Raw genomic sequence first — 142750 nt, 5'->3', positions numbered from 1 at the left:
ACTAACACCTTACGTGGCCACGATAGTAACAATAGTCTTAGCGATATTACTGGGTCAGAACATCACAAGTTCCGAGGCTTTTACTTGCTTTTCAATGTTTCATCTCATGTCGTTCAGTTTGAAGGTCATACCTGTGGCTATGAAGAATGTCGCAGAAGCAGGGGTGGCGATTGACAGAGCTCAAAAAGTATTAAATCGAAGAGAATTCATCGATTATTTGACGAAAGAAATAAAATCACCAGACGTTCCTATTGTACTGAATCAAGCAACTCTATCGTGGCCTACGGAGAGTTCGAACGCGGATGGCGGAAATAGTGTTGAAAAATCTGACGACGTTTCAAATAGCATTGATGTTGAAAAGAGTGGATTGACTAAAAATGGATTGTCCACATCGACACAGTCATCTTCGTGCCTCAGCAACATTACCATGGAAATAGCCAAAGGGTCGTTAATCGGTGTTTGTGGCCGTGTTGGAAGTGGAAAAAGTTCTCTTGTATCTAGCATGCTCGGTTATCTTCAATTAGATGATGGATCCGTAGCTGTAAGCGGATCGATTGCTTACTGCGCTCAACAAGCGTGGATAATGAACGATACGATTCGTGATAACATAACTTTCGGATTACAATATGATACTGAGAAATATGATAGAATAGTAAAGGCGTGTTGTTTGTTGCCAGACTTTGACATATTACAAAGTGGAGATTTCACTGAGGTCGGTGAACGCGGGGTCAATATGAGCGGCGGCCAAAAACAAAGGATTAATATTGCAAGAGCGATTTATATGGATAAAGACATATATCTTTTAGACGATCCCCTCAGCGCGGTTGATGCCCATGTCGGGAAAGCTTTATTTGAAAATGCAATTGTGAAACTTTTGAAAAATATGGGAAAAACAATAGTGCTAGTGACACATCGACTTGAGTATTTACCATACTGTGATAAAGTAGTTCTGATGAAAGATGGTCGCATTTGGGAACAAGGAACTCACGACGAACTTTTGAATGACGGAGACGAATATTACCAACTTTATAAAATGTGGTCAAAAGAAAAAGAAGGCGATCAGCAAGAGAAACCGAAAAATACAATAAAAGAGAAACTATTGCCTTCCGTTGATGATGAAATTTACAGCCATGCAGAAAAAATGAAACGTGGTCGACTCATGACCATAGAGGAAAAAGCGAAGGGAGCTATAAGCGCCGAAGCCTATAGAATGTACATTAAAGCCGCTGGAGGTTGGTTCGTAACTATTTTTAACTTTTTCACTTTTATTTTGTTCATTGGTTGTCAGCAATTTTCATCGGCGTGGATGTCATATTGGCTAAAACAAGGATCTGGTCGCAATGTTTCAACAATCGAAGTTATTGTCAACAATTTTACGGGGCTACCAAGGGAAGCAAATTTTTCGTCGGGTTTTAACTCTACGTTTGATTTTACTGTTTCAACTAGTCTAACACCAAGTCAAACTACGGTATCGCCCCTGCCCTTTGTTGAAGATAGAGTAATTGATAACCCAAAATTGTACTTTTATCTGTCTGTTTTTGGATACACTATTGCTGCTTCTGTATTTTCCATGATGTTAAAAGCTTATGTCTTCGCCACATTGAGTTTACGTGCATCTCATGGACTACATAATATGTTATTTGACAAAATAATGCACAGTACCATGGAATTTTTTGATACAACACCGACTGGACGAATACTGAATCGATTTCAAAAGGATCAAGATATGTTGGATACTATAATTCCGATGTTGGTGGATTTAGTTCTGTCATTTTGGGTTCTAATTCTTTCTTGTCTTATTTTTATCGCGTATGTGTTTCCGTACTTCCTTGCTTCTATGGTGATCTATGTCCCCGTATTTTTGGCTGCATTTTTCATCTTTAAAAGAGCTGTTACAGAGATGAAACGTCAGGATAATATAACACGTTCGCCATGGATATCCCACATCACCACTTCAATTACTGGTATCCACACAATTCGAGCTTACAATCGAACAAAAGATTTTCTCGTTCGGTTTCAAGAACTTTTGGACACAAATTCGATCCCATATTTTCTCTACGTTGCTATTAATCGATGGCTAGTCACCAGACTCGATTTTATGGCTATATCACTAGTCGTTCTCAGTTCTCTGCTTATAGTTCTCACTAATGGTGCGATTCAGGCAGCATATGCCGGTCTAGCAATTACTTCGACACTTATGCTGTCACTGATCTTTCAATTCACGGCACGAACGTCAGTAGAAGCAGAAGCTAACTTTGTTTGCGCTGAACGAATCGTTCACTACATAACCACTGTTCCACAGGAGCCAAAATCTGCCGGTAAGGCTGATCTAGATCCAAAATGGCCTGAGTTTGGTTCTGTTCGATTCAACAACGTGAAAATGCGGTACAGAGACGGACTGCCTCTCGTTCTACAGGATATATCATTCACTATAAATACTTGCGAAAAAATCGGAGTTGTTGGACGCACGGGATCTGGAAAATCATCTTTGGGGGTTGTGTTATTTAGACTTGTTGAACTGTGTGGAGGCAGCATTGAAATTGATGGTGTCAATATAGCAGAATTATCATTATCCCAATTGCGATCAAAAATTGCAATCATTCCACAAGAACCAGTTTTATTCACGGGTACAGTCAAATACAATGTCGACCCGTTTGATCAATATTCGGAAGAAGAAATCTGGCTTGCTTTAGAACGGACACATCTCAAAGAAACTATATTATCCCTGCCTATGAAACTAGAAGCCCCAGTAAGCGAAAACGGCGGTAATTTTTCCGTTGGTGAAAGACAATTAATGTGCCTTACGAGAGCATTATTAAGGCGCAATAAGGTGCTTATTTTAGATGAAGCCACCGCGTCAATCGACGCAAGAACAGATAGACTTGTGCAGGATACTGTAAACGAATATTTTTCAGATTGTACGTTAATTACTATTGCACATAGACTGCATACAGTAATGACTTGCGATCGTATTATGGTGTTGGACCAAGGCACGGTCGAAGAGTTCGATACTCCTGATGTCTTGTCAAAAAATCCAGATTCCGCCCTGTCGAAATTACTTTCTTCAACTATGGGATAAAAACGTTTGCAGAAAATGAAACCAATGGAATTTTTATTTTCGTGTTATAAGTAAATATCTATAAAACACCAAACAATGCTTGAAACCAATATAAAAATGTCTCGTGGCCCTGTGGATCGTTTTGTTATTATGTTGTTGTTGTTAAACAAATCGTTGTTTTTTTCAACTACTCGACCAATTGCTTTGAAATTTTCAATGGTTAAACTTGTTGCTGTCGCTGGAAGGCCATCACTTTTATTTATTTCAAAAATATCTGTGGGTTCTATGGGATTCGTTTTTACTTCGAAGTTTTGTGTGATGACGTCATCATAATAAAAAATTACGTGCCGTGGTTTCGTGATCACACCTCAGTGATCTGGTTGCTAGATTACCGGTACTGTAAAATATTTGTACTAATTTGTTTTGGCCTTCGTGTCCATATATTTGAGCATCGCTCTCTTGTTTAATGTAAGTTAAATTCTTCCTATGTCGTTCCAGTTGTGTGGTCCTTACGATAGGATTGAAAAGATTTGCTCCTCATTAATTACTACTTAGGCTTATTGCACAATAGTAAATGCTAAAATATATTTCACACATGATATTGCTTCCTCTTATTTTCAATTATTTTTTGATATGCACATCGGGGTTTTTATTCGCTATGTTATAAAATGAAATGTGTTTTGAACTATATATCATTAGTCATCATTCTATGTTGCTTATACTTGCCACTTCTTATTTATTTTGTTTCCCGTAACATGGTATTATTCCTTGGAGGCATGATTGGGAACTTGAATTGTTTAATCTGAAATCTGATGGTATGCCTATGGCGAAGGCGCTTGAAAATTTGAATGTACGTTTGTTTCAAATTGAGTGTAAGCGTTTATCCATCGTCTCTGTCAATCCGCTATTCTAATAAAAAGCAGATGGGTTTTACCCAGGTTGAAATCATGTATTAGCGTGTTCTTCAAACTTTTTTCATCACGACCAACTTGTCACGGCCAAATTTTTTCGCAACCCTTAGAAACTGAAATAAAAATAAATTAAAGTTTTATAATGCAAAAAATATTAAAAAAAAAATTATAAAATTGACAATACCTTTAATAAGACCGAAGTGCTTACATATTCTCGCACAAAAGATCGAATCTTGGCCCTGTTTCGTAATGCTGAGTCTCGTGACGAATTCCAAATCTTTCAAATTCGATTGATATTTTGTTTTAACATAAGTTAGCGTCGAAAAGGATTTTACCGCAACCCCATTGCTCTTTCGCGATCCACGAGAGGGTCGGGCCCACCAGAGTCATATCCTCCTCAAAAATTTTGTGAGATTTGCATGTAAAAATTGACATGTTGAGAACGGGAATCCAGTGTTGAGTATCATGTCTTGCGGGAGTAAAACAATGTAACGTCCGTATATATTATACCTCATTTTATTTCGTATTTGTTCATGCCATGCACTGCCAGAATAACCAGCTTCAAATGAATAGTATAAGAAATAATTTAACAAGTAGTCCATTTTTTAGTATTGTTTCTTGCTACATTGTACTTTTTTTGGATATTAGCGTGGCAATGAGATCTTTTAACTAATATTACATACTCACGCATGTTTTATATTGCACTCTAACATATTTAATGCTTTTTATTTTATGATAATTAAATAGAATGGTGACGGTGATTTTACCCTCAAATAATTGTTATTCTATCTTTTATGAAAAAAAATTGCTGCATTTGGAATTGATTTTGAATATGAATTCTTATTTTTAACCTGAAACAAATAACTGGTTAACCATCCCCACACCCGACATGGACTGGTAACCGGACAAGAGACCGTGGCGCCCCATATAAACAGGCCGTCTTATCGACTTTCCTCTCCCCGGGGTATATATAAATACAAATACTATCCCTATCCTGAATTAGACTAAAGGATAATTACTTATGAATCACACTACATCAGTTGTCTCTAAGCGGTACATTTAAACTAAGTTTCGTTTTTAAATATTAATAATGCGAAATACTTAATGCATTCTCATATTGCTTAACCATTTGTATATTGCATTTGCAGTACTTTGATCTATTTCTCTTGCCATTTCACGGTACGAATTACATAGTTTCAATGTAAACTTGTCCTGTCTTATGTAGCTTTAATGATCTAAAGTTGTATGAAGACAGTGAAAAAATAGCTCAGTAATAGCCCTCGATTTTGGTTTACTTGGGGTTCAACGTTTGCGTTCGCTCGACCTAAAGTTTTATTTGTGTTATCAGCAGATTACGTCACTGTTAATTAGTTTTCTCAAAGTATTATTTATCCATGTTCTCAAATAGCGAAATCCGCGCAAATCTGACGTGCTACATCTTTTGCACAGCCCACAAGTCTAAATTAACCATTAATATACATATATATTTAAATTAAATCGATTCAGGGACAATTGTACATGGCAAACAGACAAAATATCAAGATGGCTGACACCGGAACGTATTATGTGTACCAAGTTAAGGTTAGGCCATAATTTTATTACAATTTTCCTTATTTTAGTTTTATTACGAGTTCCAAGTGACTTCCGTAGTATTTGTACCTGGAATTATGGCCTAACCTGGTACACATACTACGTTCCGGTGTCCGCCATCTTGGTTCACATACTTCGGAAGTACCCAAAATTCAATACATAATGTTCCTGGTACGGTTATTAAAAATCATCCGCATAACCGAAAATATCATCTTGGACTTTACAAATCATAAACACAATATAAATCGTAGTTCTACAGACGGTGAGCGTTTATTGTAAAAAAAGGCAAATAAAAGTGCAATATCTTAAAAAATAATAATATATAAAATTTTGATTCGTTAGAATATGGGTACCAGGTATGTCATACACAGGCATTATTATAAACATGGAAGAAATGTCTACTTTCCTCAAGAGCAAAGCCTGGCTGACTCACTTTTATCATAAGAACGTTTGCTAAAATGTAGCAATGACGGGAAACACGGAAATATTGCACGATTTACACGAAGCTAAAATACAACTTCGGCTTCGAAATCGATATTCAGTAAATATCTAAAAAATGATTACAATCATACATCTCATAAAGATTCATGCTCAAGACAGGGAAGAAAAACGTGGATCGGTATGGTGCGTCATAGCCTGTCCTGGCATGTGTCAATAATGGTCTATCCTGCCAGGTTCCCAATCCTGGAGTTTTAACACTTTCGGTAACAAAATATACGACAATGTTGGAAGATCTAGGTCATTGCGCCCTCAATATGTGAAAATACAAAATAGCACTGAAATAAATACTTGGCATTTTAGCATTACATTTTAATATATATAGGCAATCACTAGCTGTTATTCGATGATCATATTTTGTTGAATATAATATTTCAATTTCATGTCACATCGAGGGCAAGAAAGTTCAGAAGAAATAAGGTGCTGATATAATCCTGGTTATTTTATTATTTTTAGTTTCTCCCACTTGGTATTTTTCAGTGAAAACGACATATTTCGTCTGCGCCACTTCACGAACTTTTCCAACTTTGAATTCCATCTGCCATTCGAAGTATCATCATCAAATATTTCTATTAATCCGAATGGGATGTATATGTTTCCAAAATTGTGATCCCGGCTTCATCTGACAGGTTTTCTTTATTATTAGAATTAGTTGTCGCTGCCCTAACCGATCCCAAAACGCTTATGTGATAACTGGGGAAATAGAACGTGATCGTCTTCTGAAACTAGCAATTCAAAAAGAGGTTGCACGCTTTGTTCTTCTGTGAGCTTGTGAGCAGCTTGATTTTCTCCTTACTGTCATTTACATCAGTCGCGTCTTCACCATTTCAGCAATAGGTAAAGTAAGGCTGGTTGGATTAACAACCCTAGTCCCGACTGAGATCCTTTAAAACAAAGTTGTAACGTAAGTAGTCTTCCTTTAAATTATTTTATTACGATTGTCGTGGTGTTCTATCTATATGTTTGGAATGATGTAAAAAAAGCTGATCCCGAAGTATGTGAACCAAGATGGCGGACACCGGAACATAGTATGTGTACCAGGTTAGATTTGGCCATACTTTTATTCCAATTCTTCTTATTTTAGTTCTATTAGGATTTCGTGGACTAGCTAAGTGACTCCCGTAGTATTTGTACCTGAAATTATGGCCTAACCCTAACCTGGTATACACATACTACGTTCCGGTGTCCGCCATCTTGGTTCACATACTTCGGGAGTACCTAAAAATATCCGGAAACATTCTCTCCAGTAACAAACGTACTTTTTTGATATTTTGAGAGCGTGGTCACTATGAATCCAGAAGTGTTCAAATTCAGTTCAGGATAAATAGCATTCATAATCGTATTATCTGCGATTGTATTGTTACCAAACAAATTCAGAAAAGAGAAATTTCTAATTTTGTCGATAAAAGTTTTTACCCTTTGTCGCCGATGTAGTCGATTCAGTAGTGGTAGACGTAACTGCTGAATCAGTTGTTGTATCTGTGATATTGGGTGATGCTTCTGCAAGCAAATTTCAATAATGAAACCCCACCTCATTTTTGTATGATAATAAACCAATCAAGTGAATAAACATTAGTCCCAGATGAGTCATTATACAAATTTAAAACGTTACGTCGTCTTTATTACTTGCGCAAAGTATCCAAGATTAAATTTAAATTCTAGTAAATGCATTCTAGTAAATCTATTTAAGGGTAAACCTATTTTTTTAATCGAGCAGTCATTGTGCGGTTATAGACTAAAAGAATATTGCCTGTTATATACTGAAAATTACCTGTAAAATCACCGCTCGCAATGTAGAGAAAGTATGTTTCACCGTAACACCTGACACAATAGTTATAGATATATATATATATATAAATTAATTCTAAAACTCACCGTTCACAATGCAAAGAAAGTATTCTTCATTGTAACAGCTGACCCATTCTTTAATGTATTTATCACTTGTATCTCTCCGTATTGTCAGGCACTCCGACCCGTTTCCTTAAAGCATAACATATGAATGAGAATAGGATGTCGAGAATAGGTAATGCCATTACAGTGAAATATATACGTGTGTAGATGATAAGTATAAGATCAAGTCCACAAAACAACTAGCAAATAAGGAAACTAGACAACACCACATATCGTCACGCTAATAACCGAATTGCGTAAGTCATTTTTAGCAGTTTTGAGAAAAACGTAAAAAACTTCCTAATGATATTGTTATGCAATTGAGAGTCAATAATTTGCCATGGTTCAATTTTTTGATCGTAGCCGGATTTAAGTTAATTTGTATGACGCAGTTAAGTGACGTCATAATGGCGCACTGTGACTTAGGCAGAAATGTGTCTATGACTTGGGGACATACGCAATTTTGCAACTTTACTATATGCACCAGTCCTGAAAACTAAACATTCCAAAAACGAATGTAATTCTCAGTATCTACAATGTCTAATCCCCAAAATAGCTAATCAGTTTCAATTGCATTATTTTTTATGTTTAAAAATATATGTTTCATCAATATAACATGTTCTGCACACCCACCGAAATGAGAATGAGAATAAATATAAAGAATATAACAGCAATGCACCCAATATAAAAGCCAACCAAGGTGAATTGGACTCGGACAGTGAATATCACAAGTGCACGTCTTCCTATACTGTAGTATAAATTCAAATTAATACGCGCTAAGCTAGAATCCGAGATGCAAAAACTGGAAAATACTTAACCGAGATTATTTTGCCTTTGTGACGTCACAATAGTCCTGCGGTAACCATGATAAATCATTATGACGAAACAATTGCACAAATGTGCATGTCATACTAAATCGCCATTTTTATAGGTTTCGGAATTCCTAAAATAAAATCTGAGTTAACAGACAGGTGCGCAGCCTTACATAAATACTTATTTTAATAAAAACTCAAAATCGCCAAAAATGACTTACGCAATTCGGTTATTAGCGTGACGATATGTAAATGGTGACTGCTGAGGTGCGAAAGAGCCGATTTCACGAGATAAGTGAGACATTTTGTGTCCAGTTTATTGCAAGCCGTACAGACGTGGATATAATGATCTGATTTAAACCCTATTTGAATCCAAATATTGTTTCTCTCTTATGTTTTTTTTGTAATAAATAAAACACCACGATGATCCCGAAAAGAAAGACTAGGTAGGGGTGGTATAATTTCTTTAATTTTTTTTTAATTCTATTTATCATATTTATGCTTGGATTAATATTTCAAGGCAGTTGGTGTATTTTCAACTATTTTTATCCAGTTAGGCGCTCTGCTTTATATTCCATTTACTTACTCTCTCCGACAAAAAGTGTAAAGTTCTTGCACTGCATGGTCGCCGAATTAAGGTGACTTTGATTCCAAGCATTGCTCAATGGAAACGGCATGAGTATTGTACCATTTTTTTCACACTCGTCTTTTGCATCATACCAGTTTTTGAAACTTGTTCGCAAATCTACAGCAAGACCTACTGCAAGAAAACAAATGTTTCAATCAAAATTTAAACATTAAAAACCGAACCAAATCTACTGCAAGAAAACAAATGTTTCAATCAAAATTTAAACATTAAAAACCGAACCATTGTCGAATATATCTTCAAATTACGACAAGAAATGTTGTTCTAATATCTAGGTTTAGCGTGGACCAAATAGGTTTCAGACACTTGAAATTATTTAACCTAAACACTAATAAATTTTTACATTCCCATTTCCTATATAAAGATTTATCCGGCACCGTGCAAAAGAAAATGATAATAGTACACAAAATCATTAATTCAGCTTGATCTATTCTAAATTATATGCAAAATAAGATTACTTTGATCGTTGCAGTCCCCTCCTTGAACTGGAAGTGTACTGGCGCTGGTAATCCACGCAATCACGAAAATGTAAAAAATTGCAATCGGAGTCATCATTCTATCAGAAGTTCGTTGACGAAATGATACAACTGTACAGCAATGGCACGCTCATTATAGCGCTATATATATATATATGAACTGTATATGAATTGATATTATATACTGTGTTTACACTGTAACTTGAGTCGCCTATTCAGCTACAAAAGATATTTCAAAGGGGGTGTTTGTGATTCCCTATAGGATGATTTTCGCCGTACTTTGCTACAGATAAATATAGTCTAAAAAATTTTCACTTGGAACAGATTACGTTAATGCGTATAATAGAATACGGTATGACATTGTGAGTTTTAATCAGGAATGTCCGATTCAAATAAGAAAATTACTGGATCTAAAGCTGCCATTTCCTTTCCATTGTGTTTTTTAAATGATCGTGGTTTAATAATAACGAAAAATACTTCGAACAGAGGGTAACATTCTGTTTTTATTTTTAGTATCCATAACACAGTCACACAGGGTAACAAAATATTACTAATCGTCCAGCTAATCAGGAATAAAAATCTGCATTATATGAAGAAAACTGATACGGTGACAAATTGCAATATTATCATAATCAAGCTTAGTGTGGGATAAAAGAACAGTCATTTTTATGCAATTTTGCTAAATTTGCAGCAATGATTAATGAGAGATGTAAATAGCTTCGCTCTTTCCTCTATATCGCCGGTGCATTTTACCCTTTCAAGACGCTCTCTGGACGAATATAATTGCATATCTTTTAGTTTATTCACATTAACATTTGTTCTTTTAACTTTCTTCATTTAAATGACGTACCAAAGTCCCGCCCGTGTACTGATGCATCAATTACCATTTTGCAGGCTTGTCCATGGGACATTTTTTTCTGTCCCATTCCCATCCCATCGAAAATATGCCTGTCCCATCCCATCCCATGGATTCCCATTGGAATGAAATTCAATAAAGATTGTTAAATTTAGGTTTAGAGTCTACTGAATAAGAGTACATGTACGAAGAGACATGCAAAACAACGAAATTTACGGACTTTGTTAATTTTATATTCATAACTATTATACATGTGTCCATCAGCGCCTTCACGAAGTATATTTTTAATGCTGAATATGTTTTGCTCTTTATAACTAACAAACGAGCTATGCTCAAATATATGGACACAAAATCCATAACGAAATGTTTTACTATCAACTCACAATTTTTCATAGCTACAGGTTTTTCCTGAAGTATACGTTAGTCAATATCAGATACCCAGCTTAGCGAGCTATCTCAAATAGATGAACTGAAATAAACTATTCGAATTACTTCATCAGAACAGGGTGTGCGACGTATTGTGCCTCATGTGTCTCTTTGTTGCGTTGTATTGTAAGAATTTCAAAATAGAATTTCATTGTTGCGTCGTAAAAACTCCCGAAAACGAGCTTATGAAAAATAACATATAAATATCTCCGAGGGGATTTTGCATGGTATATTTTTTTAGATAATTTTCTTACTTTGACGCTGTACAGTACTGTAACGCCTATAACAGATACGATTTTATTTAGTTTCAAACAAGAAGACGGAAAACTAAATTAAAGGAAAGTCCTGGGGCATTTAAAATTCATTCGTGCCCGAGTGCACTTTGTTTCTTGTATAATTTTGGAGTATGACTTGCGCTTGAAACTATTTATTGTTTGAATGAACCACCCCCGACCTATACCGCCAAAGCACATATATACCGTATACGCAAATATAAAAATCCCACCTCAGAACATTAAGGCAGGACTGTGGTGGAGCCAACTTACTACATTTCCAAGCTCCCGAAACCGGAATCAAAATTGTAACTTTCCTGGAGTTAGGAGTCGAGAGCTTGCTTAATTAAAATGTCAGTTTTTTCGTGGTCAAACTTCATGAGCATGCACGCACCTTTTTCCGTAGTTGACAATCCATTTAGATAATTTGATCCACATTCAACAGTATCTATTCGTATTCTATAATCTGTATTGCGATTCTTTATGTTATGTTTACCCATTCTCGGGTCAGCCTTTTTTATTTTTCCAGACCAGCCGCTATGGTTCGAAATTTGCTATCAATCAACTCCCACGCGCTAACTTGTTTTTTCAAATGGCGGCAACTTTTCGTTGCTTGGTTTTAAATGATTACTTAGTATTCAAGTATTTATACGAATGCTCAGTTATAAACATCAAAAATATTTCCAGGTAACCACATTTTCTGTCAAAACTGTCACAAAAACAAGAGACCAGTGCTCACAAATGAAGACAACGGTTGTGCGTCACTATCTGCACACAAAGCTTCAGCTGAGCACAAGCTCGATAAAAAGGTATGGAGAAAAACATGAAGGAACCAAGTGTTCTCATACGACCTAAAAGTGTCAGGCAATTTGACAACAAAAAGTAATAAATAGCCTTACAGACACTTTTTCCATCATTTAGTGCTGAGAATTTAAAATTGATTGGCCCGTTTGTTGCGGAGAAAATGGGCAATTATAACAACAATCACGACAACAAGTACAGTAACGGCACAATTCGTGCTACTGATATGTAAACATTTTGATAATGATAAGGTTTTAATGAAGCCTGCGCCACGCAAGATAAATACATGGCATAGAAGTAAAGACAGACATTCGCAACAAGCCACATCCTATTATACCTTCATATGAATTCAACTTCACATGATATTTTGAAGTACGTCAGTGACTTTCATTAAATATTTCCATACATAAGCATACATGGACCAGGAAATAATGGCAAGATTCACACGTGTCCCATACTTGCTTGTGACAATAAACGATCTGAATACGCGTGATTATTCGAATCGAAACCGAAACTATGAACAAAACAGCCACAAGGTGCTTTGATATGATTGTTTATTTTAAATTTTTGTCCACATTACTGTTCAGTTGCATCGCGATGGTGTGTTGTCAAATAGACTTGAATCAATATTCGACGCTATATAAATAGAATTCGATAATTATGTTATATTATTTTTATCGTCAAGGTGAAAATTCTCTCACTCGTTGAAAGCTTGTTATTGACACTATAATAGGCTGGCCTTAACTGCCTGATCATTCATGTGCTGACTATGCGTGGGAAATATTGTGCCTGCCGTGCATATCACTGTTCTATTTTGGTATAGATCGCGACAGTTTACGGTACTCCCGTAGTATGTGAAGTGTGAACCAAGACGGCGGACACCGGACATAGTATGTGTACCAGGTTAGGGTCAGGCCATAGTTTCAGGTACAAATACTACGGAAGTCATTTGGCCAATCCCCGAACTCATAATAGTACTTAAATAGGGAAAATTGGAATAAAATTATGGCCTAACCCTAACCTGGTACACATACTATGTTCAGGTGTCCTCCATCTTGGTTTACATACTACGGGAGTACCCAGTTTTTCTCACTTTGTACCTAGTTCGATACCAAAGTGAAAGTTCTAATAATCTTGCTGAAGAAGAATTAAATTAAATAAAAAATGACCGAAGTCTGGTGTAAAAAAAAAACAGTTTTAACAGTTCATTTGCGAAGAGTTCATTCTATAATGGCTAATCTAAAGTAAAAGAAACTTGGAAACTTAAAAATGTTTTCTACCGACAACTGTTTTTATCTTTCATCTAACCCAGTGGGCTTCAATCAGGCTTCCGCGGCACCCCAGCACACACCAGGTGTTCCCTTCAAGTTTACATTCAAATCCGAGAGACTATATTAATACAATATATGTAGGCCTATATCGTCCAAATTCTTCATAATCAAATACTTATTAGGTTTTCTATTATTGTTAAACTGGCTACTGGAAAAAACTCATTTTGCTTCGCCTCCACCAATTTATATACAATTTGGTTTTCATACAAAATTAAATTAGAACGTGTCACGAATTTATTTGTGTTTATAAGTGTATGTCACCTACAAAAAACGTCCAAAAAGCACAGTGACTAGAGTGAATGATATTTTGCCATTACAGAGCTGAATTTGGTGAAACTCACTTTGGCAAAGTTGCTATTCTATGTCACTTTAAAGCTCATAAACTCCGTAAATATTTCATGAATTTAGCAAAACCCGACATTGGTTACCCGAATTGAATACAAATAATAGTCAAATACATCTCCAAAAATATGCGACATTCACACGTTGTGTTTATCGAATTCTCTGTGATTTGGAGATGAAAATCGATTCTTGGAGAAAATGTGAGTGTATGTATTTCATGATAGATGTCAAAAGCTTCTTAAATGCGTCGAAATGGGCAAAACAGCCATTATTTACAGGAACGACGCAGTGTGATGTCACAGTTTTTCATTCCACTTTTAATTGAGACCACCTCCTTATCGGCAACTTAAAATCCGTCAAAACCACCAATGTACTCGTTAAAACGTGCAAACCTTAAAAATTCACTGAAACACTCGCTAAAGCGTGAAAATGACTTAAAAACCACTAGTAAAACTCGCTAAATCCACCAACCTATGAATATTACTTTGGAAATATGAATGACCAACCAGCCTAGGTTGTAACTCACTGTTACAATCAGTTTCGGATGGGTTGTTTCTCTCTTGTTGCCTCTGATCTGTTATAAATCGACAGCTCCCAACTAAACTTGCCATATTGCTGAATATAGTAATCACAAGAACCATATAAAGCACAGACGGAAAAACTTCCATCGTGGCGAAACGTAGAAATATCCAAATCCTTTAAAAGAAACAAAACAAGTGCGCTGAACGCAACGTATCTGTTTATTACGATATAAATAAATGAAATATCAAAACCGTATTCATTGTTCAACCCCTAGCCATGGGTGTATCAGAATTCCCCTTATAGGCTGTGTTGTGTCATCAATAATCTAGAAACGAATGGAAAGGGATACTTGATATTATCATTATGTTTCATCTCGGGATTAGAAAGTTTAAGCAAATATTGGTAACGTTACAGCAATAGGCATTGAACATAGGATATTTGGTTGTCATTCTGGTATGCATTGGTCCCATTAAAACATTCACATGGAATTCAGTTTTAACTCTAACTAAAATCACTGAGATCACACAAGTATCACCTATATTTGTTCATCATATTATTGTACCTCAGCACCTGCCTACTTAATTTAATAATAGTTAATATCAGATCAAGTAACAGAACTGATACAATGAACTGTTGAAGGAAAGCGGACGATAACAAAACCATATACACAGCACGGTACTTTCTGAGGGTTCCGTAAAGCTATTCGGAGTTCGAATATGATTGATAAAACGCCTATATAAAACTTTCCAGGTGTCAAATATTCACCGTTAGTTGGTCAAATGTATATATTTTTTTCATGTACTACTTTGTCGTTCTCTGAATTAGAATGTTGCATTTTTTCAAGCTAAACTTGAACAACTTGAACTTTTCAACGATCTCTGAGTTAGACTGTTGCATATAACATTTAGTTCTCAAGCCAAACTTGAACAAAGATTCGAAAGAGTACTGACCGAAGAGTCGCAAACGACTACAGTGGGGAAGCAGTAGCTATATAGCAGGGGTGGGCAAAATTTTTGGTGCTTCCGAAGTATTCGTACCAAGATGGCGCACAACCTGAACATAGTATGAGTACCAGGTTAGGGTTGTTCAGTTTGTGCGTCATCTTCCGGAGCGCCAAATTTTTTAGTATAAGAACCGCATGCCGCAAGTCAGATTTATGTGACTTTTTTGAAATTATTAAAATAAGAGCTCATCAAAGCATGTTGCTTTGGAACTGTTACATCGATTCTAATTTGGAGATGCGTGTAGTTTGTATAGTGCGACGCAAAACCGGCGTTTGGGCTATTGACTGAGAACATTAGCAATATATTTTTTTTCACAAAATACAGTCAGAGTATGGATGATTAGCACGAGCAATATTCCATGACATAACAAAACAAGAGAGCAGTGATCAAATATATGGACACGTCACAAAGTGTCGCTATTTTGTATTCTGACACATAAAAAACGAATCTCTTGAAGTCCACCGAAATTTTTGAAATAAGTAAAAGTAATAGCCTCCTGGCAAAAAAATCAAACTTTAAGCACTGAAAATTTCAAAGCAATCATGACGAAAGAGAAGAATGATACTAACAAGAACAACAACGTAATATTGAAACGATCGTTATGTACACTGACGTGTCCAACTAGCTTCAGTTGATGCATCGGATTCCTTGCCAAATGATATCATAAATCTCTGCTGTCTTTCTTGCCGAAGTTTTTGTGATTCGTTTCATGGTGCCATTTGACATTGCTGACTTTACTCTGAGTTAGCAGCTCATCAGTGATTGCTTGCGGTCGCTTGACTGATTTAAAATTCCACGCTACAAGGATTTTCATACTAAAACATAATTTGTCTTAATCATTGATGAAAACTTCTTCTACCAACTAATAAATTAAAAGAAAGCTGTTACACTACAGTTTCTCTTAATTAAATTTGGAAAATAATTAATGCTGGCGAAAAGAGCGGCATAAAAACCTTGGCGAGCCGCGGTTTGCCCATCGTTGCTATACAGCTTGAAATCTACACAGAGAAGGAAGGTTCTGGGAACAAACTTCAGGCATAGAACGTTACTGGCCAAGCGGGAATCTGTACAGATCGGCTGGACGAAGGCCGTTTAAAATATCTATAAAATATGCTAATTGGATCCACACTTCCGTAACAGTACTGTTAAAAAGCGTCAGTCGTTGAACGATAGCATTACACCGTACCTTCAATACTGTTAAAAAGCCTCAGTCGTTAAACGTTTAAATAGCATTCCACCGTAACTTCAATACAGCTAATATTCGATTTCACCGAAGGTATTCGTTTGGGTTACAACGTTAAGCAAAATAAGCACGTATTCAAGGTACTAAGTGATACATAATTATTCATAGCCGAGTTTTCAATAGTACCTTAGTGTTGAATGAAATGATTGGTCAGACGATTTAGACTTCAATATTGGCACGGTTGAAATAAATTTTGTTCATTTTTCTTTCTCATGTATCATTTAACCTCTCCGTGTTTTTAGGTATGAAAATTATTTCCAAAAAATATCATGTAAATTAATGACCGATGACCGTATGGTCGTATCGCCCATCCAGTATCTACCCAAGAAACGATATTCTTATTTCTTTCCATCAAGATTGTTTTTTTTTTGGTTGAGGAATAATAAGTCTTTCTCTCAATCAGTAATGAATACTGGAACTTATATATTCAATTTCAAATAACACGTAATACTAGTTACATTACTATTATTTTTATATATAGGTCACCAAGGTGAAAAAAGTAAAGTACTTAGGGCCTCTGAATCCGAAGTCCATGATACTGCCCTGTAGACAGTTCTAATCTCTACAATACTACCTATTCAAGAATGCAGTTCATAATTCTGGAATTTCATTTTCAAAACTCCAATGTTTCTAGGCAAACAATTGAAGAGTTGGTGGGAATGACCTTCTGACTTTTTTATAGTGTGAGGTAGTATAGAAAACATATTTCGTCATATTTTATTTTCGGTTCCACTATCGTCTCAACAGATGATATGTGTTCCTCGTTCACCTGAATAATGTGAATGCCATGAATACATCACGGCTCAATGATGTCTACAGAATTTGAGGGGATTTGACCTGTATGCGGCTGTACTGGTTCTATTGAAAAGTGAAATTCACTACGTGGACGATTTGTAATATTGCTTGCATTTCCGGTCTTAAAGCAAGTGAGGGTCGATTTCCGGATGTGAAATTGTCTGATTGGTTACGTTTGGCCAAGTTTGGTCCGAAATCACAATGCCTGACTATATAGATTTCTTCTTTGGCATTGCACATAAAAACGTCATCTCATGACAGGGAAATGGCAGTAATGCAACAAGTAATGGTTTTGAATTGGCAATAGTACAAGATATTGGAATCGCATTGAGTTTTAGCGCACGGTCTGTGGGCAGACAGCAAAGTTTCAATTACTTTCGTTTGTTTGTTATTTTGATTCATCTCGATTTTATATTTTCATTACAACAGTTGAGGTTTGATATGAAAATGACTTATGATTTTTAAAAAACGAAAATATATGTTGTAATGGAATCAGAATTGTATATATTTGCACAGCATTGGTTTGTTATTTTTACATACATATACCACTACCGTAAATTTGTAGTTGATTTGTGATTGCGCAATAGTTTGCTTGCTATTTCGTTATATAGCAACCCGTATTAGGTCATTCAGTAATCTATAAGTAAACTGTTATTGACAAAATTGATCTATTATATAGTTTTGAACTTGATCAATTTTGCTGCAGTACCATAATTAATATTATAGTTTAATGTGTCAAATTGTCTCATTACACATTCAAGCGAAAAATACATATAGAGAGTGATCGATGTAAATATTGAAACGAATAAAACTCACAAAATTCTATTCATTATATTGATGTAAAACGAAAAACGTAATTACTTTGTGCCTTTCATGAAATAAGCTTGAGTTTCAATGTCAATTTAATGTGTTCAGATAATGAAGGAAGATCAGGCAGGTGAGAAATGTTCAAATGTAGCAAACAACTATATAATCGATACTTTTCTTAGGTTCCGTAAAAAAGTGAACTATAGTGGTGGCAAATGATAATGATTTCAGCAATATATTGCCATGTAAAACTAATATGGTATTTAAGAACCGAATGTACCTAAACTGCTTTCTTTCGACAGAGTATTTATTTGGAACTCTATACTCCCTAAAACGTGATAGAACAAGTAAATTATGCTTTTGAATGGAGAGAAGTTTGAATGGAGAGAGTAAGACAAGGGGCACTTATGGTTAAAATGACAGAAAATTTCATTTTTTGTGATTTGTTGTTGCAAAGTTTTCATGAATCGGGATCTTATATTAGTTATTTTTAAAAAATCGCAATATGTAGTGGACTATGTTAATTATTGTATAAAATTGGCATTCATTTATCTATCGACTTTTTTTTATATATAGACAAATTAACTCATACAATCAAAGCAATTGATCCGCATTTCTGAGAAAACTTGGATTGTTGTAATGTGTCTTAATTCGTGATCAAAATAAATCCGAAACGGGACGAATTTAATGGATATATAATTTCCCCGTTCTATTTCTATGGCGCCTTAGAAGGTGATAACGAAAGATGGAAATATAAAGTACCGTGGATAGATATTGCCCTTGTTCTTACTACAAGTCGTTCATTCTTTTTAGTGTACCATTATCGACATTGTACTCTAACGACAGCAATATAAGATGATTATTATTTTATGATATTTTCAAACATATTTTCATCCCAATATTTTAGTTAGATTAAAATTTCAAATGTGAATTTTCTCAAGCACGTTGAAGTTTTTTGATCAATTATTTGTTAATCGATTTTGCTAAATTTATCGACTTTCAGACTTCACATAAATTCACAAAGACTGATAAAACTCTATCCCAGAATAAAATATTGATCACGTATTTTAAGTGCATAAAATGCACGTTTTGGGAATATATTGTAGTTTTGTGACGTTGATTGCACAGACGTCGGCGTATGAGAACACAATACATATAACAATATTCACACGAAGATCTGTTTAAGTATGGATGTTGTCGACACATAAACTTACATCATAGCATTCTTATAATATATTTAGCCCAATGGTGTGTATAGGTATTTTCGAATTGCGAATACTTTTTAGATTAGGCAGGATCAATAGCTATCACCACATTGTCAGAGTATGAACGAGAAATACACAGGATATGTAAAACTAACAAACATAGGGAGAAAAATAGTTTTATGGCTAAGAAAGCGAGTACTTAGAATATTGTTTGTATTAGATTTAAACTAAAAAGTCAAGCGAGCATTCTATTCCACATGTACGGCGAAAGCCTTTGTAGAAAGGGATTTGTCAATGATTCCACGATTTTTTTTATTGAAACTCTTCAGTGATTTTTCATTGATTTCGGTGCTTTTTCAAACAAATGAATTTCTTTTAAACGTCAGGATTGGTTTGGTTGAGTTTATGAAGTGAAAGAGGAATTTTTGTAAATGAATAAGAATATATTCCGAACCTAATTTATATTTTGTGACAATCGTTCCATTGGAACTTGACTAGTAAACAAGCATTACTTATTGAAATGAATGTTCTTTGAATTATTCATTGCAGATTAAATCCGTTGATAATTAATTTTTAGTAGCTTATTTATATCAAATTTTGTGTCAATTAGCTAGTTTTGTTCAATACAACTTCTAGACGTGTTTTTTGTGATACCGTATTGAAGAAAGCTAAAGAAAAGATATTCACAATGGCGCACATGGCTTGGTCGAATTGGGAAAATAAAGATGAATGTAAGTATTTTTATCGATTATTTGTCATGTTTATTCCTAGGCCTATCAATTCAACACACTCATTTCTTTTACTTTCAATGGTTATGGCATTACCACAAATATTTGTGACATGGTACAGCAGACTTAAGTGAGTTTGAAGTGGACCATTGAAATGCTTTGCTAACCTGTAGTTGTTCGTGCTCATGTTCGAGAAAACTACTGAACCAATGGTTTTCTAGTTTTCTTGAACATGAATGGTTTTGACAAATAACCGGCCTCTAGAGATCATGTCAAAGACCCATCAGACCACAAGATTCGCCACTTCAACTAAAGCAAAAGTGCCGTGGAATGATTTGGGAGATTTTAGCCATCCACAATGATGAATTGCTGGACGATGTGCACTGTTATAAAATACAAGATGACAAAAATCAGGTTAAAATAAAAAATGAAATAAAAGTTATCCATGGCGATATGAGAGTCCTGTACACGGACCGGATTGTACCGGCTTCAAAATAGCTGGAGGATGAGAAAAAGAGAAAACACTGCAAATCATATAGGCTATGGTGCTCCTCTGCCTCGCGTCGAGTTATCAGTCAAGATCTAATGAATTTTGGCAATCAAAAGCAAGCTCACTGTTTACGGGTGGGCAAGGTTTTTGAACCCAGGGCCATAAAATTTGCCCATCCACATTGGCGGGCCATGTAAGTGTGACGTAAAAGTTACATTATATGAACAATATTCACAGTGTTACAAGAGCAGACGTGGAAAGCAATAGGCCTCGTGCCGAAACTAAATTGAATCGCAAATTTACCAAATTCCTAGTTATTTTTAGCTGAAACATCAAAATTTGGTTTTAGTTTAGGTATGGCAGCATTAGGCAGTCCAGATTGAATTACTCAACTGGCCGGATTTGGCCCGCGGGCCGTAGTTTGTTCATGCCAGTTAAACCAACAAACCTCAAACGACAAACTGTCGATGTCCTCTCAATCAGTTCGGCGGAATTGAATATTTATCCTGCCTGTTGATTCTACAAATCGAAGGTCGGATCGTACGTTCATCGCTATTGGTTTTCCATTTTGAAGACGTCTGAAGGGTCGGTCTGTGTGTGAGTTATCCTTACGCATATTTGAATGGGCCCCCAATGCTGCAATGCATGAACATTTCTGGCGGATAGCGCGATAAACTACCCTATCCGCCAGACTAGGGTTAGTTCGGATACCTATAATTTTTACTATCCGGATAACGGATATATCCGGGTATTCCATATTTTAACTATCCGGTTGACCGGATAGTTACTGCTAATTTTAAAGATCCGATTTCGCAAGATTTTTACGGCGAATTGATCAAAAACCACCACACAGTTCTATTGTTAATAGCTCAAATTTGCAAGATCGCAAAAATACGAATAAAAACTGATATTATTTGTGCAGCTTACTACGTATTTTCATATATGCAGAATGCGGTGGCATTTTATAGTAGAAGTGCTTTAATTTCAACGTATGTCGACGCAATCGAGAGATACGTTGAACAGAGTTATTATGGAAAGACATTTTAAAATGCTCGAATCAGCCACAAATTGGTTATTTTGCGCAATAGAAAAATTTAAGAAGTTGAAAACATGCACATTACATGCATTCGTAAACCAAAAATTTAGAAATGCTACACAGATCACATAGATTACGAAGTATTGGGAATTAAGTCATGGCTTGTTCCAGCATGAAATGCGTTCCTTCAATACACGCAATAAACTAAAAGCCACACCTGACCAAAAAGCCACAAACCCACACCCACACATTCAATGCTTTTCAACCTAATTGGTGGCTAAATATGGGCAGAGTAGTGTGAATAGAAGGTGTTATTATATGCTCTGGAGTCTGGGAGATGTCAAGACGCCACTCAACAAAAAATATAAAAATTACTAATGCGCATATACATTATTTATATTCCTCTATTATCCGGTTAACCGTCACAATATTATCCGGATATCAGATAGTAAAATACCTCTCGGTTAATCGGTTATCCGGATAACCGCTATCCGGATAATCCAACTCTACGCCAGACATCGGTAGAATGAGACAACCGATTGGATACCGGTACCGGTACTTATTTGTAAGAATATTTGGTTTCGGTGATTAGACTTATACAAATTTGTTTTGGTGGGAGGCAGCACCGGTGGGTGTGCCAGTGACGTCATAGGTATTGCCGCCGTATACGGCTCATTCTTAATTCAGTAATTGCGTTTTCAGGATAATATGTGCGTTTGGCTTCCCCGACAGATCATTTAGATTTTTGAGGTACCGGGACGTTGAACTATATTATATTAATAACAAATAGACTAGAGTGTTCAGTTTTTCAAATGATAATCTAACATGGAATTCGCACAAAAATCCATTGTGCCGTTGTAGCATACGGTAACTGAACTGAACACAGTTCCGCAGTTTGAACTGCTGAGGTACGGTACCGGTACCGTACGGTATCCGCGAACATTCAACAGTTTCTGTCAATGTCAGAATGTGGCAGAAAGGAGATGTTGTTAATTCTGAAACAGCGGTAGCAGCATATACCAGTATACATATATCTGGATATAGTGAAATTATTGTACCTCATTATTTCAATATTTGAATGAATTAATTGATAACAATTGATGAACACATCACCAAACTCTGAAACTTATGAATTCAGTTGAATTAGAAGCATTGTAATTTGAAATTAAACAACGGATATACAAAATGTCATACCAGAAATCTCCCGCAAGAAGGGAACCGGAAAAATCTGAAGGATTTTTTTCATTAACACTTGGACGCAAGAAAAAGCAACGAGATTCTGGTATATTCAGATATTGGATGGAACTTTATCATACATTGGCAATTCTTTGTCAGATCATATAAAGATTGGTGTTGCCGCTCCCCTTTTCTATTGTAGATTTCTAGGTTCTTTGTTATCGAATCAAATATAAATTAATTTTTGTTAAATTATAAAGACCTGTGTTGCTATTTCTATTTCAAATTTTCAATGTACTAATGCCACAAATTACCCAATTACAGAATAGTGTCACCAAGTAATTGGTTGATTTGTAGTTGATATTGAATCAAATATAAAGCCACAAATTGTAATTTTTATGTGGCCATATTTTGATCATACAAATCTTATTATCAACTGTCATCAAAAGTATATTTTTAATCATAACTTTGTCAACTTGGCCTTTGGCGAGTAAAAACATTGTTATAATTGTGGTATCTTAAATTACTTTTGTTAAAATCGTTAGAATTTTTACTCCTTCCTTTTTTCGAAACTATTTTAATGTGAGTGTGTACTCTAACTTTTGATTTTCTCTTGCAGTAAATGCATTGGACATAGAAGCTCGAGATGCAATTGATGGAGGTACAGTCACACAAGAGATTGATCCTTCGAGTTTCCATTTAGAAGAAGGAGAAGAGAGATCTATGATCGATCAAAAATCAAGAGAAGCTAAAGATGTTGTGGATCTTGAGCGGGTGTGAATTGAATTTCATTAGAGTTGTACAGGGTGACCTAAAAACAGAACACATAAATTTCTTAATAAATACTTTAAAAAAATTATTTAATTTTGTTTAATTTAGTCCTAATAGTATGTGCGTGTGATTGACAACTCTGGATTCGTTACATTACTCACTCACTTTATGTGTGAATATTAAAAAAACTACATAATATATCATTATTCTTATTTAATTTTTTGTTTAATATACTACTGTTAATATATTGATTATAATGGTTGATGAAAACCCTGTCAAAGGACATTACCTAATTATTAATCTTGACAGCTCATGTTTGCTAATAGGTAAATTATATAGATAAAAAAAATTTCAGTAGGTCTAGTCTGGTAGTATTTCCGGCTGTTTCATCTGTTTGAACAAACCCTATTCCATCTGTTCTCCTCCAAGGGGGCCACAACGCAGTCAGAGAAGGCCACAATGCTAGACGCAAAACTCATTTTACTTTTCACTTTACAAGAAAACCTCGCGTTCTTCCTAGTTTCATTGCTCGATAAGGTTATTTCGCAGAGTGTTTTCACTTTGCTGAGTATAAATTGTTTGAACATATTGGGATTTGAAATCTACCAATCAAGATAACACTATAAATATCACTGATTTAATAAACAGGAAAGCCATGAGCCATAAAAGGTTGGAAACCACTGCCTTACTCTGATTGCTTCTGTTTTAGGTTCTCATGGAATGGATTGATGATGTTCTTGTCGAACAAAGAATTATTGTTAAAAATATACAAGAAGATTTGTTTGATGGACAAGTTTTGCAGAAACTTTTAGAAAAACTTGGTGATGTCAAGTTACAGGTTGGCTTGACTTTTTTCTATTATCGTTCTATTTCTTTACTCCTGCCAAACCTATCTCAATCTTGCTCATATTGAGTGTAAAAATTACTCACTGTTTTAATGAGATAGCTAGTCAATTACAACGGGGAGTTTTTCTGTAATATAATTTTTAATACCTTTCCAAGATAAATTCAAATTTAGACATGACATTGTTTCTGTATACCTATACAACAAAAATATGATATTGTACTACGAAACATTTAGGTTCCGGAAGTTACGCAAACAGCTCAAGGACAAAAAGATAAACTCAGGGCAGTTCTAGATAAAGTCAGTCAACAACTACAAATACAAAGCTGGAATGAAACTAAATGGAGTGTTGATAGTAAGTATTTTACAATGTAATTTTTTTTAGGACACACACAAGCATAATCCAAGAAAATAAAATTTAAATTTTAGCTCGCATTTTTGTTAATTATAATTATCAAGACTGCTTTCTGAAAATGATTATGATCGGAACATTCTGTGTCATCAGTTTTTTTTGACTTATCTCAATAGGATAGGATTTTCATATTTTAAAGGGAAAGAGTGAAGCCTATAAGACAGCTTAATTATATTGTTAATTATGACATCTCATCCAGTTACTAGCCCACTACACACTTGATTATCTTGTAAGGATTCAAAACCACACCATGCCATTTCCATGACTATAGACAAGCTCTTTCGAGACATATTTTACCTAAAATTTTTTGGTACTCCCGAAGTATGTGTGCCAGGTTGAGGTTGGGCCATAATTTTATTTCGATTTTCCTTATTTTAGTGCTATTACGAGTTCGAGGAATGTCTGTGTTAGCCGAGTAAATATCCCCCTGCCCATAGGTTTCAGTCCCTTCACATAACTTGATGTAAAATAGGCGAACAAAATTGGTGACCTCCATATTGGCATACATACTTCTCGAGCGCCAATTTTTTTAATTCAGTGTTTTTCTGAAATCATTACTGCTGTGTTTATGACTTTTCACCTTTTTCAGGTATCCATTCAAAGAATCTTATTGCAATACTTCATTTACTAGTAGCACTTGCTGCCCATTATAAAGCACCGATACGATTGCCAGAAGATGTTCATATTAAAGTATGTTGTTTTTATATGCTGCTTATGTATCATTATTCTATTATTATTTGTGTATTTGGCTGTGATATATTTTAATTCTAGCTTGATAAATCAAGTCCTTAATTGTAAATTATGCAATTCCAACTTCTGCAGATAAATACCCTTTCATGTGATCATTACTTACATTTATCAAATCTTATTTTTATCCCATAATCATTTTTGAAATAAGGAATCTTCAGTATTCATGACATTTTTATATAACAATTTAAATGTCAATTGTTTTTGTCCGTCTGTTATAAGGTTGTAGATGTATTTGTATATCATCAGGTCAATACTTGATATTTATGGACTCATTAACTTTCTTTTTTGTCTGTCTTCAATTATTCTTAAACGATTGAAACACTTTTCTTTAGGTTGTTGTTGTCAAGAAAGTTGGTGGAAAGTTAGAACACAGAATGGTTGAGGAGCAAATCACTTCTACCATGGAGTAAGTTGAATTGTAAAATGTATCTAATTATTTCAATTGCTTTGTAATAAATTACGATATGTTATAAATAATGAATTGAAATATAGGTATCATTCGTTATAATCGAGTGATGTTTTTGTCCTGTGAAAGAAAAGTTTGCCTAATTGACAAAATAGCCCTCTGTTTTATTGCAGTACTAAACTAATATGTTGTTAAAATTATTTTCCTCACATGCAAGACAGGACTAGATCTTTATATTACAAACACCCTATTGATCTGGGTGGAATGAATCATTAGAAAAATTATTGAAATTCAATCATTTGGATTTTTTCATTCTCTACAATTTGGCCTGATTAACATACAATGTCAAAGGTTCCAGGCTCAAATTGCTTATTCAAGCAAAGCAAACATTTTTTTAACAATTGAATATTTGTTTCTAATTAGTTCATATTGTTTTACAGCCAAATGACAGGAGGCAAATTTGGTAAGAGACTTTTTATTGCCCTTGGCTTTTTTTGCAATGTCCTTCAGCTATATGAAACATTGTAAAAGTTAAATCTTAAATCTCATTTCCGAACTGGAGCGGAATTGCTCCCCAGGGAGAAATTTTTCTTTGTACCTGCTGTGGTATCAGTAATATTATTCTTTAGTTCTTAATTATTACTATAATGCTTATTCATGCACACATTGGACCAGTCAAAAGCGAGACTGCGACTTGCGCATAACACTAGCTAAATTAAATTAAACAAAGTACTTTCCATGATTCCATATATACAGAGGGAGGAATGATGAGTTTCAAAATAGGCAAAGTAGGGAATTTAATGAATAAGGTTGGAGCCACCGATCTTAGAGATCTGTTCATATTTTTAATGCATATATATTACAAAATATGATTTTTCTCGGGGAATCGCAGATTGGACAAGAACAGAAGTTTGTTAGAATACTCCATTCATATATATTAAATTGTTATTGAATACGAATGTTTGATGAATTGGTACTTGCATTCAGCTTTTAGGACCATGTTAAATTAATAGCTCAACTAACATCAAAATGCCAATGAATTTATTTTCAGAACGAGATGCCTTTGATACCCTATTTGATCATGCACCCGACAAACTAAATATAGTAAAAAGATCTCTCATAGAATTTGCAAATCGTCATTTGGACAAACTCAACCTCGCTGTCACAGATTTAGACACACAGGTATGAAAACAAATATATTCTGTATCACAGATCTTAAGGCGTAAATATGAACTCATATGAACTTATGCGTATTGCATTATTTTAGGTTGAATTATGATTGGGTAAATGTTGACCATCAGGTCCTGATTATTCATATTTTACTTTGCAATCTCTTGTGAACTGCCAATTTACATCTGTTTTTAGTTTGCTGATGGAGTATATCTTGTTCTATTGATGGGCATGCTGGAGGGATACTTTGTTCCTTTACATAGTTTCAACCTCACGCCAGAATCATTTGACCATAAAGTCCACAATGTAAAATTCGCTTTTGAACTTATGACTGATGCAGGACTGCCAACACCGAAAGCAAGACCAGAAGGTATTGATTTAGCTTTCGGCGAACTAATTCAACACTAACAATATGAAAATAGTTTGATTCAAAGATGTATGTTAAGGCATATGAGATGAAAGCGTATTTCTAGAATATGCATATTTTATAATTATCAGTTGTGTTATAATGTGTTTATACACATCATTAAACAGATAAAGTAATGAAGTATAGAGGTTTAGGTTAAGTTAGGTAAGGAATATTTTTTCGCATCGGATTGTGTGAATATATATTTAGTTGACGTAGGCTACTTAGCTATGGTATGTCAGTTGCACCATGTACCTTAAGGCATAAAGAGTCTATATATACACAGACAGACAGAAAGAAAGAAAAAACTTGTATGAATAAAGAAAACTTTTCACTCAAAGTTAACTAATCCTTGAAAATTTTGAGAACACAAAATATGCATATTAAAATTCTAATGAAATTATCTATCTAAAATTTAATATCACATGCGGTACAGTAGTCATATTTTCTTCATACATCTTTCAGCAGTTCACTAACTTGCTTCAAGCAGACATTCATTAAAATATATATTGAATCGTAACAATATTTCCAACATGATTTTGCATTCACAAGCCTACATTCTGTGTTGATGATTCACAAACCATGCAAACAGAAAGCAGATTATTTCCTGCTGTCTTTTGAACCGATATGACCTCGCAATCATGATATGAGCACCAGTGAGCTGTTTTGTACACAGTTAGGAATACACAGTTTAAAAATAGTGTGTTGTATAATGCTTCATTCTGATGGACAGTTTTGGAAAGTAGAGAATATCATCAAGGTTTAGGAATTGTAAGTTTCGTTGTTTTTTTCAAGTTTTCAAGCATCAGTTCTTCGGATTAGCAGTGTATATCATTGTGAGAAGAACATTGTCATAGGTGTTTTATGAAGGTTACAGATTAAAACATAACCATGAATAAAAGCTGGGGGATAGTATAAGGTTGTTTTTATGCAGTTCTAGCAAGTTTCTGATGGGAAGTCATGTTAGAAGAATGGACATTTTATCGTGCTTATATCAACTCAGGTGGGATTTTAAAAGTCAGGTAGGAGATATATAATCGCTGTGAAATTTCTGTCTAGATTTAGATTCTCAAGAATATAGGTCTAGCTTTCACTTCTGTACCAGATAAATATTTATTTTGTATATCTGTGTAGCATAGATTAGACATTGTTTAGTAGAGTTTAGACATAGATGTAAATGTGCCAAGAATCAATTATTGGGGCTCCCGAAGTATGCGAACCAAGATGGCGGACATCGGAATGTAATGTGTACTAGGTTAGGGTTAGGCCATAATTTTAGGAATAAATACCACGGGAGGCTCTTGGCTAGTCTTCGAACTGATAATAGGACTAAAATAAGGGAAATTGGAAAAAAATTATCGCCTAACCCTAACCTGTTACCCATGTTACGTTCCGAGTCCGCCATCTTGGTTCGCATACTTCGGGAGCACCTTCATTTTAGTAACATGATTTATCAACACAGGTATAAGTTTTTGACCCGTCTCTCATTTTCACTTACAGATGTGGCAAACTGTGACTTGAAGTCAACATTGAGAGTTTTATACAACTTATTCACAAAGTATAAGAAAAACTGAAGATCATTTGTGATGTGGAAAATATGTCTCCGCATGAACTTTTGTGATGCTGGCTGAATAACCTATATTAAAATCATAAATCAGCCAGGGAAATGGGTTATCATATCAGTATTAAAAGTATAATACCTTTTTGAAGGTGTGACAAATGTTTTTGGATGATCTGTTACATTTGGTACATGCATGATATCTTCCTTGCCTTGAACAATTTTAGTGTATGGCTGATCTTGATATCGGTAAGTGCAAAGTTTAAAAGTATTTAAACTTGATTATCAACATTAATCTACTAAATTATCTACTATTAATTCTAAATTCTTAATAATTTGGTTTCGCAAAACCAAAAATTTCTATAGAAGATATATAATAGTTGTTTCACTGTTGAAACGCCTGGTTGGGCTGGTTTGCTAAAATAACTTTTTTGATGCAAACTCTTTTCTTGCTCCCAATCAAATTTGTACCAGGCAGTGTTCCCTCTAAGGTGTGGGCGTGTGCGCACGCACACAGCTTTCAGAGGCTGCGCACACGCATGGATTTACTGCGCACAGACGTATTTCGATGTAATGTAACAATGTTCTTTTTTCACCCTTTATTTGAATTCAAATAAAACCATCTGTTACAATCAATTTCATTTACTATTTTCCATGTATGTTCATTGTTATCTACTGATAACATATAGCCTTCACTAAAGCATTTACAATCTATAGAAAAACTTATTGAATAACCAAAATTTTCTTAAGCCCACTTGTTACCCGGTTAGAACGCCAAAATTTCTTCATTGGTTTTTGCACAAATATTAGTCATTTCCAAAAAAGTGCGCACACACCAAAATTTCTGCGCACACATACTACAAAAATTGGGTATACAAAAAACCGGGTATTAGTGTAAGGCCATAATTTTACTTCGTTTTTCCCATTTTTAGTTCTATTACGAGTTGGGGGACTGCCTATGTTTTAGCCAATTTAATATATCCCTGCCCTTAGGTTGCAGACCCTTTACACAACTTGATGTAAAATAGGTGTACGAAATTAGATACCTCCCTATTGGTACACATACTACTGGAGCGCTGTTGCTGGAATAAACTTTTCAAGATGTGATAAATCGGATTGGGTCTTTATGAGAAAGACTGATAAAATTGTTTCTACTGGAAATATTATCACCCACTGCTAACAAACATCTGTAATATGACCAACAAAATTGGTTCCATTCCTTCAAAAGGAAACATCTATACATATATAAATATATTTATACTTTTTGTAATATTGCGTTTGCAGTGCTTTACCTTGTATTATGATTTGAGTATTCAGAATAACCGCTCATTAGATTCAATTGCTGTTGTAAATTGTTTGCTTGCTCTGCCAAAATTGTACACGATCAAATTCAAGCGCAGATTTGTGTGACTAAATTTCTATATAAATTCTCATCCATTACAAAACCAATATTTTGAACTGGAGAATGATTCATTCTCACATTTATAATATGAATCGATATTTAGTAAGTACATTCAAGGATACCTTCTATATCTAGACTCAAGAACTATCTCCGATTATGTAGTTTGTAACAACTTGTAAATATGGTATCTATGAATTAATATATAATTCCATTCATTCTGTTTAGCCACATTCATAATATACCAAACATTACTAATTACGCTTTTGCACTATATACTGAATTTCCATTTTTCACAATAAAAGCATTGTATTTTTCCTTTTTACTTCATGAATAAAGTTAATAACTATTTTAAGAAAAGTTGTCACATTTTGTAGAGGCGTTTTGTAGCGAGACGTCGTTTTCGCTTTGGTTGATGGAGGATAAATGTCTTGTACTCAAAACTTGTCCTGATGCTTATCGGACTTTGTCATCTTTGTCGAGGACGTTTTAAGCAACATAGCAGTGTACTAGCGATTCCCCGCAGTTCTTTCAATCTGTAAAAATAGTTGAGATTAATTATCGTCATTCCAGTTGTAAAACACTACCTGATTTAAATATTTTCCCCCGTCTGATTTGTAGACTATACAGAATAAGTCGTAACGCCTGAGTTGCACCGTTTCTCTTTGCAGGTTGACCCGAAAATCAAATGGAACCCATAAATTTTTCAGTTATTATTTTGAAATTTGAGTAAATTATTTAATTTTTTATACTTGAATCGTATGATGACACTGAAAAGTTTGAAAAATCTAGGACGCTCTGTACAAAAGTTATGTTCTTTCTAGAATATATTCCAATTCCTTCCAGGGCGATAAAAGTTTCGCTTTCGTAGAAGTCATTAGGAAATTTATGGGTTCTGTTTTGAGGGCCATTTGTCGAATACTGGCACAATTTTTTCTACAAGTCCCTTCGACTGGAATTTACACAGCCGTGGTTGTTTTGCTCTGTGTCTCAAAACAGTCACATTTTAGTGACACTTGTCCCCCTTTGTAACACATTTGTCAAACTTGACCGCATATGACACTGTTTTGAGGTAGGTAGATGCCGGCGTATATTGCGGGGATAAGGGTTTAAGTTAGCATATGCGATTGGATTCATCTCATGTTCTGGGTTAAGATATACATAATACCTTGTAAGCAGTAGTGCGATTAAGCCGGTTCGCACCGGTTCTATAGAACCGTCTCACGGAATTTTATGAGATCAGCGAACCGGTTAGCATTACATGACCTTTTGTAACAGAACCTCCTGAAAATTCGACATTTGTACGATGGAACCAGCTGACAAAAAATTTGAATCCCACCTCTGCTTGCAAGGTTTGAGTTAATATATGGAGTGTAACTTAAGTGGACAGTGCATTTTTGAGACGCCGCGCATTGCTTACATTGGCTACAATTTGATAATATTGTTATCATCAGTCCTAAACATGTTTTGCAATACGTCTAGTCACTTGTGTCTCTTAATGCGGTACCTTCTTACAATCCAGCGTGGTGGTGCTTAATCCGGCGCGGGGCCTGGAACCATGTTGCAATTTGTATAACTAGGTATCAGTGTTTAGTTTAGACTCAATTGAGCACGTTGATGATCATCATCGCCCGCGTAAATCTTAGTAGTCACTTTTCAATTTACCTTATTGCGTATACAACAGGATTAGCTGCTGAATTTAGTAAAGTTAATAGTGCCAGAAACGCAAATACTTTCTTCATGTCTTTGTTAATGTTCATGAGAAGATCCAGAATCATGAAAGTCAATGATGGCACCCAGCAAATGATAAGTATACCTGTGTGTAGATAAAAAAAAAAGTAGGGTAGCAGAAGTTTGAGTATGCAGATCATGAGTTTTTGGATTGTGCTTATTAGTAGCCAAGATCGAGAAACATATTTTTGCCTTTTCTCTGTGTGTATAAATTGAGCTATAGGCAGAGTCCACTGCATGAGTGTCGACACAACACAAACTACTGATCCTTCTAAGCTTATTTCAAAAACAAGAATGGAAACGACGAATTCTACCGGATTGCCGGATCATACCGGATTGTGCTTATTAGAGTTGTGGATTAATCTGCCTCGTGGATCATTGCAGCGACATCACCACGATAAAAATTTAAAACTAAGTTGCCAGTACCTATCTCACACTCACCTAGAATTAATATTAGTGTCTGTATAATCTGCATCTGATGTCTGTTTCTTTTGAAGTCAAACCTGCTTGACCTTCTTTTTGCTGGCTTGATTGGCGATATTGTGGGTTTGCTATCTGAATCCAATCTAAACAAGAACAACGACATAATAAGAAAACGGCCCACATCAGCATTTCGTATCAAAAAATCGAATCGAATTGTAAACGATTTCCGAATCTATGGTAATATGTGTATTTTCCCTTTGATTTCTCTGTTTGTCAGGGAAGATGGAGGAATTTGCTATTTTGTTTCTCCGTTTGTCTATATCAAGTTTCAATAACATAACTAACCCGCTTTCTGCTGTAGGGGGTGTTGAATTTTCAGTATTTCCATAGAACAAAAAACCTCTAAAACTCGTTGCTCTTTCTTTTTCTCTTTTAAAAGCACTGAATTCTTCGTCATTTTCCTCCTCAACGATCAAAACGAAACGAAAACTTTCTTTGCGAAGTTCGTAGCATCTTGACCCGCTTCTGCTTTTCTCTAAAGAATTATCCCGCGGGTTACAGTTCACCATTTCGAGTTCGTAAAGACTTGATTCTTGGCTGGATTTGCTTTCAGTTTTACAAGGACAGTTGTTGAGTCCAGGTAGTATTTTTGTCCGTCTTCCTGACTGAATATCGGGCTTCGTTGGCGCATTCAGATTTGTTGTGATTCGATGATTAGCTGGCATCTTTATTGGGGTATTTTTTGTTCTGGGCCAAGTCGATGATGGATAGTTTAAATATTTTTTCTGTTTTGATGCCACAGCACAGTTATGTTTGTAATGTTTCCATACAACAGTAAATATATAAATGTACATGCTTGTTACGAACACAAGGAGAGACACTGAAAAATGGAGATATCCCATTGAGTAATTATTATGAAGGTATTCGCTATTTAACATGATACCTTAGATACTGATTTTTAATTTGACGAATGTGACATTTTCCGTAATATCTCTGGAGTACGACGTTGGTTCACATCACTTATGATTATTAAGATTCTCTTCCATTATTAAGCTGACTATATGATGACAGTGCGGGTTTGGGTATTCGTGTTTGATTTGTGACATCACATTTTTTGCGATAATATAAACTGATATTATCTCACCAATAAAAATAACATAAAACGTCAGGTATCCTCGAGATATCCCCGGATACAGCTGTGAACAACCATGTTTTGGAAATCCTTGACATCCAAATGAGCATCTCCATCCCGCTACAGGCAGAGAGGAAACTAGAATCGAAATTGCCCACATCAGAACAACAGCGAAAACACATCGTTTTCTTGTGGCTACGGAATGATATTCGAATGGCTTGACCACTGCAATAAATCTGAAAACATGATATAAAAAAAAACTTTGAAAGTGGAAAACTTCTACTTTTGTTTTAAACAAGTGAGACAGTAATATTTCAAGTCTTCATGGCCAGTTGATGAGACAATGAAAATTGGTGCAAACTTATTCGATTCAGTACTTCTGAAAATTTGTAACTAATTAATTTTTGATGATCAACCTAATTTTACATCTAAAACCTATAATAAGATCGATAATCTGGCACCTGTCAACAGCAGTAAGTACCAAACTTCCAACAGAAGCAGTGAAACATGTGGTCACCATCATTAGTTGGATGAGATATCCTTGGAGTTTCCTGTCGTTCGTCTTAAGTAACTGATACAATTCTGTAACTGTACTGTTTCGTGGAATATCATCTGTTCCTTGTTCATCATTTGTCAGATGAAATCCTGAAAATTCAATAACTTATTTTAAATATAGATAAATGATAAATAGAGATGAATATAAAAAGCTTATCGTATGTATATTTTGACTGAGGATTAGAGATGGGCATTTCCGAATATTTGATCGTGTCAGAATAAAATCGAATATTTTTTCGAATCGAATCTCGAATACCTGGAAGATATGTAATTGTATCTGATTTTTACCTTAATGGAATCTTCGGACACATAAGCTACTGAAAACACGTTATCCATGAATCGGAAAGTTTGTTGAGTGTTTCACACAATCATCGATAATCATGTTTCATCGATAACTCAATCGGAAGAAAAGAGTCATATAAATGTTAGAATTGCATTTTAAAAATATGGTTTAAATAAGAGAAAAAATGAGGGATTGACCTCGATTTTGTGCGAATAAAAAAAATGGCGGCGATTCGAAATTCTCGTCTGGAACGATTCGAATTATTCACTGTTCGATTCGAAATACCCATCCCTACTGAAGATGATCCAATCAATTAGAATCTTCAGAATGGTGTGCCATGTTGTTTGGTAGCTAACTTAAATCAACTATTTTTTATAAAAGACAACGATATTACCTCAAAAACGTTACATAAATATTTCTTTTTGCTTTCTTATACACTCATACACGTTACAGACAAAGAAACAATATCAAATTCAAGATTTAACTTACTTAGAAATATAGAAAGAAACACAATTGCCGCTAGAAGATCCGCAACCGCCATGCTGAATACAAAGATATAGACGGAATTGTGTCGCAAATTTTTCGCGCGAATAATTGAACAAATTACAAGGAAGTTCATGCAGATGACAACGAGTCCGATTGCTCCAGCGCACCATACCACGCTGAGTCTAAGTGCAGGATCTTTGATGAGAACTTGGAATTGCCCCAAAACTTCTTTTTCCCAAGATTTACAGAGGTCTGAAATTGAAATAACAATATGATGAATGAAATAATTCCTCTGAGATATACTCAAGGCAAAGAGTTGGATTAGAAAGAGGCATGCAACAAGCTAATTTACTGAATTCTATACTGACATGAATTTCTTTTGGCACCAGTGCTTACTCATTGTGACTTTTATCTGTGATCTTGCTATTGTTTTTTTACTGCTACAATCTAAGGTTACAGTAACTTACCTTGGGTAGTTGCAGCTATGAAACCCTTCATACTTTCACGGTAAATGTGTACAAATGTGGTCTAAGTCAGATATTTTTTGTCACAAATTATCCGACGCAACAACTACTATCGTAAGTCTTGCCGACCCACACACTCACCGCTAATACCACATACATCCAATTCTACAGCGGCCTAGCTTGCCTTCTAGATTTAGTATTGAACGCAAATGAAGTAGCTCTTCAACGAATTAACAGTACGTAGAGATGCTGTTTGTGAGTTGAGTACTTAGGCATACCACTATCTGGCCGAACACTCATTGTCAGGTATTCCAGTCTTGTCAAGTGGACGCTTGTCACGAGAACAATGCTACTTTTGGTTTGTGGAATTTTTATTTCTCGCTCAATAATTAGCCCTAGCCTCAGTTCTTATTGAAGTCTGATACAATTTATCATCATGTGACAGTAAGAGGAATACCTTTGAAATTACAATTTGAATTCGAGTTTACTTTTGTATATCGTATAAAAAGCGGTGTAACTTCAAATAAAACTTGACATATAGCTTCCTCTCAGAGTCTAAGGCCTGAACTGTGGGAAATTGTCGAAAAAAAGTCTGTCATGAGCACACCGAACAAGATTGGCATCGATCAAAATCTCAAATGATTGGTATCCCCACATGTTTATTTGACAGTTGGACACAAAGGGAACATATTGTTTGTTTTGTTGTTGTTCTTGAAAAAAACTACTGGACCAATTGCTTTTTCAGTGGTGAACGATTGTATTTTTGCTAGAAGGTTGTTACTTTTATTTTACTTTAACGTCATCAAAAATTGCGCATCTTGTGGCGGTTCCGTGTTCGCGATGGTCGTAAACACTGCTGGACCGGTCTACTATAACAGATTGAACACCCGTACGACTTTGTTTTTGATTTTGTGTCCATATATCTGAGCATTGTCTATTGTGCATGTTGATGGACTGGAAGTACTGAAGGAAGCGATAAGATACATATTACGATCGGGCGAAAGTTTCTGAAACAAAACAACTCAACCAGTGTAATTTTAAACTGCGCGGTGAAGGTTCTAAATTCTAAACGGAAAGAAGCAAAATAAATGTGTGAAAATAATCGCAGTTGTAAACTAGGGATTAAACTTAGTTCCATAGCATTGTTCCGCAATTTTAGAATTAGAATAAGAGCCTAGAATTACGTTTTAAAAACTTATAGCTTAGTTTCTCCGCACTATTGGTCTCCTCTTGGACTTACCTGCTGTTCCACCCCGTTGGGAGAGCAAACTTCAAGTTCGGTTCGTTTTCACAAAATGGTTGGCTGTGAGGCGTAGTCCTGTATTTTCCCGAATAATTGGACACGTTTAGTGGCCATAACGATCGTTTCAATATTATGTTGTTGTTGTTCTTTGACACGTTTTTAAAAAATCGCTTTTCTCTTCGAATACTGAACCAATTGCTTTGAAATTTTCAGTGGTTAAAGATTAATTTCTTCGCTAGAAGGCTATTACTTTTATTTATTTCAAAATTTTGCGTGAATTCTATGAAATTTGATATTTCGTCTAAAATTTTGCTGTATTATTTTTTATCCATGGGAACACGGATTTTAGTCAGTGTCATGACTGGCTGTACGTTTTGATTCTGCAAAATTCTTGCTACTGGAAATTCAGAACTTTTTTGAGGGTACCGGTAGCGTCAAAGGTACCGGTAAAGACTGATTCGCTCTGGTCTAACGTGTCCATATATTTGTGCGTAGCTCTCTTGTTTTAATTAGCAAAGATGGTCCTAGTCAGCTGGAAAACTTCCTACTCTAAAACTCATCGACACCTATGCAATTAATCTGATGGATAACAAGTTCGATTATTTATTTCATTATTTGCACAAGATAATCTAGACACATCGATTTATACTTTTCCAGAGTTGGAGTTGTTTGGCCAATAACCTTTGCCTTGTCATCCCATTTTCTGACATTGACTGCTGTTTGAAAGTAAGGCAGTTGTTCAAATTCCCTCGCTTCCTTTTCGCTCATTGGTCCGTCTTGTCCAATCAATGTTCGTTTGCTGCATTCTGATAGATCTATATATTTAATTTGATAATTAGGGTATGGGTTTTCATATATCATGCAAATGTCGGCTTCCTTGTCGTAGCTTTGCTGTAGAATAGGTGTGGACAAGGTTTTTGGACCCGGTAAAAGTTACATTTTATGAACAATATTTACAGTGTTACAAAAACAAAAGTGAAAAATGATGCCAAGACTAAATCCAATCGCAATTACAACAATTTTTTAGGCTATTTTTAGCAAAAACATCAAAATTTGGTTTTAGTTTGGTTGTGGCAGCATTAGGCGGGCCAGATTAAATTGCCCAACGGGCCTGCTTTGGTCCGCGGGCCGTAGTTTGCTTACCAGTAACAGTAAGTGCCGATCGACTCCACCATGACTGCTAATCTACTCTTATTAGCGTGGGTTTAGTCGTCAGGAATAGGTTCTTCTTAGTGATGTCAACATTTCGAACCGAATACATTTGAAATAAGTGCTGAAGTAACACGGCAGTTAAGTCAATTACTACGACATAGGCCGGCCTACTTGCAGCATTGAAAAGTCAACTATAAGTTCAATCTTTATTGTCTTACCGTCATGGTATTCCTTTACTCGACACACAAGATATCTTTTAGCGTTGACGTGATACTTAGCAGGCGATGCAATCGAGTTCGGAAAATTTTTTTCGATTAGGAACTGGTGGCCAGTCTGGAAGTAAATTGAAGCTGCTAACGCTTCTCTTTTTATAATCACCAATAAAGATATCAGGGGAAAGAGAATAAATGATACCAACAAGTAGATATATATTGGGAATATTTTTACCCCTGCCAGCCAGAGTATTTTTCTTTAAATCTCAGCACTCGACCGGAGCGAGTTGACTTGTTCGATCTTTGTATGACAAGCTTATATTATGATTAAAAATAAATATAATCGGATGTGTATGATCGCTGAAAATGACTGAATGTTTATGCTGAAATTCTATTGAAATATTGTTCTTTTTGTTTCTGATAAATTTTTGCCATAGAAGATGTATCAAATTTCAATTTTAACTTATATCATTATTCGTTGGGATTCTGCAATGAAATTTCATTTTAACAAATTCCCACGTTGTGAGCGTTACCTCGTTATGTTTTCCAACAATGTACTTCCAGTTTTCTTCCGGCATATGACTCTGTTCCACTTCTAGAACGTGCCCAATATCATGAAAGAATGCACCAAGAATTACCTGAAATGCCGTAAGTGTATCATATCAATGAAAAAACATGATAAAATAAAACTGTTTATTTATTTTTGGGCGCGGGAAACTATACTTTGAACAAAAATATTTCCAAATGTTGAAAATATTATTGTGATGTTTTGCATGTTTTCAAAATACATTCATGCTCAAGTTGTGAGTTTGTCATATTCATTTCCTGATAAAATACGTGGTTGATCGATTAGGTTTGGTTATGTATCTTTGTCGTTTTTCGAGAATATCCTAAAATTTACTTCTGACTCTTGCGTATTGACATCGCATATTTTAACGTAGGGAATTTCCACTCTCACACAACCATTCACAGATTTATCTGCTGTAACTCACTTCTTCTGATGCTCCATGTTCTTCAGCTAGTTTGGCAATTTGCAATGAATGCTCAAGCAATGTTATTTCCTCTCCATCATATTTCACATTTGCGTACCTATAGTTATAAAACACAGTGCAATGCTTCAAATTTCCTAATTTTAAAGGCTGGTGGTAAAAGTTTGTGAATGTGAATTGTGATATCTATTTTATAGATAACGCGATGTGTAGTGTTCGTTTTTTGGCTCAACCTGATTTAAAATGCGGATGCTGCTATATAGAGACCACAACTAAACACAACTGAATTAATGTAAATGAAATTTGAGGCCGAACCACTACTTGCAAGGTGCAATAGGGCTAAAGTGGTATTGTTTGGTTAGTTGTACAACTACCTAATCACTTAAAAACTAAAGACTTGTTACTCACTTTTCATATTTTTCAAATACATCTTCAACCAACCTTTCAATATCTTCGAAGCGCATCGCAGTTTTGTTTCTGATAGGTGTCTAGAGTCTAGACCGGAAAATAGTATATTGAACGGTTACATATCACACATGGTTTGATGTAGCTTCATTTTATTTCATTTATGCAAGAATAAATAAGCGACTTCTGTTAACTTATATTTGCGGTAACAATACCGTAGCGTAAGATAAGACGAAATAAAGGCAAAGCACTCCGCGGTAACGATGTCTGCTAATTTCGTAGTCTTTCAGTGCAACTCTTTGACCTTTGACATATTTTTCTGTCCAAAATGGTTATTCGCAAAGTCTTGTAACGCCATACCGGTACTGATAACTGGACATGAACACACAGTTAAAGTTGCTGGCTGACATGTACTTCATCCCCTACGAAATACTGCGTATTCATGTTTTCCATATTACCTGGACTGTGACCACAGCTTACAACAAGAACTGAATTCGCGAAGCAAGCCCATCCATTTGTTTACATGAAATTCGCTCTGTAAACATAGCCGATATTTAAATGTGCAAACATCGCATTTTTAATAGGTTGTCATTACTGCTGTTCGATGCTAATCACCGAGCTCATGTTTTCACCACGACGAGCGATTACGCCAGATTACTGGGGACACCTAATGGATGTATGATATGATGTGATTCCTCATCCGTAAGTATGGAAGGTGGAGCCGCATTCTACTGCTTTTTACAGCATGGTTGTCGGGGAAAATATCCATTTTGCTCACAACTCCTTATGTATTTAGAAATTTGACTCCGATCTTCAAATGGTGGCTGACGGAAACCCGACTCCAGACTCCAAACTTCGCATTTGAAAGATGAATGATAATGGGCGCATATATTATAGGTTCGCGCGCAATGTTTCAACTTTGAGTCGTAACCTTTTTTTAATTCGTAATACAGAGACTTATAATATATCACATCCGTTTTGTTTTCGGTTTTCTTTTCATTTTCATTATTTTAACAAACGTTCAGCAAAAACTGTGGTTGTGCCACCCCGTTAATTGACATCTTATCCAATGAATGATGTGGCCAAATCATTCAATGATTTAAAAGCGATCAAATCTTACATTATTGAAATCATCTTGTGAATTTTTTTATTGAGCGTACAGGACTTACTGTTTCAGTATGGGGGATATCTTATCCGGAAGTGAATGCAACTTATTGCGGTATTTTGCGTATTGCAAGTTTTCATCCATGTGCGGTATATAAACCAGGGGTTCCCAAACTGGGATACATGTATCCCAGGAGATACATCTCGACTTTTCAAGGGGTACATTCGATTAAGTGTGTTGATATTCTTTCCATCACTTCTAATCTGCTTTAAAATATTTTTTATCGCCTGATATTGATAACTTAAAAACCTGAGTTAAAGAACTTCTAAGGAAGTCACATTTTCATCAGAGTAGAAACTGTAACTACAACTACCAAGTCTACTTTGCAGTTCACATGACTTATTTTGTCCAATCACAGCATGCAAGCCAATTTGGGGGTGCACGAGCGAATCTTAAATTGCCCAATGGTTACCGATGAACAAAAAGTAATAGGAATCCCTGGTATAAACAGTGTTGTGTTCTGTATATTATTCCGTAAAAATTTTAAATAAGATTGCTACTTTCTATCGCAGTTCAGATCAATTGAAAGGCTTCGATGTATCTTTATTAATGGAATGGAATAAAATTTACCTGAATAAAATACCGTTTTGCAACCTGACAAAATTGGTACAACAGTATCATCACACGCCAACGGCCCACGACAAGCCTTTAAGATATTGAAAATGAATAACTGATTTCCTACTCGTTGCAACGGAATTTTACTCTAACATTCCGTGCGCCGTCAATGGGTATGACTCACTTTATTTAGATTTGCCTATATCCGATGTCTTTCTTGACCCTGTATGCGCTCGCAATTGATTTAATGGACGGTACTGAATTTTGTACAAAATATAAGCTATTGTATTGGATATCGCAATTTGTCATGCGAATATTTCGAAGTGTTGTGTTGCTATGTAGCGGGTGATTTTTTCTGGATAAAACAATTATGTAGATTTTTAAACTTTTCAAGTGTAATCTTGAGAGTCCATTTTTAGGTTCATTTGACCAATGTGATTCTCTCCTTCGAAATAAATATGACAATAGTATCAAAACAAAAAATACAATCAAATCATTGTTTGAGTCTTGCGAGATTTCATGATATTTAAAAAGACACTACATTTTGCAAAAGATACGTCGGAGGCGATGAGATATAGCATTCGCGACTACAAACTACAGCGCCAGTATCCACGTGTTTTTTTATGGTTTTAAAAGGGTTAAAATATATAAACGCCCTTACGGCGTCGGCGACCAGACCAACTTAAAAGTAATTGGCTACGGTTTCAGTCTTGCGTCACAACATTGGAATTCAATATATTTTCAACACCCTTAATGGAAAAATACTTGTAAAATACTATACCGAAATCGTATTCTCAAACTTTTGAGACTATTTCAATTTGGCACCGAGTATTCTAAATTGAAGACAATTATATTATAATATATATGTGTCTACCTATTCAATATGAATAATGCTCTGGAAGAGAATTATCTTGATGACTTATCCTTGGTTCTAGGAAAATGTGTTACTGTGTATTTAAAGTATGATTATTGCTAAATTTAGTTAAATTGGCCACTAAATTTGAATTTAGATTTACTCAAATGTTGATGAAGTTCGATATTTTTGAGATTATGCAGTCAAATAAAAAAAGTTCATTTAAAATGAATAGCCACTCTAAAAAGATTGTAAAATTATACTAAAGCTGGTAGCAGAAACTTTTTTGCCAAACTGTAATATTTACATGCATTCTATTACTCGAGAAATGTTTACATATGTGCCTCTTGTAATTTTCCATTAGAGATATTCCCATTATTACTCGTTCATCGATGTCCCGCATTGAAATCCGCCACTCAAAGCATTAATAATGGGAAATTTCATTAATATAATGCGCATGGGAAAACATAAGTACGAAGGTTTATCTGACGTCACGCTGTTTGAAATATATTTTTAATATGAAAAGCATCTAATCCAATTGTTGAAGATTTAAGTTTTTTTGAATGACATCCCGCTGATGTTTAATAGAATATCTTGTTATTTGTGGAGATTCTAAGCAATACTTGACGTCACGTCACGAAATAAACAACGTATTCTACAGTACAACAGCCTGGGATTACTGTAATCGCATTCGATTGACAAGTTTTTTCAACAGTATCGTACTAAAACTTGAAGTTTTCACTATGTTGCTCCAAGAAATGATCATTTGTTCAAATTTCAATAAAATTATTCAATACTATGACGGGCATACTGAGACTGATAAATAATGCAGAAACAAGTCTGTTTATGTTTTTTCGTTCATCTGGATTCTCAATTTATTTCATCAAATAGCAGGTGATTATATTATTTGTTGGAACATTAGAGGAAGGACGTCAAGCTTACTGCAATTGTGTTAGTTTCTATATTCACAGTTCCTGGTGATATTTTTGAAGGCGTTCTGGAGGATTGTCCAGCTAAAAGTTTCCCGCGGAACCTGGTGATTTCGCACTGATTCAACAAGAAATATGATTGGATAGTCGTGAGAAGCAAAGGGGGCGGCGTTTTTAGCTTTTGAAATATTCCCCCAAATGGGCATTACCGTGCATTCAAGGCTTCCAATCATCATCTTTTAAAGTTTGGTCTTTACAAACTATATTGAGTTAAGCAGTCACATGAACACATGTTTCAAATTCACATTGACTAATTGAATTGTCGTAATCTTATTCAACTTGATTTAATATTACCTTCAATATTTTCTATGAATGCGAATTCTGAATGTTTTTCGCGTTATAACATCATTGGTCTTTTGCGCCATTAATCAATTCGAAATAAAAATTCTATACATACTACACAATATTTACATGTAAATAAATATACGAATAAAATAATCATAATAATAAGTAACCCTAAATAATTCTGCCCGTAGAAAACAAATTCCATAACGGTCCATGTTACTAAGCCTTATCCTCAAAGTCAGTCCCAATTTAAGTTTTTTAGCTTTGGTAAACGGATTCCGTAGTTCTCAAATCGATACTGACTCCTGCAGATTAAATTTACTATTTATCCCACAAAATAAAAACGATCAAATCAGGCAAAATATTGCGCGCGCGGTTATTAGGAATTGATGCAAAAAGTCGACCCTTTATCATTTTAAGAATTTTCAGCGATTTTCTGAGTGTGACGTGTCCCGAGGTAGCTATTTTAGTCGTCTTGTGTCCAGGAATAGTGCCTCCATAATGTATAATAGGATAATTAAATTTTGTGGTATTTTCACGTTATTAAATTAGGGCGAATATATGCAAGAATGTTGCGTTGTTCTTGTTTACATCTATGCGTGCGTCTACGTTATGCCCAGAGCGTCATTTCCCGTACTTACAGTGAACCACGCTGCGAAAGACTCGGAAACGAAAATCAATAGCTGTATTGTGAATAAAAACATTTGGGCGTTTCGTAGGCTCGGCGGACGAGTATATCATATGTCGTTTCCATACGTCGCTATGGTCTGACGTCATTGAAACCATGTGAATACTTTGTTTTGAATGATTATACGCGAAAAATATTCCCATTCATGAAAATTTTAGAGGAAAATTACTACCAATCTTTTGGCCGGACCAAAATATTTATCCGAAATCGCTATTAGTATTTTTTGTAAGACACTAATGTACTGCAGCCGGTTTCGCCGTCATGTTATAGAATTAGACATTATAAAAAAGGAAATCTCGTGTTTTCAACCAAATTGTTTTGTGGCGGTAAACATTTAATAACGCAACGTTGAGTTGTTTCGATTTAACCGGTATTTGCTGACATCCTTTTCGAGTTGATAAACTCTATATTTGGCTCCCAGCGATTGCGTCAACAATATCTTGCTAATCATCCATAGATACTTTTCATCTCTCAGTTCTTAGACCTTGCTGTTAATGGAATGGACGTTTTGTCAAATTCCATGATAGATACTGGAAGATTAAACGGATACCTTTTTATATTTTCCCCATTTGTAGTGTAGGGATACAAAATATTATTTTTAATTCAGGTCGAAAACATGTTTTTTTTACCGTTATCATGAAGTTTCGTTGTAAATGCAAAACTTATTTTCTAATGTAGGGAGTAAATTTTATTCAAACTTTCCATTTGTTTTGAGAATTGACTTAAATTTTTGAAAAAAGAAATGTACGGACAAGAAATATAAATAAGATATGGGACCAAAATTATATAAAATCCTGACTCTGGATTCATTCATTTGTTTACTATAGTAGAGACGTCATAACACAAAACGAGAGAATCCGAAAAAATGAGAGAGTTTGTAACATATATAGGCGAGATAACCGAGAGAATGGTCAGTCAATGGCGTCCACGCCGCGCCGACGGAGCTTTCTGTTTTCTTGTCTATCTCGCGGTTTATGCTTTGGCACTGAAAAAAATTTTGTATGTATTTTGAGAATCAGAGAACTTTATGCGATCAAATTGATTCATATAATAAAAGTATGCGAAACTCTAAAAGCTCAAACGTTTGGAAGATTTATATGATTCTATAACTCACATACAAATGCAATTATTATATACTATCCTTTTCAGAATTAGCTGTATTTCTATAAATATATATATAGTTATTACAAACTCAAATATTTTGCTATGGATGAAGAAGAAAATATAGGAACAGATTCCGCTGCAACGCTAGTAGGAAAAGGTGGAATTCAAGAAGATCCCACTGACAAAGATGAAGATCTCACAGAAGATGGTAAGAAAAGAAGTCAGTGGGACAACAAGATACAATACTTACTAGCACAAATCGGATTTGCGGTAAGATGGCGGCTTTTTTAATTTCATGTTGAGTCTGTTGTTTTTATTTTGTAAGATTAGAGAGAGATTTATTATTTTGCCAACCAGGAAACAAGCATTGCTGCATTGCAACAATAAAACTATACAACATACGAAAAGTTATAGACTGGGAGATACGGTAATCCTGTCATCAGATTCAGCTCCCCTTTAGGATTGGCTCGCTATGATGTCATAAATTGATATTATGTTTCATTCTGTTTAACGGTACTTGGGATTAATTTGGTCGCTGAATTTTCAATCGAAATTTCTTTAAAGTTTTTTAACCTCTCAAACAATATTGAACATCTGCTGAGAAAATTGCAGTGGTGCGTTTTTCTTCAACTGAGCAGAAAAAAATAGCGATTCAGATACTCATGCGTCATTTCAATTTTTTTTTTCAATTAAGCGCTGATTTTACCCGAGAAATTAAACGCGAACTAGTAACTTGAAACATAGTGCTTGTAAGCAAATAAAAATTGATGATATGTTCTGTGCTAGGACAGATACGAAACTTTAGAAAAATGTTGCAAAAGGCTATGAAAATTAATTGTTTGCGCATAATTCTTCTCGCAGGTGTTGTTTTTCGATTGTTGTACAAATTCAAATTTAATCATCGTTAAACCATGCCCATGTATCGCTCTTGTAACTCAACTGAAATTTGGGAAATGACATAGTAAACTATTTATAGTTTCAACGCATATTTTTTATCTTTCTAGGTCGGTCTTGGAAATGTTTGGCGATTTCCTTATTTATGTCAGAAGAATGGTGGTGGAGCCTTCCTTATACCTTACCTCATTATGATGGTGTTTGAAGGCATTCCCTTGTTCTATCTTGAAATCGCAATCGGCCAAAGACTTCGCAGAGGAAGCGTTGGAGTTTGGAATCACATACATCCCCTGTTAGGAGGCGTCGGTATCGCCAGTATGGTGGTAAGTAATATATGAGAAGTTATTATAAATTTCGGTACTACGACTAATTTTACGATCTGTTTATTTTGATTCTGTTCAAAGTTTGTTAGGTTTGTTGTTTTCTCATATTTCCAACCTGAACTGGCCTAAGATTAATAAAATAAAAAGTGGTTGAGCAAAAACAAAACGGTGCCTTTATTTTTCCATGCCAATACAATAAAAAGATCGTTTTATTCGATTATTGACATTTTTCTTTTTACCCCAGGTTTGCTTCTTCATTGCGTTATACTATAATGTGATCATATCGTGGGCAATGTTTTATTTTCTTAATTCGTTTCAATCATTACCTTGGGCAAATTGTCCAGAAGTTGAAGATCCTATGACGAACTTATCTATACCAGGTTTGTAAAGTAATTTGATTGCACAAATATTACTAGATACTTTCTATTCGACTATTTCAGATTTATAAACTTGAAGTATTCGTATTATAATAATTTGTACAACTTAGGGGGCTGGGAAATCACAGTGGGTCCGGTTCCAGCTCCGGAGCTTCAGTTTTAATGTCAGAGTTCGGCCCCGGATCCGGCTCCAATCAGAGGGTTAAGAGGTTGAGCCACTAAAATTTTTGGTAGCTCCGGCCACAGTTCCATCTAACATGGTAAGCTCGGATCCAGGCTCCGATTCCAGCTCCATCTCTGGTCCCAACTAAACATAATCATTTGCAAACAAGAGAGCTACGCACAAATATATGGACACGTTAGACCAGAGCGAATCAGTCCTTACCGGTACCTTTGACGCTACCGGTACCATCAAAAAAGTTCTGAATTTCCAGTAGCAAGAATTTTGCAGAATCAAAACGTACAGCCAGTCATGACACTGACTAAAATCCGTGTTCCCATGGATAAAAAATAATACAGCAAAATTTTAGACGAAATATCAAATTTCATAGAATTCACGCAAAATTTTGAAATAAATAAAAGTAATAGCCTTCTAGCGAAAAAATTAATCTTTAACCACTGAAAATTTCAAAGCAATTGGTCCAGTATTCGAAGAGAAAAGCGACTTTTTAAAAACGTGTCAAAGAACAAGAACAACAACAACAACATAATATTGAAACGATCGTTATGTCCACTTCGTGTCCAATAACTATGTCAAGTTGTGGTACCAGGCCTGTTTATTGGCTAACTGTGGTATCCTAACAGTTACTGCAGAATCAAGATTTTCAGTATTATTTATTTTCAGTTCAAGAATGTGACATCAGTAGTGAAACCTCATACTTTTGGTATCGTGATACGCTAGACATTTCGCCTGCTATAGAAGAACCTGGTATCTTACAATGGAGAATGGTTTTATGCTTGTTGTTAGCTTGGACTGTCGTTTTCTTCGGAACTTTTAAGGGAATCAAATCTTCTGGAAAGGTTAGTGATGCTTTGATTTTAAGGTGTCACACTTAGGGGGTTGAAATATCCTGTGACCAGAAAGTAGTGCCACTTCTATCATTTTTTATCGCCGTGACCATATACCCAATTCGGTGGATACTAGTAATATTCAATTGTGCATTTGGAGTGCATCTAAGGACGGATATGTCTGATATTATTAGCTCGTTTCGAGTATTAGACGATGGTTATAGGCAGGTTACATTCAAGTACCACGTGAACCGAGATCGATCCTATATATTGTCCATATTGCTCTATACTCATTAACCCTATACCGAATGAAAAGTCGGTGAGAATTCTAATGTCTGCGCAAAATACAATTGACGGTCTATATTACCCGTATCAGATTATTCACATAGAAATCATTAATTACGACAAAGCACATATAATGACAACCGTTTATCCTTTGAAATTAGGATATTTGTATCGTATGTATACATTGTTACGCATTGAAATAATGTTAAATAATTCCACGAAATTTAGTAATCGATCTCGTCACCGAGGTTTTTGAGTGCGTGGGTTAAAACCAATGCAACAGGAAGTAGGAAGATAGAGTACACTTCAAACACTCGTAAAATGCCAACTTGAATCATACGACTAATACGTGGTGGAATGCGTCTAAAACAACATTGTGATATATTACATTGTAGCAAATTAACTGATGTTTTAAAGTTATTAGCCCTCGTCTCATTTATTAAGTAAACTTTACTTTTTATGATTTATAATACCCAATATTTCTTTATAAATGTATTATCTTTTAATAATAGCGAGAATATAGCATCAAACTCAGTTAGAATAATATATTTTCAAGTCTAGTGTTCTCTTCTCTTGAATAATTTAAATTTCGTTCCCAGAATTGCAATTTCCGATTATTAAATTGCTGACCACAGCGCATCGGCCCATTATTAGCATCTATTTTGGCGAAAACGTCACATACGAAAATAAATTTGACGGAATACTATTACAGCCCCTTTAAAATCAATACTGACAATATTATAAACGACACAATTGAATTAAAAAAGCAATTCAACATTTTTCCGACATAATTAAGCTGTAACAATGTGAATCACGAACTCGTGACAAAGACGATTTTCGTAGCCGTAAGATGACACGATAATGATTTTACGGAATTTACGTCATTATTCGTTAAGATTAGACAACAAACCATAGAAAGTCCGCTTTCCGCGAGAATACTACCTCACAATTAAAAATACTTTCTCCTTAGTATAAATGTGCCTTGGACAATATAACCGTTACGTTGCTATTTTTGTGAATAGAGAAGAGAATTCCGATCCCATCGTGGGAAAATTACCAAAGTCATTCCGTTGTATGTATTGAATATAAAAAACAGCCGCAAAAATTAGATTTTCTTACTCTTTTTACTCTCTGCATAAATCTCAAACAAGCATTTCGATAAGATGAATTTGTGAAATATACGAAAAACGTTTAAAGTGCGGGCTTGAAAACCGCCTAAAAATGGTATGTAATTTGTCATTAAACTTTATTCAATTCGATTATTATCATAGCTTATCTTGATTTAAATCAAATTTGTTGTTTCAATTATACTAGTCCGGTAGGTTTCCTTTAAAAAATTGAACATAATTTTCATCCAAAAACCACCAGGAAATGATTTTATATTGTTCTTCGTTACCATATTGACTAAGTAGGATATGACTCAATTTTGCGTCCGTTTACTAGAGGTTATCAAAGAGCATAAAGTTATTCTAAATTCAAAACAACGAAATTAGTCTTTGCTATAGTTAAATTTCACCTATTTCACCTAATATTTGACCAAAAGGCTAATGTTGTTGAATTCCTCGTTCATGTAAATTTTGAGTAATAAAAAGTTGACAAATGATGTTTTTTCCTGTGTAACGCTGACTGAATCAGATAGAGGTGTGTAAGGGGCGTTCACACAAACACACCTTTGAAACACCCCTTCGTGACCACAGAACAGACTGACCGCGACCCCACGCATCACATACATCGATACTGTCTTGTATCCACGGAAACACATAAACTATGATTCAGCTAACGTACTCCAAACCACTCACTGCATACTTAAAACATCCCCTATCCGGTATTACTTGTCGTTTGATTGGAATTATACCATGCACTCACTATTTTCTAGTCATAATGAATCGTTTGCTGGTGTTACACGAATGGCCTCACATTTTATTGATATAACACTGCATGCCTAAAATATACATAGCAAGTACTTAGCAAGTGTTGTAGGCCAAAATGATCGGAGCCAAAATAAGCATCGTGTCCGACTTATCGCATACCTTAATAGGGTCAATGTTCAGTTTTGGGACTCTTGAATACCAGACGTTATATTTTAAAAATAAAATAAAAACTTTTTTGTGCTTTATGTTGCTAAATTCGAATATGAATCGAGTACAGCCTACTAATAGCAACATTCTATGTAAGAAATATTAAAAAAAAAAAAAATTTGCTTCGAGTATATGCTGACAGCAGTAGATTAAATACATGAAATCATTGATAATAGTCAGAATTCTAACCGGTAGATAATGACGGTATATAGTCGTAGTCTATGTTGATTTTTGGTTTCGATTCTTTTTTCTTAAAATTATTTTCGCGGGGTTACGTCCTCTCAACATGACGTGTTTCTCTATAAACCAAATATTAGTTCAGGAAATGTCAACATATACAATTATTTATAACCTTTGCAGAGCATGAATAAACATTTTAGGGCGGGGGAATGTAAATATGGATCGAAAATATTCGTGTGATAGTGAATTTCGTCATTTTCTCAAACTCACATGCGCTCACCACGTGGAAAATGGGGGACGTTTTTGTAAAACTTCTGCCGCTCTTATGTTGAGAATTTGAGCGTTTCGTTGAATATGATAGGCATACTTCGAATAGAAAATATTTTTGAGTAGTCTAGTATTCTCACAATCGCGTTCAATTTTAAGTTTTATCTCACATGCAGCTGGTATGATCAGGGCTGTGGCCTTGAATTGTGAGATATCACAGTATGGCTGACATATTGAAGAATCGAAAATATTGTCCATTGCGCTATAAATTCCACGAGTCCGATATGAAATACGGCCACTTTGAGCGCATTCAATGCGTATATCAAAGCACGCTACCTGAAACTCGTCCATATAAAAAGGTGCAAATCACTGTTTCGGTTGCCGAGAGAGAAATCCATTCATTTACTAGTGCTTTTCCACCTTCACTACAACCCTTTGCATTTATTCGTGCAGCATTAGCAGTTTCGATGTCTTGGGAAATATTTTGAATATAGTATTTTTCTGGGATAGGATACGAAATTCTTCGAACATTTTTTAAAAGAGATAGGAATAACACTCATCGTTAAATATATTTGTTGGTTAGGCCTATTATAAACAATTCTTACCACACCAAGCTTTTGCTGTTTATAAGAATTCTAAAACAGTTTCGCTTTTATATGAACTTTCGATGCAAAATGAAATGAAACTGAACACAAAAAGCATGAATCGGAAAGTATCTGAGAATATCGTTGAAAATACTTCTATTTACGTCATTTGCTTCAGTTTATAGATTCACTATAAAATTCACATGAATTCTTTGTCATGTATTTGTTCATAAATCACAATATTTTGAGGTGTTATTGAGGATCACGTCTAGAATGAATCATTTATTCCGTTTTTGTAAGGTTTATGACGTCATTAAAGTATTTAGTCAGCAAAATAAAAATGTTTTTTTTTCATTTTACCTTTATTTTGAAGGACATGAATCATTTGAAAGATATGAAATACTGAATGTTGCGCATATTTTCGTGACTACTTTCGTTGTTTTATTATTGCCGAATGACTATTTTAGAAACCATATAAAACTTGGTGGGGTTTGATTGTTGATTTATCAGTTGTAAACTATTGTCGCATTGGTAAACATTTGGATGAATAAAAAACCCAAGTCATATTAATTGCCTCCATCGTAGATGCCTTATTTGGTGGCTGTCATTCATATCGCGTGAGTTAAGATTTTCTCCAACAGCGCTTGATTTGCTTGCTTGCGTGAATGCGTAATTTTGCACGCGGACATTACAAATCGCACTGGGAAAACACCAGCGAATGCTTTTCCTTTGATGGTATTGTAATCTTACGAGGCCTCCAGGGCTAATACCGTACTACTGCGATCATAGGTATAGGTTTACAGAAACGTAAATATCGGCTTCAAACAAAAATTACCGTCGCATTGACTGTGACCAGTAAAATTAACATTATGCCTAATAAAATTCTATTATTGAATCTGGATTTAGCATAAAACATCCTATTTCTGATAGTAATTGGTCATTATTTATGATTATTTTATAAATTTTTGACTATACGTGTTAATGAATTTCCAATTCCAATATTCAATCAAATTAGTTGTTATCACACCAAGTAGTTATTTGGATCCCGCAAATTTCCTACCAGGATAAATTGACATATGAATGGTAAATTTTACCAGGAATTACACGTACCCAATTTTTAAGAAAAAAAAAATTCGTTTGCTATTTTCATGATAATATGCTCACGGCGTTTTTTTTCATATATGAGATGATAACGAAATATTGATAGATTTTACGCTTTTTTCAATTTGAACCCGCGAAAACCACGTTAAGAATTAAATCAATCTTCGATTGTGGTTTACCAACGGCATCCTGTCTCGGTAATTTCCACTTATTTGTTGATAATTGTCGAATTTTCGAAATTTTTAGGTAAACGATACTTGTAATGCGGCTTACCAGTAGACAAGCATTCAAGAAGTGCTTGGTTTGACTAAGTAATCCATATCCGTGGCCCAACTTTGGTACTTTACAGCACAGTAGATTTTTAATATTTTCGGAGAATAACCTTCTATGAGAGAGCAATATTTTAGAAAAGGAAGGAGTTATATATAAAATGCCAAGGCTATCATTCAGTGTTGATAAGTTTGTGCTTCATACACAGATATTACCGGAACTGATTAGAAAGAAAAAACTCCTTTGTCTTGATAACTGTACTTTGGGAATTTAGAAATCTCTTCCGTATAAATTTACTTCACTTTTCTTTGAATGAAGTTAATGATAACCCTCTTTGTTTTTCAGGTGATTTACTTCAGTGCAACATTCCCTTATCTCGTACTTCTTATATTTTTCTTCCGTGCAATAACACTAGAGGGAGCGGTGGGTGGACTACTGTACATGGTCACTCCTGATGTAAGTATATTACTACCTAAAAATTTTAGAAAAATATTTCGATGCGTTACCACTTGCTAATGTTGATTCTCGATTATGTAAGTAGTTGTTTGTGCTTTTTATTCGTCGCTTTATCGCCATCTAATGACCCTTCCTACATGGAAAATTAAAATCAGGAACATTTTTCTTTGCAATGCTGATTCCTGCGAACCTAAGCAGAGTAATCAGAGATGAGTCACACCGTGGAGCCAAATTTAGGAAACACTGGTCTACACTTTGAATTCATGTCGACTCAACGTAAATCCTGAAATTACCCAAGTGATTACACATATTACATACAGTTCATGCATTTGAAACTCCGATAGTGTGGCCTTAAACTACTGAATTCAAAAACGACTCATATCTGCTTTCGTCGTAACCTAAACATTCTTATTTTTCTGTGTTCGCGCGCCCTGATTCATTTGGGTTAGAAGACTTCTGTAATAACCGTGGTAGTCATACATCTTGTTATCTAACATTTTCGATCGTCCCTCGTGACGCAGTATATAGATATCCAATATAGGATAAGCCATTTTACTGTCTGCTGAACTGAAAACTGCAATCAAACAATGAACTAATGAAATATCTATACTTGCAGTACTCCAGATTAAAAGACCCCGAAGTATGGAGAGACGCGGCAACACAAATCTTCTTTTCTTTGGGACTTGGATTCGGAGGAGTAATTGCTTATTCTTCTTACAATGATATAAAGAACGATTGCAGGAAAGATGCTCTCACTGTGTCGATTATAAATTCAGCAACAAGTATTTTTGCCTCAATTGTTGTTTTCGCCGTTCTTGGATTCAAAGCTTTCAGCATGAATGAGGAATGCTTGGACAGGTATTGGCTAGTGACTTGCAATCATTGATTTTATGAGCCTTTCACAACATCAACATTTCAAAAAAAATTTTAATATAACATCGTTCATTATATTATTAGGCTGTTGGTATTATTACTGTTCTATTTGTTGATGTGAAAAATCGCTTTTCTCAGTAACTACTAGGCCATTTGCTTCGAAATTTTCAGTGGTTAACCATTGTATTTTTGCTAGGAGGAATTATCTTTATTTATTTTAAATTTCTGTGAGCTCTATGGGATTCGTTTTTCACCATGAATTTTTGTATGATGACGTAATCGAAATTATAAATTGCGCACCTGGTGACGGTCCCTCGTTCGCAATCTTCGGTTTTGGTGTTAAGTCAAAATCGGGAGTGTAGAATACCGGTACTGTAGAAGCTTTAATACCGGCACTACTTCGTTACGGCCACCGTGTCCATGTATTTGAGCTATGCTCTTTTGTTCTATTTATTAACTAAATTCCAATTATCTTCATTTCAGGAACATTGCTCATGTTCGAGAATTCTTTCATATTCACAGTCCATCGCATGACTTATTGCATGTTGTTAATGTTCTGGATCGAAAAAATTACGAACATTTATTCGGATACATCAATGAAACTATTTATAATAACGAAACAAATCTTATTTCAGTAAGTAGATACTATTTATCTTTTCTTAGTTGAACAACAAAAACTTTGATAAGTAAAGTAAACTTTAATAATACAGAAAATATTAAAAAAATAATGATTAAATTGACAATATTTGTAATGAAACCAACTTGCTTGCACATACTCGCATAAAGATCGAATCTTGGCTCTATTTCAGCCATGGTTAGGTCAGTACTGGTTCCAAATCTTTCGAATTTCATCGATATTTTGTTTTAACATAAGTTAGTATCACAAAAATATTTTACCGCGACCCCCATTGAGAGCTGCCCACCGGGGGTTCGGGACCCCCAGTTTGAAGAACCCGGAGAATGTATGTCAAAATTTCAAAATACTAAACTCTGTAACTTACTTCAGGATTGGTCATCATTTACGAATACATCAGTGACTGAATTTTCACAATGTAGTGTTCCAGAAGAATTGAAAAAGGTGAGTTATACAAAATATTGCCTAGCACTATATTACGGGTAAAAAGCTTTGATTCATTAAAAATACATGGAATTTGCAAACTGACATAGAATACATATATTTAATGTGCATCAAGATGGCGCAAAACCTGAACCCTAACTCGGTACACATACTACGTTCAGGTTGTGCGCCATCTTGGTACACATACTTCTGGAGGTCCCAGTGACTTGACTTTTCGACTGTTATCCTCAGCAAAGTCATAAAAATGATATTGTGCCTTTTCAATCCAAAATACTTGTAAAGTTAGACTAAACTTTTTTCTTGTAAAAACCTCAATGTCTTATTCTCAGGCTGTTTCGGGACCAGGGCTTGCGTTCATTGCCTTCACAGAAGCTATGATCAGAATGCCAGGTGCGCCGTTCTGGAGTGTCTTGTTCTTTTCCATGTTGATAAACCTTGGTCTCGGATCTATGTTTGGAACACTAGAGGGCATCATAACACCGTTAAAGGATTTGGGCGTCAAAATAAGAAAAGAACTCGTCGTCGGTGAGTGCATGTTGTGTTTAATTGTTATTGTTACGTCAAATTTTACTCCAATGCAAGCAAGACTCTGAACAAGTAGTCGTTTATACTTGAAAAGCTATTGGGTATAATAGTTCATAATTTGGGTTGGATAGAACTAGACTAGAACTATATCCAATGTCCTCACATGACTGTGGAATTGAAGTCTTTTAATGTTATTGCAGCCGTGCTCCTGAACTGGGAATTTCAGACGCCACGAGGCTTAATAATCGCAAGTCAAAATAAGTCAATCGATGACAACAATTAAATTTTCATTATCTACATATTTTACGTTATTGATTTGTTTTCTGTTTACTAAGTACTTACCCTTCCTTTTTTGTGCGGGTAGATTGGTATATAAATAATACAAAGATGCTATAGCAAGAGAAAAGATAACTATCCTAAGTGATTCAAATGTGTTGCTGCACACTAACACAAATATATTTCTGTAACGTTTTGTCGGACAATGGCCAGACAGACTTCCTTATATACATACATAGTTCAACAATGTAACGTTTCGTCTGACCTAAGTCAGATTTCTGACCTTTCTGAGAAAGTCTGACCTCGGTCAGACAAAACGTTACAGAAAAATATATTTGTGTTAGTTGGCAGCAAATCTCTTAAATCGATAAATTGTTTAGGTGTGAACATTTTTGAAATCAGGAGATAGATTGGTCCAAGATTTTCAAGGAATAATCATTATTTATTCTACATTTACCAGGTATTCTCTGCGTTGTCTCTTTCTCTATCGGTCTCATATTCTGCTTGCAATCCGGAATGTACGTCCTAGGATTGTTCGATACATACGCAGGAACGTTACCTTTACTTCTTATTGCATTCTTTGAGAATATTGCTGTTGTTTATGTTTATGGAATGGACAAGTAAGATAACTTATATATTTTAGTTAATTTTACTGTAATTTATAATATTTATAAAAATATAATTCGATTTGACAGTTGATTTTATTTTTGCTGGTATGATCGATTTAACAACATTTAATACTAGTGTTTTCTCTCGAATGCATTTTTTTCTCTTTTTATCTCTCTAATTGTCTAAAATGTTCATCTTACGCCTTAAAATAATTATTGAAATGCATTTTAAAAACATCAGCTTCCATGCCCCATTTATTAAAATATAAATTCGATTTTTTTGAAAATTACATTTTTATTTTTCATTTATTATTGCCAGTGTTTTGTTTTTCGATTAATCGAAGGAAAACTTCGAAATCGGTAATTGAGAAATTTGGTACAAAAGCCAACTTGAAAATGACAAATACAATATCCTAGTACTCAACAATTGACAGTAAATATAAATTTCAAGATTTTGTCATTCTTTTTTAGGTTTTCTCAAGATATCGAGTTAATGATGGGCAAAGGACCTCCTGGGTGGTATTGGAAGATTACTTGGTATGCCATATCACCGATCTGTATGGCTGTTTTATTTATTTCATCTCTGGTATCACTCGGTCTCAAAACTCCAAGCTATGACGTTTATGACAAAACAATTGGTGAGTCTTTTCTTGGTTCATACTTAAACTCCCATAGGATTACGACCGAATAGTTGTCGTTTTCAATTTTTGAACACAAAGTACATATGGATCGTTTTGTTATTATGTTGTTGGTATTGCATACCCGTACGACTTTGTTTTAGCCTCCGTGTCCATATATTTGAGCATCGCTCTTTTATTATGAGTCTGATCAAAGCAGACAAGAGTTGAGGTCTTTGAAAATTGACATTTTCGATAGTGGTTTTGATATAGAATAGAAATTTCAGTTATCGTCTATTTCATTGAGAATCTTGATGTTTTTTCCAGGTGTTACTCAAGAAACCGAATATCCGTCGTGGGTCGTAGCTGTCATTGTGTTATTGATCACATGTAGCGTTATATGGATTCCCTTGATAGCGTTATTAAGATGGCGAAGTAAGTTAAACATCTTTCGATTTTTTTTTATATTCTTTTAGTTTACGTGGACATTTATAGAAATAATACGTTTAGTCTGGATCTGAGTAGAGCCTAGATGAAGTTGTTGAAACCTCTATAGCGATAATCTTGATGGACTTTTATAATCTGAACGCGTCCAATTGCCAAATTTTAACGATTAGATTAAATTGTGGTTTGATAATGACTGCCCTCTAATTATAATATGTGGTGATATTGCAATAACCTCCGAACTTGTTCGATTATTTTCAAAATTCTTTAAAAACTTCAGTGAAAATTGTAATGCAATTCCACTTATTTGTCTGTATTTCTTATAGTGAGCACGGTAAATGTATTCGGTTGTGTAGAACTTATAAATGGGCCATGTCGAGGTATATGAGATATTTTATGAAATTAATCAAATCGTATTGTTCTTTTTCAGACGTCCTCCCCTATATTCAAGCGGATTTACAAGGGAAGAAAAATCCTAAAGAAAACGTTTTTGTATAATCTAAACTCACTACAAACTGACAAAATAATTTGGTGCCAAAAATGCAATACGAACAAAATATGTTGATAAACGTTTGTCCTGTCCTGTCTTGTAAACGAGTGATCGGTCCTTGATAGCCAAACTGCTCACTAGCGAACATTATCCAATTGTGACACTATTGGAACATTATGATGTCATAAATAGTTCTCTTACAAGTCGTCTGCTACTTGCAAGCTTCGTTAATCAAGTTGTGTTACAATGTTACTAAGCAAACTACCTAGAGAAACACAACGATACACAGTGTGACATAATACGTATTGGTAAAAAATGTTGAATTTTCAATCACTGTAGTCAATTTTATATGTTATGAATTTCAATTGTTATATCTCCAGTATGTGCCTTGTATATTGCGTCAGATTCAAATTAAATTTCTTTGCGACCCAATGGTCTTGTTGTGCAATAACACAAATGAATTTATATAACGTGGCCATCTTTATGCTTACTACAGCATCCTTGCATTATACCAATACGGATTCACCAACACAAAATATCAATACACCCCAAATGATAGTTACCTGGACTGATAATATGGCAAATAATAAGGCATTCAACAATAATTGGCTTTTATAAATAATTTTGAATCAGCTAATATAATTATCGGACCAAAAACGCATCAAACGCGCTATTGGTAGTATGTTAATGTTGAAGTTCATAACACTTTTTTGTAACAATAACCCTTTAACCACTTTTTATTCATAATAAAAATTTAAGACGAGTTCATGCGAAACATTCCAAAAGTTTTCCATTAATTAGTGATCGTAATATACGGATGTATTATGTATATATTGCCTAATTTTATGGAAAATTAATCATTTTTTTTTATGTATTTATTTTGTGCTTTTTAATTTAATTCGCTATTTTTATTGTTAATTTATTGTGCTGCTGTGACTGTAATTCCTATTTGTTCAAGTTATTTATTATTTGTCTTTGACACGCAAATTAGTCTGTTTGTCTGTCTGTTCGTTTGTTTATGTGTCTGTCACATTGCTTAAAATGTTCGTTGTAATGTTCTCCATTTTGTTGTGCTCCTGTAACTGTAATTTCTATTTGTTCAGGTTATTTATTATTAATATTTGTCTTTTTAACACTTTATTTGTCTTAGTCTGTTTGTCTGTCTGTTTGTTTATGTGTCTGTCACATTGTTTAAAATATTCTTTATACGAATTATTTATTTTATTAGTAAAGTTGTTTACATGCTATCGTCGTATTTTACAATATTTGAACACTTTCAACCGAAACACAGCCCTAGACTAGTAGATGCTTCTCTGTTTATCTATATAAATATTTCGATAATTCGAAAATGCCGATATTTTGAAAATGGGGTACAACTAATTTTAATGACAATATTGAGATTCTTAGATGATTCAGATAACAAAAAATATTATCCGAAACGTCCAATCCAATAAAATCCACAATTAAAACATGTTCTCGCTATTTTCTCATAAATTTCCTCCATTCCTCGAGTTAGATTTTTTGACCTATCTGTTTCTCAATCAAATATTGCATAAGTACCAATAGATTTTTCAAAATCAAAAATAAAATTCACCAATGGTTGAAGTTCATGTCATTCACATTTTTTGCTAAAAATATTAGAAAAATTTGCTATGCATTCGTAACGCCTTATGCTAGTCGATGTCATTTGTGTAATATTTCATTCGGTGAATGTTTTTATTGTTACGTCATTATTCTGCTGTTTATTTTTTTATGTGTTATTTATTTATTTATTATTACGTCATCTTCTGACAAAGTAGAAAGTGAATTTATTGCCAAGCATGGAGTGTGATGGGATAGAATCAATATCAAAGTGCCATACTTGATCGAGTATTTAAAATATTGTTTTTCTTTGAATAAGCAAGTCTGGTGTATTTGTCGGTCCTTTATTTGCAACCCACTCTTTGATATTTCGTAAATCCCACTCCATTCTAATAATTTGAATGACAAAAAATAAATAAATGTGAATATTTCGACCTATTAAATCTGGCATCCCACAAAATTCGTAGAATTTGCGACCGCCTGGCGTTCAGGTTGGAACATAAAGGTTTGACGCCAATTCCAGGTTCAATGCACAAAACAAATCGCCTTTATAAGGTCAGTGCTTGTCTCCACTATTTATTATTCTAACTATTTATTTTTTCCTTTCTTTTGTCTTATTTTTGTGGTGAACGTCGAAATAAAAATAATTTATTAAAAAGGTTCGGTTTTCATTTTTGTTCTATGAGATTTGCACCAAGTGACACCAAAACCAATTACGGAAAAATTGTATCAACGGTGAAGAGAATGGCTGTTATGACTTTCTAAAACTGCAAGATTTCTTATTTATTCACGCAAATATTGAACATAAAAGTGTGAATCTCTACAACTGTGGTATTGAGCAGATCTGAAGGTTTTTAAACCATAGTTTGGCGGTTTCCAAGCGTTTTTTTAGGGAATTATCAGGGAAAAAAAACATCGCGCACGAAAAATCGAATAACACTCAATTTTGTGATAATCCATGCGTACTTTATGTCTTTTAAAGTTTGTTACCATGTAGGCTTAAAGAATAAAGGCAAAAGATCAACTCTTCTCTGCCTGATTTTTCTTTGAAATAACAAAATAAAACACTCATGTTCGCTAAACGGCAGCAAATAAATAAACTACAGCTCGCGAAATTGCTGCCAGGAGTGTCTATCTCTATTGGTACGTAATAACAGTTCGTAACAATATAGGAAGATACTACATAACAAAAAGTAAACGACATAGAAAGGTAATATGAATTTGTTGATTCATATACACATTTAAAATAAGAAACAATAAAACATTCAATGAACACAATATGTAAAATACTGAATCATGTATTAGTTATGTTCAACACAATTCTGTTAATTTTGAGGCGCAATCGTTGCGGCGCCAATTGCTGCCATAGTTTGAGTCGTTATTTGGGAGAATAATTGTCGCGTTACTCACAGGTAAAATGACTGATAATGACAAGGTTCCTATAGGTACATTTTTAACAATGTACCCCGGTAAAAATGTCATCAGCTTAGCCTCGGATACTATAGAAATTTAGATGAGAGCTTCCTGTATATTCACAGTTATCTAAAAAATGTCGCTTCTTACACTTCTCTCAATTGTATGACTTACTTCAGTGGTCTTCAAACTTTTTAAGACCCGACCCCATCTACAGTATTATTACGTATGATAAGCACTCGCGACCCCACGTTATATATATATATGTTCACCTACAGACACGAAAAAAATATTCATCAAATTAGGAAATTTATTAAAAGAACCCAACAACAACCATATTAAATCAGTGTGAAGAATGCGACTGCTTCCTTCCAACGAGATCTTGCATTCGTGGCTTAATGTTGCTTAAGCTTAAACACAAATCGTGTTCTACGTTTAATCGATTTCGGTGCTTTGATTTTAGCAGACTCATAGCACTAAAAGTCAACCTTCAAAAATACGATATTTTTCTTTTATGTTTATCAGCCATTTAACAAATTGTAATTATCAATATGACGGTAGCCGGGAAAATGAGGCTTTGCAGTAAAAGCAACAGCCACTGTACAGTACATTCAAGAAACAATAACGATTTACTTTAAAATATAAATTACTGTCGTTACGCAATAGCCTTATTATAAAAGAAGTCACTCCAATTCGAAATATCGAAACTTGCTAGCCTATGTAGCGTTATTCAACTTAACAGTGCAGACTGCACACTGTTGTGTATTTGGGTCATAGAACGCTGTTTTTCACACGGACTAAATTTGTGATTATAATGTCATAATTGATTTATCGTAATTGCTCTTGATATTACCTGTCGGCGTGCTTGTTATTCATTCTTTTGTTTGAAGTATCTAGCGTTAAGCCGAGAAGTCACACACATAATAAAAATAACAAAAGAAAAGACAACGATGGGCACTCGACGACCCCAGAAATATTTAAGGCGACCCCACTTTGGTGATCTCTGACTTACTTCATATAAATACTCTAAAGCGGGGGCGGCTAACTGCAGCCCGCGGGATAAAAGCGGCCCGCCAACTAATTTTTTGCGGCCCTCGAACTTATAATGCAAACTTGTAAAAACAAAAATTGGATTATGAATTTATTATTGTCTCGACAAGGATGTACGTGGTAACAAGTGCTGCTCTGAAGTCTCTGCTCTTTTTTGTAGTAAGTAACGTCAGTTGTTTGTCGTTCACTTGATGTTTGTTGTAAATATTAGTCGAGTTTATTTTGAATTTTTAAAATATAAAATCATCCGGAAACGGAGGAATATTTGTGTGGAGAGCCGTGCTTGAGCAGATGTTTTTTTTTTCTTTTTGCGCATTCCAAAGGCAGTTTACAAGTTAACATCGCAGTTATTAAGGGATTCATTGTTGAAAGTAATTACGAAACACGTCATTGCAAATACGAAATTGGACCCCGAGACCAAGAGCGGCGCCACTGCTCATCTGTGCGACAGTGCAAAAAACATGCGATGTGCACGTTCTGAAGCACATATTGCTGTGAGCTACCTCTAACAAGGTATTTTATCTATACTAACCCAGGACACTGCACGTATTCCACTACACCCAGATAAGTGGAACAAGTGTGGCAAAGGGACCAAGTGTGGTTATAGAATATTGGGTTAATTTAACTGTCTCTAGTTCACAATTTGAAGTGTTTTAACTCATAATTATTATAATTTGACCCGGACATCAAAATTGGAATAAAGGTGACAAGCTGTAGTCTACAATGACATCACAGCGCCATGCCTTCGGGAAACCAAAACAAGTTTATAAATGACCACTTGTTAGAAGAGGGCAGATAAAGGGACAACAAAGATTAAGTGCACGACTAATTATATGCGTGCAGTGTAACTTGGATTTTGTCTGGCTTATCAACCATACTTTGGAGTTGTTCTCTTTGTTTTCGAAAATATACAATTTCAATACATGTTTTCGGAAACGGTGTATGCAGTGTCTTTGCCAAATCAGAAATAGACAGCATATCACCAGACAATACACCATAGTCTAGTCACGTTACAACCAACTAGCAAATATATATTGCTGCATGCTAAAACGGGAAAAAGTGGAATCCGATTATTTTGAGACACGGTTCATTTATTGAATTTTTTAGATAATGACGCGTTCGCTGAAAATCGTTTAAATCCTTCTTTATCCTAACTGGATAATTACTGCGGGGGTGGGAGTGCTTATTTGGCGTCGTTTCACAAAAAAGCCCACTTATTAAGGAAATGGCCACTGTGTATAAGTGGTGAAGCGTTTAGCAAACGATAAACAGTTGAGAAAAGTTACTTGAAAGCTGAAGGATTTGTTATCAGGCTCTCGTTTTCCTTCTCAATAGTCATATATTACACTTCACAATTGTAATTGTGTAACGTTCTGTCAAATAAAAGCCAGACGAGTAATTTTCAAAAATTATCGGGTCATTTTGTTTTGTGCTATAAAAAAAGCTTTGCACTCAGTTTATTAAGAACCCATCAAATTTAGGTTGTAATGCAGAGAAAGATAGACATATTTATGATCGAACATGCGACAATCATTATCTTTTGGATCCCCGCTCTAGAAATCCTTATTCATAGTCGTGTTCTGTCTGACTTTTTGTCTGTGTGGTAGATCAGGGATGCTCAACCTGGGGTTCGCGAACCCCCGGAGGTTCACGGGAAGATTTCCATGGGCACTTGAATAGCAGTTGAGTTTTCATTTGTTGCTATTTTTTAATATCCTTTACTACCAGAGTAAATGCGTGCTGATTAAAACTTATGAATTTCCCTTGATTATGCGTTGTTGTGACGTAACAATGTGTAATACACGGCTTTGCAGCCAAATTGTAAAATCTCAAAAGATAATTTGCTGCAAGCATTGCAGAAAATAGATAATGCTAATTGAAACTTAAGAGGGAGATTTTAAAATTCATTTGTAACGCGGAAGACGAAAGCAATAAAGGGCACAAAAGTTTAATTCAGTGACAGCGGTTGGTCAATAAATTGTTGTTGCAGCAAATTGTTAGTCAATATATATATTACAACTTTGTTTGGTGTCTGATTATTGGGGGACCGGGCTGATTGTTTTCGGACTCGGGGTTACCTAACAAAACAAAAAAAGGTTGAGAACCCCTAGTCAAGATGTAACGTCCAAATTAGGTTGATTCAGGGTTGTCGGCTTCGGGGGCCACAAAATTATTTTTGTGTTGATCGCGGGCCACAATAGGTCCAAGAATAGGTAAACAGTGCAATACAAAACAAACACTTCTATTGTGCAAACAAATTGATAAGTATTTGTCATGTATCAGACTAATACATGCAAAATCCGCCAAAAAACTTACTGAAATGTGCAAAAATCCGCTATCGACATTTAGTGTAAGATCTCTTCATAACGGGAAAAGTGCTACCGCAAATGTAAGTGATTTCGAACATCGATAAGATAGAAAGCAAAATCTTTACTTTGGAAATAGATCATTGCTCACAAGATTCTAAAATGCCGTTTTGAATTATTTTTTTGTTACCGACACAACGCATTTTTTGTAATACTGTTAGGCTGGTTGCAAAAAACACCCGGCATGAATTAAATTGTTAGGCCATAACATTAATATTTAGTTATCAGGCATATGCATAGCCAACCTAAGGTTAATAGAATCCGCGTTCGATTAGCATATACAGTATTCCCGACTAAAAATACAGAAAGATAACATATTAGACTGCCAAGCACATCACTAAATTTCGCTAGTTGCCTCAGCTAGCCATAAGACTGGACAATTCATCGACATTAGGCATGTAACAATATGCCAAAGAATTTTTCTGGTCAATTTTATGACAAAACAACACCAAATGCGATTTTTTGATTACTCTCCGAATGTGATGCGGGCCACACATAATGAAGCTGCGGGCCACGTGTGATAAAATTTCATACGGGGTATTTTGTCTCAATTTGTCGCCATATTTTGGTCAACTTAGTCAAAAATTAAGTTCAAAGAACACTCGAAAAACCATCTTTCGTTTCAGTGATCTGTGAGCTGCGGAAGTCTCAGGACTTTGTTTTGATTTCCACCCACAGTATACCACTCACTCAAGGAAGCCGACCAGAAGCGCAGATCCTGAATGAACTAGCAATTCGTTGATCGGTCGTTGCAGTATGCTACCGCTATCGATCTGCAATTTTGCAAGGATGGTATAACGAAGTGCGGACTTGAATATTAGCGGAGGGTGCATACCGGCTTGTTTCAATTCCTTCGTGTACACCCGCAGTGAAAACATTGAAGAGATATCTATGCAACATTAAAAATATTGTTCCAGGACTATAGCGAATTATGAAATTTGCTCAAATGTTGAAATATATCTAATCCAGCGGTTTTCGATGGAGCAGAAACCCGATTGAAAACCTCCGATCCAATAAAATACACAGTGTTAGATATTTTTGATGACTTGCTGTTATCAGGTTGGGAAGGATTTTGTTTGTTTATTTCGCTATTTCAATTCAAACGTAAACGTAATTTAAGAATTTTTAACTCATTTTCTACAATACTGCGAAACTTCGGATGCAGGTATGAATTCCCTCTTATAAAATCTTACTTAGTGGCTTTCATACACGTACAATGCGATGCTTTGGTTTTCCATAGGTGTGAAACAAAAATTTCATTCTCCGAATTACTATCTATTCCAGCGTAATTTCATCACTTAATCAAATAGCAGTAATTATTGTTTGGGTGCAGCTTTATGTATTTATAATGACTGTCGATCCGTGAGTTCGAATTCATTATTATGTAATTATAGTAGTCGTGAATGTGTGGAAAACAAATGATTTTATCTATTTCGACATGTCATTTACGTGAGAAATGAGGAATGAGGATCCCAGATTTGAACTATTTCGAACATTCCACGAATTTGGCAAAACTAAGCAAGCAGTCACGCCACATAAAAATCGATCATATATTTGTTTATTACGTGGTGATGTGAACTTGATAAATTAATCTTTAATTTTTTTTTTCAAACTTCTTCCGTTTCTTATGGCACCGGATAGTCCACCCAGAGTCTTATGTTTTGTTTTAATTCGTAGAAACACTTTTTGTTATGAAACACGGGAACACTTTCTGCGTCAGGCTTGTCGGCCGGTCTTCTCGGTTCTCATTTAGACAAAAGAGGGGTCACCGTTCAGGTACCGTTGCGCGACCACCGAGCCGGTTTATTTGCGTATTTGCTGCCTCGTATATATTTACAACGAGGATTAGACACACATACATATGAGGCGACCTTAAAATAAAATTAGTCTGACGCAGCACTCGAGGTCATTGTTATCTAAATTTGAATATTTGCGATTTTTTTTCGAGTTTACCTATTTTTTTCTGACCTCCGGCACAATTCTTGATAGCAGTACCTTCAAGCCAAAAACAAAATTTGTAAAAAGTTTCCAATGGACGATTTGATTTGATCGATAACCTATGTGTGACAGAGCGTGTTGTTTAACTTTAGAAAAAATTCGATAGCCCTCATCACGTTTGCAAACATATATGTTAACCACTATAAAGAAGAAAATAAGGTTATTAGATCCATTCACATATATATATAAATCCCTATAGTCCAGTCAATGACATTCCAACGGATGTCAACAAGCTTCGAATGTTTACTTTCCCATTTCAGATTAGGTCAAAAGATAAGGCCATTCAATTATTCTTCCACGATGCAGACAGTCTTCAATGCGATGAGTGAGACTTCAGAACACTGTCAGGTAGCTGAAGACGGGGTTAAGCATATTATATTAGAAAATTGTATTGTGACGAAAGTGCATACAGCCGATCTGAAAAGGCGATTCTGCGTAAATAGAAATCCTCGTGTAAAGTATTGATATTCAATCTTTCGAATTACGCAAATACTTCCAACGCCATTATTAAGTGTAACATGCTCTAGAATAGATCAATATCGATAGAATTGGATAGTTTACAGTGTGCCAAAATTTTTCGTCGGGATCTAAAAGTCAAATACAAACTGAAACGTGCTAGGAGAAATATGTTCGGGAAATTCGTGCGCCAGTAACCACTTCTTCCTTCGACAAAGAGATTATCTTTGTCAAGCGGAAAAAGACAAAAAAACATATTATTAGGTTTATATAAGTTTGAAAATTAGGCACTTCAAGTGTGACTCATGTATATGTAAGCGTAAGGCATACACAAGTATTAGTCATGAAATGATTTAAATACACTCACACCGTATGCAAACATTTGGGATGGCATAAAATTAGTTCTCATGTCTCATTTTACGAAGCCATATACGTTTAAAGACAATATATGAATAACCAAGCAGAAAAGAATTGAAATTCGCAGTAACAGAGCTTTTGACTTTTGTGACGTCGTTCAGTGTAATCTCAGGATGTGCGCGCAATTCGAGGATGAGAGTATCTGAACTTCCTGTTTTAACGGCATTATACAATATTATGTAGTCGAATTGCAAACTGAAGTCGTCCCGTATAGTGATTTAGGCCAAGTTTTTTAATTCAAAGTCGCAATTATTTCCCGCCCTGTTTACTCATTTGTCAAGTGACGTTACGCACTGTACGTTTCTTAATTAAAAGCAGAAAGTCAGAATTCTTCAAATTGGGTCTGTGAGCAAATATATATTTACGATGTAAAACGTTTACGTGTGGTGGCGGTTTACAATCAGGACATAAGCTATGATTATGCCACGCAGCTCATTGCTAACGCAGATAATACTATTTCAACTCATAAAACAGTTATAGAATTGTCTGACGCTCTCATTTTTCGTGAAAATCCCTTTGTCAACAATACTTCAAAAGTGTTTTGTTGTCCTCTCACAGCATATTTGTAGTCTGCGTGTGCTCGTATCGTCTAATAGAAAGGTAAAGAGAAAGAAACCGTACATGGGCACACAGTATCTCAATTATCCATTAGTTCAAATATCTTACTTGGTATGACGACATCGTTTTGTTAAATATTTATATTATAGCTGAAATACCTGTTACCTAGTGTATGATTAACTAAAGGCATTGTAGAAAGAGTTATCAAACTATAAAACCGGCAACAAACTTGTTATCTTATTTGTCGACAAACTGATCACTCTTTCTTATTTAAAGTAACTGCAAAGTTGCGAAGAAGGTTCGCTGGAAGGGGATATATATAATCCGATCTCGTGAAATGAGCGGAGGTTATTCACAAGGCTCAGCTACAGAGGTACAAAGTCCAAACATGGCGGTAAGCATAATATATTTAAGTTTCTGCTAGTGACTCAATCTAATCAATCTCGTTTGTCGCGGAATAAATATTATTTTTATGTAGCTGATATTTTTATAAGGTAGATGGTAGTGCTTTCTTCGATTTTCATGCGATAGTTGGAAATTCGTATTTACAGGAACAGTAGTTAAAAGTTGAATTAGTAGTTGTAGGAGACTATATAGAAAATATTCCGAACACAGCTACATTTGCACACCAGTTGAGACTTGTGTGATTCGAATAAAGACGGTAGGTGACTGGACGTGTTTCAACACTATTTTAATCAACGGCAAGTCTGTTTCATTGCGTGAATAAATTGTTTGCTGTGAACGGTGAACGATACAATTTATCTTTGATACGTTTATTCCCAGTATGGGATAAGGACGACGAATAAATCTTTCTATTTAAAATACGAGACTATTAAATCAGAATGTCTTAAAAAACTGTACACTCGAGGCAAACAAGCTGAAAGAAAACTGAACAAACAAAATTTAATCTCTATTTGATTCATTCTCTTATGCAAAGTATAGTTCAGACCTTATTTATTCTTTCTATTCATTGCATTAAGTGCTCGGGTACGAAGTGGGCCAATACAATTGTTGTTGTCATCGTTCAATTTATTTTATTCTAATTTTGGACCAATTGCTCAAATTCACAGTTGTTGAAGATGAAAGAATTTCCTCATAGGCAGTGAATTTGGTATTTTTTAACACTTTGTCTGTGTTTGATATAGGTTCGATTGTTTTCCGCACGCAAACCAACTTGTAATGCTTATTCAATATGCCCTTTCCGTAAAATAAGTGACATTGGAGTATTATTCCTGATATATACCACAATTCTTATAGATAATCTAACTTTGTGATTGATTTACTTTACATCGATTATACAGAAATCGTCTCGAGCGTATCTTGGAATCGGGTTTCTTGTTGGAGTTCTTATCGGCCTTGCTTTATTTTTTGGACTCTACTTCGGATTACCACCTCCAAAATGCACTAACGAAGTAAATGAAAATATAGTAAACCGCCCGAACAATGCAGAGTATTCGACAGCAGCGGTGGCTTCGGATGCAGGGCCTTGTTCTGAAATCGGTACAAAGATCTTGAAGAAAGGAGGCTCCGTTGTTGATGCAGGAATAGCAACTATGGTATGCGGAGGCCTGTATAACCCACAAAGGTAAGAACAATTTCAACATTGTGTTGAACGCTCTATCGCCAAGAATTTTCGGATCTTTTGTATAACCCCCCGTCCGGAAAAGCAGCCCCGCCATCGCTCAAAATAAGTAATTATTCAGTTAGGGTAAGGAATACAGGTTGTGCTGGAAATTCAAAATTTCAAATCATTTCTAACCCGAACCCGAACTGAATACTTTCATTTTGAAACATGGTGAAGGTGTTTTTCCCAAATCTCACATTTTTGCATCAGTGGCGGGGACTTTCTGCAAACGATCCATATTCTAAAAACTTCAGTACTATTTGACCTATAGAAAAAGAAGTAAAAATGAAAGCACCTACACTTCCCCGTTCGCGAGGTTGGTGGTATTGCAAAATATACAACTGACAGCTTTGTTTTGTAAAAATAATTTATTCTAATGACTCAAGGCTGAAATTATATTTTATTTCAGTGCTGGTATCGGAGGCGGATCTTTCATGTCTGTTTTCGATGCTAAAACGGGAGATACGTTATTTATCAACAGCAGGGAAACTGCACCCTTGGCTGCTGATAAAGATATGTTTGATGGAAATGGATTTCTCTCACAAATAGGTTTGTTATATCATAGTGATCGTCATTAACAGTAGTAGTAACTTCCGAGCTGATTTTCATTACAAGCAAGATTGCTCGACTACGCAATGTTAATATTTATAAGTCTATGCTATTTGTTTTGCGTATAGACTCTCTGGCAAACATCATTTCTATTTTGAATTGCTTATCATCAGCATTTAACAAATGAGTATCTTTTATTCGATTTATTTTTATGATTACAGTTTATAAAATATGCAACTGTAATATCGGTAGCCGTCAACAATATTATGGAGCAATTGATGCATAACTAAGCGTTAAACAATTTCAGTATCACGTTGCTTGACGATTCTGTAAATTCTTTTGATGCACAAAAATCATGCACGAGAAAAACTGCAGGAAACACAAAACAAAATTCACTTCACTAGACACTTCGACTTAATGGCATTCCGGAAAATTCCTATCATAAAATTCGTTCATGCGACCCCTCACTAGTTCATTTTCGAGAAGGGAATTTGTGTGTGTGTGTGTGTCAAGTGGACAAACTATACACACACATACTATTCAGTGACCACTTCTGTACGTGCATCTAATCCGCGTTTCGATTTCCGAAAAGTCGCACTGCCGCATGCTCGGGCACACAGCTAAAGGCCCTATGGTCCGTATTACATACATAAACATGGTCATTTAAATCTTTGCCTTTTTCGAATAAGTTATTATGTTCGAGTTTTCTTTTTTCGTAGTTGATATGGGGATATGTATGTTCACTTGGCTAACACAGACAGGCCCCGAACTCGTAATAAAACTAAAATAAGGAAAATTGTATAAAATTATGGCCTAATCCTAACCTGGTAACATACACTACGGGAGTACCGATGTTTGAACGTCGAGCGGCTACCAAATAGTTTGTATAAAATTAATAAAATTCTTTCTAATTGTATCACTCAGGTTCGAGAGCAATAGCGGTACCCGGAGAAGTTGCTGGGTATTGGGAAGCCCATCAGAGATATGGACTTCTACCATGGGAAGAATTGTTCGAAGATTCGATAAAAATTGCATATGAGGGGATGAGAGTCAGTTTAGCACTTGAACGAGATATTGCGAAAGAAGAGCAATATATCATGAATTCTACTTTTAATTTGAAGTAATGATTTATTCTGAATAATTCAATATTTATATGGATCTTATCGCCCGAAGTAAAACACCTCATCATGGTTAAGAAAAAATGAAAATAGTATTTCATTATAAATGCGCTTTATTATCGACAAGCGTATTTTGTATGTCGCACTATATTCTTAGAAGGTTGTAAGCTACGGCATAGTACCGAGATTTTTCTCACTCGACGACATATTTTCAGACCTATCTTCACCAACCCTGACGGTAGTCTCAAGAAAGAAGGGGACATAATTGTCAGGCCTACATTTGCACAAACATTACGTGCTATTGCAGACGAAGGTATTCATGGCTTCTATAACGGAACACTTGCGAAGAGAATAGTTGCCGACATAGAAGACGCTGTGGAAGATTCTATTATCACAATAGAAGACCTAAATAAATATCAGTGTGTGCAAATTATTTGTATTTAGGTTATGCTTTATCATTCTAATTTACATGGCAAGTCAGCAATTGTCTTACACTTACGTGACACCAAATCAATAATTAAATTATTCACTTATGGATTGAAATCTACCGAGAACCTATCTTTCAAATAATATGTGATATCGAAGTCAAATCGAATACATTTGTCGAATTAAAAAGAATCTTCTTATAATAATTCGAATATTCAAGTAGTCGATTCCAAGCGCCAAGTATTAGTTTCCAAATTCAGTGATAATAACAAAATATTAGCTTTAATATTAGCTTTAACTTTTCTTCACAGAGTTGAGGTCAAGCCATTACTCAATATATCAATCGGGAATAACTTTTTATATACACCGGGACCTCCTAGCAGTGGAGCAGTCCTTACGTTAATTCTTAATATATTGAATGGTAAGTGTTTTTTTTTTAAATTAATATCAACTGAGACAGAATACACACACTTACACTCGATGTATGCATCCATTCCTAATCAATTTTGTCCATGCTTTGATGCTTTGTATGTATAATTCATCCGACTCATTTGTCTAATAAAGGTTATGAATTTACGCCTGACAGTTTGAAAGGAACACAAGCGTCTATTCTAACATACCATAGAATCGTGGAAGCATTCAAATTTGCTTACGCTCATCGATCTGAACTTGGAGATGAACGATTCAACGATGACGTTAGAGAGGTTGGGAAGTTTAATATATATGTTATTTCAGGACTTATTTACTTACACACAAGAGAAACAACTCATAAATTGAAAATCGAACGACCATATAATCGTCGAATGAATTTTAAAATTGTATATGGGCCTCAAGGACACACATATATATTAATACAAACGTATATGTACTGAATTTGCGACGTTATGGGGAGTTACATGTAAATAATCGAAAATTCATTTTGCGATCATCTCTGAAAGACTGTAGTAGCTCCATCATAGCTGTAAAATAAGAATTCAGTCGCCATAAAATAGAGCGTGTATCACGATACTCGAATGCATCCAATCAAAAGAGTAAAATTGGTAGAAAATTGTAGAATAATCAAAAAATACTGAGGACCTTTCGACCGTGTCCAAACCTTGACCAAAAGCAAACCAGAGTTCATTTGAATATCTAAAAAATGTAATTCAGGCGCCAACGAGCATTCCATAAGTTCATACGTTGGTTGTTGTTAACGCCTAATGCTTACTCATGATAATAAAGCACGTTTTGATATACATTGATTCTTTGAACAAATTTGCATCGTCACCGTGTTCAGAGCGCTAAGTGTGTGTGTATCCTGCACGATGACATCCTTCGATTTGTTTACCGCTCGTAAATATAATTTACATAGGTCACCACCGGATGCCAAGTTTCACATCATGATAAAAATGAATCAATTTTGGATTTCCAAAGTACGATACTTTAGTAAGCACCGTAGTAGTCTTTACATTGGACATATTATTTCCTGATTGTGTACTGCGTAAACAGTTATTAGCCAGTGTAGTCCGAACTCCTGTTGACTTGGTAAATATTTTGTTGGAATTTTTATCAGGCGAGTATACAGAATTGGTATTTGTGTGATCTCCAGCAAACACGTGACAAATTCAATAACATCGCATACGAGACTAAATTGCCAAAATGGATCATAAGAACATGCATAGACTTCCCTGCACAACAACCTAATGATATAAATCTGTGATTAAAATTTATCTCGATTATTGAATCATACTTTCATACGAGATAACAAATTATCTGAAGTCAGCAATTTTAGTAGAGATTTTGTCATCAACTGATAGCCAATACTACCATCAGTCATGACGTATCTACACAATATTCAATATAATATGACCAAAGGCTTTTCGTTGAAGTTCTTCAGTGAATAACTGAATTTTTTTATGGTTTTGAATAGGGTATTTTAATAAACCTACACGGAAATTTTTTCGATGTTCTCTTTGTTTCTCATATAAATTGATCGACCAACTAATCAAATTACCTGATGTGATGCGATTTTTTATATTTCCCCAATTTGTGTGTATATATAAATATAAAAAATAAAATAAACAAGGAGAAAGGACCTGCAGTTTCATTACACAATATCCAAGTTCCCTTTCAGAAAAATTTTACAGTTTAACCCAATCACCGTTCTTGTTTTGTTTAGCTTGTAGCCAACATGACTTCTCCTAGTTACGCCGAAGAACTTCGATTGAAAATCAGCGATGAAACAACACAACCATCTGCATATTATGGAGGAGATTTTGCCAGATTACCAAATGATTTTGGGACTTCTCATATCAGCATTGTTGATAAAAATGGGAATGCATTTTCCGCTACTGGAACAATAAACTTGAGGTTTGTACATTGAGGTGAATTTTTAGTAATCCCGAAGTATGTAAACCAAGATGGCCGACACCGGAACGTAGTATGTGTACCAGGTTAGGGTTAGGCCATATTTTCAGGTACAAATAATATGGGGGTCACTTGGCTAATCCTCGAACTCGTGATATGAACTAAAATAGAACTAAAATTGGAATAAAATTATAGCCTAACCCTAACCTGCTACACATACCACGTCCCGATGTCCGCCATCTTGGTTCACATACTTCGAGAGTACCAAATTTTTTGAGGTTAGGTTAAATTACATTTTTCAGAATATCAAGTTACCACAAAAATCTTATTCCAGTTGATAAATGTGTTACCGCCACGATATACATTCACAAGTACCGACCACAATCTAAATGAAACTCCCAATAATTATAATCGGTCAGCTGTTTAAATCGAGACTATCCACTTCAAATATCAGAAATATAGATAGGAAGACATGACGTTTTTGTTCATAATGATTTTTGTTTAGATTCGGGTCCAAAGTTCGCGGCATACGTACAGGAATAATATTTAACGACGAGATGGACGATTTCTCTTCACCAAATGTTACAAATTATTTTGGTAGGTAACGATGCTTTTGGTGGATTCTGAACAATTAATTTAAATTGAAGACTGTTTGAACTGACACACAGTTAGACAAATATTGACCTCATTTATTTAACCTAGTTTAAATTGCAATTCTCAATTTTGGTAGATATGAAATTTGTCTTTGGCTTCAACTTCTCCCGGGTAACTGCATGAAAAATTATTGCTAAAACTTTAGCAATGCGATGCACTCCAATGCAGAGTCCGGACGACGTTCATGATTCTCATATCAATTTTTTTTAAATTAATTGAAATTGAGTATCTTCAATCTTATTTCGTTAAACAAAATTATAAAAGAAACTTGAAACACTTTTTTGAATACTTCAAATGACCCGAGTCCTCTCAACAAAATTATTCGAACTTGAGCTGAATAACGCCACAAAGACATGATAACCAAACCAAAACAACCAAAATTTGAAAACCATTTGGTTGTAATTTTATTGTCTCGTAGTAACTTTAATATATGTATTTGAATGTTCTGATAAATTGGCATTTGTATCAATGTCGGATGGAGGTACTAAATAACTAAACGTATTTTCTAGGGCTGCCTCCGTCACCAAACAACTTTATCGCGCCTGGAAAACGACCAATGTCATCTATGGTTCCAACAATTGTTTTGGACAAAAATACAGGAAAAATCAGGATGGCCACTGGAGCTTCTGGTGGAACAAAAATTACAACAGGAACTGGTTTGGTAAGCAATCTAAAGTAGATAATTTGATATTTTATAGAAATCCCCCGCCATTAACGCAAAACTGTGATCTTTGAGAAAAACGTCTAAGTGCTGTAGATTGCGCTCGCGACGTTTTCGAAAATCGCGCGTTAGAAAAGGCCGTCGCCATTAATGCAAAAATGTCAGGGGCTTTCTGCAAACGATCCGAATGAATAACTCTTTTTGTCCATGGACATTAAAACGGAATCTTTAACTTTCCAGGTCGCGATAAACACACTGTGGTTCGGAGATTCTCTTCAAGATGCAACGTCAAGAACGCGTATCCATCATCAGTTATTTCCAGAATATATTCAATACGAAGAAGGATTCAATATGGTAACAGTCATTAATAGTATTGTGCATTGCCAAAAGAGAAAAATTCTCCATCACAGTCACATGCGCTTTGGGATACTGTATAGTACATAATATATAAAACTTCCAAATATATAAAAGATTTTATTCTTATTAAATCACTTACCAATATTTTCGTCATATCCTTCATGTCTCCCACACAATTAGAGCGGAAAATTCAATAGGGTATGTCATCTTTTTGCGTGTTAACGTGATATTTTGATTCATGAAAGTTTTGTTTTGAAAAGTCTATGATTTAGATTCCAGAACTGACATGGGTAAACTACGGCCCGCGGGCCAAATCCGGCCCGTTGGGTAATTCCATCTGGCCCACCTGATGCTGCCGCAACCAAACTGAAACCTAATTTCGATGTTTTAGCTAAAAATAGCTCAGGGAATTTGTTGAGATTGCGGTTAAATTTAGCACCAGTCTTGGCATGAGGCTTATTGTTTTTCACGTTTGCTTTTGTAACACTGCGAATATTAGTCATAAATGTAGAAGTCGAAGTGGGCAGAATTTTTGGTCCCTGGTTCAAAAACCTTACCCATCCCTTTTCTACAAGCTTGAATGAATACTGACAAGTCATGTCACAATATATTTTCAGGATGTAATCGCTGGACTACAAGCTAAAAATCATGAAGTCCAGTCGTTTGCACCACCTGGATCCGTCGTACAGTCCATCCTCACATCGCCAGACAATGGGGACATAACCGCTGTATCGGACGAAAGAAAGGGTGGTTATCCGGATGGATATTAATAAAAGATATAAAATTGAACCTCCTCGTCAACATCATCAGCAGCACAGTCTATTCGCAGTTCTTTCTATTTTTATTTCTATATTACTGACCTCACATGACGTAATTATAATTACTGATACTTGCATCAGTGCATCTCCTATAATATCGCATAATTTTGTTAAAACTCGTTGATGAATACCTAACTTACAATTTTTGTATCTTTCACATTTGCCTTATTGAAAGAGTTATTACTTCGACATTTAATTACTGAAATATTTTCGAAATACCAATCGTTGCATTTATTTTGATTTAGGCAAAAAGCTAACATTTCGATACTCCGAAGTATGTGTACCCAGATGGCGAACACCGGAACGTAGTATGTGTACCAGGTTAGGGTTAGGCTATAATCATATTCCAATTCTCTTTACTTTAGTTCTATTACGAAATCGGGGAGTAGCCAAGTGACTCCCGTAGTATTTGTACCTGAAATTATGGCCTAATCCTAATCTCGTACTCATATTACGTTCCGTTGTCCACAACCGTGGTTCACATACCTCAGGAGTATCAACATTTCTGTTTCATACTACTATCTAAGCATCAATTTATTTTGATACAAATTAAACTGAAAGATCAAGCTGATTTATAGTCTGGATTTTACTAGGTATAACATCTCGCCTACACGCCTGGTTTAGGGTCCAGGCCGTTTAATGAATGCTTCTTCGTACTTCTTCGTATCCAACATTGGATTGGATGGTGCTCCCGAAGTATGCGAACCAAGATGGCGGACATCGGAACGTAACATGGGTAACAGGTTAGGGTTAGGCGATAATTTATTTCCAATTTTTCTTATTTTAGTCCTATTATCAGTTCGAAGACTAGCCAAGAGCTTCCCGTAGTATTTATACCTAAAATTATGGCCTAACCCTAACCTAGTACACATATTACATTCCGATGTCCGCCATCTTGGTTCGCATACTTCGGGAGCCCCGATTGGATATATAGTTTGATTTCGAACCCTTGGGTAGCCTGATCAGTATTAATATACTTATATAAATGGGAATAGTATAACATAGAACTATAAAGGAAATTTTAGAAAAGACCATTAGTTCCCCTTTTCATGATTCGACAAATACATGATGCCAGGAATACTAGTGATCATGAAAGAAATGATACTTCCACAAACGGTATGAAGTTGAATTAACGACGTTGGAAGAAATTTTACAAGATGGGCGGCAAGGTTGCAAAGTAATATATTTAACAGTAAACTGTTCAGAACATAATTGAAATCAGCCCTACAACGTCGAGCAATCCCGTGACACAGAATTGTTCTTCTCGGTATCGGAACCCGCGCGCTCACGCAAGCAAATTAAGCGAAGGAGGGTGTAAAGTTTTTTTTATTTGACCTTGACTCTGCGTCTCCGCTATGCTGAAATACGACTATGTGTTTGACTTCAAACCCCAATACCAGTAAAAAATAGAGCCATGCTCAAATACATGGAAACGAAAGCAATTCTCTTGAAAACCTATGCGGTAACTTAACCAGTACATGTATCAGAGTAATTGTATAAGGACTGTCCTAGCTTTTCCATGTTCTCTGATGATCCATTCTACATGATACAGTTTCAACGTGAATTGAAATACCAACTGATCATACCACTTCTGTATTTGCCAGATCAGGTACCGCAGTCTATTGTTACGATCCATTGGTTCACTTCGTGTCCAATAACAAAGCACGACTCTATATCCCCATTTTCGGGAAAAGCACCCACTCGGAGCAATAAGAATAAATGTTACCCAACGCACTGTTGACAATCATTACTTCCGTCACTGACCATTTGTTATAAAACTTGGTCACCAATTTCTGACTCCTACGTCAAAGAAAACTAGACGATGCTAACTTCGGCGCATTTAGGCATTTTATTTTCTGTTCAAATGCTGGGTTAAATCACATAGGGTCGTGGGTAAATCAATACTTTTTAGTCTTGAAATATAAGATGACGAACATGTCTCTCTTCTGTTCCGGATTTCCTCGTTTGCAAAGTGACTATAAATAGTCTATAATAGTCTAATAGTTCATATGTTCTCAAAGTGCTCCGTACGGAGCCCCAGGGCTCCGCGAGAGAAGCCTATGGGCTCCACGAGCTATTTGATTATATTTAAAAGACTGACTTGGGTAATTTTGTAACTGTCCAAAGAAGCAATAACAGCTTTAATAAAATTTGGCAACAGTATATCCTCGAAATATGACAAAGAGGCGGAATTCAAAAATTACATTATTTATAAGCAGGAGCGCAGCCAGGATTCTTAAGAGGGAGGGGGGATCAAAATTGAAATCGGAAATTTCCGCGCAACATTATTCGCGATTAAAGTAAAAAAACTTTTTTAGTGGATAACGAGATTTCTGTTACGTAAACTATTCAATCCATGACTGATTCGAGCATTTAAAATGTCTTGTCATAATAATTTAATTGTGCTCATCGTTACTCACGTTCGATTCGAGATGACTATGAGGATTACTTAAATAAAAGATTACTATTCTAAAATACCATAAAATACGTGATAAACTGCCATCTATGAATAAATTGAAATCGTATTTTTGCGATCTTGGGATTTGTCAAATTTGATTTGTTCCTTCGCACTCGAGATTATTTTTAAGCAAGATATCGCCGTTACAAAAATCCCGAGGTCGACGTTAAAACTCAATAAGTACAATATACAATTGGGCAATCTATGACCGATGCGGGCATATTCAAAATGACTTGTTTATTGGGATAATTCTGTTAAACGTAACCTGCGGTTGTGTCACTCACAATATAAAATCATTACTTCTCAAATAACCACAGCAATCCGCGGACATGAAATGAGAACAATGGAACAAAGTTAAGTGAACGAAGTTCTTGTGGGCTACTGTATATCCTGGACAACGCTGTTATCATAAGATGTTAGAAACAAAGTCATATTGCCCACAAAATAACATACATACCTACTACCGGTGCCATAAGTTTGATAAGATATTTGTGCCCGTCCCGATCAAATCATAATCGTAATCATGACTGATTGCGTGGCAGTGTGGTTGGTGGATTATAGCGATTTGGTGAATTTGACAAATTTGAGCCCTTCTTGCAACACTGACTCCGCACAATTGGGACTCTGTTTCGATTTCAGTTACTACGATGAATAACCAAAGAAAACCTAACTTATCATCAAATATATATTGTCATTTGCAATGTATAAAAAAATGTTTTAAATCTGTCGCGAGTCTACTGAAACAAAACTTATAGTGTTATCTTCCGTTTTAAGTTTTAGTTTTAATATTACATAATGCCGCTTTTCAATCAAGAAATTTGAGTTGCGGATTCACCGCAGGATTCTTTATTAATTAATTTTAGCATCTCGTCGCTGATGACTATATTATATTAACACTTTTTTCACATCGAATTCATAATTCCCGGCGAGAACAAAAAAGCAATTATCGTCGTCATTGTGGAACAATACACGTATATGCCGGAGGAAATTTTTGATTTAGGGAGAATAAACACCGACGTAAAGATGTTTAAGGTATAACCGTAAATATATACTACTACGGATATGACCGTAAATATGTACTACTGCGAAATAACGTTTCACGCAGACGAAAACAGTCGGCGATTGTACCAAAATGCAATTGCGCAACAACCTTTTAAGTCTTCCAAAAATATCAAAAGGAAAAAGATTTGACCCCTAATTTATTAATATGTTTGTCAAGTGTCAAATTTACAGCCTTATTATATATGATTTATCTTTGAAATTTAGATTTATTTATGACTTGTATTAACCCTATTAAAAAAGGATTAGCATTTAAATCAAGTGAAGTACTTTTAACATATTCAATAATATTAATCGAAAAGTAACAATTTTAAAATTTATTTTAGGGCTCCGTGAATAATAGTCAACCTCTTCACGGGCTCCGCAACACCAAAAGTTTGAGAACCCCTGTAATAGTTTATAATCACTTTGATCGATTGCGTCGGTGGCGCTATAGAGCAAAGTGCGCGGTTATATTTGTTGTTATTTTGGTATAATTTATTAGCTGTTCACCTAAGGTGCTGTATTTTTAATAAACTAATCAGTTATGAAAATGTCCGTAAAACCCGTTCGAACAGAAGCAGATTTCGATAACGAACCTAGTGATGCTTGTTAAAAACTAGTTGTTGTTGACTTCTTTGCGGAATGGTGGGGACCGTGTAAATTGATGGCTCCCATAGTTGCAGCAATACTGCAATAAGTGAGAATTGAGAAATGCTGTTTTTTTTTAAAGTGGATGTGGACGAAACGGACAGTCTTGCTGAAATGTATGAAATAAGTGCTCTGCCTACATTCATGTGTTTCAAAAATGGTGAAGAAGTTGAAAGTGTTACGGGAGCAGATGAAGTCTAGCTGAGAGTGATGATAGAGAAGAATATTTCGGAACTTTTCAATAGTTTTGATTTCCTGAAAACTGGAAAATGATCCAGTAGCCAGATATTATCACAAAAAAAACAATTTTCATTCGGTAAGACACATTATATTTGTAGTATTGTATGTTTGTAATTCTAAGGCAAATTTTTTAATTACAGATGTACTGAGAATTTCCACATAGCGATGTAGTTGAATGCTACAATTTTGATTTCGAACAAAATTTGATGAATGTAAAAGTCCTAATCATCGTAATTTGGAAAAAAGGCAAAGTTAATTATGAGGACTAATACTTTTCTCTTTTTGTTGTATGTATGTTGAAATACAGTATTCAAAAAGATATTTGAAAAATGTATTTTGAAAAATTGTGATTCATAGTTGCATCAATTGGTTTAGAAAATTTTTCATTTTCGTTCTACATCATTTGTTGGTAACCCTCTATCTTTGTACTGATAATAGTTTATTAAATAGTATATCATATTCATGTGTGATTGTTTTCAATTATAGGTGGAATTTTTGAAAGAGTTTGGTAGTTTATTTTGAATTTCTGATGTGAACAAATAGTTTCTGAAATACAGGCATCTTGTCTCTTTAAGATTGTGCATTTTTGCTTCATTTAGTAGTGATCGAAACCCAATTACCTGTAAATCCGTTATAATACATTGCATTTTAAATTATTCGAGTTAGAATCCTCATGATTAGTCACACAATCATGCTCATATGTAGTGAAAATTTGCGGTCCAATTCAGAATTTCTTCCTGTTACTTATGAAATGCGGTGAAAATAATGCTGTTTGACTTGAACATCCATTCTAGTATTTACCAATGAGGTCAAATCCGGCATGTGACATTATGATTTGCTAAAAAAAATTAATCCATACGGAACCTTTTGGACTGGCCAGGCCAGATTCCTAAATATCTCTCTGTCAGACATGGACTTCCTCAGAGCTCACTTGACGTCTAGATAAATGTAACTCGTGCAATTAATATAGTGGAATGATTTAACAATAAATGATCTTTTGATTTTGCAAATTTTGATATTATCAGGGAATAGACCTATTCAATATTGTGTGATAATACATTATTCAAACTCCAGTTTGAGTGACTATTTCTTCATATGAACACATTTTCGGGTATAGATACTTGAGTGTATTTCTATAAAAAATGTCTTGCTAGTAGTTGTAGTATTGACAATAATATCTGTTCTGTTTCATTAGAAAAAAAATTTTTTGAGTGAAAAATCAATTTATGTAGACTCCCATAATCATCATAATGGACAATAAAATTATAGATAAAAAAAAGTAAAAACTGATTATTAAAGAATCAGTAATATAAAATACAGAATATTTTGAACTTTGTGAACATTAATATGATGCTACTTTAGTGCTGACAAAACCTTCAATTTTTATTTGGTATCCTGGTCTTCCCAGTAAATCTGTGTTAACCATTTCTTGAATTTTTATTATATATGAAAAAATAATAAACTTGACGACAATCATAAAAAATATTATGCCATGTTTCTAATACAAATGCTTCTGTCCTACAGTCCTAGGTACTGATAGATGTAAGACAAGATTTTTTTTTGTCATAATTCATTAATAATAGTGTAAAATATTCATTTGCTAATTGTCATCTATGTGTTTTTTATGTAACTTAACTACCGTGATGCAGTATTGTACATTTACTGATTTATGTAATCATCCATGTCAATTATGGATGACATGCTGTATATGTGAGGTTGTATACACGATATCAGTAAGGCTAAGGACCATGACTTATACACCCCATTCTTTACTGTCTTCAGGTGAAATTTTCTTATACCACCTATCGAATAAGCATTACTTGAAATATCCTATATTACTTGTAGCTCTTGGAAAAGATACCTAGTTCATGCTTCATAACTTCAAATCCTCATTACGCTCTTATCTGACATAATCCCTGCCGTTTATTTTTACAGAAACATATTTTTTATCACTTAAATGGATGACCAGGCAGGTACATCCTCTTTACAATGTGAATCCAATGTGCCAGATGGAGAATCAAAACATGACGGTGAAGAAGACACATGTAACATTGACAACAATGAAAGCAGTGAACAACACATTAAAGAAACTGATGGATCTGGTCCAAATATAATTGACATAGCTGTCAGTCAAAACTATTCATTTAATGAGAAGCTTAAAGCCACATTGGAAAAACATGGCATAGCAAAACAAAATGCAGACAGTTTTCTTATCGGCTTATTGAAAGATAAAGACTTCAAAAAATTAGTCAAAGCCAATCTTGTGGAAGAGGAATCTTCAGATGAGGAAAGCGATATAACAGACGTTTCAATGGCAATGACTAGATCTAAATTGAAGGAGGTTATGCGAAATAGTCCGTTTAAACCACCGTGGGTTCCACCAACACTTGCAAATACTTCTGGCGATGGTCTTCCCAAATTCAGTGAGTTACCTTTACCAGAAGATGATGAAGATGAAGAATATCGGCCAGAAGAATCAATTTGCAGTGATACTATGGATCAATCTTTTTCAGAAACAATAGACAAAAAATCAGAATTGGACAATCTTCCCCCAAAAAATATAGATGAAGAATGTGTTTTCACCAACCCCGAAAATATTGTTAATATGGAAGAATGTGGCTTAGATGTAGCTTCGGACAAAGATCTTATAAGTACACGTACGAGATCAAAACATTCTCTTCAGTCTACAAGTTTGGATGTTTTAGAAGCGGCTTTCGATCCTCCAGATGTAACAGCAGACATGTATGATATGAACATTGGTGACTACGATTGGCAGAAATGGCTCGCCGATTTAATGAAAGACACAAATGGGGGTAATACGCAAGGAACTGAGGATGAGGATGACCCAGATGTGGATCCAGATTTTGAATTTCCACATGAAATTGAAGAACCGGATCACGAAGATTTGAGGGATGATTTTTTAGTCAGAGTTTCAAAAAAAGAATTGGATGGTCTATTAGATGAGGTTGAAAATATGCATAATGATGATCGGCCTCCTGTAACCTTTCCTACATCACCAAAACTGAATGACTCTACACAATCTTCCAGAGATGAACAGAATATCCAGCCAGCAAAAACTGAACCATATTTACCAGTATTTGAAATATCTAAAGGACAAGCAGAATTATTACAGCAACAGCTCTGCCAACATGTACAATTACTTGTACAGAGTAGCATTTTATGTAGAAACAAACCAGATTTGAAGGAATATGTGGAAGAAGCTGAAGGTCTCTTAAAAGAACTTGTGGATATTGGTAAATCTCAAATAGACAAACTGAATATTTCATCTTCAGCAGTAATGCCGTGGATTCTACCTGATGCCATAGAACTGATAAAAACAAATATTCCTTTGTCTGAACCAAGTGTGAGATTACTTAGAATGGAACGAGTAAAAGGCCTTGTTTCAATTCCCATGGCAGTTGCAGAAGTCCTAGGCAACAGCACTGTATTTATGTATAAAGAACTTTTACCATTCTCTGCTCCTTCAGACAAATGCTTAACTCAAAAATTGCACTTCCGAAAATCTGAAGATTGTTTACTAGCTATGGGTATGGCTGAAATGGCGGATCTGCCCAGTATGTATGAACTTATAAGTGAGCATATGCTGCCAACAAAATCTGAAAAACAACTTCGATCAAGAGTGAAAAATGTTATATATTGTCGAAATCAGAGAGACAACTTTAATCCTATAAGGAAATTTCACAGCTGTAGCATACTGCCTCAACCGAAAAAAGATGTCAAATTCATAAACAAAGACACTGTTAAAAAACCTATCGATATGAAGGGCGTACTTCCAAATTGGTTGATTGCTCTAAAACCTATGCTTCCACCGGAAGACTCAAGTTCAGAATATTCCTATAGTGAAGCTAGTGATTTTGGCCCAGGCGTTAAACATTCTACTCCCCATGCAAAATCTAAAAGCTCATCTAGAGATCAAGCATCAACGTTGAAGCAAATTCCTGCTCATCTCTCTCTTAATACACAATGCCAGGTTACACCATCTCCTATTAGGGCGATTATGGTTCCTTACATACCAGTCGATCCACAAATTACTAAGATAAATAGTTCACAAACCAAGATTAGTACTTCTCCAAGAAAAATATTGCCAAAGCCAACGGATACTGGTATAGCAATTTCACAAGAAATAAGCAATGTAAATGTGAAAGATACTGTTTCAAACTCAGTTTTGACTAACATGTCTTCTGTTACTGGTAATAAAGGGAATAGTGATGTGGTTGACATGGTTGATTTACCTCAGGCCACACTAGAGTCTAATGCAGTTGAAGAATGTGTACCCACCTCTAAAAAAGTTAATATTGAAGGGCTTGCTTCTGATAATAACATTAACCCACACCAAATAGGAACCTTCATTCCGGATGTTTCTGAAAATATACAAATCGCTTTGAATGAAAAACCAACAGTTGTTGTAACCAAGTCTATCTCGACTGCAGTAATTGATAAAGATGAGAAATTAGAATCTGATAAAAGTTGTTCCAATGAGGAATCTTCTAAACCAGGAATATCACAATCCAACGACCCAACAAATCCTTCATCAAATTTTCAAATTAAATCTGTATCAAGAGGCAAATCTATGGAAGCAATGTCTGTTTGTGAACCACAGACTGCTTCATCATCTGAAGAAGAAGATGAAAAAGATTCCGAAACTGAAGAAAATGCCGTTGCTACGGCCGAAAGCGGAGACGATGATGATATTTCAGAGCATGATGAGGTTTATGACAATCAAGTTGAAGAAGAACAATCAAAACCAGTGAGAATGAAGATTGCGAAAACTAGTAATGGGTTCAGTTCTCTACCCGTAGGTGGATATCTTCGTAAAGTTCATCCGAAATTTCCAGGTAAAAAATACAAAGGAAGCTCAAGGGATTTGAGACGACTAAGATCAACTGCTAAAACAATACGAACCTTGGAGGAAGATAGCATAGTTCAACTAGATCCCTGTAGAATGGAAAAAGAGAGAATCTTTGCAGCTGGATTTCATGAAAGAGTGCAAGTAGCTCTCAAAGACCACCCTGATATATTCAAAAGTTTCACAGAGACATTGATTAAATTCAGCGACGGTACGCGCTCACCAATAGACTTATACATTGAAATTTCCAATTTACTGCAAGATTGGCCAGATCTTATACAGGGATTTGCTCCATTTTTAATGCCTGAGCAAGCACAGGAATGTGGAATGGGTGCCGAACAACAAGTATATTCAAGAGCTAGAAAATTCTTAAGACAATTGGAGATTCAATTTAGTGATGATCAAGATACAATGGAAAAAATTTTGAATGTATTTCATACTGTTGCAGGAACAGCGCTGTATAGGGAAGAAGAAATGATGCAATCTATATTAGGCCTTTTAAAAGGTTATCCATATTTACAAGACGAATTTATCACTTTCTTCAACGACAGCCATCCTCCAAAAATTTATTACGATGAAGATTTTGAAGAGGTTGATCTGACAGAAGAGCTGCTAAAAGATCCAACAATAAACCAATTCGAAAATGTAACATTGTTATCAGTACCAGATAACGCACCGCCTGTTGAAAGTAACTTGAAAAAGCCAAAGAAAAGAAGATTGTCTCTTAGTCCTACTGAAAATGAGAAATCACCATCAAAAGTTGCAGCTTTATCAGAAAACAAGGAGAATATCTTTCCGGATATTACAAGCGCAGATGCAGATGATGAAGAAGATTTATTTAACACTGATTATGAAAGTGAGGAAGCTATGACTGAAGACATGCAGGAAGATGAAGCTTGCAAACCAGCAGATGATAAACCACCTCCAAGCTCTGTTCCTCCTGACATAACAGTTATCAGCGAAGATGCTCTCTCTAGTAGTCCTTTCAAGCGTATTACAGAAGGATGTCAGAAAGGGGATGTCCTATTGAGGCCTCACACGCCCACTGGAATGAGATTGGACAATACGAGATCGAACACATTTAGTCATTCACCTCTATCACCTTTAAAATCATCACATACTGATATTCTCTCAGTCCCTAAAACACCTACTGGCAAAACTGCACTTCACATACAAGAAGAAAATGCAGCAGAGAGTGGAGCAAGCAAAGTAGAATCTGCTTCTGAGGGTCAACAACAAATGGGAGATCGAATACCTGTTTCTAATGTTTTAGAAGTAGAAAAGAACACCAAGGAGTCTAAGACAGGTTGCCACGGGGGAAGTTCTAAAGAAAAATCATCAGAAAACCCCAAAGAAACCATCCAGGCAGCATCCAAATATGGAGGTAAAACAAAAACTGTTACACCAGTTCCTTGGACAAGAGAAATGGATGAAATCCTTATAACATCTTACCAGAAACAGAGCACAAGCAATAACATGATTGAAAGTATTGCTAAAGAGATAAAGCGAACATCATCGGAAGTAGAAGATCGTTTGAATCATCTCTTGTCTTTATTCGAAAGTGCTGAAACCGATGATACAAGTCAGGAAAGTGAGGAAGACACTGATATGCTTGAGAGTGATGAATCAAGTAATGTGTAAACATGTTATTCACACTATATCTCCTATCACTGTGACATAATAACGATATAGTCATTGGTTACATCTATCAAAAGGAAGCTGCAAAACTCAGCTTGCAGAACCACTTGCGCAGAGACAGACTTTCATACCCAATTGTGTGCGGTATTAATGAATACTTTATTAATAGTCATATCACATCCAAGCAATTTCATTTGATAATTGACTGATAGTAGATCCCTTCTCACTTTCTTTAAATATGTACGATCATATTTCCCTTTCTATATTGTTACTTTTATTTTAATACAGAATTCTACTAAATACGTACAAGTTTATTTATAAATGTGGCCTCGTGGCCCAGGACTATACATAAAACACATGTGCAGTAAATTAGTAGCAAAAGTGCATATTGGCATACTGGGAAATTTCTCTAGGTAATGACAGGGGTCGTATTTGCCTTCAATTGACACTCTCTTAGCCACCTCGTGGATGCTAATATCAGGGTAAAAAGCACGAACAGCCATCCACTCCACAGTAATTACAGAGTCACTCATTACTTCTAGTTGATAGAAATGGGAAGAATTTAGGTTGCAGAAGAGCGCCATGATTGGAGCTACGGGATACATACGCAATTAGTCATATATTTCCTATAAATATCGGCCAGCAGTTCATCTTACATGGACGGAATCACAGCCAATTCTTGTAGTTGTACAAATGAAACAGTAAAATTATTGTTGTCATATTTTTAGTTTCTCATCGCCCGTAATCTGCAAAAAGAAAAGTTTGTGTTAATTAAATATTGTTTGCATCACCGATTTTACACATTCAGTCTAAGCTAGCTGTAATTATACAGACTGCATTTTACAGGTGCACCCACTTATGGTTGTTGGTATTGTGCCTTGTATACTGAGATACCAAACCTGAACACATCAAAGATGATCATTTTTCATACAGATTTATCCCTATCATTTAGCAACCATGTCCTAGTTCCTGGTCATAGTCTTTGAAAGAACTTCTGAAAGACCTTTGAAATCTGGCAATTTCCCGCGATATCAGTATCTTGAAAAACGTACCTTCTTTCTAAATCTGCATCAGCAGAAGTTGAAGCCTGTGCTTGCGAGCTGAGGGAGCCTTCACCAATGGGAGCTTGATCGACCTGAGATATCATTTCCAAGCCATTTTCATCGGCAACTTGTTGTATTAATGCATCTACTTGTGATTGTGGCGTTGAGACTGTTGTTGCGGATCCCATTGAATCTTCCAAAACCTGGCAAATTAGTCAATATATTATATTAGTCGGTCAAAATTCGCAGATATTTCAGTAGATGAAAAACCATCTGGAATGATTTCAAAAGAAAACAAAATTAAATCACCTTTGAGTGAACATCCAAATCTTCAAACTGTGATTCAAATTTCTCCATAATTTGTGATATCTGTTCTAAATTCATAGACTTCATAGCTTTGTCAAGCCCAGCTACAACTCCCGTCATTTGTTTTGTTATCTAAATAATAATTATGTTTATCAGTGATCAAATGAAACTTCCAATGCACATCTTACGTCCATTTCGATACTTACTTGATTCATTGATTGAGCTGTTTTAATTCTTGATTGTACAGCATCTAGCCTTGATGCAAGTCTAAGGTAATTTAAACTTTCATTTTTCTTTCTGGAATGAAATAGAAGGCTAATAAAATAAGGAAATGCATTTTGTGACAAAGCTTGCAAGTAGCTCGGCTATTCAATATTATTAAACTTCCTGCGCCAACGTATGTACCAACTCACTGTTTATGAATTGCAATATTTTAGTATCAAAAATTAACCAGCGGTCATAACTAGCGGTTTGTAACAGAACAACTAATGGGAAATGACATAATTTTAAATTGAATAGAATGTATATTACCTTATTGCATTCTCTGCATACAGACGTGCAAAATCTAATCTTTTTTCACTGATTGCCTGTGGAAAATGAATGTTCGCACTGTGATTTCAAAAAGAAACAATTTCTGAACAGCCACATCCTGCATAATCACAATTAGCTTTTCAATTCTACATGAAATATATATGAAGTTTCAACTTTTTATTTGCTGTAGTATTACCAACAGTCCTCATTATTACTATAATACATATTTATTCACACATTAAAAAATACTTACCGGTAAGTGGGAGAGTGACTTGTGCATAACACTAGCTAGAGATCCATTAGAGATATAGTTTTTATGCATGGGTGGGGAGGAAAGGGTTCCAAAACAGGGTAAAGGAGAAAGGTTTGAAACCCCTTGGCAGCTCTATACATTTCAGTAGACACTCTACTCTTTGAGGGCTTGAATTTTATGTTTTACAATCAAAATTAAATTCCACCTTTATGACTTTCCTTTTTTCAACATTTTGAGCTTTTTCACATTTGCTTGCTGATTTTTCCAATTGCTTCGCAGTAAATCGAAGTTGAAATATTGAGTCTGTAAAATTAGTTTATTGTAGTGATCTCACAGTTTCAAGTCATATTACCAAATTGACTTTACTTACCATCCAAGGATTGCTTTTTCCCAAATCCAAACATGGTGATATCAATCACTAATATAGAAATAGTATGATATATATTAAGAATCTATTATAAAATATTGGGATTCCATGAATTAACAGTGATAGATGAAGCAGTCACAGATATACAGAATTTTCAACATTGACATTACTAGATGTACTACTAGCCGTGAGTTAAATAACCCTTATAATATTGACACAGAACACCTTCAATAAATAAATAGCCAATTTTTGATAAATCTTTTCTCAATTTGTCCACTTTCTATTGTAATATTTTCATCTTTAAAAATCGTCGCCTGACTATGCTATTAAAACAATATTGCCTAATTATAAAGACTCTTGCTTCTCAAACTCAACAAACTACTATAAGAAAGGAATCTGCCAAAGCACAGAAGCAGCTCACTCAGTTGGGAATTGTAACATAAAAACAAAGTTTCCAACCTCTAAATTACTCTAAACATGCACTGAAACCCAACTGCTGTTCAAAACAAATGCACAATTATAACAAAATAAGTAATCAAATCCAATGTTTGCAACACAAACTGAGCTACACTGTTTGAAATTTCAAGTTAAAGCTTGATTCAATACTTGTTAATTTAGCGTGCCATTGTTCGTAAAACATAATCGAAGGGATATATGATATTATTATGAGTTCAGACAGTTAGATAAGGTAGCACCACAAAAACATTTTGAGAATATATGAAAATTCTACTATTTTAACTCATGCTATTCACTAGAGTTGTATGGTACTTTGGCAGAAAAACGGTATTGGTTAAAAAGTTGATTTCAAAAATATACTTCTTGATAAAGTGCATATGACAGTATGATAATATAAACTGGTTCAGGGTTGGGATAAGTGAAATATTACTGTATTATAGGTGAATAATTAGACATTTATCGGTACCAATGCGCCTCTGCATTAATTTTTCTATAGGAATTCCTATGTTTTTAATGGCATAATAGATTTTTAATGTTCAATCAATTTTTGAGAATACTTTTCAATTTCACAATAGGCGCATCAGATAATTTAATGTCAGGAATTGAATTTGTATCAAACTCATATCTTTCTGTAGACTCTTCACTAGCTATGCTCACTCTTCTATTATTCATCTTTTTTAAGTTTGGCAATATATCATCTGATACACTGGAAGATGCTCTTTCGCTCGTAGCTTTAAATCGACCCAAATCTGATATATCAATGCTCATTCTTCTGGGTTGTTGACTACAAGAATATGGTTGAACTGCGTTTCTTTTACTTCTGATTTCATAATCCATTTGTGCGACGGACATTCTGCCTTTGTGTTGTATTTTAATTGGTATATCACCATGAACAAAGCAACACTCTTCTATATCTGTCCATTTACTCGGAAAGCATCCCATGACCCACAACTGTTCATCTGCAATATTAACTTAACACGACAGAACCGACCAGACACGGTCGAGTGTCGGCCGGACAAGAAAATCAACTCGAACGTAGTGACGTAGCCACGGTACGCACTGTATCACGAGATAACGTAACGAATGCGTGATTCTGACTCATTTCAAAAAGGGAAATTCCCGAAGGGGAAAAGCGTTTTTTACACTTTGCACTTCCCGTTGGAGTTCTCTGCACCGCCCCAAGGAGGTTTGATATGCAGGTTCCAGATGTGTCTGACAGAAAGAGGAGAAAAGTAGATGGCGATGAACGGAAATTAGATATTATTCGCCGACGAATAAGAAATCAGAATGTTTTTCACAGGTAGGGACTCTTTGAGTTACTTTGTGTTCATCACACTTATCTACAAGTTATATTACATTGAATTACTTGCACTGTTAAGTAATATATTTTATGAAGTTCAATTCAGAATTAAAATATTGTACATATTGAAAATATTGCATCAGTGTGTTTTGAACTATTTGAAAGCCCAAAATCTGAAAATACTATCTTAATACAAACTGTATTTAAAAATTCCAGAATCCAGCAACGTGAAATACACAAGTTAAAGCCTGGAACTCCATGGCATGTGACGAGAGATTTTTACAAAAACATATTTCCAAATTTTACTGTAGTAAATGTTGAGAAGCCACCATGTTTTCTAAGAAAGTTTTCACCAGATGGACGACATTTTCTTGCATTTTCAGCTGATCAAACATCAGTGGAAATATTTGAATTCAAAGGTTGTAAATATATTAAATTACCTATTGGTTCTATAAATGTAAATTGAATTATAAAATATTGGGCATCAAACCAATGCTAACTTTTTTGGGTCTCGTGCAGTTTCATAACTTCTAGTGGGCATGGCGTAACAGTCATTTCTAACCCCCACATGACTACGTCATCAAAAAATTACTTCACCACGATGTATACGAATGGTTGTCCAAAATGTGCAGAAGATTACCCGAAGTCGAGCAAGCTATTTCACTTGTTTTCTCACCCTAACAATCCCAATATGAGATCGTTGGCATTAGTAAGGGGGTCATCGTCGGCGCTGATGTCATTTTGAGCGATTGTAGCTATACTTTGATGCGCTATTTTTGGTTTTTAGTGGGTAGTTTTGTAATTGAATAACCCTTTTCTGTGTTTATTTGGAATATATTAACACACAAAAGAAACTTATCTCTATAATTGAATAATTTATTCAGATTCATCCATCTGAAACAAATACCTGGCTAACTAATCTCATATTCGACATGAGGATCTGACTCGCCATAGATTGAGCCACCTTTCCTCTCTCTCAGGATAAATATGTAAATCCTATTCTTTTCATGGTTTTCAGGCTGTGATGCTGCAGAAAATCTTCTTTCATCAGTATCCAGTGATGTCATGCATGAAAAATCAAGTCGTTTACAAAATCCAGCAATAAAAGCTTTTTATGACAGAGTGAAAGAGCAATTATTTGCAACGTTTTTCAAGCGAAAACATTTAGTACCCGTGGCAACAGAAGGTCAACATTTAAATAGGTATGTTTATTATTTGTATACAGTTTATTTCATCATACATTTTTTACGGTTTTCAAATGCCATATTCAGATTTGATTGGACAAATTTGATATCAATACAATGGATAAATTTGGATAGAATAATTTAATGACTTACTTTTCCGATATTCAGGGCAAAGTCAATGAGAAGAAACCTACTAATTTTGAAATGGGCTTAAACTGAAATATAGATTGTCTTATTTAATTCATCTTTGTTTCATGAATTTTGCTAGCAATGTGACATTTTCTCGAATAAAAAAAGTTCTTTTATTGGAATCATGTTGGAGTTATAACAAAGCACTTGTTTGCAATTTTTAATGAATATTATTTATTTAGGCTATATATATATATATGATAGTAACTGACGTATATATGATAGTTTCAAAAGTCTATAGTTCAGTGGTTTCCAACCTTTTCAGGCTTTTAGCACTCATGGCCCATTGTTCATCATTCCAGTGGTATGTATAGTATTATTTTGATTAGTGTATTCCAAATCCCATTATATTCAAACAATTCATTCTCAACAAAGTGAAAACACCCTGTGAAATAACCTAGCGTTTTTTTGTGAAGGGAAAAGATAAAATCAGTTTTGCGCCTAGCATTGTTGCCCCCGCCAACCACGCTGGGGCCCACTTGTGGGCCAAGGGCTTTCGGCGGGGAATCCCAATACAATATTTTGTATTCAAGCTGTTGCTCATTATTAAATTTTTGTAATCACTTGAATTAATATTCAGAGAATGCAGTTTGTTTACGGAAGATTCTCGTTACGTTATTGTATCTGCCGCATGTCACACAAGACAGGAGCCAAGACCAGCCTTTTCAGATATTTATACAAACAATGAGAGTATTAGTCCTAACCCACGTTCACCACTGGAAAATTATACTCTGCATGTAGTAAACATAAAGACTGGAGTTTTATGCTTCAGTCGAGAATTCAAGTATGTTGAAGATATTGTTATTATTCATTTCTGTAAATTGGATTCATTCATGTATACCCAAGCTTCATGTGTTTAACTTTGAATAAGGCATTCATAGATTATCCCACATTGAAAGAAAAAACGTATGGCATTCAATTTCTAGTGTTTTCTCATGACTCACAGACTGAAACAAGGGTGGGCAACTTTGCTAGCCGGCGGGCCAGATGTGGGAAAATGAAGTCCTCGGTGGTCCGGATTATTACAGGAATAGTGTGCAATATCTTAATCACATATTTATTTGCTGATGCAAGGAAGAAAATTATAAATCGCGTTTAAAGTGAAGTTGAAATTTACAAAAAATAGAGACCAAAAAACACATAATAAATTTATCATAATGTACTAAAAGTGTAATAATGTAATATCATAATGTACTGATGTACAGTCAGCGGGCCGGTCAAAATCTCGTTGTGGGCCGGCCCACGGAACGTATGTTGCCCACCCTTGGACTAAAATATTTCATATCAACTTTGATCATGAAATGTGATAACATAGATTATGGCTTTCACTGTTGCTGTTTTATTTTATTTGATTCACTCATATCTAACCATTGAAGACTTATATGCATGTAATATTTTTACACATCCACTGCAAAAAAAGGAGCTAGATAAACAGCCATTACTTATGAAAGGGCAGAAATCTCCTGTCCTTGGCATAGCCCACATGATTGATTATACGCCATGTGAGGCATGGGGGTTCAATCAGAAATCTTTGTCCTTGAATGTCAACATGACTCGGTCCAATGCTCTAATGCCATCACCTTAGGATAAGAAATTTACATATTTATCCTGGGGGAGAGGGAAGATGATAAGATGACTTAATCATATCGCGAACCACGGCCTCTCGTCAGGTGTGGGAAGGTTAGCCAGTTGTTTGTTTTCAGATGCATGGTCTTGATGGTGGAGGAAGTTGTAACTGACCAGCGGTTACATAAACTACCCTAGGCCACAAGGAGTCCATCAATCTTTTTGTACATAATAATCCCCAACTGGGTTCGAGTCTGAAAGGGTAATCAGGGTATTCCTGAGGGTTAGCACGATGTACCACATTGTCGAATTTTTTCTGTGTTTACAAGATTTTAACAGTTCTTTGTTAATATTTGTAACAGCTGTGACAAAATATTTCCTTCTCACAACCAAGGACTTTATCTGTATCGAAACACTCTTGCTATACTTTCAGTTCAACATCAGACTATATACATATTTCAGGTAACTATACAATTGCAGTAATAGAACTTTTTAAATATATTGTATTGTCAGGCTTATTAGTGAATGATACGGTGTACTTATGTCACAGCGGAAAGTGGAATAGTTTTTCAAGTGTAAATTTTTGAATGTAATTGAAATGAATGTAATTTGTGTTTGTGGATTCCTAGGCACTGAATGAAGATGAATTTTATGTATTGAAATAAAATGTCTCGAACCACTCAAATAAAAGTTATAATTATGTCACAGTACAATCTTGAATTAAGGTTTATTTTGTGAATTAACAGTTCTATTGTGAAACTGAAAAAAAAATATAAGTTACTTTATAAACAGCGTATATTTTTTGTGATATTTAGTGCAATAATATATAGCATTTTCAATATTAAATGATTGCACAGGTAACAAATGATGGTGAGTTGATAGAAACAAATACAATTGGACGATTTTGCTTCGATGATGATCAGTTTGTTTTATCAAACTTGCGAGATCCAGCAGCAGAAGAAGCATTAAGAATGCCTTATGCTGAGAAACCCATCAATTCATTAAAGCACAGGTAGGGAGAAAAATGGTTTTAAGATTCAAATAAACTGTGGTTGCCATGGTTTCCCTGCCTGTCGTATCTGGAGTTGTTCTCTCCCATTGTAACGAGCGACACTCGGATATCGGGTCTCTTCCGTCTTTTAGTATTTTATGTTTGACTTTTTTTCCTTAGTATAATTCAATGTTAGACCTCCTCATAGGTGACGCTGCACAATGTCTATTACTGGTTTAAAATAAAGGTTACAGGTTACTCAATTATCTTTCTTTATTCTGCATGTCAATGTGTATTTTCAGCGTGTGTAAAAATAAACTACTGCCTGACTCAATTAGTTAAATATAACGTGGATATGAAATCAGATTTTTCCAACATTTTCTAATTTTCGACCATTTACTCAAGGATTCTTGTGCATTTATACAAGCAAGCAGAAAAGCAAGGGAGAGAACATGTTCGCCGTTTTCATCAACATTTTGAATTTTTATGTTCTCTCAGGATGTGGAAAATGCAGTTGCTGGATGAGAACCATCTTTTAATTAAGGTGATTATTAGATATTGACAATTTACAAAATGATATTTAAATGAAAGTTGAAATAAATATGTTGTCTTGACTGAATTATCATTTTTATTTTAAGAGTTTTGGGTAAAATTGTGCTGACTATTTCTCCATATCTTTTTAATTCAGAATTTCTATTCTGGATGTGCTTCTCAATAGTATTCTAATGTGCTGTAATATATCGTAAATGCTAAACTCCATAGGTAAATTTTGTACCCATTCAATAGCGATCATCATGTATTTAGAAATATTAAAATTATCTGAAAACCTTTTTCATTACAAAAAGTTTATTCCAATTTAACAAATCATCTGAAAATGTTTTCAGAGGGTACTCAAATATCCGATCCAAATATCCGAAATTTATCAAAAAAAGGGGGCCCAGGGGATATGTATTTCTTTTTTTATTTTACAATATTGAAAATTTTAATAAATCCTAAAATTATAATCTCATTAACTTTGAAATTATCTGTGGTTAAACATTGTTTTTCTCGCTAGAAGGCTATTACTTACTTTTATTTATTTTAAAAATTTCTGTGGGCTCTGTAAAATTTGTTTTTTGTGTACGAAGATGTCATCAAAATTTAAAATGAATTTCAGCGATCCCATGGTCAGCCTACCAGTACCGTAAAAGATCTGATGCTACTTCGTTTTGACCTTCATATCCATATATTTGAGTGTGGCTTATCTTGTTTTATTTTATATATAGTATGCAAGTGAAGATGTTGTGAGTTCACGAGTACAAGAACCTGGAGCTCAGCCATCATTTTTTGTTACATATGATATACCCGATGCCAAGGTACTTGCAGTATACGAAAATACGTCATGTGATCTTTTATCCATCTTTGAACGTCATCCTGATTTATTCAGGCCTCCAGGTAATTACTTATCGATTTTAATCTGTCTGTCTGTTAGATGCACGCGATATCTCACGAAAGCGAGATTGAATCTGCTCCAAATTTTGCATGTGCATTCATCATATCTCGGACCAGAAGCCTATTGATTTTGGGCGAATTATGTTGTATAATTAGCGAGTTATTAATTAATTAGTGATGGGACACAAGGTGTCACTATGGAGTAAGAGCGCTGTTTTGGGGGATTCCCTAACTTTCAATCCATAAGTCTTCGGTCTCTGACCGATATTCTCGTTTCTTTTTTATCGTTATAGCTATACCATGTGGGTAAGCAGTAGGAGTGGTTTAATATATATATTTATTGTTTGTGTGGACAGGATCTCCAGCAGACACTGGTAACCCTGGACAACCAGGCGGTGCTTGGCAACAACAAGCAGCAGCCGCAGCTAATGTACACACACTCAAAATACAAAAGAGGTAATATCAATATTTTTTGATTTTTGAACATTCTACAAATTGAGTACCGTAATTTACAGAGCCTGCTAAAGTTTATACTATCATAGTAATTCTCCAGAGCATCATGTGAAGATAATTCTGTGCAAGGGGATTGCTGGACTCCTCGCCGCCGCAAGGGGGGTTTACGTAAACACTGGTTTATTACGACTTTTGCCGTGAGAGGAGTTTACGTGACCACTAGTTCATTACGACTTTCTCCACTATCAAGTCCATGCATCACAAATAAATAACTCGCTAACTAATGTGGTACCCGACATGGACAGGCAACTGGACGACAGGCCATGGTTCGCCATATATGGTTAAGCCCTCTTTTTGGCTTTCTTCACCCCTGGCATAAATATGTAGATCACATCTTATCATCATAAACAAGAACTGGAAAGAGTTTGAAAAAATAAATTATTTTTGTTTTTGTATTTCTTTTCAGATTCAAAGAAACAATCATAAATGCAAAATATGGTGGTCATACAGAAGCAATCAAAAGACTTCTTGCACAACTACCAGTACCAGCGCAGTCACATAATTGTAGTCCGTATTTGGACCTTTCTTTGTTTAGTTATGATGACAAATGGATATCATCACTCGAACGTCCTAAAAGCTGTGGAGATCATCCCATAAGGTTTGAAATTGATTGTCAATTTTATTCAGATTTACACTGTCTTCATAAGTTGAAAAAAAAACTATAAAATTCTTTGTGCAACTAATAATGGGCATATAAAGGTATATTAAACAAAGTAAAAATATATATAAAAATAAAATTGACAACTGCCTTCAAAGCCAATTGTCGAATATAACAAGACTTCCTGAATGTTCTGTATATTCAATGGAACATTTGTTTGCCAAATAGGGGGAATACAAAAATTTTCAATATGATTTTGACTTTGATCAAGTGATGATGTTAGTCCATAATGGGTTTTAAGCCTGGAGTCAAGTCAGAGTCCTGAGGTCAGTTGAGTCACTGTAATCATGAGTCAAAAAACAAACAGAGTTGCTGCTGTTTTGAGTGAACAGTCCAGTCGGAGTCATAGCATGTTTGATAAGCAACAGCGAAATAGATAAATACGAATCACACTTATGAGGCCTATACCTCCCATCTCCCTGTAAAACCCCCTTTTGATGATCAAACTTAATTTAATCATATATTGGTAACATTTAGCTTGGAATCAACACAACACATAATGAATTTTCAATTCTTTCAATACATACTCAACATGGTGAATCTTCATCCACGTTTTTTTTATGATTTCAATATTATCTCAGTTCAAATCTCTTTGGAGGTTATCTGAGTCATTTAGTTTGGATCAGGGGTGTGTAACATTTTTTGTCGGTGGGCCGTATAACCAATGTCAGATATCTATCTATCTGTGCCATACAAAAAAATGTGTTTTCTCATGTACAAAACGACAACCTTAGCAATGTAGGAAAGGCAAGAAAAGATAATGCGGCTATCGCCTAACCTTACGGGAAAAACGGAATAAGATATAATGCAGCAACAAGAGCAAAATAATATTTTGTATTTTGGGCATTGTCTTTTCGAGAATAATTTGTCGGATTAGGATTTTATGCTAGATGAGGAAAAATCTGAGTGTTGACAAGAGCCACACTGAATGGCTTGGCGGGCCAGCAGCCACCAGTTGCATACCCCTGATTTAGATAAATAGAGTCACTTTGAAAGATTACATACTCATTGATGTGTATCACCATTAACTCCCAACACTGACATTTCACATTCCATTCCAATTTTTTATAAAATTTGGCATTACTTTGATTGTTCAGGAATTTAGCGCTAGTAGTTTTTTATTAGAACAATTTATTTTTGAACAGGTTTTACGCTCGAGATTCGGGAATACTGAAGTTCCGCATTTATGCAGGTAAAGGAGGATCTCATCCCGCCACGTCATCAAGAAGATTAGTAGCTTTCACTTTTCATCCATTCGAACCTTTTGCAATTTCAGTGCAGAGAACGAGTACCGATTATGTAGTTAATTTTCATTTCCGACATGCAAGGGGTGCAGATGGATGATTTGAAAGTTTTAAAGCATTATTGTTTATTTTTCAGTAATTCATATAAACGTTTCTAAGAATTGTGCAGTTACACTCAATGTTTCTAAACATTAGTCAGTTACTAGCAAAATTCTTTTGGACTAGTTGGTGGGACCTATAGTGTCTTTATAAATCATTCTTGTAATGTATTTTTATATTGTTGGTAATAAAATCAGGAATTTCTGCATTGTGTGTCTGTCGGTCAAATACGAGATTACCATTAGTGGATTACTTGGCAACGATTCCTCACACTGCAAGATTTGCTTCTTGTTGTATTAGAGAACATTTATTTGAATCTGTGCGTGTAGCTCTGACTGTTTGTTGGCATCAGCGACATGGTTTAACTAATAGTTGCTACTCACCTGCTCGTCAAAACAATTTAGGACATAGAACATTCGACAATTTCCTTTTGATCTTGGGCTATGAGAGCTGAATTCCTGTCAGTCTAAGAAATGTATCGGCACATGTTCACCGAGATTCAAGATTTTCGTTTGCAACTAACGAACCTCCAGAAGTATGTGCACCAAGATGGCGCACTTCCTGAACATAGTATGTGTACCAGGCATCGTTCAGGTTGTGCACTCTTTTGATGCGCAGACTTCGGGAGCGCCATGAAAACTTTGTGGAGCTTGAGGTGCTCACTTGAGTAACTGACTCTTGTTTATCATTCCACCATAATGGCCTTATTTAGAATTACGAACAAATTTGAATGAGAGAATCGTAAGGTAGGATAAGTTTAGGTGAGACTGGCTCACTTAATACCAAAACTGAACTGTCATAGTGCAGTGGTTCCCAACCTTTTTCAATAATTTTTTTTTTTTTCGATCTCTTCATTTGTATTTGTTCAATCTTTAGCTAGTTAGTCTGTGCTCTGGCTTTTGCACAGTTTGCTTAGTTTTATAAAATATCCATGAGTACGTATCACAATAATACTAAATAATATTTGTTAAACTACACCAAATACAATTTAATATAGAAAATCAAAATTCCTCCTCAATTGGGAATCGTTGCTCTAACGCAGAGTTTCTCGAACTTTTTGCACCGCGCATCCTGATTTGTGAATCTTAGTTTTGACGAACCCCCATCCAATGCCGTGCCAATTTCTGTGCCCAACCAACGAGGAAGGATCATGTTTCATATACAACACAACAACATAAATATGATGGACGAGGTTAAGGTCATGCACTCAGGCCTCTGCGAAGCAACACGAATGATTCATAAAATTTATCTACCCTGTTCCTCTATCAAACCAATACCAACGTCTGAACATTGATGTAGAAACTGAAATAGAATCTATATTTTGTGGAACAATTTGATTTTAAATACAGAATTATACAGTGACACTACATCACAAATATTAAGTACCAAACGTACACAAGTATAAAACTAAAAAACACTACACAAAACATTGTACTAAAATAAATATTTGAAGTAAAAAATTAATAACACACAATATCAAAAATCACTAAACATGGGGTGGCTTATTTTTGGACAATATGTTGATTCCATCAAATCTTCGAACTTCCCCAAGTATCCTGTAAAACAAAGTTCAGATATTAACTTCAATAATTTAGTTCAACTTATCACAAGTGTACATAATTCAATCAAGTTGATACCATTTACAAGTCTTGAATAGGATAGGATTTACATATTAAAACCGGGGGAGAGGAAAGGTAATAGGATGGCTTAATGATATGGCAAACCAATGCCTCTCTCCCAGTTACCAGTCCATGACAGGTATTGAATTAGTTAGCCAGTAATTTGTTTCAGATGCATGAACTAGCTTTAATCCCAATAATGATGATTACACCTAATAAAACTAGTATGCAGAGGTAGGGTTTATGAACAGAGAAAAAACATTGACCAAATCAAAAAAATCTATCAGTTGATCCCATGACCTAAACTTCTTCCCATGTATACATTATTAAAGAGAACTACACAAAATAAAATTATTGTTTCCTCTACTTGTTTGTAGCCATACCTTCCATCATTGCTTGCCATTTTTCCGAGAGCAATGACACAGTTGTATCTTGTATTGTTATTTTTTGAATATCTGCACAATTCCAACATGTGTTTAACAACATTGGAGGCTTCCTCTTTGTAATCAACCAAAGGATCCATTCCACCAGGTAACTATCGATTTAAAATTAGATTTCAAGATCAGATATACTGATTACAAGCTACGATTAAAGTTAATGGTAACCTCATTTGCTGAAAATTCGCTTTAGCTATGGCAGTGTTTGCTTAGGCTGGAAGCAGGGTCGGCCCAAAACCAAATATTTCACTATTCCGAATACATTGTGAGAAAATAATTTTGAATATGGAATACATTCTAAATGGGGGCAAGTTGAAGTGGAAAGTGACATAAATCAATATATTTTCCGGTCGATCACATCTAAAACAATAAAAACAGAAATGTCATTGGTTCGTCTGTGTTGTTCATTTCCAGTTTTGATCTGCTTGCTGACATTCAAATAGAAAACTAACGAAGCGGACAAGCTGAAAAAACTCAGCGATGAAAACAATGTTCTGAAATCAGATATGGATTCTGATATCAGAATATCAGATATTAAACCCTATTTTTTTGACAAAAGTTAATCGAGTGCTTTATAAGCTGGTGTGCCTAACGTCTGGATAAGCTAGTGCTATATGCCTTATTGCCTACATTCAAAACCAGTACTGCTCCTATTGTTTAACATACACACCGCCGTATATAACCTCTTAAAAACTGCTGCGTCTTATAGCCCGGTGTGCCGTTATGTATGAATAAAAACCCAATCTAAGCAATTTATTAACAGCGCTCCTAATGTTCCATAAAATATGGTATATATAACAAACTTTTTATTCAGCTATAGTCAATATACCCTACCTGTGACAAACATCCTAATAAAAGTGCAGCCATTCCCTGATTCATGACATCAGCTTCATTTTCTTCCAAACTCAGAATTTTTCTGATGGCATTATATCCTGATAAAACATAAATATATAATTTTTAATTTTGTTTATACACATATATACGGTAAGTGAAAATAGAAGCAAAAACATCAATAAACATACTTTTATCAAATTTTGGTACATTTTTGAGGAGAGTGGGATCAGTCTGTCCACAGTGACACATGATCTTCAATGCATATGTTCTCATAATAATGTCTTCACTCTGCAACAGATGAAAAGATAAGTAAAGTCAATTTAATTAGATGCAAATCAATCAATAAATTTTCAAGCACTGTATTTCACAGGACAGAAGGTGCACTTTAAATTTTTTTTTCATGTCATAGAGCCCACAAATATTTTCAAAATAGATAAAATTAGTATCCTGAAAACAGCTAGCAACAACAACAACCTGACCATTGAAAATTTTAAACCATTCGCCCAGTAGTTGAAAAAATGTAGTTGGTTTTTCCACAATAACAACAAGGAAGAGAAGAAAAACTCAACAACAACACAACAAATCCATCCATAGGTCATGTTCAATAACTGTGAAACCTTTTTACCTTCATAGATTTGTAAATCTTTTTAATGAAGACCAATCCAGAAGACGACTGAAAACTTTTCACAGCTTCCTTTGAACGTTCCAAACATCTCGTAATAACAGTCATGGTTTTCTGAATATTATTATAAATCAATTGTGGACGAATACCAAAAAAAAAACCAAAAAAAAGTATGAAAAAGTCATTGAAGGAAATGTCCAACGTGGCCCATCAATTCCACCTAAACCATGCTATTTTCAACTTGGTTTTTCATGAAGTTGGCTATCTATGAGATATGATCTCGGATTTTCATGTCTGAGGGAAAGGAAAGGATGGTGGAGGAAGACGCAAACAAACAGCGGTTATGTGAACCACCCACAACTGTGAGTCCAGCAATCCTCTTGCAAATAATTATCCCACACAAAATTCAAGCTTGAAACCAGACAAGCACGATGCTTCATAATTAGTTGCTCCTTGTTAATTAAAGGCTTCTTGTCGATGAGATTGTTATAGGGTCAAGATGTGGAAACGAGAGACAAAAAATCTATAAGTGCATCTCTAAACAGTTCTTTTTTGTGTCACAAATTTATGAGTTTTACTCAAATACATTACTTTGAAAGTTATTAAATGTGGTTTCAAATACAGCTCAAGTTTGAACTAAAATTTCAGAAATAAGAGAAAGATAAGCATTACCACTACAAGATGTTCTTTTCCATGATTGAGGAGAGGTTGAATACAAACTGCTAATCTTGGTGAAATTTTACTTGTAGAATCATTGGAATGAAGCAATAGCATCTCTGTAATATCCATCATTTTTGATAGAATATCATCTCTGTATGAACTGGGTTCCATAACATGTATACATCGATCCTATAAAAACAAAAAGAGAAATGACTTATTCTACAAATGATCTCAAATATGTTTGACGTATATTATGTATGTTTATTCGTCTCGTAATGGTAAGAAATATAATATTAAAAAACATATATGCAAGAAAGTACAACCATGATGTTGCAAAAGTTCCTATGTTTTATATTACACATAATAACATATTTATAAAGAGATTGACAGTAACAATTAAAATCGGCAGCAATAATGCTATGCAACGATCTCAAAATATAGTGCATCCACATAACTGATAAAAATTATAACAGGAACGAGCAGGACTTGTCTTGTCAGACCCAGTTGTATGACATATCTCCACCTCGTAAAAATAAACCGTTTCGTGCAAAAATTTCCACATAATTAAATTAGTTTCTAATAAAATCACTAAATTTGACAAAAACTGATATGTAATATTATGTTTATATTTGTAAGTTTCTGAGTTGATATGTAAATATTTCATTATACTACAAAAAGTGACTTAAACAAAATTTTTTTTTTCGTAATGTACCAATGACATCTTACTGATAAGGAATAATCAAATACACTTACAATACATGAAAGTAGACTTTCCCAGAAAGCATCATTAGATGATACTTGTTGACATATCATTTTATTTTTTGCAAACGTACATAAACATTGAATACATTTTGGTATTTCTTTCCTTTGATTATGAGCTATTTCATCCTGTTGAAATAAATGTATTATCTTCAGACTTCATGTTGTCTCTTATTTATAAGAGAGCGAAAAATTTGAGAGTAAAATAAAAAGTTCACAGTATTTTGGAGATATATTCATTGAAATCCGAAATTATGCTATTATTATAATAATTTGAATGCCTGTAATATGACCACATCACATGTATGTTCGAAGAATTTAGTTAAATCAAATTATCATTACCATTTCGTGATTTACGTAGAATACCATGAAGCAAATAATACTTGATTCAAAATAGTGCTATAATCAGTGAAATAATTCGTGAAAAAACTTAATTATAAAGTCCAAATTGTTAATTTATTTAAATGATGGTATAATAGAGTCGTATTAACTTACAATAAACTTTTTGAAAACTTGAAGCACCAATGCATCGAATTCTGGCACAACATCTTGTCGAAACCTGTAAGTGAACATTGGAAATGATATTGAGTATTATTCAGTATAAAAGCTGAAATTTTTTTACAAAATTCATTAAAAACGAGAGAGCCAGTGTCCGAATACTGTATTTAACGGACCATAAGACGCGCTTTAAATCCCCTTTTTCTTAAAAATCAATTGTGTACCTTATAAGCCGGTGCGCCTAATGTGTGTATCAGGTAGTGCTTCATGCCTTATTGTGTACACTTAAACCCGATGCACCTTATAAAAACCCAATCTATGCAATTTATCCACAGTGCGCCTTATAAATTGGTTCGCCTTATGGTACATAAAATACGGTATATGGACATGATGTTTTAATATGGCCACCTCAATGTCAGTAAAATAATAGAAGAAATGACTCAACGTCATAAGCAATTGTTTCAAATATATGGTAATATGAAAGTAAACCCATGAATTATACATCGGGCTCCATAAAATTCATAGAAAAGAAATAGTAATAGCCTTTTAGTATCTTTTCCTATCTTTCAAGTACTCAAATTTTAAAATATATTAGTTGTAGGAATGAGCGAATTTTTCACAGACGTAAGAACTTTTTACAAAAAAGCAATGTCGAAAAAATCATGAACACGAAATATGAATACAAGTGATAAAAAAATAAAACTAGCAAAGCAACCTTTTATTCTCAGAATATCGATTTAGGCACAAAATCCCTTCATCTAATAACTTCAACTTGGTTGTGTCTTTGCTTAGAAGATTTGCTGTTAACCTGAAAAGTAGCCAAACTAGTTAGAATATTATTACTCTAAAATTGATTCCAATCAAAACAAGAGAGAGATGCTCAAATATATGCGACCAAAACAGAGTAGCATCAAATCTTACAGTACCGGTAGTCTTCAGCCTGATATTCTTGAAATGCACTCACAATCACAAAACCACGACAATTTTTTATTTTGATGGTGTCATCGACTCATCAAAATGAAATTCATAGAGGTTATAGTGTCCACAGAAAGTAAATAAGACTTTTAGCGACAACAACAATCTTTAACCACTGAAAATGTCAAAGTTAAATAGAGAAAAGCAATTTTACACAGCAATGAGAAGAAAAATATGAAGTGACAAAACGACCCATTTGTGTCTGAGAAACATTATAAAAGAAATTACCAGGTAGCTTTGAAGATATCCAACACAGTGTCGATCATTTTATCATTTGATGCAAACTCGATGAAACAACATATAGCTGCACGTTTCACCTGCTTGTCGTCACTTTCCATCAAGTTCATCATCATCTATAGACAAAAAGAAAAAAATTTAGAGACTAGAGAAATAAGGATTTTCACATTTATCTCGAAGGAGATGAAAATCAATGAGACCTAAAAATTATGGGAAACCACGGCCTCTCGTCCAGTTACCAGTCCATGTCAAGGTCATGTTTCAGCTTGGTGGATTCCATGGTGAAATATGTCTCAATTTTATTGATACAAACTTTGTTAATATATTATTTCTGAGAAACATATACACTTAACACTGATGATTCGATAATTGGATTTCTATTGACTAAAGCATAAAATAAAACTAAAAAAAAATGATTGCTGATTATCTATAACCTAAATAAAACTGTAGCCGTTCATGGACCAGGACAGATAATCGATGACCATATTGACTACATTTTAGATTTTTAGAAGAACATTGGGGATAAAAACGAATTTTCAAAGATTCTCTAAATTCTGCCATCTGTATCAGTCACAAGAAAAATTAGTCTTTGCATGATTAACTCATTTGTTTGTTGTCAGAAATTGGAAAACAAACGAAAATTGTAACACATAGATTAAATTAATATCACAAAAGCAATAATCACAATTATCTGAATTTAAGTCTATTATAAAACTTCTCCATTTATCTGAAAATTCAGTCATCAACACCTTACCTCGGACATTAATTGTTCTTGAAGAAATGCAGTTGTATTCTCTGGGCATTTTGAACATGCAGATTGTATTGTGTGAAGTACAGAACACGCAAAATCAGATTGTTGACCGTAAGCGAAAGCTTTCCCCAGGAGTGTTTTTCGCAAATATGGTTTTGCTGCAAGTATCTTGAATCCACCTTCTGTCCGGAATATCGTCCTGGAGTTATCTGAAATTTATAAAACAAAATAGTAAAATATTTTGAAACATAATAACTCATTCAATAAAAAGTTGTTCGAAGCCTAGTTTCAAGCAAGTCAAATATGATTAAAATTACTCAAAACTTGCACAAAGTGGAATTAATGTCACCTATAAACATCTTATAAAGCTGTGGTTCTCAACCTTTTTGTCTTTGCGGACCGTTCTGGTGCTCTCAAAGCAGTCGCGAACCCCTCAAAAGTTTTTTTTATTTGAAATTTAGTTTATAGCTTAAACAGCAACCTAATGTTCCATACAGATTCAACCAAGTCAAAAATTACACCAAACTAGCGGACATTTTATTTATTTTGTCAAATCGATTACACTCAATGGGATTTCTGCTGTTGCATATCAGAAGCAAGTCTTGAAATATGTGGTCGTGTTTTGATAACGATAGACGCATATCGTCTTCGACGTTTAGTTGGTTACGAGCCTTGGATTTGATATGAACGAGAGCAGAAAATCCATTTTCACAAAGGTAAGTGGAGGCGAATGAAACAATAACACGTAATGCTTCCATTGAGACTTTTGGGTAAGACAGCAAAATGGCGCACCAAAACCGAGAAAGTGATTTGTGAGAAAGGTGCTGAGTATAACACAACATAAAAGGCATTGCGGTTTTTCCTTGCCACCCTCTGACACTGAGGACACACCATTTCAAGATAACTTTCCGAGTACTTTTTTGATTTAGCCATGCTGGTTAGGTTTTAGAAAGCAACACAATCTCCTTTGTTACACACTGGCTGTAGAGACAACTAGCTACTTCGATTCAAATGAGAACGTGACCAGTGACCACATGCCCTTGAAATCACTGTAGCTGCGTTCTCGTATTTATCATTGTGATGTCATAACTCGTATTTGTGACAAAAGGTTTATGGGAGATAAATCAAAATAGCTTTTGTAGTCTATTGTCACATTGTCATAGGCAGCAATTGTTCGAGCGAATTACAAAAAAAAAATGTTATTAAACTGCAAATAATTTCCTAAAATCTTAATTTGATCGCGGACCTCCTGGAAATGCTTTGCGGACCACCGGGGGTCCGCGGACTCCTGGTTGAGAACCACTGCTATAAAATAAAGTTTTCCAACCAGGGAGTATTTCTCCCGTAGATTGGATTTTTGTTATTCGGGAAGTGAAATTTTGCTTTGTATTTGCTAATAACTTATTTATGCACAAATCATCGCAACTACCTAAACTGTACAAAAGCAAAGTTCCCAGGTTCGAATCCTGTGCAGGATAATTATGTAAGAAAAGATTGCTGGACTCACAGTCGCCACAGAATGGTTCACATGGCCGCTGGTCGGTTACGGCCTTCTCCACCATCAAGTCCATGCATCTAAAACAGGTAACTGGTTGACAAAACCCAGTAAGTCGTCTTATTGACTTTCCTCTCCGTCAGGATAAATATATAAATCTTAGCAACAAATAGTCTTTAATTTCTTGATAGTCAACCCAAATAAAAAAAAATGTTGAATAAAAAATAACCAAATAAACAAACTTAAAGAACATCTCACCATCTTTTAACTGTGCAGACAACATTCTGAAACCTCCAGCATAATATCTAAACATATTTTCTTCAGACTCATGTTTGATTTCAAGCCTTGTACCAATGGTATGAATTAACTTGGCAACACCTTCAGCAGCCGGAACATTTTCTTCGATGCTCTTCTTTGCTTTTTGTTCTAGTTCTTCAACCCTTTGCTCTTCCTCAGCTTGACTGACATAATCTGGAAAAAAAAAGTAAGAAATACATCCAAGAATGGGACGAAATATAATTTTTCCCAACCTTAAAATTCGATCGAAAAAAGAGCTTAACCATTTTTGAGAGTGCCATATTCGAACAGATGATATGCTGGGTATGAACAGGTTATTTCATTTTGGTTCCCTATTCAGTAATATTACAATTTGCCAAATTTTACTAAAATTCTATATCACAGAATGACACATTAATGACAAACTTTACTGGAGTTAATTTCTTCGAAAGCCATTCTTTGGAATTTTGATCAAATTTATATTTTTTCCAAAATCCCACCTTCATCAGATTCTATAACTTCGAAACGATTCATCTTTATCAAAACAATGTCTTACAGCCTTCCCCCTGGAACAACACAACTCTACCAAATGATTCAGAGCGCAAGAAAACAGCAATTTAAACCGAAGAAAAAGTGAGATGAAAACATAATAAATTATGTACGATAAATGATGATTCCCCAGTTGATATATTATTAATGCAATTTTAATGAATATAATTTAAATAATGCATGATATTAATTTTTTTATTTCATTACCTTGAACCAATTTCATTTTGTCTTTATTATGCGTTAGTATTTCTTTATACGTTTCGATTGCTTCCGGATATTTCTTTTGCAATTTTAATGCATTTCCTTTGACAACATAGGCCTTGATCCAGGTTGATTCCACCTATTAAAATTTGATGTTATCATTACTGAGGATTAAATGGGCAGATAACAAAAAATAATTTGCAAAGTGGTAAACTTGATACCAGTTACGACAGTGTAATTCGTAAAGTAAGGTTTCAACATTTACCGGCGACGCAATGGCCTAGTGCAGCGCTTTCCAATCCGATGGGAATTCCTCGTCATGAAAGAATTTTGTTATTCTTGGGGAGGGATTCCGCTTAATATTTGCTGTAGTATCACTAATATTCTTTAGTTCTTCATTATCACTATAATACTTATTTATACACAGATTATAAACTACTTGAATTGTACAAAGGCAGGACAACGGCAGAATCCAATACTCTGAAGATTGAAGTTTTTATGCAAAGTGAGGGAGAAATAAAGAGTTTCAAAATAGGTGGTTGGTTGGGAACCACTGGACTAGTGTAAAGCATTATGATTAACTATGCATCAGACTTCAAATCACATATCCCCCCCCCCCTCCCTCCTACACTCGGGAAATAATAAATAAATGAAGATATGCCACTGTGAGACACCTCCCAAATAATGCTTCTTACATATTGTTAGATATCATTGGCTGCTTGTTCAAGCCTTGTTCAGAGCGAAAGATGTGAAAAAGCCTTGTATAAAAAAAGTACGAGAAAATGTATTTCGAAAATTATGAAACATTAAAAAATCTTTTTCTTAGAAGTAAATCTTTTTGAAAAACACTTAATTATACTAACCCGAAGAGCCATTTCGCAGTCAGCTATCGACTCATCATATTGTTGAAGTTTGATATGAGTCATCGCACGATTTGTATATAACGGAGTAAGATCCTTTGCAACGGTTATAGCTTCACTATACAATGATAGTGCGGTTTTGTATTCTTCATTTTTGAAAGCATCATTTGCCTTCATTTTTATTTCATTCGCTTTCTTATGCCTCTCTCTTCTAGCTTGTGCTCTCGTATTTGCATCAGCTTCCAAAGCGTTGAGGAATTGGTCCTGAGACATGGTTGGTCCTGCATGTATTCCTCCATTCTGATAAACACAAAAATGTGAACAATAATTTTACCATGTCCATAAGTAAACATTATTGAAAATAATCACAACCTATCAGCAGATGGATGGCAATTTCATATTTTTTCGTAGAGGTAAAGGAAGGCAACAAAAAAGCATACCCAAATGACATGAACGAAAAATACCTATGCATGTCGGTAGCGTAATCGACCTGTTAGTTCTTACAGATGCATCGTCATGGACACAGAACACTGAATGAAGCCCTCAAAGACCAGCAGTTACATAAACCAAGGGCAGTTTCAAAAGAGAACTTTTTTGGAAAATGGTTGATATTACGCATAGCACTTGTTAGCAGACAAAATTTGTTGACATGTTGTTATGGGTTAGGATAAATAAAAATATCAGGCAAATTGGTTTGAGTGTCTGTAGAAAATGGGGATTTGCAGCAGAATTGGTTTGCTCAAAGATTTTTTGCAAAAAAAAAAAATCAACGCGCATAAACCATCACGCATAAATTTTGCTAGTCTCACATAATTCATCCAACAAAAAATTTCAATCTGCAAATCTTCGAGGGATACGAATATAGGTAATGCAAATTAGTGGGTTCTAACATTCAGTACTATAAAACATCTTATAGTTTTGTCCAACATACCGGATGTTCATTTTTATACGCATCCTTATTGATGATGGTTTTGTTGAATCCTGTTGAAGATTCTTTGTTCAAAAGTTCATCTGCTTTCGTCATTGCATTACTTTGTTTATCTGCATCTTTTGATGTGAAGCCTTTGACAATACTTTCTGAAAATAGGAGATAACTTGAATATTTTGTACTGTTTCACGGCTTTATACCAACATCTAGACAAGTAATCATCCCCTTGCACGCACACAGTTACTAGGATATAGCATACGCATCCAGTTTATTAACGATAACTTATCAAATTACCCGACTTCTATGTAAGGCAAGACAGAGACCAACAACTCACCCACATCATCAACTTTTGCCAAAAATTTCTCCAAATCTTTGAACTCTGAATTGTTGTTCAAATTCATATTTGTTTATTTCTATGTCACAAAGCAATCATCAAAATACATTAGTCCAAAGACTAGAAATAAACAATATCAAATATTAGAAAACCTCAAAAAATAAACGGTGCAACGTTTCTTGGTATGAATGTAATAATGCCTAATGAATTGAGCTGCGATGGTACAGGTCCCAAAAAACAGAACCTCGGCCATTTGGAACATATTTTAGATAGAGCATAACTTTTGTGCAAAGCATACAAGATTACTGAAACTTATAGTTACAATCATATTAAATAAATTTTCTCTATTTTCGAAGTATACGGTAGTTACAATATTCATGGGTTCTGTTTTTGGGTCACCCTGGACCTGATCAAATATGCTTAAATAATGATATTTGAGATGGAGATGCATTACTATGGCAGTGTTGTATCATCAAACAGGACAGAATTGCAGAATGATAGAAATTTTTGGAAATTGAACTAATCCAAAATGAACTGAAAAACGCTCTATGTCAGTGGTTCCCAAACTTTTTAGAGTTGGGACCCACTATTTATTACCACAGCTTATGGCGACCCACTTAACTTTAATTTAATTTTGTTTTTTTATGACATAACACAGAACAAAGCAATGGCTAATCATCACAAACTACCGTGTTTCCTTGAAATGAAGACCTGGCCTGAAAATAAGATAATAATTTGAATTTTCAAAATGATTTTAATTAAACCACACCAATGTGTGGGGGAAAAAAAGTTCATTGGCCTGAGGTAAGGTGAAGGTCACACCACTATTCAAGATTATGTGATATCACAATTATGATATTTGTCACTTGATTTTTGTATAGGAAATACAAATAAAAACAATGGATGTCGGTTTTCATATAATGTTTAGTAGAAAATCTTGTGATTTTCTACAATGTAATTTTATTTTTGATAAATGAATATAAAAGATCTCTTCCAAAAAAAACATAGTGTTATTCTTCAAAAGAAAATATATCTAAATCCTGTCTGAATTTCGGGGAAACACGGTAAGAGTGCTGTACAGTGTACAAAACTGCTATGCGTAAAAAATCCACATGGTCATTCTTTGTGCAGCAAATTTTTGTTCTTTTGAGAAGATCGTAAAAAGGAAACTTTCACAGATTATAATTTAAATTCAATTTAATTTCTTTTGTTTTTTTTGAAGATTTACGTATTCAAGTCGCCATCGATCATAATAACCAGTATATTTAACCAAAGCTTCCTACATCTTTTCACGACCCACTAAGATTCCTTTTGCAACCCACCGGTGGGTCGCTCCCATAGTTTGGGAACCGCTGCTTAATAAGGTCACTTGGAATGAAAACATCAAACTTCTTGGAATGAACAGAGATAATTCAGTTTATTACATTCTCACAGAAAATGTAGTGATGACCAAATAAGTTGTAATGAACTTTGCGATTTTTTGAACAAATTCTATTCACATTACAAGAAAATCATGATCTGAAAAATTTACAGAATTAACTGTACATTTCCAAATAACATATTGGAGATTGGTTTTACTTGAATAAATCATCGAAAAAATTTTATAACAAATTCTTTTTCGTTTTCTAAACGGACCTTTGTTGAAAATAGTTGAGTAGCCCTGCTATAGTCTATAGGCAATGATGAAGCATAAAGCACTTCCTGATCCATACATTGGGCACACCGGCGTATGAGGTACACAATCAATTTTTGAAAAAAAAAGATTTAAAGTGGATCTCCCTGAAAATACAACATAGCTGGACCATTTACGATTCTCGTGGAATTGTAAAACCATAATTAGTCGAATTTTATAATCCCATGATTGACAATGAATAATTTCCAAAGTCAGAAAACAAATATTATCGACGATATCTGTATCTTTTAAAATGAAACCACAATTGGAAGATACTATTTATGAATTGGCAACGGAAGCCATGTTTGTGGGAATATTCCCATTCCCGATTTACTATTTTAAAGGCTATATCTTCATATGGAGGGCCAGAAGAAAAACGTAAAATAGCAAAGTCTTTGTCTCCAGTTGGAGTGATTGTGTACGTCGGGGCTTCACTTTTATTTATCAAATCAGGATAAAAGATGTTAAATTTGTATCCTTGAACGATTTTAGGTGGTGGATTATCAAAATCATAATGGGTTTGATTGTATTTGTTCCATTCAAACCCGGTGTGAACACGGTTGAAAAACCTTGGTTTCCTGGGCCGATATTTGTCTGCCCATAAATAAACCTGCTGAGATATTTGAGCCTCAACTGCAAATGTAGCTCCCGCTTCATCTTCATCTGCAGCATTATCCATTCCTTCCTTAACGTGACGAACAAAAGCATCCTCAGTTCCTGTCGATGCATCTCCAGTCTTTTTCAAAAGTTTTCTTCTGCCTTCTAATGTGAGAGCTGCTTCTGCAGCATCAATAATAATAGTGTCAGGTGGAATGTCCCCAGATCTTAGAAGTTTTGGACTGAATCCCCCTGCTTCGTAGTCATCCATAAATCTGTTCTCCCAATCTTCTTCCGTCATCGTTTCCTCTTGTTTCTCTTCTTCCTTTTCACTGTCATCTTCTTCTTCCTCTGCTTTTCCAGCTTCAGGATCAGTTTCTGGCTTAATAGGGAACAAAGTATTTTCAACAGCATCTGCTCCAAGTTGATCCAGTTTAAGTTTATATAATTTACTTTTCAACAATTCTTGATGGCTATCTCTGAGTCTTGCTTTTGCCATGTATGCTTTTAGCTGTGACAAAAGGGATTCCCAATACCCAACATCAAGACTGGAGCCACCAGCTTTTATTCGTTCTGTCATACTCTTGTGTAAAGCAACTAATTGAGAATGACTTTTGCTGTGAAAAATATTCGCTACATCGTCCGCCACAGCTCTATTGACACCTTCTCTACGAGATTCCCGAGCTTGTATTCCACTTGTACTTTGTTCCTGCTCTTTCACAGCAATTCGTTTCAATTTTTGGAGTTCTTCTTCGGTTATTACAGTCATATCACGCCAGAAATCTATATTTTTACTTTGTTCCAATTCCATATATATTTTAATATCAGCAAGCAAATCTTCAAGATCAAAAATAGTTAAGCCATTTAGATATGTATATGGTTCCTGCATTTCTATTCCAGATAGATCATCCATATTTTCTGCACTACTGGCATATTTTGCTAGTAAATCAATTGGCTTAGCTCTGCCATCCTTTATTCTAATACGGGACCGAAGCTTCGCTTGTTCCAGGTGGAACTTATCTTCTTGTTCTTCCCAAACTTTAAAATGATCCGCTTCTTTTTCTCTTTGAATAATTTCCATTTCTTCATCGCGTTGATTTCGCTCACGTTCTCGTTCCAATCGTTGTTGCTTGACTTTTGCAAGCTCGACTTTGTTTACATCTTGTTTTTGATGCATGATTTTCTTTTTCTCTATTACAGATAGATTTTTTAGACCTTGTTGATCAAGTTTCTTATGCCAAACAAAAGTGTCCAGCAACTTGCTGTCACCGAATGGATTGTCTGTATTGGTATATCCCATGTATTCTTTGTCCCATCCCATTTTCTCTCTTCTTTTCCTCTCTTTTTCTTCTTTTTTAGCGATTCTTCTCTCTCGTTTTTCTTCTGGAGTTTCAAGAGCTTTCCTAATTTCTTTCTGCATTTTTTTCTCCTCTTTTATTCTTCTCTTTTCTTTTTCCAAACTAAATTCTTTTTCTTTTTTATCTCCATCTCTGGAGCGGTCAGACCCAGAGGGGCTCCTGGAAATTGATGATGAATGGGACAATGACCGTGATCGTTTTCGTGATTTAGACTTCTTCTTTTTATAACCACGTTCTTTGTCTCGACGTTGTTCCCGACTACTGGACCTTTCTCTGCGGTGTTTCTTTTCTGTATTATATTTTGATTTACCCATCTTGTCGGGAGTAATATAAAAATATGCAATGTATGTATATTCTGTCAAGCACAAAAATATTCATTGCATTGTATTTATTTTTAGCACTGGTTATGGCACAATTTATTTCGCAAAACATTTAAACTAGAACTGTATGGGGAGAATTAATACTGTAATATGTTAGAGAAGTCTAAAGAATTGAACTGCCACTGCTGCACTGGCAGGCTCACATACAAAAGTGCAGCAGCGTTGCACATTGTGGTAAGCAGTAGGAATATTCTAGCCATCGCACCAGAGTTCGAATCTTGTGAGATAAATTTAATTGTGAAATAACTTAATAATTTTAGGTGAGTAAACACGTACCGGTTCGTACCACTTCCTCTTGGCAAAACCTTCCATCTTATATTTTGTACGTTATGAACCTTATCTAAGGTTTCGTTTGCTCCCCTGATTTCATAATCAGTTTTTATTTATTTGTTTTTATCTGTCAAATGTATTGTTATGCTGATTACGGAGTCGAAATAAACTTTTACTTCTGTACTTATACTTCACCAGCGAATTAATTACACATGATTTTTATTTCCGTTTTTGATACACCCATTTCAGCATTTGCCATTTTGTTATAAAAATGTACATTGTTCTGTTTTTACACAAGTAATTTACCAGCTCATTATATCGTGCATTTCCACGGCCAAGAGGCAGTTTAAGCTGTCATATCGGTTTTCCTCTCCCCCTGGATAAATATGAAAATCCTATTTAATCTTGCGGTACCGGTATATAGAAAGTCTACATCCAGACATCAGTACCGGTATGCGGTATCTATACCGTACCGGTATGCGGTATCTATACCGTATCGGTACCGTGTATCATTACCGTTATCTAAAACTTCGTTTTTCTGGCTTTTTATCGTAGATAACACAATATAAAGTAATAAAATTACCAGCCCGTACTATTTTGCTGTCCGAACTATGGAAATACTGAGCGCCGAAATTTAAAATTTGAGAACTGGGAGCACACTCGCATGTTCGCGAGACTGATCAGCGACGATGCAAAAACGTTCATGGATTGATTGTTATCGCAAATTCAGGGGCTTAGCCGCGAATTTTTAAAAGGAGGTTCTAAGTTTCGACCGTAAGCGGGGTTTAAGTCTTGAGAGTCTGAAAAATTTCTACGTATGAAACAGAAAAATGCTTTTTTTTTTCATTTCATTTTGAAGAGTAGGTGGTCCAACCCGCAAAATCTCATTTCTTAAGCCGAGGCAAACGGACGGGAGACTTTTTTTTCACTCAACCAGCTCTTTTAACGTGGTGGCACTCGCAAATGGGGCTAGAAAAAGATGCTGACGAATAGCTCACTATGGTGGCCAACTACAACCCTCGATAAAAACAAGAAAATATAAGTAGGCTATTCCGTTCACCACCGTATCATGAACATGGCTAGTATCCTGACAATTGAACATTTGTTCAAATTGTGCAGACATGTATTGAAATATGACACATCTCTGTATACAATATATGATCTAATCTTTTGCGACTATATACTCATTTTTAGAATATTCCTCCCTAGTTATTAATGAATGAAAACGCACACAACTGCTCACACTCAACAAATATGAGCAATCTAGAACCAATAACTGAATCTCAATAGAGATGTTGACACCGCCTGTGAAACAAAGTACGATGATCAGATATCTTTTGTAATATCATAATTTACTACCTTACGCTAACAAAAATAAATACTAAACTGATAACAAATAGGCAATGCAACAGTAAATACAGAATAATTACAAAAGAAATAAGGAGAACAACATAGTATAAAAATAATACAGATTAAAATTCAATTAACAAAACAGGCCTTGAACTAAGACAGCGAATTATATATATTTTCACAGAAGAGCTGAATAACAGAATAGTAATTCCTAATATTTAGACAATCTAAATATACATAAATAACACGAAACATATTATTTCCACAAATTACTCAAAACAATTATGCAACCCATTGTAAAATCTTTGGCAAAGTGCTGAAAGCATGAGAATTGTAACAGCGATTGTTAAAGATGCGAACAGATAATATTGAACTAAGATAAGAAAGTATTATGCATTTCTGGCATTCTGGCCAAGAATGATATTGAAATTACTTTGGTAGGATCCATAATAAGTTAAACATGATCCATAGAGTACAATTTATTAAAATAATTTTTCACAATTTCCAAGGTTACTCGCATATTATAAAATAATATATTTTCAAGCACGGCCATAAAATTTGTACTATAGTTTGCATATTCATGTGGTGGTGTTTGAATTGGAATAAGAGTTGGATCCTTTTGATCTGGTTGCTCTATCTTGAGAAATCCCGTTATCTCCGTCTGCATTCTCATCTTCTGATAAGTCTGAATCGCTGTCTCTAACACCAAGTTTATCAAAATTCTGTGTAAAATATCAATTACAAAAATATTTTTCAACTAAAAAAAGCTAATCTAAATATTTACAATACTCTACAAAAAAATTATAATATATTTATAAATTATGAAGGATTTTTAGGCAGTTACGTGATCTAAAGACATATCTTTAAAACTATACAATATATTTAAATATGAGTATACTAACGTCAAGTTCTTGTAAAACATGATCCATATAATCTGTTGTATTTTGCTTATAAGACAAAGCAGCTTTAATGGAATCCCTGAAGAGCTGAAAATTTTAACAAAGTTACTAAATATATCTATAAATATTTATATGGAAAAGCACATATAATGCTGTCAGATTCAAAACTGAATGTATTAAATATTTCCTTGTAATCACAAGATTACATATTCAGCAAAAATGAAGTATGAAAAAAAAGTATTTGCTGAATGCTAATTCTGTTTTTTTTTTTTTTTTGGGGGGGGGGGGGGGGGGGGGTAAAAATCTGGTTTCAATTCTCATTATCTATTTGCAAAAAGTGTATAGTACATGTAACATTTAATACTCAAATCATAAATGTAAAAGCAAACCTTCACAACATTTGTTCCATTTGCAGCAGAGACGTAATAAAATGGTAATGAATGTTTCTTTCCGAAAGCAAAACTTTTTTGTGTCACACCAATGTCCTCTAAAAATTATTATTTCGACATTACTAGTTTGACAGTGTATCATCATAATTTTTTTTGTATTTTAGGCGATGTGATCTGGCGTATCCTGACAACTGCCTATTCCTATCTCCTTTAATGCTGTGTGGTAATTTAGTTTGAAATCCTACACAATGTAAACTGAAAAATGACTTAAATATTCCACATTGCCATTGCCATAATAGCACAATAACTATAATTAAGTCTATATGCTCTTGACAGCTTCAATTTATCAGTAGTCGAAATGAAACAAAAATTTCATACCATCGATTTTATTTACGGCAAGAAGACAGGGAATATTTGGTCGATAGTGTCTGAGTTCTTTATACCAATTTGCTAAGTTTTTGTAAGTAATTTTTCTTGTTGCATCAAATACTAATATACATGCACTAGCTTGATGATAGTATGATGCATGGAGACTTGAAAATCTCTCTTGTCCAGCAGTATCCCAGAAATCTACAGAGAAAATACCACAAATATTGAGTTATACCTTTAAAATTTAACCATGTGAACATACTGAATGGTATTTTGAAATCAATATATGTACATGATCTCTTTTATTTCACCCTATATATATCGTCTGAAAGAAAGTTCCTAAAATATCTAAATATCCTAAAAAAAAATACAAATGCAGTACAAATTTATTGAAAGAAGACTTTACTCATAGTCTGGGGTAGAGACAACTTTCAAGTTCAAGCTAATTTTAGGCGGTGGAAGTATTTAACCACTTTAAAATGGCCTTCCAATTAAATTGTAATACAAAAATTACAGTAGAACAAGACGTGATGTTTTAATGAATATTATTAGTACAGCGCAATTTCAGATTTTTTCATATATAATTTAATTTTACACAGTCAATGTGAAAACATTTAAGATTTCTCACCGATATTAATTTTCTGGCCGTTTAACTTTGTCTCATATTTGAAGAGTGTAAGGGCATATGTTGATAATTGTTGTGGTTTGCTATATTAGCAATGTGTTAAGGAATATCGTTCAAAATCAAATTTAAGAAAACATGAGTGATCACTGGAATGTGAAACTACCCATATTCAATGATAATTTAAACAAACTCTGTATACAAGTATAGCATTACCAGAGTCCAGAAATACAATATTTGGCGCATGTTCACTAAACAACATAAACAGGCTACTTCTATTTGGTGTGGCACAACCATTTTTGCATATGTTATTACTAACCCCCACCTGGCTATGTCATCCAAATATTACGCCAATACGACGTCACAATCACCTCATAAAGCTTGTCGAAGGATAGCTACGATCGCCCAAAATGGCATCTGCGTCGGCGATTACGAACTCACCAACGGCAGCCATCTCTTTTATATTGGGATCGTTACAACGATAAATAGCTGGCTCGATTTCGAATGATCGTCCACGACTCAAATAACAGTGAGTATAGTTTGGAATGCCTTAGTACATTATTGTGACATCATAGTGACGTGATTTCTGAATGATGTTGTCAGGCGGGTTTAGGAATACCATATGCAAAAATGGTTGTGCCACGCCAACTAGAAGTACGGTACTTAAGTCGTGTTGTGAACAGCCAGACTGGATTACATGGCAGCACGTCCGAGGGCGCTAGCGCTCCGCAAAAATGCACGCGAGCAAATTCAATTTTGCACGCCGAAAATTTGCAATTGCTCACCAATGTAAATCGGTTTTAAAATTAATAATCCAGTAATACAAAGATTCCAAAAAATTATAACTCCACAATTGTCGACAAATACTAGTTTGCAAGATTTGGTCTAATCGGAAAATTGCGAAGCAAAAAAGACCATATCGTGTTGAATGATAGGAATCCTGTGAGAAGAGTTATGGACGAAAAGATCGCCTTCGCACCAACGCTGGCCAGGTACAGCTCGGATTCAGCGTATTTTTCATACAATAATTTTGAAGATAATGTTTGGGGTTAAACGGCCATTTTGCTCTAATTTGACGTATTTTTATCCAATAATTCTACGTAAAAACACTACCAAATTAATGACAAAGTATGTCCATTTTGCCCTGGGTCGACGTATTTTTTATCCAATAATTTTACGCGGATGTACTGAACAGTACCGGTATCCAAAGTCGCACAAACACTTTCAAAATTAGCGACAAACTGTAGAAATAATGTTTGGGGTCAGAGGTCAAACGTCCATTTTTGCTCTGATTCAACGTATTTTTTATCCGATACCGGTAATTTTACGCAAATGTGTTGAGAGATATCTAATGTCAAAGTCAGTTGCACGCGAGCGCAGTTGTTTTACACGCCGTGAGCTATAATTGCACGCCAGGAATTCTTATTTGCACGCGGGAATTCCTGATTGCACGCCCGATTTCTCGTTCAAAAAGGCCATGAAATCCAGACTGGGTGAACAGGGCCCCAATATTTATAGTAGGTATATTTGTTATATGAATATAGACTATGTCAATATTGGTTATCATACATACTACCGTATAGGCTACCGGTACTAATTATTATTCAAAAATATGACAATTCATTAATAAAAGGATACTATCCATCCATCAGAAATCTTTCAACAAGCCTGCAAAAAAAACCCGAAATGTCTTAAGTAAAACAAATTTCTAGTCAATATTATACAATTTAGTGATGTTTCATTATTTTTTACAATTGGTTTACCAATCAAGAAGACATATAATTTTAAGTCTGTAAGTACCGGTACCGTAGAATTTGATGACAAAAAAATCTTCAATAATACTGGATTAGTAAAACAATGTTCAACTTACTTGGATTTTCCAACCGCACTGTCTCCCAAGCATATTATTTTTAAATTATCTCCTGGTTCAGTTAGAATCTTTTTCTCTGCCTCTTTATCTAAGGTCATTTCAGATTTCATTTATTCTAGTTGCCGAATAAATCAAGTTGAAGAATACCAAAGCGAACAAACTAGAGAAGCGAAAGTCTGCAGGAAATTTGCTTGCTAAATCAGCTGCGCCCACTAGGGTATATATGCGATCTATTTGAAGCTGTTGCTACGGAGGGTCGAAAGGTCAAATATCTACTCTGTCTCTTTTTTAATTACTGGACCAGGGTTGGATCAATGACATTAATTCAGTTTAATTATCATTACAATTACTCCCTTAAATTTTTCAATCTTATTACATATACTCCGTGCAAAAAATGTCAAATTACATTTCATTTGGGTTGAGTGAGCGAACACGTACTACTTCTTTTATCAATACCTTTCCATCTAAAATCTGTACGTTTCAAACCTTACTCTAGGTTTTGTTCGCTTTCCCGATTCTATAATCAGTTACTTTTACTTTTGTTTTTATCTATTTTTTATCGTCCATTGCTGATTATGGAGTCGAAATAAACTTATACTTATACATTTACAATTAAAACAAAGCAATGCTCGAATATATGGACACGTTACACAAGGCGAAGCAGTCCTTACTCTCGACGCTACCGATACCCTCAAAAAAAATCCCGAGTTTCGCGTGGCAAGAATCAAACCAGCCAGCCAGTGCTCCCTTGGATAAAATAAGACAGAAAAATCTTGGACGAAATATCAGATTTCAGACGAAATTTAGAAATAGAGGACTTGCACGGGTCACGTGACCTTGTTTACTGGACGGCAATAAAACAAAAACGTCCATTTGGCTCCTGTCAGTTGCAAGTCGGATTATACGTTTCCGTTTTGTTTGGCTGTTGAAAATGGTTATTTCGTATTGTTCCGCTGGTTGTACGTAAAGTATAGACAACGAAATGGATCTTCAGTTATATTCCACTGTTTTCAAAAGATCCGGAACGTCGCGCAATGTGGATATCATCTATTGGCAGAACTGCTTGGTATCAAGTCCAGAAGCCATCTCACTTGTGTTTCACTGTTTGCGAACAGCACTTCGTTGATGGTAAGTCATAATGTGCTGTCATCAATTTTTTTGAATATTCATAAGCTCCCTCCCTTTCAATGGAAAGCAGATGACAAACTACTGTTATTGGTAGGCCTAGGCGTAGGCCTACTTGCAGACTTGACTCGTGTAAGGTATTAATCAATAATTGCCATAAGGTATTGTTTCCCTAGTTAGCAGGTAATCTATTAGTAAGTGTGAAAAGTTGAATAGATAACTAAAGTTTAACGCCAGTGCTAATGCAAAAAATAACCAGAATTCAATTGAATTCTCCATCTAAGAATACGCTCGCCACCGCATCTCTGATCCCCCTGGGAGTTTCACAGGTTCCAATCCCATGCGGGGATAGTTATGTGCGAGGGGATTGCAGCTCTCCTCCCACTGAAGGTGGTTCACATGACCGCTGGTCGATTACGACATCCCCCACCATCAAGTCCATGCTTCTAAAACAAATAACTGGCTAACTAATCTCGACATAGAATGGTAATCGTACGATGTTGCACCTTGCAATCTGTCCCCAACCACAGATAAATTTTATCCTAAAAACTACCCACATTGGTAGGCATAGTTGCGTTTTAAATTGAAAGAAATCTTCATTAATGGTCAGAAGGTGTTGTCTGATTGTTTTGTTAGTTAGCAGGTAATTTATTATTGATCTGATACACAAACTTGGCACTGTCAAATGATGATTGGTGTTTAATTTATTTTCAGGAAAAAGGGAAGATAATCCATTATCAGCTGCTTATATGTCCCATCAATATTTGAATTTTTGCCATCCCCAGAGAGGAAGAGAATAGTTAGAAAGAGGGGGATTTTGAAGAACGGCAAAAGGACCATTTCAACAAATTCTGTTAACTTGTATGCGTTGCAATATTAATTTGCAGTTGTTAGCATAAACATTTAATGTGTCTTTCGACTAGACTTACCACACTTTAAAAAAGCCGCCTACACCCCTTTTCACTAGAACCATAATACTGTAAAATATTTGATAGAAATTACCCCCGAGGCATCATATCTTCCATTTAAAAAGGCCTGTGGAGGAAGATACATTTTTTACTCTAAATTATGGAATGTTATTTCCAGGTTATCTTATCCTTGCTTATAGACATCTTGAGGTTAGTGACTCCAACTGACCCATGCATGCCACACTAAAAATTCTCTTGTGTACCCATAAAATAAGGCTATTGGAGCCTTCAGACCTTGAAAACAGTCGAATTTGAGCACGATGGATTCATGTGAAACATGTAATATGCAGTTAGAGGCAAAAATATCCCATCCTGATCAGCACCGATCCACAACCTCTTGCCTATGGAATCAAAACATTAGACAAATTGGTGTACTGTGCGCTTTCACAAATCTTTGCGAATCAAGTGTGCCTTTTGACTAAAGAAAATTTAGCATTGAAATGGTCAATCTCAATATCAACCTAGTATCTGCAGATAAAACCAATTGTTTTTTAAAAATACATTTTTGATGTGCTTTATTTTTCAAATATAATTTATAATTACTGTAAAGTGTGTGATACATTTGGTACCATGAATACCATTTGCAAATTAGCTTGGGTTACACCCCTCTCAAATAAAAGTTTAGACTCTTAAAAATCATATCTCATAATATTCTTTAAACAAAAGGTTGCGGCTAGCCGGCTACCCATCAGAATTTCCTTTCAGATTACAAAGTCGCAATATTACGCTTCGGTAAGTTTCATTGTCAACTGTATCTGGTTGTAGTATCGGTGTCCAACGTTAGACTAAAACCTTCACTACCAGACCCACCGAACAATTTTTTTTTCTTGATAGGGTCGTCTTGAAGTTGCTTCCGTTAAAGCACAATGGACACTTTATCTCCACCAATCCACAGTAATCACAAGTTACTTTGTCATTACGATAAGCATCAATAAATGGATACTGAGGATGTATTATCAAGTCACGCAAGCTGAGGTCTTGTGCCACTGTGGTCTTGTTGCAACTTATACTTTGCCATCCATCTATTCCATGGTCGCACCCATATCTGTAAGATAATGGATATTTTACAGATAGTTTTCATAAAATCTAACGATCAAGAAGTGTGAAATTTATGTCCATATCCCACCACAGCCACTAGTCGTAAATGAATTTGATTCCGGGTAGCATATCTTTTTTACCAATGACAATAAAAAGACATTATGGATCAGTTGTACAAGCTCCATTAGGATAGGATTTATCTGGGGGGGAGCCAGTTATTTGTTTTCAGAAGCATGGACTTGGATGGTGGGGAATGGTCGTAACCGATCAGCGGTCATGTGAACCACCCTCGGTGGGAGTAGAGCTGCAATCCTCTCGCACATAACTATCCCCGCGTGGAATTGAAACCTGTGAAACTACCAGGGTGATCAGAGAGGCGGTGGCCAGCGTGCTTTCCATTGAAATGAGGGAGCTTGTAAATATTTAAAAAAATTGATAACGGCACACTATCACCACATTATCACTCACCATCAACGAAGTGCTGCCCGCAAACAGTGAAACACAAGTAAGATGGCTTCTGGACTTGACACCAAGCAGTTCTGCCAATAGGCAATAGATGATATCCACATTGCGCGACGTTACGGATCTTTTGAAATCAGTGGAATATAACTGAAGATCCATTTCGTTGTCTATACTATACGTACAGCCAACGGAACAATACAAAATACCCATTTTCAACAGCCAAACAAAACGGAAACGTATAATCCGACTTGCAACTGACAGGAGCCAAATGGACGTTTTTGTTTTATTGCCGTCCATTAACAAAGTCACGTGACCCGTGCAAGTCCTCTATAAAAAAAAGTAACAGCCTTCTAGAAAAAAATTCCATTTTCAACCACTGAAAATTTCAGAGCATTTGGTCTAGTAATGGAAGGGAATAACGACTTTTCAATAACTATGTCAAAGAACAAGAACAACAACACAAAATACCAAAAGTTTTGGTCAAAACGATCATTGTGTCCACTAACCTGTCCGATAACATCTTGGTTCGTATTTACAGTTTCACTTTCTCAAAAACTGTAGGATTGCACTTGATGAACATTAGGCTGCGAAAAATATATCCTTGGCTAAAGAAGCAAGCCTGGGAAATTCATCTGATTTCTTCTTCCAATACATTAATGGGTTTTTGTCAAAATGCAAACTAACGAATAGCATTCGAAATCGCAAAATGAGGTATTGTTAACAACCACGACTGAAAATCTGTCTGAGCATTTTAACGGATGCGAAAAGGTATATGATTACGTCACTTTTTCGCATCTTGCTGATTGGCTAATGTTACGAAAAAAAGGAAGGCGATTCTCGGAAAACGCCCATTGGAGAATTATTCCGCCTTTTTTGTGTTATTGTGTGCCAGATGAAAAGACGCCATAGTTTGATGGTCCCTGGTCTAATTGAAAGTGTAATTGAGCCAAAATGTTAGCAAATTACAATTACATTTACAATTACACAGAATGAAAATGCCTCAATTACATTACAGTTACAGTCACATAAAAAACTGTAATTAATTACATCAATTACAAATTACAATTGTTCCAACCCTGTACTGGACCGATTGCTTTGACATTTTTAGTGGTTAGGCTTTATGAAATCTAAAAGCGATATTGTTGTTGGTAGAGTGAACCCCCAAGTTACAACCGGTATGATAAACTGCACCGCAACTCTCCGTCGTCATTTCAAATAATGTTTTAGAGTATTTAGACAATAGATCAAAATATAAATTTTGTACCACAAATCAGAAATGCGTTTTTTGCATAACAATAGGAAGAAGAATAAAATATAAACAAAATAATAACAAAACGATCCATAGGTCCATTTCGTGTCCAATAAGATGCAATGCGTAGTAGGCTGAACCTAACTCTTTTTAGTTTCCTTGCAAGTTTCGACTTGAAACTATACAAATTACAAAGTCTAAAATTGGCATCGAAAACCAAAGGTTTCACTCACTAAATCGTCTTCGTATATGTAATGAGGACGCGTGACACTCAACAACTCCAAGCGGTGCCAACAGTCCGTTTTATTGTTGTTTCAAGGTCTAGCATTCACCTAATAATATGTCTTTCGCCACAGAAACAACCAAATCAACGAAACAATGAACATCTTGGCGAGGATCAGAATTTTTATTTTCAGTAGATAGGTAGCGAAAAATGAAACAAAAAACGTTTCATACATTTAACTTCGTTAAACCTTATTTTTAATGTAGATGGCTTGGTTTAGAGTTTAGACGGTTTTAACTTTAAATGTCATTACTTTTGAGTTATACACTACAGTATATGTGTCAGACTAGAGGGTGATGTCGATGGATAAAATTTATAAGACTGACGCTTTAAAAATATGATAATTTAGTTTCGAAGATCGATCTACCAAAAAAACAAAGCCTATGCGTCACGCTGACTATTGCTTCCAACATTAGGACAAGAACAAGTGTACCATGACGTCTGTTCGGTGAAGTGGTATGCGATACTTTAGTTTCATTTAGACGAGATGGTTCAGATTGTATTACTTTATTCATAGGGCTACAGATTCTGCAATATTCTATCTACCATAAATTGGGTGGGAATGCACTTATCTGTGTTTTATATTACTAGTAGTAAAATAAAACATACTAAATACTTGGTACTGAGAAACTTGGTTATGATTGGTCGTTTGAGTTCATTTTTCTGCAAGTTATTTTTAGGCACTTCCTGATTACTAAATACCACACACTGATAAGAATCACATGAGTACCGTATTCTGCCTTCGCACTTAAGTTTCGCGGGAAGATATATAAATGGTATCCAAAATTTAATATTATTTTCGTTTCAAGTATCCTAGCAATTGATGAACAAGTACTTAATTGTAGATTAATCATTTCTTCGGAGTTTTAAGTATGGAAGACTTATTAGAATGTAATATTTGCATGGAACCTTTTGACGCCACTGAAGAAAGAATTCCGAAAATTCTATCCTGCCAACATTCGTTTTGTATGTCATGTTTAGCAGCGATTTTAAAGAACAACAGGTATGTAAAAATACGTATGGTAGCCATGGTATATTCCTATATATGTATGCAAGCAAAGTTACAGGTTGTGTTGGTGCGTTCGTCCCCATATTACACAAGTCTGCCCTGTCAGGTCTACTGGTTCCTGGTCAATTTATTGCAGATTCTGTTGATAGAGAGACCAGCGTTGTACGCAGGGTTTCGGTGATGCGTTTTTAAAAATTTATGTCGTCATACTCTTTATTTTGCACAGCGGGAAAATACACTGTGGCGTCATAGTGGATTTTAAATACATTAAATTATCATAGTAATTTCCGTGTAGATGCCGTATGATGTCATAAACGTTTTGGAGATCATCGTAAACTATAGAATTACAGGTATAAACAAGTACCGTGTTTCTCCGAAAATAAGACCTAGCCTGGGTTTCACAAATGACTTTAATATAAGCCCTCTTAAAATAAGACCTAGTCAATAACGCGAATTTTTTTAGACCTAGTCAAAAGCATGAAATCTCTCCTACACGTTTTAAATGATATCGGTTTCATATTTTGTATATTCGAAAATCTCATAATTATCTACTATGTAATTTTGTTTTTGGCAAATGAAAATATAAGACATCCCCCGAAAATGAGTCCTCTTGGTATTTTTCAGAACAAAATTGAAAAAAGACCCAGTCTTATTTTCGGGGAAACACGGTATCGGTAATAACTTGAATTTAAAACATCTTAAAGAACTCAGAGCTGTGAAAAACGTCGTGGTACGAATGAGCGTGAGCGTGACGTCATAATACCTATATCTAGGATGTATGTATGTATGTATATGTAGGATGTAGCCTACACTAGAAACACTGTTTTCAATAAATTTATGTCGGTTATTAAAAGGCTTGCTGTGTCGTTACTAATTAGAGGACATAAATAAAACTTGAACGATGTATAAATACATCTTTAGTTGTGTTTGGCGGGGATCATCCCACATCAACACAGATTACATTATGTCTACGATTAGTATTATTGCGAAGTGATTGCTGATAACCAAGCATTCTCTTGCCAACAAAACAAAATGTTATAGTGATAAGGTAGGATTTTTTCTTCACCTGGCATCATTCGTGGCGCATATGCTTGATTTAAAAAAATTAGGACAAAAATTTTGAACTGTATACAAATTATAGATATTCCATAACACAGACTTTCAACCTGTATCCATGGTTTCAACAGATGTTGATGCAGTCAGAGAAGTCGCTGTTGAATCTTTTTGCACGCATTCAAACATGGATTATAGTTCTGCACTTGACCATATGTTTATATACTTCAGTATATGCTGCCCAATATGTCGTCGCAAGCAGAAATGTAAAAGCGTTGACGAACTTCAGAATAACCTGTATGTTGTGCGTCTGCTTGATTTGCGGAAGACAACCAAACAGAAGAAAAAATGTCAGGTTCTTTCCCCAAAATATTTATCATATACGTTCATAAAATAATTCATTTCTTATGTAGTCTATATACAATGTGTTGACGGAATGAGGAATTTGAACATTTGTGATTTAAATCAATTTTGAAGATATTCGTTAAAATATATGCTTCATGTTGATCGCTATTTCACCTCACCCATTGGATAACAAAACAACATATATATTGAATTACAAAAAAAATACATATTGAATTCTTTAGATTTGCTATTTTTGACATTGTGTATATAAGCACACAAGAATTATGAGGTGATTCCATTAGGCCATTGTTGACAGCCCAAAAATAATTGGTAAAATGGCTTTTTAATTAATATTATATTGTTTTTTAGAGATGTCTTCGAATTACTGAACGATGTGAAAATTGTTCTGACCATTCATTGTGTAGTAATTGTTCGTCTATTGACATGAGCAAACGAATGGAAGATGTCGAGAAATCAGTTCAAAAGGTAGTTGCAGATTAGAGATTAGACTTGCTATTAATTAAAACTCGAAGCTTTTTTAAAAGCTTTTCTCTATGTACATTGCACAACTGCGAATTAATTTCTTCTTTAACAACTATTGGCTTTTGTGGAATTGCAGCCTTTTAAAACTTTTGATTCAAATACTAAACCGACTTATGAAGGGGCAATTGCAGCAGAATGGAAAACTGGATCTAATAGCACTGATAAATGTCGTATTTTTGGGGCATTCTTTCAATCGAAGATATCTTACTTTACTCTCACGAATATATTTTTAGAATTCGTCATCAATATCAGAGATTCAATTAAATCTCATAAAAAGAGAATTTTGGGAAAGATGCCTTCAAGTAAGAACCGTGGCATGTGCATATTGCTAATTGAAACAATTCTTTAGGCAAAAAAAAAACGCTTAAAACCGGAGCAAGAGCCGCATGCGGCTCGCGGGCCGCGGGTTGGCCACCCCTGCTGTAGATGATAGAAAATAGTGTTTCTGAAAATACTTCTACTCTGATAAATGAACAAATGCAGCCATCACGCTAAATGAATTAACTTTTTTTGTTATTTCATTATGTTGTTCTTCTTGTGACTAATGGTGAAAAAATGATTCCATGCGTATGCATCCTATCAACCTTGACTGATGCTGCTTAGTTTAATAGAATTTGGTATTACACCTCGTATAGATAAAATGCGTGATTGTGACTTCATATAATGTCACTAAGGTTGGGAAATTTTGACTGTTTCCGACGCGCTTAACTTTTGTAGGTGGTACGCGAGCACTGCATGAAAAGGTTGGGAAACACTGATTTACGTGGAAGATACATGGGCGCCTTTATTCACTTTTCCATGCAATCGTCCATTATTTCGTCACAATCCATTCTTTGTTGTGAGAAGCGTTTATTGCACTACAACGACTGCCGTAATCACATTGAAAACGAAGTTCGGCGGCAAATGCGCAGTTAACCATTTGAGTGAAGTAATTGGAGATGAAACGACAGAGATTACGTCGTCGACAACTTTTTTATTTTAAAACAGATTGTTTGAAATTCCCTCTAGTCTCAGTAGAGGCTGCAACTGCGTTTAGGATCATCGATCTTTATGAAGAAGACCAACTGAAATGCGCTTAAGGGAAAGGGGTCATTTAGTTATGAATAATAATGCCATGGAAAAATACCCCAATGTCAAACTATCTTTGCTTAGAATATTGTGAATTCTGGGGTCAACATACGTCAGCGAATCCTTGTTTTCTACCCTAAAACACGTGAAATCAAGGCATTGATCTGTTCTGACGCCCACGTGAAAGAACTGTTTCAATTGGCTACAACTACATACAAGCCAGATTCAAATAGGATTGTTCAATTAAAGGAATGCCAAAAGTTCCATTAAATAGCAGGCTTAACAATAAACGGCTTGCAAATTTCTGTGATAATCATGTTGGATGATCAATCTCTGATGCTCAATTTTTTTATTTCAGGATTATTCCGTTGGCGTAAATAAATTGTTGCAGGTTGTGGCGGTTATTTTGAATTCCATGATATTGATATATTTAATTCATTGGCTAAAAGAAAATGCAACATACCATTGGATGATCACCTTATTTTTCTTACTTATTTGCTGTGCTCCAACCAAAACCCATATCGAAGATCGCCAACCACCACTGGAGATAAGAAGGGCAAACATCGTGCGCCGGAGAAGACGTTATTGAAATGAGCCTAACATTTATTGGAATTTAGAACCCAATGGAACGTTCGCCACCAAATGCCGAAGTCTTTTCGTCAATACTGCACTTTCCATCAAACTCTGCACAAACCATTTAAAATTTTTAATACTCAAAGATGGATGAAGTGGCTAGAAAGCTATTTATATATCGTCACGCTAATTACCGAATTGCGTAAGTCATTTTTAGCATATTTTGAAAAAAAACGTAAAAAATTTCCTAATGATATTGTTATGCCATTGAGAGTCAATATATTGCCATGGTTCAATTTTTTGATTGTAGCCGGATTTAAGTTAATTTGTATGACGCAGTTAAGTGACGCCATAATGGCGCACTGTCACTTAGGCAGAAATGTGTCTATGACTTGGGGACATACGCAATTTTTCAACTTTACTATATATATGCACCAGTCCTGAAAACTAAACATTCCAAAAACGAATGTAATTCTCAGTATCTACAATGTCGTATCCCCAAAATAGCTAATCAGTTTCAATTACATTATTTTTTATGTTTAAAAATATATATTTCATCAATATAACACGTTCTGCACACTCACCGAAATAAGACTAAGATTAAATATAAAGAATAAAACAGCAATGCACCCAATATAAAAGCCAACTAAGGTGAATTGGACTCGGACAGTGAATATCACAAGTGCACATCTTCCTATACTGTAGTATAAATTCAAATTAATACGCGCTAAGCTAGAATCCGAGATGCAAAAACTTGAAAATACTTCGCCGAGGTTATTTTGCCTTTGTGACGTCAGAATAGTCCTGAGGTAACAAAGATATCATTATGACGAAACAATCGCACAAATGTGCATGTCATACTAAATCTCCATTTTTATGGGTTTCGGAATTCTTAAAATAAAATCTGAGTTAACAGACAGGTGCGCAGCATTACATAAATACCTGTTTTATGAAAAACTCAAAATCGCCTTTCGCCAATCGCCTCAAAATCGTAACATGAAAACACTTTTATATGACTTGCATTGTCGATTAATGATAAAAATTTGACATAATGACCAAATTCCACTTTTAATTTCTTTTCAATCTGAATTTCCTAATATTATTAATATTCTAATATGAATTTTGAAAGATAGCTGACTCTGAAAGTTCATTCAGTTACAAATAAATCACTTGAAACAGATGGTTTTTGCAATATTTAACAAATGTATCATTATTTCGGTATTTTGACTATTTTTGAAATTTTCAAAATTGAATATATATCAAATTTGAATGGTGTTAGCTTAAAATCAATAGCTAAATTACACTTAGCTTGTTGGACACGTAGTGGACATAACGATCGTTTCAATATTATGTTGTTGTTGTTCTTGTTGTTCTTGTTCTTGTTCTTTGACACGTTTTTAAAAAGTCGCTTTTCTCTTCGAATACTGGACCAATTGCTTTGAAATTTTCAGTGGTTAAAGATTAATTTTTTCGCTAGAAGGCTATTACTTTTGTTTATTCTTAAATTTTATATGAATCCTATGAGATATGATATTTCATACAAAATTTCGCGGTATTTATTTTTACTCATGGGAACACTGTTTTACACTTATTTCAAGCGGTTTCGCGATCGATTGTCTTGCTCAGTACTACAGCTACTGTAGGTCGGTACTGGTAAGTTGCCATACAGGTACCGTAACGCAGTGAAATTGACTTATTCCCTCCGCGGTATTACTAATGCTGCAATGCAAGTTTTATAGCCTATCGTATGCGGAACGGAATATCAGACCTACAGGTTCGGTACCGGTACTGGTAGCTCAGTACGTAAGTACGATACTGGTACTGCTGCCGGTACCGGTGTCTTACCACAATGAAATTACCGTAACTTATTCTTTCACGGTCCTACCAGTGCAGTAATGCAAGCGTTGTAGCACTTGTAGCCTACTGTATTTGTTTATTTTGATGAGAGTCTACTGGAAACAACATAAAATTTGAAAGGGAAGAATTGTTCTGTGATCAATTATCTGTCCTAAAGTGTAAACAACATAAAATTTGCAAGGGAACAACTGTTCTGTGATCAATTACCGTATATGGCCTACAGTGTACAGGTAAGATGCTGGCTGACTGCTAACCGGTACTGGTAGCTCAGTACGTAAGTACGATACTGGTACTGGTGCCGGTACCGGTGTCTTACCACAATGAAATTACCGTAACTTATTCTTTCACGGTCCTACCAGTGCAGTAATGCAAGCGTTGTAGCACTTGTAGCCTACTATATTTGTTTATTTTGATGAGAGTCTACTGGAAACAACATAAAATTTGAAAGGGAAGAATTGTTCTGGGATCAATTATCTGTCCTAAAGTGTAAACAACATAAAATTTGCAAGGGAACAACTGTTCTGTGATCAATTACCGTATATGGCCTACAGTGTACAGGTAAGATGCTGCCTGACTGCTAACTCAGTACCGCTTGACACGTTTTTAAAAAGTCGCTTTTCTCTTCGAATACTGGACCAATTGCTTTGAAATTTTTAGTGGTTAAAGATAAAAATTTTCTCCAGAAAGCTATTACTTTTTTTTTCGCTATGACGTCATCAAAATTATGTGACTTTACGTGTCCATATATTTGAGCATAGCTCTCTTGTTTTCACTGCCATGGTCATTTCTACGAAGTAAGGTTCTGTGTTTATTGGACACGTTTAGTGGACATAACGATCATTTTGTTGTTATGTTGTTCTTGTTGTTGTTTGACACTTTTTGGACACCTAGTGGAAATTATTAAAAAAACGCTTTTCTCTTTGATTACTGGACCAATTGCTTTGAAATTTTTAGTGGTTAAAGATGAAATTTTTCTCCAGAAGGCTATTACTTTTATTCATTTAAAATATATCTGATAGCTCTGTGAGATTTGTTTTCGTTTGCTTAGACGTCATTAAACGTTCTGCGGACATCAGACGCCATTTTGTGTCCTACTGTACTGCTTCGCTTGGTGTGAATATATTTGTAAACTGTGATCTGACGGTACGGTAAACCGTACTGTACTGCGAACAGACGTGTCCATATATTTGGGCGTAGCTCTCTTGTATTGATATAATGATCGAAACCAATGAAACAAATTCACACTTTAATCTGTTATTTTCATATCCCATGGCAACTTCTGCTTTTTTTTTCAACTTATGATATGAAAAAAAACAAAATAGTGTAAATTTTGTCACAAAGAGGTCGTTTGCGGAGAAAATGGAATACCGCGTTATTTTTTTATTATTTTCATTTTTTATATATGTATGTATTACGTCAATTTTTGCTTCTTTTTCAAAAAAAACTCCCATCACTTTGTTATAGGAAATTTGGCAGGTTTAGGGAAATAGAAACCGAATTTTGATGCTTCAATGATGTGACTGTTGATCCATCAAAAATGCAAATGAGATATTGAGTTTGTTTTCCATTTTAACTTTTAATTATTAATAAATTACAATTAGAAGTTGGGATTTTTATTTACTAATAATTGAATTTACTAATTAATTTTGATCATGAAGAAATTGTGACCCCCCAAATGTTTTTTTCAAGTAATATATGAGTTCATTGTCGGCGGGAAACGCCGTGGACCGACATAACACATTTTATTCAGGGATATACTAAAGTCGTCTCTCTCGCAGATTTAACATTGTTTCTGACATACTCAAACGGTCAAAAATCACAAAAAAAAAACTAAAATTGCAGAACACGTTTCGTTAATTAAGGGTTAAATGTGCTCAAGGGTATTATGAGATTTTTGAAAAGCCGTAAACATCTGCAGTTCAGCATTTGCATGCCTTTCATTGCACAAACGCTAACAAAAATTGGTCGTTCGGACGGCACCGGATAAATTGCCCAATTTTAAACAGAGAAACCCAAATAACACTGCCGTGCATGTTTATATATGAAATGAAAAGTTTAACATTGGGTGATATATTTGTTTGTTCATCAATGTAACCATTTTTTCCTAAAAGTGAAATATTTAACACGGAGTGGAATTTGGGACTCGTCTACCTTCTCGCGTTGTTCTATATTCTCGTGTACTGTACAGCACGGATTTGATCGTTTCATAATTCAACTTATCTTCATCGTCAGTTTCGTGGTCCGGAGTTTGTTGCAAATATGTATTTGGCTTCTCTATTAGACTACGTTGTTGAGCATTTTTTTCGGTGGCATGTGGACTAGTACTGCTGAGATAATTTGTAACTGAAAACGACACATTTTCTTTGTTTTCAGGGGATGAAAATTTCGTCTGATATTTCGTCTGTGCTGAAATGATATCTTTAACCCGATGTTTTGATTTATTTGGACTGCCACCTCTGCTCGTACTGTTTGAGTACATTGGTTTGCTTGAACCTATTTTAAACATTTCCCATGGATTGTAGCAGCTTGTTTCATTGACTTTATGACCTTTGACCCGAATGGGTATACTTGGTAATTGCATTCGTCGGTTGATTTCCTTGTATTTCGTGACACCACGTGATTTTAACGGTGACCTCTGAAATATAAGTAAGACCCTGAATCCGTAATAAAAAAAATCTAACAGTTTTTTGACAAAATCTGGCAAGGATTTAGTGAAATGATTGCTAAATTTGGCAATAATTGTCGGGGGTAATTTTTGTTGAAGCATTACAAAGAGAGACACTTGAAAACAACAGAGGAATATAGAGATATCCAGCATTCCATTTCTCTGTATTAACTATTTCGTTGCAAAAATATTGTACCTTTTTCTTTTCACTCCAATTTGCTATGCTTTGATCTCTCCAATATGCATAATCATTAGGGGGGTATTTATTTCGTTTCTTGGTATCAATTTTTACTTGCACAAGTGGTACGGGACGAGCCGGCTTTCTAGCGCTGATTCCGGCGGGAGTGTTGCCGGGATGAAAAACAAATTTCCTCGGTACTTTTTCTACGACTAATGTTCTCGAGTATGGCTTGGACGGATATTTTTTGGTTTGTGTTCCAGCAGTGTCTCCAATGCAAAGAGTCCCGATAGATTCCAGTCCTGGAACCAATAATTAATAGGCTTTTTGTATATCCAACATGCAAAAACAGAAAAGTTCCCACCATTTTGATTTGAGGGATAGAGTCGTGTTATATTCTGTATAATTTGTAAAACTTAGAGAACACATGGCGATAATAGTCAGTCAAACAAACGTATTTAAGGCTGGTAGGTTGGGTCATCATAGCATAATGAAGCAACATCATAACACGATTTTGTGCTCTGACGTCGCATGGGGAATATAAATTGTGTTATATATCCATTTTAGGCGTACAAAATAATTTTATAGGTGAAAAATTTGTAATATCAACGAAAGAGCCCTTCTTGATACAGTATATGGAAACAACATATCAAATGGGTATTATACGCAACCGCGTACTCTTTTAGACCTTCGTTTGTCTTCGCCGGTTTTGATGCAAAGAGCGAAAACGCTCTTTCGATATCCACTCAAAGAAATCGAATGTGGATATTTTATATTCAGCCGAAAGTATAGTAAAACGCGAAATGAGAGAATTAATGAATAAAAATCTTTGCTACAGGACATAAAAAAAGAATTCGACCTGCGATCCAAGACCAATCTTCATGCAACTTGGGATTTCCTTTCATATTAAGAACATAATTTTTATCCAAATGTGCCATTTGTCGTTGAAATAAAAGATCTCCTGGATGGGAACTTCGAAGTTCTTGTAAAGCATCAGTATCTTCGTTATTTATAGAATATTATAACATTTTAGTTTTCGATAGATACCTGTTGTTTTCAACGTACTATTATGAATATGAACAAATTATTATTGGATAAATCGATATCTATCCGATAGCCGAATTCGTTATTTCATATTAATGAAGCAGAATATTCTATTTTGACAGACATAAAAACCGAAAAATTACAAAAATGACGTCAGCAGTACGTATTATATCATACATCGTTTTGCAATTAGCATCGGCTAACAGGGGTGAGCTAGGGTTTTGGACCAGGGACCAAAAATTCTGCCCATCTGGATTGGCGGGCCATGTAAGTGTGACGTGAAAAGTGACATTTTATGAACAATATTTACAGTGTTACAAAAGTGGAAAACAATAAGCCTCGTGCCCAAACTAAATTTTATCGCAATTTCATTAAATTCGTTGAGCTATTTTTTTAGCTGGAACATTAAAAAAATTCGTTTTAGTATGATTGTAGAAGCATCAGGCGTACAAGGTTAAATTACCCAGCGGGTCGGATTGGGCCCGCGGGCCGTAGTTTGTCCATGTCCTAGCTGAAATGTATATATGCACGTCATTATTTAGGATGACATATCTATGCTCAACGATAATACGCAAAGCATATTCTTACCAGGGGAATAATGAAAATGTCTGCGATTTTCCGAGTGATAAGGAGATGAAGGTGGTAAAGACATGTATTTTGAGTCCGACAAAGCATCTGGTGTTGTCGTCTGATCAGCGTAGGTGAATCGAGAGGTAGCTCTGCTGCGGTTCCGTGCTGTTGTCAAATAAAAAATACAATCAGTGAAAATTCTTGATAAGCACTGGCCAATTACGGTATCGGTGTTGAACTTGTCATATTGTGATAGTTTTATAACATTACTAATGTAATCCTTTTTTGCCTCTACGAAATATACCAAATTTTTGCCATCACTTTAATGTTAACACAAGTAAGATCATGTAATGCATTGATTCCATAATTACCAATTTGTCGCCCATTTTCTTCTCTAATATTCAACGGTTTCGTCTCTACTCGTACTGGTTCAAAATACAAGTTTCCTCCGTAGCCAGGCCACACCTAAATATGGAGTAATTATTACGGCATTTGCGGAATTTATTCAATTAATGTTTGGTAATTTTATATAATCATTTAGGTTGAGCTTTTAAATTATGAAGAAAAACTTCTATTCGAAGAGAAAATTACAAATTCATTCGCGGATGCACGTAGGCAGATTTGCTAAATAGCTTACGTGCTTTAAAAGATACCTATATATTACCTTGAGTGGATTCAATGGAATGGGTTGGTTTTGATGAATGACGTATGACTTATCAGGTCGGTGTTCAAATGGCGGATCGATAACGGGTTCTGGAAGATAATTCCAATCCTAGAAATAAATTTGTTGAATCAAATTCTAGTTGTCATATGGGTATGATAGACGACAGAGCAATATTTTTTTGCTAAGAAGGACTCGCAAATTTACGTTGTAACCAGTAATAGGGTACAAAAGTTCATAACAGGTTATATTTTGTATCGCACAGGTCCCTCATTTCAGAAATGTATGTATGTCACTACGTACTCTAAATTAATATGACACACTTTACATAAATTTAATACATGGCTTTTGAATTGACAAATATAATGTAAACCTCAACAATAAAGTATCTGGCGACTATCGAAGAAGTTCAGCGTTGAGGTCGCGGTTTGTATACATACATAATATATATATATAAATATTATTTCGATTCGTTTTCATTTCAGAATGTGAAATATTATTTACTTGCACTTTAAAAAGCTAGCATAATAACCATAATATCAATATTAATTATTTGTTTTACACATTTATAGTCAACTCACTACAGCTTGACTCGGAGCCATCCAACTTCCTTGATATTGATGAATAGACGCAGGAGGAAGTGAAGTCAAAAGAGGTGAATCCTCTCGAACGGGAAAATGAACCTGTAGAACGTTTGATTATTTGGATGTACAACTATATAATACGAGTATACGATTCTTTTTTCTCCGATGTGGCCCTTGTGCTGGTTACGTTTACCTATCTTTAAGCATATATATATGAGATTGCCGATTATATTTATTGACACGGCGTTGAATCATGGATCGTTTCGCTCAATTATTATTGTTGCTCCATATTTTCAGAAGGATTTTAATTTTATTCAAATTTTCTCCGAGTCTAACGGAACCAATAGGTCACTCAAAATTTTGCTGTTTTATCTCAATTCATTTGAACGCTTTCAATCACTGATGGGAACAATATGTTTCATCACACTTGTCCGTTTCATATACAGATTTTATGACAACATGTTTTTGGATTTAGTATGTTTTCAAACTTTGAAAGTTTAAAATATGTTTACCTTGGGTGTCATTTTCCATGCTAAAGCTTTGTGTTGCGCGTTTTTCACTGTCGCAATGTGAATTTCATCAGTCGTGTCATCTATCTGTTCCACGAGATCATCGCCCATACCCGACGTCACAGGAGTCCCCTGTCCTTCTTCCTTCGTAACCTCGGTCTGGTATTCATCATCGTTTGTCATCGTTGACTTTGTCGTTGTCATGGTTTTGCTCGGCGGACGTTTTCGATAAAATGGTTGTTCCATATCAACAACTCCTTGAAACATAACTTCATCGCTTTGCCTGGATGCATCTATTGGGAGTGAACAAATTATTAGATTACAAAAAATAGGTTACATATCGTCACGCTAATAACCGAATAGCGTAAGTCATTTTTAGCAGTTTTGAGAAAAACGTAAAAAAACTTCCGAATGATATTGTTATGCCATTGAGAGACAATAATTTGCCATGGTTCAATTTTATGATCGTAGCCGGATTTAAGTTAATTTGTATGACGCAGTTAAGTGACGTCATAATGGCGCACTGTCACTTAGGCAGAAATGTGTCTATGACTTGGGGACATACGCAATTTTGCAACTTTACTATATATATGCACCAGTCCTGAAAACTAAACATTCCTAAAACGAATGTAATTCTCAGTATCTACAATGTCGTATCCCCAAAATAGCTAATCAGTTTCAATTACATTATTTTTTATGTTTAAAAATATATATTTCATCAATATAACACGTTCTGCACACCCACCGAAATAAGACTAAGAATAAAAATAAAGAATAAAACATCAATGCACCCAATATAAAAGCCAACCAAGGTGAATTGGACTCGGACAGTGAATATCACAAGTGCACATCTTCCTGTACTGCAGTATAAATTCAAATTAATACGCGCTAAGCTAGAATCCGAGATGCAAAAACTCGAAAATACTTCGCCGAGGTTATTTTGCCTTTGTGACGTCAGAATAGTCCTGAGGTAACAAAGATAATTCATTATGACGAAACAATTGCACAAATGTGCATGTCATACTAAATCTCCATTTTTATGGGTTTCGGAATTCTTAAAATAAAATCTGAGTTAACAGACAGGTGCGCGGCATTACATAAATACCTATTTTATAAAAAAAAACTCAAAATCGCCAAAAATGACTTACGCAATTCGGTTATTAGCGTGACGATATATAAATGGAACATAGATTGTTGACTTATGAAGTTGATTGCAAGGTTGTTAGGTACTATACAAACCCGAACATAGAAAAATTAATTACTTGTCGGCCTCATCTGAACCAATGCGACAATTTATCGTCACAAAAATATTTCCGATTCTTGTGAATTCGGTCAATTAAAAAAAAATCAGAGATTGGTTCCTATGCTATACCGATAGTTTCACCCCATACTTACCAGATCTTCTTTTCTTCACAGATATGTTTACAGCCTGGATTTCAGGTGCACTTCCATGCTTTATAGTTATTACTTTTTGGGTAGGAATACCCTGCTTTGATTTGACTGCCATATTTTCTACCGACTGTGCCTGTCCTGTTACAGTAAATGCTACAAAACTGCCAGATGTTTAAATCGTTGACTCGCACTTGAGAACTCAAAAGAAAAAATGTTTCATGAACTCAAGTGGTCTCAACGTCTTGTGTCTTCAATCCACTTATGCTCTGTTTAATTTGTAATCAAAAAATATCTCAGATACGAACGCGGGATATTTGCAATCTGTTTTATGCGTACAAAATGCTCACCTCGACCGCTAAATGGTTCTAAATTAGCTTCCAAAGAGTGTATCTTGACTAAATCAATTTTTACTGTAATTCGGACTAAATAATATGACACAGGAGCGGTATTACCTGCGAAGGCAACTAAAATTTAAAACCGATTAAATAAAACAAATTGAAAAGCTATTCCATTCATTGAAAATTTTGTCGAACCAACTAAACATAAGAATTTGTTGAATAGCTCGTCAAATGAAAACGCGTAATTGTAAGGTGACAGCAATAATAACTGCCATCCATTTCGCGGATGACACATTTTTCTGACTCTTCGAAATTTTTCAAATCTTGCCCTTTCAAGGCTGTCTGTCATGCCCTACTTTCTCATCGTGATCAAATCCGACAGCCGTACACAAGACTGACGTATCGCAAATACAATATTGTTTTTACTCTAAATATTGATACAATGGCGATCGGAATACCCTGAGAAGTATTGTAATGCAACGTGAGATCCGACAAGGTTTGTTAAACGGTGTCGTATATCGACACAACAATGTGTAAACCACAACAAATAGGAAAATGGCATAGATCAGTGATTTTGTATTATCAGCTTCTAGTAATCAAACATAATCACATGGGCCATTCATCACCGTGCCAATACACTTCATTAAATACGATTGACTGAATGTACCACGCAAGTTGGTTTTTCATCATGTTACGAAAACAAAAAATATTTGTTTATATATCTTTGAGTGCGGAGTTTTATTATTAAGCTTAGAAGCTCATCGAATTCCAAAGGTAAAAATGTTAGAAAAAACTCGCATCCACAATCCTTCTGTCTCGATATTGTATTTTGAATCATAGCCAGTAGCTATACAACGGTGACCGTACATTTGAACCCATGTACATTTGAACCCTGGCGTATATCCACGGGTTCAATCTATATGCGGGTGCTAAAACCCATGGGTTAGGGTTAGTATGGGTTTAACTATCCGTGAAACAAAAAAAATTCCATAGGTACAATAGCATACAGGTGAAAATGTCATGGGTTCAAATGTACGTGGGTTCAAATGTAATGGAACCCTATACAACATCACGATTGACGTTAAATACCCATGCACAGATATTACATCCAGATAACTGTGCTATGCTATAGCGGTTCTCAAACGTTTGGTTCTTGTGTCGCCCTATTATAAGGAAAAAACTCGCCACCGTAGTTTAACACAAATCTGTTAATTTTCGGGGCGCACTCAGTAAATCGCCACGGCGCACTATTTGGATTTGAAAAGCAATGATAATACCAGTTAACGATACATAACATTGCCTAGGACAGATAATAGTAAACCGGTGTCTCGACAGTTTTTTTCTTCTCTGTAGTAGCACCAAACCCCGTAGAAGTCATGATAGATCATGGAATACTACATTGAATGGACGGTAATTTCGTATGATAAATTCGATGGATGCGCGAAAATCAGTTAAATTTGTCGGAAATATTTTAATATACAGCTACGTTCTTCTTCAAAGCAGGAAATATTTACTTATGTAATTTATACAATTTACTTATGGAAAGTGATGCATGCAAGGACGCAGCCAGGGGGTTAAAATCGGAAATTCCCAAGAAAGGGCTTCTGAAACGATTTATGCAATTGCGCGTTCGTTTATAATATTCGCATTCGTGATATTCTATCCTTGGAGCTACGAGAGTATACAATGTCTTTCTATATTAATTTGATTCTGTTGAACGCAACTCGTGGTTGCGTCGACTCACAATAGAATAAAAGCATTACTGCTCCAAAATATCACGGCAATCTGCGAAAATAATAATATGAGATAAATTGCTAAAATTCTAAAAGTCCCCAATTTATGCAATCATAAATGATCTTGACTATGAATAAAACGCTCGGGGACAAATTACCCTTTTTTGTCCGAGTTTTCTTCTGCGCATATTAGTCTTT

General features: G+C 35.1%; 15 protein-coding genes and 1 long non-coding RNA gene across 20 annotated transcripts in view; 7 read left to right on the top strand and 9 right to left on the bottom strand.

The window, feature by feature from the left end:
- Positions 1-5175, top strand: part of LOC120330853 (ATP-binding cassette sub-family C member 5-like) — a 6877-nt gene extending 1702 nt beyond the window's left edge. The window contains exon 2 of the mRNA XM_039397814.2: positions 1-5175. This exon is cut by the window's left edge and continues 843 nt beyond it. Coding sequence (XP_039253748.2) covers positions 1-3079 — 3079 coding nt within the window. The 3' untranslated portion in view covers positions 3080-5175.
- A 298-nt stretch (positions 5176-5473) lies between these two features.
- On the bottom strand, positions 5474-10037 carry LOC120331671 (uncharacterized). Its single transcript, XM_039398794.2, has 5 exons — positions 9864-10037; positions 9346-9519; positions 7933-8037; positions 7474-7557; positions 5474-6941 (listed from the first exon to the last, which is right to left on the bottom strand). The coding sequence occupies exons 1-5, from the start codon at positions 9958-9960 to the stop codon at positions 6877-6879; spliced, it is 525 nt and encodes a 174-aa protein (XP_039254728.2). The 5' UTR covers positions 9961-10037; the 3' UTR covers positions 5474-6876.
- A 10014-nt stretch (positions 10038-20051) lies between these two features.
- Positions 20052-29914, top strand: LOC120331670 (beta-parvin-like). Of its 2 annotated transcripts, none has more exons than XM_078113667.1 (10): positions 20052-20216; positions 23535-23689; positions 24396-24524; positions 24768-24885; positions 25532-25632; positions 26025-26098; positions 26539-26561; positions 27150-27280; positions 27464-27638; positions 29175-29914. In XM_078113667.1, exons 1-10 carry the CDS (start codon positions 20174-20176, stop codon positions 29246-29248), a joined length of 1023 nt encoding a protein of 340 aa, XP_077969793.1. In that variant the 5' UTR covers positions 20052-20173; the 3' UTR covers positions 29249-29914. The 2 variants fall into 2 exon arrangements, with proteins under 2 accessions (XP_077969793.1, XP_039254727.1); XM_039398793.2 differs by lacking the exon at positions 20052-20216 and adding an exon at positions 22778-23021.
- A 1186-nt stretch (positions 29915-31100) lies between these two features.
- On the bottom strand, positions 31101-36136 carry LOC120331389 (cannabinoid receptor 1-like). Its single transcript, XM_039398459.2, has 8 exons — positions 35709-36136; positions 35245-35493; positions 34379-34562; positions 33930-34153; positions 33131-33665; positions 32804-32928; positions 32297-32447; positions 31101-31167 (listed from the first exon to the last, which is right to left on the bottom strand). Exons 1-8 carry the CDS (start codon positions 35737-35739, stop codon positions 31101-31103), a joined length of 1566 nt encoding a protein of 521 aa, XP_039254393.2. The 5' UTR covers positions 35740-36136.
- A 1390-nt stretch (positions 36137-37526) lies between these two features.
- Positions 37527-40260, bottom strand: LOC120331588 (2-amino-1-hydroxyethylphosphonate dioxygenase (glycine-forming)-like). The gene is made up of 6 exons (XM_039398685.2): positions 40165-40260; positions 39710-39796; positions 39305-39401; positions 38846-38950; positions 38319-38433; positions 37527-37763 (listed from the first exon to the last, which is right to left on the bottom strand). Exons 2-6 carry the CDS (start codon positions 39763-39765, stop codon positions 37552-37554), a joined length of 585 nt encoding a protein of 194 aa, XP_039254619.2. The 5' UTR covers positions 39766-39796; positions 40165-40260; the 3' UTR covers positions 37527-37551.
- A 5131-nt stretch (positions 40261-45391) lies between these two features.
- On the top strand, positions 45392-60318 carry LOC120331047 (sodium-dependent neutral amino acid transporter B(0)AT2-like). The gene is made up of 13 exons (XM_039398068.2): positions 45392-45615; positions 46350-46562; positions 46807-46942; positions 47784-47959; positions 53058-53168; positions 53785-54026; positions 54525-54675; positions 55048-55119; positions 55449-55644; positions 56381-56540; positions 57000-57166; positions 57473-57580; positions 58020-60318. Exons 1-13 carry the CDS (start codon positions 45448-45450, stop codon positions 58085-58087), a joined length of 1968 nt encoding a protein of 655 aa, XP_039254002.2. The 5' UTR covers positions 45392-45447; the 3' UTR covers positions 58088-60318.
- Positions 60319-65617: 5299 nt separating this feature from the next.
- On the top strand, positions 65618-77042 carry LOC120331332 (glutathione hydrolase 1 proenzyme-like). Of its 2 annotated transcripts, none has more exons than XM_078113661.1 (13): positions 65618-65654; positions 68195-68312; positions 69220-69503; positions 69952-70091; positions 71016-71211; positions 71425-71628; positions 71947-72056; positions 72200-72339; positions 73794-73984; positions 74487-74578; positions 75145-75296; positions 75537-75650; positions 76271-77042. In XM_078113661.1, exons 2-13 carry the CDS (start codon positions 68256-68258, stop codon positions 76421-76423), a joined length of 1833 nt encoding a protein of 610 aa, XP_077969787.1. In that variant the 5' UTR covers positions 65618-65654; positions 68195-68255; the 3' UTR covers positions 76424-77042. The 2 variants fall into 2 exon arrangements, with proteins under 2 accessions (XP_077969787.1, XP_077969786.1); XM_078113660.1 differs by lacking the exon at positions 65618-65654 and adding an exon at positions 66817-66835.
- A 3805-nt stretch (positions 77043-80847) lies between these two features.
- Positions 80848-87717, top strand: LOC120332080 (uncharacterized). Of its 2 annotated transcripts, none has more exons than XR_005568046.2 (2): positions 80848-80934; positions 80999-82341. XR_005568046.2 is itself a non-coding variant. In XM_039399282.2 (2 exons), the coding sequence occupies exon 2, from the start codon at positions 82816-82818 to the stop codon at positions 87364-87366; it is 4551 nt and encodes a 1516-aa protein (XP_039255216.2). In that variant the 5' UTR covers positions 80918-80934; positions 82794-82815; the 3' UTR covers positions 87367-87717. The 2 variants fall into 2 exon arrangements, 1 of the variants encoding a protein (XP_039255216.2); XM_039399282.2 differs by lacking the exon at positions 80999-82341 and adding an exon at positions 82794-87717 and having other exon boundaries at positions 80918-80934.
- On the bottom strand, positions 87654-90864 carry LOC120332082 (charged multivesicular body protein 1a-like). Its single transcript, XM_039399285.2, has 7 exons — positions 89867-90864; positions 89702-89799; positions 89244-89299; positions 88919-89009; positions 88716-88844; positions 88416-88609; positions 87654-88109 (listed from the first exon to the last, which is right to left on the bottom strand). Exons 1-7 carry the CDS (start codon positions 89898-89900, stop codon positions 88088-88090), a joined length of 624 nt encoding a protein of 207 aa, XP_039255219.1. The 5' UTR covers positions 89901-90864; the 3' UTR covers positions 87654-88087.
- A 450-nt stretch (positions 90865-91314) lies between these two features.
- Positions 91315-99698, top strand: LOC120332081 (DET1 homolog). The gene is made up of 11 exons (XM_039399284.2): positions 91315-91619; positions 91836-92038; positions 92638-92821; positions 93573-93776; positions 94921-95020; positions 95416-95570; positions 95955-96093; positions 96815-96983; positions 97337-97436; positions 97900-98091; positions 99297-99698. Exons 1-11 carry the CDS (start codon positions 91513-91515, stop codon positions 99493-99495), a joined length of 1752 nt encoding a protein of 583 aa, XP_039255218.2. The 5' UTR covers positions 91315-91512; the 3' UTR covers positions 99496-99698.
- Positions 99699-100790: 1092 nt separating this feature from the next.
- On the bottom strand, positions 100791-111683 carry LOC120330774 (tetratricopeptide repeat protein 12-like). The gene is made up of 16 exons (XM_039397689.2): positions 111530-111683; positions 111199-111344; positions 110271-110567; positions 109414-109546; positions 108640-108852; positions 106890-107095; positions 106127-106251; positions 105639-105731; positions 104921-104984; positions 104420-104554; positions 103679-103855; positions 103010-103120; positions 102573-102672; positions 102385-102482; positions 101497-101648; positions 100791-101050 (listed from the first exon to the last, which is right to left on the bottom strand). The coding sequence occupies exons 1-16, from the start codon at positions 111594-111596 to the stop codon at positions 100981-100983; spliced, it is 2187 nt and encodes a 728-aa protein (XP_039253623.2). The 5' UTR covers positions 111597-111683; the 3' UTR covers positions 100791-100980.
- Positions 111650-115575, bottom strand: LOC120330775 (splicing factor Cactin-like). The gene has a single exon (XM_039397690.2). The coding sequence runs from the start codon at positions 115468-115470 to the stop codon at positions 113428-113430; it is 2043 nt and encodes a 680-aa protein (XP_039253624.2). The 5' UTR covers positions 115471-115575; the 3' UTR covers positions 111650-113427.
- A 1557-nt stretch (positions 115576-117132) lies between these two features.
- Positions 117133-121520, bottom strand: LOC120330776 (rab-like protein 2A). The gene is made up of 7 exons (XM_039397691.2): positions 121306-121520; positions 121074-121103; positions 119442-119521; positions 118823-119014; positions 118445-118542; positions 118059-118142; positions 117133-117878 (listed from the first exon to the last, which is right to left on the bottom strand). Exons 1-7 carry the CDS (start codon positions 121413-121415, stop codon positions 117735-117737), a joined length of 738 nt encoding a protein of 245 aa, XP_039253625.1. The 5' UTR covers positions 121416-121520; the 3' UTR covers positions 117133-117734.
- A 2730-nt stretch (positions 121521-124250) lies between these two features.
- LOC144424328 (uncharacterized) lies at positions 124251-125731 on the bottom strand. The gene is made up of 3 exons (XR_013476631.1): positions 125405-125731; positions 124905-125225; positions 124251-124443 (listed from the first exon to the last, which is right to left on the bottom strand). It is a non-coding gene; the product is annotated as an uncharacterized LOC144424328 (long non-coding RNA).
- A 1411-nt stretch (positions 125732-127142) lies between these two features.
- LOC120331640 (uncharacterized) lies at positions 127143-131984 on the top strand. Of its 2 annotated transcripts, none has more exons than XM_039398752.2 (5): positions 127143-127433; positions 128724-128847; positions 129207-129323; positions 129614-129682; positions 130807-131984. In XM_039398752.2, exons 1-5 carry the CDS (start codon positions 127303-127305, stop codon positions 131035-131037), a joined length of 672 nt encoding a protein of 223 aa, XP_039254686.2. In that variant the 5' UTR covers positions 127143-127302; the 3' UTR covers positions 131038-131984. The 2 variants fall into 2 exon arrangements, with proteins under 2 accessions (XP_039254686.2, XP_039254687.2); XM_039398753.2 differs by having other exon boundaries at positions 127237-127433; positions 128627-128842.
- Positions 131985-133644: 1660 nt separating this feature from the next.
- Positions 133645-141611, bottom strand: LOC120331040 (uncharacterized). The gene is made up of 9 exons (XM_039398060.2): positions 140485-141611; positions 139093-139382; positions 138578-138679; positions 138000-138107; positions 137707-137800; positions 137354-137500; positions 136581-136721; positions 135740-136023; positions 133645-135513 (listed from the first exon to the last, which is right to left on the bottom strand). Exons 1-9 carry the CDS (start codon positions 140594-140596, stop codon positions 134998-135000), a joined length of 1794 nt encoding a protein of 597 aa, XP_039253994.2. The 5' UTR covers positions 140597-141611; the 3' UTR covers positions 133645-134997.
- Positions 141612-142750: the final 1139 nt, after the last annotated feature.

The sequence above is a fragment of the Styela clava genome, chromosome 6, assembly GCF_964204865.1.
Source record: "Styela clava chromosome 6, kaStyClav1.hap1.2, whole genome shotgun sequence".
Taxonomy (NCBI): domain Eukaryota; kingdom Metazoa; phylum Chordata; class Ascidiacea; order Stolidobranchia; family Styelidae; genus Styela; species Styela clava.
Note: the sequence above shows the minus strand (reverse complement) of the source record. Positions and strands in the feature narration are given on the sequence as shown.

Bases quoted from the DNA above. Each gene is read 5' to 3' on its own strand.
- LOC120332080 (XM_039399282.2), top strand. From the start codon at position 82,816: ATGGATGACCAGGCAGGTACATCCTCTTTACAATGTGAATCCAATGTG.
- LOC120331671 (XM_039398794.2), bottom strand. From the start codon at position 9,960: ATGATGACTCCGATTGCAATTTTTTACATTTTCGTGATTGCGTGGATT. The intron at 7,558-7,932 runs GTGAGTTTTAGA...ATTTGCTTGCAG, and splicing joins CTTTCTTTGCATTGTGAACG to AAGCATCACCCAATATCACA. The intron at 6,942-7,473 runs GTAAAAACTTTT...TTTGTTTTAAAG, and splicing joins GACTACATCGGCGACAAAGG to GATCTCAGTCGGGACTAGGG.
- LOC120331670 (XM_039398793.2), top strand. From the start codon at position 22,925: ATGTCATACCAGAAATCTCCCGCAAGAAGGGAACCGGAAAAATCTGAA. The intron at 23,022-23,534 runs GTATATTCAGAT...TTTCTCTTGCAG, and splicing joins GAAAAAGCAACGAGATTCTG to TAAATGCATTGGACATAGAA. The intron at 27,639-29,174 runs GTATTGATTTAG...TTTCACTTACAG, and splicing joins ACCGAAAGCAAGACCAGAAG to ATGTGGCAAACTGTGACTTG.
- LOC120330776 (XM_039397691.2), bottom strand. From the start codon at position 121,415: ATGAAATCTGAAATGACCTTAGATAAAGAGGCAGAGAAAAAGATTCTA. The intron at 119,015-119,441 runs GTGAGAAATCTT...TTTTCTCTGTAG, and splicing joins CGGCCAGAAAATTAATATCG to ATTTCTGGGATACTGCTGGA. The intron at 117,879-118,058 runs GTTAGTATACTC...TATTTTACACAG, and splicing joins ATGTTTTACAAGAACTTGAC to AATTTTGATAAACTTGGTGT.
- LOC120331640 (XM_039398752.2), top strand. From the start codon at position 127,303: ATGGAAGACTTATTAGAATGTAATATTTGCATGGAACCTTTTGACGCC. The intron at 127,434-128,723 runs GTATGTAAAAAT...TATATACTTCAG, and splicing joins GCGATTTTAAAGAACAACAG to TATATGCTGCCCAATATGTC. The intron at 128,848-129,206 runs GTTCTTTCCCCA...ATTGTTTTTTAG, and splicing joins AACAGAAGAAAAAATGTCAG to AGATGTCTTCGAATTACTGA.
- LOC120331389 (XM_039398459.2), bottom strand. From the start codon at position 35,739: ATGAAGGGTTTCATAGCTGCAACTACCCAAG. The intron at 33,666-33,929 runs GTGAGATAATAT...TCCATTTTTCAG, and splicing joins GTTTTATGTTATTTTTATTG to TGTCTCTCCTTGTGTTCGTA. The intron at 32,448-32,803 runs GTGAGTGTGAGA...ATCTACACACAG, and splicing joins GACACTAATATTAATTCTAG to GTATACTTATCATTTGCTGG.
- LOC120332081 (XM_039399284.2), top strand. From the start codon at position 91,513: ATGCAGGTTCCAGATGTGTCTGACAGAAAGAGGAGAAAAGTAGATGGC. The intron at 91,620-91,835 runs GTAGGGACTCTT...TAAAAATTCCAG, and splicing joins AATCAGAATGTTTTTCACAG to AATCCAGCAACGTGAAATAC. The intron at 92,039-92,637 runs GTTGTAAATATA...CATGGTTTTCAG, and splicing joins GGAAATATTTGAATTCAAAG to GCTGTGATGCTGCAGAAAAT.
- LOC120332082 (XM_039399285.2), bottom strand. From the start codon at position 89,900: ATGTTTGGATTTGGGAAAAAGCAATCCTTGGATG. The intron at 89,300-89,701 runs GTGGAATTTAAT...CATTTTCCACAG, and splicing joins AAAAAAGGAAAGTCATAAAG to GCAATCAGTGAAAAAAGATT. The intron at 88,110-88,415 runs GTACGTTTTTCA...TTCTTTTTGCAG, and splicing joins GATGCAGATTTAGAAAGAAG to ATTACGGGCGATGAGAAACT.
- LOC120330774 (XM_039397689.2), bottom strand. From the start codon at position 111,596: ATGAATTTGAACAACAATTCAGAGTTCAAAGATTTGGAGAAATTTTTG. The intron at 102,483-102,572 runs GTATGTTTATTG...ATGTTTTATCAG, and splicing joins TGTACCAAAATTTGATAAAA to GATATAATGCCATCAGAAAA. The intron at 101,051-101,496 runs GTATGGCTACAA...TTTGTTTTACAG, and splicing joins ATGGCAAGCAATGATGGAAG to GATACTTGGGGAAGTTCGAA.
- LOC120331040 (XM_039398060.2), bottom strand. From the start codon at position 140,596: ATGGCAGTCAAATCAAAGCAGGGTATTCCTACCCAAAAAGTAATAACT. The intron at 139,383-140,484 runs GTAAGTATGGGG...CACTCCCAATAG, and splicing joins TGTGAAGAAAAGAAGATCTG to ATGCATCCAGGCAAAGCGAT. The intron at 136,024-136,580 runs GTCGAATTCTTT...TATTGGTTCCAG, and splicing joins AGATTGGTCTTGGATCGCAG to GACTGGAATCTATCGGGACT.
- LOC120331588 (XM_039398685.2), bottom strand. From the start codon at position 39,765: ATGCGCTTCGAAGATATTGAAAGGTTGGTTGAAGATGTATTTGAAAAA. The intron at 38,951-39,304 runs GTGAGTTACAGC...ACGGCATTTCAG, and splicing joins AACATGGAGCATCAGAAGAA to GTAATTCTTGGTGCATTCTT. The intron at 38,434-38,845 runs GTAACGCTCACA...ATTTACTTCCAG, and splicing joins TTGTTGGAAAACATAACGAG to ACTGGCCACCAGTTCCTAAT.
- LOC120330775 (XM_039397690.2), bottom strand. From the start codon at position 115,470: ATGGGTAAATCAAAATATAATACAGAAAAGAAACACCGCAGAGAAAGG.
- LOC120331332 (XM_078113661.1), top strand. From the start codon at position 68,256: ATGAGCGGAGGTTATTCACAAGGCTCAGCTACAGAGGTACAAAGTCCA. The intron at 69,504-69,951 runs GTAAGAACAATT...ATTTTATTTCAG, and splicing joins GGCCTGTATAACCCACAAAG to TGCTGGTATCGGAGGCGGAT. The intron at 73,985-74,486 runs GTTTGTACATTG...ATTTTTGTTTAG, and splicing joins ACTGGAACAATAAACTTGAG to ATTCGGGTCCAAAGTTCGCG.
- LOC120331047 (XM_039398068.2), top strand. From the start codon at position 45,448: ATGGATGAAGAAGAAAATATAGGAACAGATTCCGCTGCAACGCTAGTA. The intron at 54,676-55,047 runs GTAAGTAGATAC...AACTTACTTCAG, and splicing joins ACGAAACAAATCTTATTTCA to GATTGGTCATCATTTACGAA. The intron at 57,167-57,472 runs GTGAGTCTTTTC...TGTTTTTTCCAG, and splicing joins CGTTTATGACAAAACAATTG to GTGTTACTCAAGAAACCGAA.